This window comes from Ovis aries, chromosome 3 (genome assembly GCF_016772045.2).
Source record: "Ovis aries strain OAR_USU_Benz2616 breed Rambouillet chromosome 3, ARS-UI_Ramb_v3.0, whole genome shotgun sequence".
Classification (NCBI taxonomy): Eukaryota; Metazoa; Chordata; class Mammalia; order Artiodactyla; family Bovidae; genus Ovis; species Ovis aries.
In genome coordinates this window covers 16,124,706-16,268,884 of record NC_056056.1, presented here as the reverse complement: position 1 = coordinate 16,268,884, position 144,179 = coordinate 16,124,706, and the positions used below count along the sequence as shown (strand labels likewise).

Sequence of the window (144,179 nt, the reverse complement as noted above, 5' to 3'; positions counted from 1 at the left end):
TAGTTCATAAATTTTTCGATGATGGCCATTCTGATCAGTGTGAGGTGATATCTTATTGTAGTTTTAATTTGCATTTCTTTAATAATTAGTGATATTGAGCATCTTTTCATATGTTTTTTGGCCATCTATATGTCTTCTTTGGAGAAATATATATTTATGTCTTCTGATTGCTTTTTGATTGGGTTGTTTGTTATTTTTTTATATTGAGCTTCAGGAGCTCTTTGTATATTTTGGAGATTAATCCCTTGTCCATTGCTTCATTTGCAAATATTTTCTCCCATTCTGAGAGTTATCTTTTCATCTTGTTTATGGTTATCTTTGCTGTGCAAAAGTTTAATTAGGCCTCATTTGTTTATTTTTGTTTTTATTTTCATTTACTCTAGGAGATGGGTTGTACTTGGTATTTGAACAGAATGCATTTCTTATGAAACTATCCTACTGTAAATAATTTTGTGCCTCAGTTTAGTATTTCTGAAAACAGCATCCCAGTCTTTAAAAGGAAAACAAAAAGGGTCGAGGGAGATGTCCTATGCAAAACTAAAATTCCTTTGGAAATTGACTGAAGCCGATCTATGGGATAACTTGTGCGACTTGTGTTTATAAAATCTGAAGTAGGTAAACAAAAGATGCAAGCTAGGAAATATCAAAATACATCAAGTCAGATGGATCAAAGAAGAAAACAAATGAATCATTAAAGCAAAGGGGTTCCATTGTCATAAGGGAGTAAATTAGAGAGTGATTTAAATCAACACCTGAAGATAAAAGCTCAAAACACTTACATAACAATACTCATTCGTGTGATAAATAGACTCCAACTTGTGAGAGGCTCATATTTTAACTCTTGAAACAACCACCTCCTACTTGTAAATCACCTAAAAGCCTTCATACCTGATTGCTCAATAAACAGTCTGGGTCTGGAATAAAATTCTGATTAAGGAAAGAATTTCCTCTTGGAAGAGGGAGGTGAGCTTAATTGGCAAGCAGGTCCAACTTTGTGAGTCACAGATGGGAAGATAAAGGAGAACTACCTAATGTTGAAAAAATGTGCCCCATCAGTAATTATATTAGATCCTGTCTGATTCTCACAGCTTAGTGGGTAGGTAGCTACTACATACTTTATAAAAGGCGAAGTAGAGGTTCAGAGAAGTTCAACAAGGGAGGAAGGAAAACTCTCAGCGGGCGAGGGGGTTCGGGGTCTCTGCCCCCCCACTTGACAGGTTATAGCTGGTTTTCTGATGTCTAAGAAGGGCTGGTTCAGAATCCTGGTGACTCGTGGGATGGAGACTGTGGTGTGGTGATGGGGGGCAGTTGGTACTTAGAGGGAGCTGGTGAGGGGCATCTCTTTCCCCCTGTTAGAGAACCAGGCTCGGAGCTGTTCTTAGAAGAGGAATTCCATCTTCAGCTTCTTATTTGTAGCAGACTGAAGTGCTGCAGTCTTAGTATTTCCTGATCCTCTGCGCAGCAAGTCCATCCTGGCCTCTGGGACACAGCCCCAGCTGCACCCTCTTCTTCTCTGGGCCCTTCCCAGGCCAGGCGTGTCTGGGACTCCCTTCTTCACACCCCCAGCTCCAGACTGGGCTGCCTCTGAAAATTTCATGCCTCCAGGTGCTACATGGATTATTCATGAAGGCTGCGCACGGTCGCCATGGGAGCCGATTGGCTGCGGCATCTTTAGCATATTAATGACCCTCTCTGATTGAGAGCCTGCCCGGCAGAGACCCACCTGGCTCCTCAGTCGCTGGCAGGACCAGCTTTTCCATTTGCAGAACACGTTGTTTGTTATTTTCTTTCCAGATGACCCAGGAGTAATATTTACTTAATTGACTAATCCCAGAGAGCGTGGATCCCCCCTGGAGCCTCAAAGGATGGCAGCTCCCCTGCTGGCCTCTCTAGGGGGGTCGGCCTCAGGTCATGGCCTCCTCCTGGCTTCCTTTCTCCCTGGTGGGGCGGTCAGGCCAGCAGGCGCCCCCAGTGGGCAGACATGACATCAGAAAGGCTGAGTCACTGGGCCTAGATCGGGTGTCAGGCTGGGCTGTGAAGCTTGTGGGCTCCGGCTGGAGGGTACTGTGTTGATGCCAGGCTGGGGCTGCAAGGGGTCCCTTAGAAAGGTTCTAGCTACACTGTGCAGAGGCATCATGGGAAGCTAGTACTGATGCACACCTGTGATTTGGAAGAAGCACATGAAAATCACAAGGCTTCTCACAAGCCTGCCGCAGTCCAAGGGGGCTTCTGGTCAACCCTGGCCAATTCCCATCTGTAGGCTACTGCAGGGGCTGGGGTAGCTGGGTGCCAACTGAATACACATGAGAAGGGAAGGGACCTAGACAACTGCTTGGGAGAAAGGTAGGGTTTCAGTGCTTCCCTGTAAGAAGAAAATGTTAGCCAAAGGAAAGATGATGCAGAGCAGTGGAGACCCACAACCGCTGGCAGAAGGGCTGCTGGGCCATGGCCAGGCCTTGGGTGACTGTAGTGAGGGTTGGCACAGGCTGGTGGCACAGATCTGGATCTCTCCTGAATGTCTCTGTAACCCACTGCTGAGTCCAAGGGTCTTTCAGGGGGGTGTCAGGAGGCTCTTCCTGTCCCAGTAAGAAGGTGATGTGTTTAGATTTGCATTCCAGGAATAGAAGCAGCAGTGGGATTCGAATTACACAGCCTACTCCAAACAGTTGAGCAGCTGCTTGCTTTTCCACTACGGCTGAAGACCAGGGCCCTCTCTGAGCACCCCAGGAGAGCAGCAGGAGCAGGCAGCTGGTCCATTCTCAGCACAGAGATGCCCCGGCTATTCGAGTACAGATACAGCCGTGGTTGAGTCACTGGGTGCCTATGCCAGCAAACAGAGAGGAGAGAACAAAACCTGGATGATGTTAAAAAGGGAAGCCCCTCCACCTCCCTGGAAAGTGGAATCCACACTAGCAGTGCCCTGCGCTAAGGGCAGCAGGATTGCAGTGGAGCTTCTGTCAGGGAGAAAGGAGGAAGCCCCTTTCCTTCTTAACGGCCATGGGGATCTCTGTTAACTTTGCACATCCAAAGAAAGCCTTGAGTGGAGGGAGCACAGGGTGGATTGGCATAGGCACTCTTTAAACTAGCCTGTCATTTAGTATTAGTTTACAACAAATCTTGAGGGCAGGAGGGGAAGGGGGCGACAGAAGATGAGATGGTTGGATGGCATCATCGACTCAATGGACACGAGTTTGAGCAAACTCCAGGAGACAGTGAAGGACAGGGAGGCCTGGCGTGCTGCAGTCCATCGGCTCCCAAAGAGCCAGCCAAGACTGAGCAGCTGAACAACAACAACACATAGAGATTTACATAGAGAAACTAAAGTTGCTGCCATGCTGTCAATTCTGTTAAAAATAAACACTTTTTGCATGTTTTGCGTCAACCTAGAAACTCCATGATGAGGCCAGAGGGAGCAAAGTCAGTGACCTTCACCTTGGGAGAATGCTAGGACCACAGCTTCTGTATGAGAGTGTTCGTGCTGCACTTTCTGGTGGTTTGAGTGTCCTGGGGACAGCAGCTGGGGACCTTGCCGGAGGAGCCGCACTCAGCTGGGCTCTCATGGACTCTGTGCAATTTCACAGGTAAATATTCTGAGTCACAATTATGACACAAGATGAAAATTTCAACTTTGAGAATGATAACTGGTTTCCAAATCATATCTCTCCAACTGTACATAATATGTATCATTCTTCAGTTGCTCTTTGTGTCTGACTCTTTGCAGTCCCATGGACTGCAGCGCTCCAGGCTCCTCTGTTCTCTACTATCTCCTGGAGTTTGCTCAAATTCGTGTCTGTTGAGTTGGTGAGGCTATTTAACCATCTCATCCTTTGTAGCCTCCTTCTTCTCCTGCCCTCTGCTCTCAATCTTTCCCAGAATCAGGGCCTTTTCTAATCAGGGCCACCTTTTCACATCAGGTGGCCAAAGTATTGGAGCTTTAGCTTCAGCATCAGTTTTTCCAATGAATATTCAAGGTTGATTTCCTTTAGGATTGACTAGTTTGATATCTTTGCAGTCCATAGGACTTTCAAGAGTCTTCTCCAGCACCACAATTCAGACACATCAATTCTTAGGCACTCAAATTTTTTTATGGCCCAACATTCACATCTGTATATGACTACTGGAAAACCCATGTTGAAACGCATAAACAGGGTTGCTGCTAAGTCGCTTCAGTTGTGTCTGACTCTGTGTGACACCATAGATGGCAGTCTACCAGGCTCCCCCGTCCCTGGGATTCTCCAGACAAGAACACTGGAGTGGGTTGCCATTTCCTTCTCCAATGCATGAAAGTGAAAAGTGAAAGTGAAGTCGCTCAGTCGTGTCCGACTGTTCACGACTCTATGGACTGCAGCCTACCACGCTCCCCCATCCATGGGATTTTCCAGGCAAGAGTACTGGAGTGGGGTGCCATTGTCTTCTCCATAAACAGGGTTATTATGCTATAAATAGATTATTTAGGGTTAGACTGAGGAGAGATGGGATGGAAAGGAGAGGGGAAGAAGTGAGAAAATCATTCCATTTGTTCTTAATCCTGAATTATTCTAGGTATTCTATCTACCATGCAGACTCTGAAACCAAACTCAGGACAGTAGTCTTGGGTCTTGGTAACCTTCAGAATTTGATGGGTCTAAAACATACTAGAAAATGGAAAAGAAAACATCCAGAGATAGATCATCTTTCCCTCAGCTGAAGATTATTTTTGAAGTAAAACTTTCGGGAAAATACATTATAAAAAGTCTAAAATGGTTAAGTATCTGAGCTTCGCCATTTTTCACTGTAGCTATGGTACCAAGGATCCTAGGAAAACCATTCCAAATGTCTGCTCCCAACATCTCCACAATTTCATCAAAGCTTTGCACAACTAATGTTCATTGAATTCAGTATTGTACATCCACTTCAGGTGGAGTGAGATTTTGCCATTATTTTAATAAAGCAATTTGGAGCACATAGAGGCACAAAGGCAGTATCTATATAGTAAATATACACATACATAATTAGAAGGCTGCTAAATTATATAGGATGGTGTTTAAAGAAGCAAAGAGTTCAAAATTGAAATGGAAGCCTGGTAAATAACCCATTATACCCAAAGAAATCCTGATTGCCTATTCATAGTTGGAATTTACATGAACCCTTGTTCATTAAAGAATGAATAGCTGCTAATTTGCAGCATTACCAAAGCAAAGTTCATATGACAGAATAAGAAAAAAACTCTCAAATCAGAGATCTACCAGCTGTCCCACATAAACACCACTGAAAGTTTCTTAATATACGGGAGACCCTATTTTTAAATTCTACTATCTAATTAAAATACCCCAGAGAAAAAAGATGCAGATTGCAGAAATCAAAATTTAATAATAATAAAGAAGATGGGAGGGAGCAAATCAATCCATTTGTTAAAGCAGTTTGCTAAAGTGCTTGTTTTTGAGTGTTTATTTATTTAAGCAGCAGAACCTACCTGAGCATTCTTCACAGAAACAGGCTAAGACTCTTGTTCAGATTTACCTGTGAAGAGCTTATATCAGGGAATGGAAAAGTGATAGAGGTAACCCAGATATGATTTTTTTCCCTTAAGAAGCTAATAAGCCAGGGAAGGAATCAAACACAGTAGGGAGATGGGGCTTGGAAAGATTTAGTGAGAGTGAAATGCCCAATTCTGAAGAGCTGTCACTTCCTCAGAAAGCCTGGGATCTCTGCAACTTGGAATCAGAGCTGAGAGGTGCTGTCAGGATGGCTGACAGCCCAGGGCAGGCGCTGCCATGACTTGTCCAAAGTCACGCAGAAAGCATCAGAGCTAGAACCTGACCCACAGCTGATGACACTTAGATGTCTACATTTCTCTTATAGATTATCAGCTTCTCACACTGTATCATTCAAAGATTAGTTCAGTTCAGTGGCTAAGTCTGACTCTGCCACCCCATGTACTGCAGCAAACCAGGCCTCCTTGTCCATCATCAACTCTGGAGTTTACTCAAACTCATGTCCATTGAGTCAGGGATGTCATCCAACCATCTCATCCTCTGTCATCCCCTTCTCCTCCTGCCTTCAATCTTTCCCAGCATCAGGGTATTTTCAAATGAGTCAATTTTTTGTACCAGGTAGCCAAAATACTGCAGTTTCAGCTTCAACATCTGTCCTTCCAATGAATATTCAGGACTGATTTCCTTTAGGATGGACTGGTTGGGTCTCCTTGCAGTCCAAGGGACTCTCAAGAGTCTTCTCCAACTCCATAGTTCAAAAACATCAATTCTTCTGCACTCAACTTTCTTTATAGTCTAACTTTCACATCCATACATGACTACTGGAAAAACCTTGGCCTTGGCTAGATGGACCTTTGTTGGCAAAGTAATGTCTCTGCTTTTTAATATGCTCTCTAGGTTGGTCATGACTTTTCTTCCAAGGAGCAAGCATCTTTTAATTTCATGGCTGCAATCACCATCTGCAGTGATTTTAGAGCCCAGAAAAATAAAGTCTGACACTGTTTCCACAGTTTCCCCATCCCTTTGCCATGAAGTGATGGGACCAGATGCCATGAGCTTCGTTTTCTGAATGTTGAGCTTTAAGCCAACTTATTCACTCTCCTCTTTCATTTTCATCAAGAGGCTCTTTAGTTCTTCTTCACTTTCTGCCATAAGGATGGTGTCACTTGCATATTTGAGGTTATTGTTATTTCTCCTGGCAATCTTGATTCTGGCTTGTACTTCATCCAACCCAGCATTTCACATGATGTACTCTGCATATAAGATAAATAAGCAGGGTGACAATATACAGCCTTGACATACTCCTCTTCCTATTTGGAACCAGTCTGTTGTTCCATGTCCAGTTCTAACTGTTGCTTCTTGACCTGCATACAGATTTCTCAGGAGGCAGGTCAGGTGGTCTGATATTCCCATCTCTTTCAGAATTTTCCACAGTTTATGGTGATCCACACAGTCAAAGGCTTTGGCATAGTCAATAAAGCAGAAATATATATTTTTCTGGAACTCTCTTGCTTTTTTGATGATCCAGCGGAGGTTGGCAATTTGGTCTCTGGTTCCTCTGCCTTTTCTAAAACCAGCTTGAACATCTGGAAGTTCATGGTTCACAGACTGTTGAAGAAAAAAGATTAGAAGGCAAGGAATACACACCCTGCAGTGCCCCCACTACACCGTACACAACCATCAAAGGCTCAATCGCCTTGAAATAACGAGCTTCTACATTATTATATTTATATATATCAAGTTATATCCAATCAAAGATATAAAGTATAGATCAAATTCCACTGACTTATTATTATTCAGTCAGTAGCAAGTAATGTGAATACTAAGAAAAAGCACCAGCAATGTGATGGACCATAAATAACACAAGATCTAAAGTGACGAAACTTTGCTAGTACTCAAGAAAATGTAAATGACAGTACAAATTAAGGACCAAACTGGGTCATTTGTAGAGATGTAGATGGACCTAGAGTCTGTCATACAGAGTGAAATAAGTCAGAAAGAAAAACAAACATTGTATATTCCTGCATATTTCTGGAATCTAGAAAAATGGTATATGTGATCTATTGGCAGGGCAGGGATAGAGATGCAGACATAGAGAACAGATTTGTAGACATAGATGGGGAGGAGGGGTGGGACAAACTGAAAGGGTAGGCTTGACATATATACACACTATCAGGTATGAAATAGACAACTAGTGGGAAGCTGCTGTTTAGCCCAGGGAGCTCAACTTGGTGCTCTGTGATGACCTAAATGGATGGGATGGGGGCGGGATGAGAGAGAGGTCCAAGAGGGAGGGGGTATATGTATACATACGGCTGATTCTTCATTGTACAGCAGAAACCAACACAATATTGTAAAGCAATTACACCCCAACAGAAAAAAAAAAAAAGACTGTATGACTTGCTAAGTTGACAAAAGTAAATTATGATAAACAGTGTTAAAGAAGTTTAGCAGAAGACAGACACTCTTCAGCCTTGCTTGTGGGAAGGTCAGTCTCACTGTTTTCTCTGAAGTTTATGGGAGCAGATGTGGACAACCAAAAAGATACTCATTTTCTCAAGCAACTTGATTTCTTATAAATTTATTGAAGAAAATAGGCAAGAAAACAGAGACGTGTGCATACAAATGTTTGTGATACTGAAAACTGGAAATGAGCCGCTTATTCAAAGATAAAGATCAACTAAACTATAGAATCACAGCTTGTGTACCCCAGACGGTGGTATGAAAATCTTGCATCCCGTTGGGATTATTAGAATGAGCTCTGGAGTATGGGAAAATTCTGGTTTCACAAGTCACTCTTTGGGTGATCCTGGATAAGTTACCTAATGTTTCCCTGCCTTGGGGTCCTCATTTGTAAGATGTAGAATTACCAGTCTTAAAGGAAATCAACCTTGAATGTTTATTGGAAGGACTGATGCTGAAGCTGAAACTCCAATCCTTTGACCACCTGATGTGAAGAACTAACTCATTTGAAAAGATCCTGATGCTGGGAATGATTGAAGGTAGGAGGAGAAGGGGATGATAGAGGATGAGATGGTTGGATGGCATCACCGACTCAATGACACAAATTTGAGTAAACTCCAGGAGATGGTGAAGGATAGTGAAGCCTGGCATGCTGCAGTCCATGGGGTCACAAAGAGTTGGACACGACTGAGTGACTGAACAGGAACAAGAACAACTTCAGAGGATCCCCAGGAGGATTAAATGTATCAACACCCCTTTTATGCAAAACACTTAGATTAGACTCGGCTACATTGTGTGTATGTCAGTCAAGGTTCCCCAGAAAAACAGAACCAATAGATGAAAGAGAGAGACAAATTTAGCATAGAAACAGGCCAAGAAGTCACACCCTCTGCTGCCTGCAAGCTGGAGAAACAGAAGGCCAGTGTGCTTCCGAAGGCTCAGAAAGCCGGAGTGCTGATACCTTGGGGCAGGAGATGATGAATGTCTGGACTCGAGCGAAAAACAAATTTGCCCTCTCTGTGCCTTTTATTCCACTCAGGCCATTAAAGGCAAGCTTCTTTACGCAGCCCACAGATTCGAATTCTACTCTCTTTCTGAAACACCCTCCCAGACACACCAAGAAATGTTTTCTCAGCTCTCTGGCATCCCTTAGTGCAGTCAAGTAGACATATAAATTTTACCATCATGTGTTCAAAACTATTATTTAACTATTTCACTATTACCATGTGCGGCTTCCTAGGTGGCTCAGTGGTAAAGAATCTGCCTGCCGATGCAGAAGGCACAGGAGACACGGGTTTGATCCCTCAGTTGGGAAGAGCCCTTGCAGAAGGAGATTACAACCAACTCCAGGATTTTTGCCTGGGAAAATCCCATGGACAGAGGAGCCTGACAGACTACAATCCATGGGGCTGCAAAGAGTCAGATACAACTTAGCGACTAAGCACAGCACAGCACAGCTATTATCATGTCTCAGTAAATGATGTTATCAGAGTGTATTCAATTTTCAAAACACTTTAGAGTGAAATAAAACCCAAGGAAATAGAACAAGACATTAAAAAATATTTCTGTATCTTTATGCTTGTTTCTATTTTCTATTTGTATATAATTAGCGCAATGCCAAAGAATGTTCAAACTACTGTACAATAGCACTCATCTCACATGCTAGCAAAGTAATGATCAGAATTCTCCAAGCTAGGCTTCAACAGTATGTGAACTGAGAACTTCCAGAAGATCAAGCTGGATTTAGAAAAGGCAGAGGATCCAGAGATCAAATTGCCAATATCCATTGCATCCTAGAAAAAGAAAGAGGATTCCAGAAAAACATCTACTTCTGCTTCATTGACTACACTAAAGACTTTGACTGTGTGAATTACAACAAACTGTGGAAAAATCTTCAAGAGATGGGAATACCAGACCACCTGACCTGCCTCCTGAGAAATCTGTATGCAGGTCAAGAAGCAACAGTTAGAACTGGACACGGAACAATGGGCTGGTTCCAAATTGGGAAAGGAGTACTTCAAGGCTGTATATTGTCACCCTGCTTATTTAACTTCTATGCAGAGTACATCATGTGAATGCCAGGCTAGATGAAGCACAAGCTGGAATCAAAATTGCCAGGAGAAATATCAATAACTGCAGATGGTACCACCCTCATGGCAGGAAGCAAAGAGGAATTAAAGAGCCTCTTGATGAAAGTGAAAGAAGGGAGTGAAAAAGTTGGCTTAAAGCTCAACATTCAGAAAACTAAGATCGTGGCATCCGGTCCCATCACTTCATGGCAAATAGATGGGGAAACAATGGAAACAATGACAGACTTTATTTTCTTGGGCCCCCAAATCACTGCAAATAGTGACTGCAGCCATGAAATTAAAAAAACACTTGATCCTTGGAAAAAAAGTTATGACCAACCTAGATAGCATATTAAAAAAACAGAGACATTACTTTGCCAACAAAGGTCTGTCTGGTCAAGGCTATGGTTTTTCCAATAGTCATGTACAAATGCCAGAGTTGGACCATAAAGCTGAGTGCTGAAGAATTGATGCTTTTGAACTGTGGAGTTGGAGAAGACTCTTGAGAGTCCCTTGGACTACCAGGAGATCAAACAGGTCAATCCTAAAAGAAATCAGTCCTGAATATTCATTGGAAGGACTGATGCTGAAGCTGAAGCTCTAGTACTTTGGCCACTTGATGCAAATTGACTCATTAGAAAAGACTGAAGGCAGGAGGAGAAGGGGACCACAGAGGGTGAGATGGTTGGATGGCATCACTGACTCGATGGAGATGAGTTTGAATAAGTTCCGGGAGCTGGTGATGGACAGGGAAGCCTGGTGTGCTGCAGTCTATGGGGTCGCAAAGAGTCAGACACAGCTGAGCAATTGAACTGAACTGAATGCATTGTCTGTATAGTAACATCTTTTTAAGAACTCTACCTATATTTTCAAAAGTCTGCTATGCAAGTAAAGAGAAATAACATTCATGACACAGTAGTCACGTGCGGTGCAGTGAAGAGCTTGCACTGCAGTGATGAACGCAGTGTGATTCCCCGCTCTGCTGATCACATACTTACTGTAAAGCCTTGGGCTGGTTTATTTAACCTCTTTAAATCTCAGTGCTATAATGGCAATAGAGCTATGTGTGGATTAAATGAGATAATCTGCGAGGAACATTCCCTCTAACACCAAATGGGAAGACTATGCTCTGCAAAAATATTAACCAGGATTACTAGTCAGCACACGTCAGTTATAACCAAATCAAATTAAGAATTATATATTTCTGGACTGAGCTGTGAAGAATCTAGAACATGAAAATTATGTCAGAGGTGATAGTTCAAGGTACAAACATACAAGTCACATCTCACCCAATTGCTCATATGTCAGAGAAATGGTTGGATCTATGTCCTACGCTAAAATGTATAGTTTTAAGAATTAAAATGATACAGAAAAATGCCTTTATTATTCTTCATTTTCCCTAGGAAAGCAATCTTCATCAGAACAAGACAGAAAAATATGGAAACACACATGAATGCCTCTCATTACAGATGCCATAGCAATTTGTTCAGTTTGTTTTCATTGCATTAAGTACAAATAAAACCATTGGCCACCTGAACTAGCAAATGTTCTCATCCAAACTTACTTTAAAATGCAGCAAAATAAATGAATGAATGAATACATGCATATATAAAAACATGAAATGGGTCGTTAGAAGTTTAGGGAAGAAATAGCAGTTAGGCTTATGATAAAATAAATATAGTAAGTGATTGATTGCAAAATGGAGATGGTGAGTGTATGATTATTTATTCTACACTTCTTCATCATTCAATACTGGGGAAAAAAAGCAAAGAGAAAGTCCCATGAAATGCGTGCACTGGACTCCCTGTGGAATCTGGGTGTCCGAGGTGGTCTTGTAGGAGGAGAAGCGTGCCTGTGCGCTCCAAGCCTGTCTCCACACGCAGTGTGCCATGGGTGTGCTCTGTTCTCAGTAGTTGAGTGGTGGTGGGAAGCTTGGCCTTGTGAACTTGGTGCTGACTCTTTTCCCTAATCAACATGGAAGAAAAAATGGAACAGGCTTGGATTCTAAATTTTAAAAATGACACTATTGTTTTAGGGATTTTTCTCTGCCCTGCTACCACTAAATTTATACTTGTCTTTCAAATGAACTTTAAAGGGAACATTTTATTGTTCCTTCAAAGTTTTAGTATTTCAAAGTAACATCAACTCTGTTCCTCTCTGCCAAGGCCTGGTACCACCCACCTGGGAGAGATCACTTCTGAGCTGGCCATCTCCTTGGGAGGCATCTTTCTTGAGAGAGATGCTTGGGGAAGATCCATGAATAGGGTGGGATAATTCTCAGACAAAAGTTGGCCATTGGTCATTCAGAAAACTTTCCTGTCTGAACCTCCCCCCACAACCCGTGCCTGTGAAATATGTGTGCACGTGTGCGCACACACACACACACACACACACACACACACACAAACACATCTTCCATGGCTGCTTCAGTTATGTCAGCGCCCCCTTTGTCTGGCCACCATCGTGGACTTGTCCAGAAGCAGTGGCCAAACTCTTCCCTGTGTTACTCTACATTTTGATTGAGAGGCTGCATTAATGTCTAATGAAGTGTCCGCTGCACTGACATAGAAATTACCTGAATGTGATCTTTTAACAAATACACACTCATCTAGAAATGTGTGTAAAACTAGAGGTTGTATATTACTCATACTTTGCTACCGTCCTCTCATGTGGTGTTCAAGCCGACTTCAAAGAGATCCTATGTGGTTGTTCTGTGGGTTTCTAGGCTGGAGTATAGACTGTGGTGCTGAGTGGCTTGCTGCTTTGATGGTGACTGGTGCTGTGTATGCAAAGAAAAATCAAATGTTTGAATCAAAGGAAAACAGAAGAGTGTGGAATGAATGTACGATGTCTTCCTCTCCAACCCCCAAATGTTTGCTTTATCTTGGAATCATACCTATTTGACATAAGTAAGATTTTACCAAATGACTCAAAATATAGTTAAGATGCCAGCATCACTCAAAAATATGACTCGATTCTTTGTGCAGTATTTTAGGTATGCTTAGGAAAGATTATGACAAGGACTTATATTCCATGCTGGGAAGTGAGCTGCTGATTCTTATAAATAAGCACTTACTAGGAAAATTGACAAGTAGATCAATTGTACCTATGATACAAATTTGTAAGAAGACCAAAGGATGATTAGCTGCTGCTAAGACTTGAAACCAGTGACAATGAGCTACAACGGAATGGAGTTCCAGCTCTTGCATCACAATAGGATTCAGAAGGATAGTGTTAAAGCTGAGAAGTCCTAACTCTTAAAACTGCTGATGTGAGAAAAGCACTAATTCACAATTTGCAGGCACAAGTCACATGGCCATAGTTAGGTTCAAAAGCACAGAGAAACCAGAGAGTGATCAATCATCACAGCAACCATCTGCCTGTCGTACTAAGCCACTTTGAGTCAGTCATCCTGCATTTGTTTAAACCCTATGATGGCAGTTTATATGGGTCCTTTCCAGGCTATGTTTGTTGACAAAGAGGTCAATGGAGACAAGGAGTCCCTGCCTTCCAGGAGGTTATCCTATAAGACACATTGTTTTAAGTAAGAAGAAGACCATCATGACAAGTAGCACCATGTAGGTGGTGTGGATGAAAGGCTGGGGGAATGCAGGAAACAAGGGGTTTGTTCTAGGTGCGATAAGTCATGGGCAAGAAGGGTAAATGACAAACCTCTATGGAAGTGGTCAAACGACAGCAAGGCTGACTTTAGAAGACTGTGGAGGTTTGTGGGGATGGAGTTAAGAATCGAGGGCTTTCCTTCAGCTTATACAAATCAAAGAAATTTGGGAGGTCTATTTTGGGGTATTAATAAATAGGTCATGATTTGCTTCTACACAATTTCACAAGTTTTTATTTTGGAACTTTGATCCTAAACTTCCTGTCTTGTCCTCTGTGTTCGAGATTGAGGGCATCCCACACTAAAGCAGGAAGCTGATGGCCACCGTGAAGATGAAAACGTCACTGGAGCCAATCAACCTAGGCTCCAGCTTGTCACGGAAAGTGGAACGTATACACTGGGGTACAAGCAGACTCTGAAAATGATCAGACAAAGCACAGCGAAACTGGTCATCCTCATGGACTGCCCAACCTTGAGGAAGCTGAAATAGAGTATTATGCCGTGTTGGTCATCACTACAGTGATAACGGTGATATTGAACTGGGCACAGCATGTGCAGAATATTATAGAGTACGCACATTGCCTGTCACTGATCCAGGGCATTCTAATCTAATATCATCAGAAGCATATGAGGACACACAAGTGAATCATAAAGCATGCACAATTTTTCTTTAGTAAAACTGGCCAGAGCTTGTTTGCTTTTTTTTTTTTTTTAATATCACTTTGGTATTCACAGAGTTTCTCACTTCTCTTACTCTGCCCTCCCATGACCCCTTTCGACTTTTGAATGGTGTTTCTCATGCTCTGGCCTTTCCTTAATCCAGTTGGCCACTGTTGGAGTTGGCAAACTAGACCCAGATCAACGTGGTGCACACAAGGGGATGTTAGAACATTCTTTGTATTCCCCACACTCATCCATGTGGGTCTAGACTTTCGGAGACTAAGAACAGGGCTAACGTCATGCTTCTATATTAATGCTCAGTGCCATATTGGGAACCCACCATCTGTTCTATAACCTAAGATAGAAGAAAGTACAAATTATAAGAGAGTGAAAGTGAAAGTCACTCAGTCGTGTCTGACTCTTTGCGGCCCCATGGACTATACAGTCCATGGAATTCTCTAGGCCAGAATACTTTCCCTTCTCCAGGGGATCTTCCCAACCCAGGAATCAAACCCAGGTCTCCTGCATTGCAGGCAGATTCTCTACCAGCTGAGCCACAAGGGAAGCCCAAGAATAGTGGAGTGGGTAGCCTATCTCTTCTCCAGCAGATTTTCCCAACCTAGGAATTGAACACGGGGTCTTCTGCATTGCAGGTGGATTCTTTACTAACTGTGCTATCAGGAAAGCCCAAATTACAAAAAGCCAATTGATATTCAACCTTTCAGGAATATTTCTAATTTGTGGAATGAGAGGTGTCCATCAGCAAGATAATTTATCTGAGCTTCCTTATGAAAGTCATGCAACTCACTGGAGATTAGTTTTCTTTTCATTTAACATTTTGCATCATTTAACAGCTTACATCTCCAGCAAGTTTGTCCTAACATTATCAGTACATAGTTATTTTACCATGTTAAGAATATGAGCTTCATGTGTTTTCCTTGTGTAAAATTTCATTTGTTCCACAGTTAAACTTAAAGAAAAAGTTGATTTATGTTTTTATCCCTGGGTGAGGCCTTGAGAATTGATCCTATACAATTTTTAAATTGATTTGACTAGGATTATGCTAATGATAGAATTATTAATAGTTCTGTTCCTCTCTGTTTCTAATAACCATTTATTTCTTCCAATTATTTACCTGTACTTTTAATTATTTCTTTTCAGTAGCCAAAGAGTTATGGTTCAATTCATGTTATAAACTCTTTAAAGGCAGGAGAAAAATTATACACCGAGGTATAAAATATTTGAAATAGATGGGGAGACTGAAAAAAATAAAATTGAAATGCCTTAAGAGACCATGTAAATAATACAAATAAATAAAGTTTATCAGATGTAAATAATAGAGGATGATGGTATAAAGAAAGTTTATTTTTTCCCCTCATTTTATGTGTTTGTTGACCAAATAAAACACTTTCAGCTTAAAAAAAATTCAGCCTGACAGTTGGAAGTCACAGATTCTAACATGAATCCTCATTTTATAGGTGACAAAAATGGGGAAACTGGAGAGATCAAGTGATTTCCTTCTCAAAAAGCAAATTAATAACAGAGGTCAAAACAAAATGACCAGTTCCTAGTGTGGGGATAGGTGGACTATTTTTCAAATTTGTGCACCAAGTGTTTCAAATACACTGATTGGATAGGGCCCCTTCACTGTCAATCCTATTGCACCTCACATTGCTGCTCTGTGATTTCTGATGAACAAAAATGGCATCTTAATTATTGTATCTTACATCTTCAACCAAATAGGTACTATCAGTCAAAATACTAGGAAGAAGAATCCTCCGGTCCAATAAAGGGATAGTGAAAATTAACCTTATTAGAAACTTTAAGAAGTTGAGCATAGAAAACCCAAATTTTTATTTTACTTTTTTATAGTTTTGAATATATATATATGTATATATACATATATATATATATGTATGTATTTTATAGGAGTAATGGTCTTTGAATGAAATTGACCTCTTGTCAACAGGCACAAATAAATAACATATCTGTCTTGTAAATAAATAAACCAAGATTTCAATGCATTGTTAATGCTTCTTATTCTTGTACATACTTTGTTAAAATACAATATTAAATTTTTGACAGCTAATAGTTTAGATGAAGTGAGAAGATGAAGAGAAAACTGCACTCATTTCCTCCAAAACTGCAAAAAATATATTCAATTTTAGATTTGTAAATATCAATTTGAATGATTGATCCAATATTTTCCCATTATATTTCCTCTGATCATCTGGCTTCAGCTTTTGTCAACTCAGGGACCTAACATATCAAGTAAATTTTTGTGCCCAGACATCATAAAAGATGTGACAATTATACCACATATCCTTTTTGCAAAACGAGCTGTTCCAGGTGGCTGACACAATTATTTTGTGCTGAAATTCTTTGTATCGGATGATAAACTGGGTAGGAACACAATATTTCCCTTTGTTTTGAGATATGCGTTATTCACTTGTTGATTGCTGAGTTGAGCAAATGCATCTAATCTTTTTTTCTGAGCTTTTGAGTATGTGACCCACTTTATGGTTATCATTAATGTCGTAAGTGTCACTGATACTTTTTGGTATTCATCTTGAGTAGTGGTGACATGTCTTCTTTTTAAAATGTTCTTCTTTTTGCTTTTATGGACAGAGTGAAAAATTCTAAATGCACAACTACTTTCAGGGTTCACTACAAAAAAATTTTAATGATGGTGTCTCTAGACATCTTTTATACCTTCTTGAAAGATGATGCAATATCTTGGACAGCAAAACAAGAAAACAAAAAGACAACGCAAGAGTGGTGTTTCATTTCAGCTCTGCATCGTCCTTCTGGATGAGTTCATTATTCTTCCCTGACATAATTATTTTGTCTTTTCAGTGGTGTTGAGAATAATTATGAGTAATAATGACATAATTCCCAGGAAGGTAAAATAGAAAAATATCTAAGGTATTGGAAAAAATAAAAACACTAAAATTTCACAATTTATTCTACATTTATAAAGAAAACAAATGGACTCAGATAATAATTGCATTCATATTTTTGGAGATTTCTAAGGAAAGAAACTAAAAGTTATGACATATCTATCTTGGAAAAAAAGAAATATTAATAAAAGAATCTCAAGTCTAAAATTGGGTCTTGTGGGCTTAGATAGTACACCAAGGGTTAATAAAAACATTTTGTTCTTAAGATTAATGTATATGATCAGATAATGAACTTTGATTACAAGAATGAAAATAAACATCCTCAAGAAGCAAACTGACATTAAGAGACATATAAATGGAGTCTGGTGGGTTACAGTCTATAGGGTCACAACGAGTCGGACACGACTTAGTGACTGAGAAACAACAACAACATCACTATGTGTTTTCATCAATAACAAACTTCCAGATATGACATGAAACAATTTGCCTGTAATTTACTCTTACAGTTTTTCATTTTCTTCCTTAGGGTGGGACTGAGTAGAAGACAGATACACATGGCGTTTAGTGGGTGCTGAAGACAAAGTAGGAAAAAATAAGTCTGCAAATTGGTCTTATCCTGGAGAAAATCAACCTAAGATTCTGCAGAATTCTTCAGAGTAAAGATTTCACATAATTCATCACTAGGGTGAGTTTTAATTGGAATACAACCAAAACTTCCTAGTTCTTTAGAACATAATCATTTATGTTACATAGGACTCTACCATAATGAGGTTGCCATTCATATGAGTGGGTTATTTGGTGAAATATTATATGAAAAGCCAAGGAGTTTCTTTAAAAGGAAAACTTGAGTACTACTTTTCAGAAGTGTATTAAAATATCTGTGCCTGGTTATGGTTGGAAATTTCCTATTGAGGTAGATATTTGGCAGTCTCTTTCTCTAGTGATATATACAGAGATTTTACTCACAAGTTATTTTACTTATTTAAAGTTGTCTTGAAGCAAAACTGCTCAGCTTATAGCCCATTGAGATATTTTTCTATTGATATTGACACTATTTTTCTAAGCAAAGGCTTAAAGTATTTGTTTGTCAAATGTGCTATTTCTTGTTGTTAAATACGATACTAAGCATCATATATATGTATATATGTACATATATACGTTTGCCTAAATTCAAAAAATATTTGAGGTAATTTATGTTAAAAGACATGCGCTACAGTGTATTTTTAAAATAAATTTTACTTAAGAGAATCACAAGCAAAATATAATTAATAAGAAAACAATATGTCCTTAGTTGCTCCAGTTGTGTCCACCTCTTTGCCACCCCATGGACCATAGCCCTCCAGGCTCCTTGGTCCATGGAATTTTCCAGGCAAGAATACTGGAGTGAGTTGCCATGCCTTCCTCCAGGGGATCTTCCCAATTCAAGGATTGAACCAGCCTCTCCTGAGTCTCCTACATTGCAGGCAGATTCTTTATTACTAAGCCCCAGGGGCAGTCCCAAGAAAAAAATGTACAATTAGACCAATTACTTCTGAAATCCTATTAAAATGAAAATAAAGGTCCTATTTGAAAGGCATAAATTCTTAAAGGCAAAAAGCTTTAGAAAAGAGACAAGAACAGAATTTTGAAAGCTGAGGGGAGATGAGTTTGTGATGATTGATTTAACCCACTTGTGCAAAGTACAAAAAAGTGACCTAAGATATTAAAATCATAATAAAAGTAAAATCTGAGTAGAAAGGTTAAACTATAGAGTTAAAGAGCTATCTCAGATTGAGAAAGATAAAATGATGAAAAGCTGAAGAAAAGGATGCAAAACCAGGAAGTTTAACATTCAAATGACAGAGTTCTTGAAAGAGAGAAGGGAAATGTAAGAGAGAAAATAACTACTGAAATAATCAAGGAGATAATACAAGACAGTTTGCTAGAATTAAAGTGTTTCTGGACTGAAGGGTCTATCATATGCAGAATAAAATACATAAAAAGTGGCTTGTGTCCTTGAGACATCTGACGTCTCTGAACACAAAAAGAAAACTATACACATTGCTAAAGGGGAAAAAAAGTCACACTTACAGAACCAGACTCGTTTTAGTCATCTCACCAGGGAGTAGAAAGGGGAAAATGCTAGAAGGCGGTGGAGCAGGTTATAAAAACTCTGAATGAATTAATTTCTTTCAAAAGATAAGCTACAGGAGACTTGTCATGGCTTTGATCCAGAACACCTCCCTACCCCTCTTCCAAGTGGGTGAGAGGATTTGTCTTTTCCCATTGCACATGTCTCCACAGTCTCTTCAGATCTGATTTTGAACATGTTGTAAAGGCTTCAAAGGAGGCATGGAAGCAGAATAGGGAAAAGTTTATAAGCAAAATTGGCTCCAAATTGGCCTTTAAAAGCATTTTTCTGATTATTAATATTTAGGATTTGGAGACTGAAAAGTGAAGCAACATCCTCTGTAGTGTTTCCAGTTGGGATTCTATTCATAAATTTATTTAAAATTAATAACCTCATAAAACAGAATGTCGTAAAACATTAATGTGCTATCAACATGCATTACATATTTCTTCTAAGAGATGAACTTTTCAGCTAAGCACGAACCCAGATACAAATTCTTTTCAAGCCAAATGACCTTTATGAATTGTCTGAAAAATCCCCCAGAGTGTTTGCTACAATTGACTACTTCATGAAAAGGAGCTTCATTTCCAAATGTATGTAATGCCATTTTATACATTATTTGATTCTATGATTGAACACAAAACATTGACAAAACAATAACATCCCCCAGAAGTGAGCAGCTGTGAAATGACACCTTTCTGAGGATGGGCATTTGATTGTTTCTGTTATCAGCTTGTAGCAGCAATGCTATCTTGTGTTCTCTCATTCTGTGACTGTTGTGGAAATGATGTTGACAAAATGAGAATTTTTATGTAGACTCACCTATATTGAAATTTATAATACCCCAATAGCTCAATCTACCTAAAATGTTCAGTATTTAACTGTTGTATTTAATACAGCACATTACTCTCAAACCATTACATTCTTCTCAAAGACCCACAACCAAACAATTTTTCAATATACCTGGGCATGACCATCCATTGAGCCTGCCATGTTGCTAAATTTCACACTCTCTTCCCTTCCTCCAGCCTTCACTTGTTGGTTCCCAGCTTAGATTCCAGAGCCCACCGTTATAATCCCTTCTTGCAAGCCTCTTCTTTGGTTCTAATTTTTCCAGCAAAGCTCAAACCTTGGCTAAGCCCACGCTCCAAGTAGCCCCAGCTTGAGTGCAGCTGAGTGATGGCGAGGAAGACAAATGAGGAAACTAGTCTCACTTTAGGAAGTGTTAGTTGCTCAGCCGTGCCTGACTCTTTGCGACCCCATGGACTGCAGCCCACCAGGCTCCTCTGTCCATGGGATTTTCCAGGCAAGGATACGGGAGTGGGTTGCCATTTCCTTCTCCAGGGGATCTTCCCAACCCAGGGATCAAACCCTGGTTTCCTGCACTGCAGGCAGATTCTTTACCAACTGAGCTATAAGGGAAGCCTGCCTCACTTTAGCTTCTCCTAATTTACATGGACTCGTAGGGGCACCACTGATTGTTGCTGCATTTCCCCGACACACTCTCTTTTTCACTCTCCTAAATGTTTAGGTGAAGCCTTGACTTTCTCAAACCTTTAACACTTTGTCTAACTCATCATGCTCAGCTGATGACTTATTTTATCAGTTCAGTTCAGTTCAGTTGCTCAGTTGTGTCCGACTTTTTGCGACCCCATGGACTGCAGCACACCAGCCTTCCCTGTCTGTCACCAATTCCCAGAGTGTACTCAAACTCATGCCCACTGAGTCAGTGATGCCATCCAACCATCTCATCCTCTGTCATCCCCTTCTCCTCCTGCCTTCAATGTTTCCCAACATCAGTGTTTTATCAGTGAGAAGGCACAAATCAATAGGACTGAAACCCCTGCACGCTCCCTGACTCCAGCATACCTTGCCCCCTTCATCTGTGTTCTTACATTCTCCTTCTCATCTGGTGCTGTGAGCATCTGTGTTCCTAAGGCCAGCTCTTGCATCCATGTGCTCTCTCCTACTCAATGGGGTCATTTCAGCAACCTTCCCCTCGCCTTCCTGTATCATTAACTTCCCTTACTTCCCTGGTGGCTCAGACGGTAAAGCATCTGTCTACAATGCGGGAGACCTGGGTTTGAGCCCTGGGTCGGGAAGATCCCCTGGAGAAGGAAATGGCAATCCACTCCAGTACTGTTGCCTGGAAAATCCCATGGACAGAGGAGCCTGGTACGCTACAGTCTATGGGGTCACAAAGAGTTGGACACGACTGAGTGACTTTACTTCGCTTCACTTCTTCCAAAGCCTACAGACGTACACTTTTAGCTCACATCTAAACAAAACAGAACAACAAAAGCAGCCTCTTCTGCACTTGATGTCCCCTTTTCAGAAATGTTCCAAGATCAGGTTATCTCTTTTCAGTCTTTTGCGCTCTTCTCTCTTTTGCTTGGACCTATTCAAATTGAGGTTTCATCTCAACTCCTCCATCAAGATAGCGCTCTCTTCTTCAAGACTCCCAATGACATCAAGACTCTAAACTAAAGAATCAGTTCTCAGCCCTCATCTTGAATGTCTTTCACCCTGGTTGAGTACATATTTTTAAAATTAATTCTCCCTTTGCCTTTCAGGACTACCCTTTCTTTGTTTTTCTTTATTTAAATTTTTCCAATTTGTTTCAAATCTGGAAAATTCAAAAGAGTAATTGACACATAAAATCACATATCTTCATTTTTTCTGTTAATTTCATGATTGTTTTCATTTCTATAATAAAATTCAGCATCTTCGAAAAACCATTATAGTAATTTAGGTATGTATTTTGTGCATTAAAAACACATCCAGCAGTGTTTTGCTGGCCTTGAGAAGACTGTGTGTAAATAGAGCATGGTTCCTAGAGCAAATTGCTTGGCTTGAATGTTTTTTCTGCCGCTTACTGTATAATTAACCTGGAATTTATTACTCAGACTCTCTGTGTTTCATTTTTTCAATGTAAAACGGTGATGATAATAAGACTTATTTCCTAGGACTATTGTGTGGATTCAAAAAGTGAATACATATACATTCAGAACAGCTCCTGAAAGTCAGTTAGCACTCAATAAATAGAAGTTCAAGTTTCATGATGTGTAAGAAAGCAGTATTAGCCTTTCATTGGAATCACCTCAGGGTATCACTGTCAGGAGATTGGGGACAGAAAGTAGAAAGGAGATTCCACTATCAGTTCACTACATCACAATAGGATTTGTGATGAGACGTTATATGGGAGTAATACACTTTGTCTAGGTGTATGTATGGGCTTCCTGGTGGCTCAGAGGTAAAGAATCTGCCTGCAAAGCAGGAAACACAGATTCCATCCCTGGGTCGGGAAGATGTCCTGGAGGAGGGCTTGGCAACCCACTCCAGGATTCTCGCCTGGAGAATCTCATGGACAGAGGAGCCTGGCAGACTACAGTTCATGGGGTTGCAGTGAGTTGGACGTGACTGAACAAGAATGTGTATGTATATGATTACTCAGCATGTATCATTTGCATAAGATTCTAAGGAAGAGATACATCCTGCCCTGCAGAGGCGTATGGTCCAGCTGATGGAAGTGCAGCGTCTGCGCTGCAGGCAGCAGCCCTGTGTGCTAAGGCCAAGAGGACAACCACATCTGCAAGACTGGCTACACCTGCCTGTCCTGCAGGCTCATTACATGTCTGTTTCACATGCCCCCGATAGCTAAGACTTTCACACCCACCAAGAGTGAGGGAGGATTGTCCACACCTTTTAAACTCATGCGACCCTAGAAAATCTGATAAAAGTGTAAACTATATCCCCAAATTTTTGCTTCAACAAAAGGTTTAGAAATAAGACTGCACAGGTGGGGAGTTTGGGAGAAAATGTGTACAAGTATATGGATGGCTGAATCCCTTGGCTGTCCACATGAATCTATCATAATGGGCTATACCCTGAATACAAAATAAAAAGCAAAAGTAAATAAATAAATGCTGTGAAGAAAAACTGATCTTGCCGTAAAACAGAAATTAGAAGTTCAACCTAAGAAACCATTGTAAGAACTAAGAACCCTCTGGATAATGAGTTTATTTACTATTTTGACACGGAGTTAGCTTGTTCAGAAAAGATGTTTAGGACAGAGCAGAAAAACTGACAACATGGATAATTTTTTGAATAAGACCCAGGAGAGGCACCAGTGTATCATTTTCGGTGTCTTGGGAAAACAAAAGGGTGTCTTTCCCAGGTGTCAACTCAGTATCTATTTCAGATAGGACCTGGTAAATAATAATATCATTAATACAGTATGTTAAAATATATGTGTATGGAGGCCTGGCGTGCTGCGATTCATGGGGTCGCAAAGAGTCGGACACGACTGAGCTACTGAACTGAACTGAACTGAAGTTGCTTCAGTCATGTTCAACTCTGTGTGACCCCATGGACCATAGCCCAGCAGGCTCCTCTGTCCATGGGATTCTCCAGGCAAGGATACTGGAGTGAGTCGCCATTTCCTCCTCCAGGGGATATTCCCAACTCTACGTCTCTTATGTCTCCTGCATTGGCACGTGGGTTCTTTACCGCTAGTGCCACCTGGGAAGCCCATTACAATATATACCATATGCACTTAATATAATAAGTGATGTATAAGATAAGATTAGAACTATAATAAACAATCACTTAACGTATTTGAATTAATCATTTGAATGAGTACTTGTAATCCTAGTATTGTTGAGTTACTATATTTCTCATTTGAAGACTAAAAAAGTGATCTGATGGTATTTTTTTAAAAACTAGTCAGTAATGAAATTGGCTTTCAATCACTCAGACGATTCCCCAGCCTCTGCTCTGAGCAGATATTCTGACCTGTCTTGGATGGCAGTTTATTTACGCAGAGACCTCTCATCACCAAATGAGGGGGAGGCACCTGAGTTGGGGACATCTCCCTGCAGAGGTGACTGTAGATCTGAGCCCCAAGGACACAGGGGAGTGGCCTTGTGGAGCAGAGGACAGACACAGGCTGCATGGCCTGTTCCAGGAATGCGTCCGCAGCCAAGGGCTGCAGCCCACAGTTGTGTGCATGAGTGTGTGAGAGTGTGAGGGTATCCGTGTGTGCACTCACAAGTGAGCACCATGGTGACTAAGGAGGCTGGATGGACAAATCAGGCCACTGACTCAACTTAGTTTAATGCCAAAAATATTGATCTCATTGTGAGTCACTGCAAATGGCTATAACCTGAAAAGGGAAACAACTACGACTTATATTTAAGAAGATAAGCAGTGCTTTCCTTGTGAAGGAGAGTTTAAATGGACAAGCTGAGGCTTCTCCTGTGTTAAATGCAATCAGATCTCTGAACTGAGACATTTCCATGTGAAAATTTTGATGAAGCTTGGCTTCTTGGAGTCAAAAATAAGATGCATGAAAATCAATCATACTTACCCTGTGCTAGAGTTACATTTTTTGCAATGAATACTCATTCATTAAATTATGTATATTGTAGTTACTAAGGCCACCATAACACATCATCACAAACTAGGTGGCTTAGAACAGAAATGTATTCCCTCGTGGTTCTGGAAGCTGGCATTCTGAAGATCATGGTATCAGGAAGGCCTGAACTCACCAAAGACTCTAGGAAGAAATCCAACCTCGGGTCTTCCTAGCTTCCTGTGGTTGTGGGCAACCCTCGTGCTCTGCTTGTAGACACATCACTCCACTTTCTGACTATCATAATATGGCTCCTCCCCTCTGTAAGTCTGTGTCTCTTCTTGACCTTCTGAGCCACTGGACTTTAAGGTCCACCCTAACTAATCATATCCACAAGGACCCTATTTACAAATAACATTGCATTCTGAAGTCCTGAGTGGAGATGAATTTTGAGGTGGCCAAAAATTAAATCTCATTCTTAAAAACGAGATAGAAAAGATTACTGCAAACAAGCAAGTGATTCAATTGACAGTGAAAAGCAAATAGCATCCAATGAATAATGGTCTAAAGATTCTTCATTCTCTGGAATATTTCACATCAAGTGGTACATGTGTATGTTTGTGTGTTTGTGTGTGTGTGTGTGTGTGTGTATGTGTACTTCCTTTTTAATATCCAAGGATGTTTCCAATTCCCGTGATGTAGTTTATGTCATAATCTGTTGCTGTAATTCACAGAGTAGATATTCACAGCCAAATTTTCTCAGGTTTGTGAACACAATTTTTCACAGCTACATTTTATGTCTTTTTCATCATAGCCTCATAAAGTACAGCTGCAATTACCAAGTGTATTTTTATGGAAGCCACATTTGAGCATGCAATCTGCATACACTCTTATATCATCTTGTCTGGAAAAGTCAGAAGAAAGTGTTGTGCAGAAAAGATGGGATCAACCCATGAGTCGAAAGCTCTGGGGGAAAAAAAAAATTGTGCCTTCCAGGAAGGATGATGGATGTTTAGGAAGCCATAACTCTCAGACTGGGAGTTGTTTCACCTTTAAGAGGCAACAGTGAAAAATTAATGAACCAAGGGCTTTAATGAATGAGGCATGTTGACAAGAAGACGGATTCATGGAGTAAGTGCTGAGTAACGGCTGTGATAGGACTGGAGTCCACCCTGGGGGCCTATGAGAAAGAATTCATGCATTGGCTTCCTGGTATGCGTCCAGTCTTTTATGACTTTTTCTGCAGTTTTCTTTAAAGAGATTGATTTTTCTCTTGCATCCCATGTGCCTTAATGCCTATAAGAAACATAAAAATCCTGCTTGCTTCCATCACATCTTGCAATTACTTTTCCTTTCTGCTTCAAAACCCATAGCTTCTTAGAAGCCTGTGCTCCCTGTGTTTGTGGCTGGTCACAGATATCTCCATCTTTCCCTTTCTCACTGGAGACCACAGCACCTCCAATAGTATGCTTCTTCCCCCCTATTCCTGCCATATTTCTGGGTGCCTTCCTAAGTGAAGGGGACAGCTCAGGCAATAGTCCATTTCCTACAGGCTCCTTTTCTCCAGTGAGTCTACTTTATTGGTGCTTGGTCCTCATCCCACCATGAATCCCTCCACCCTCCAAAATAAACCATTTCAAATCTGATCTCCAGTGCTCATCCTTTCAGCCCATTTTCTTTAACACTGTTAATTAGACACCACAAATACAGCTCTATCCCTGTCTTATTTATCATGGTGAAATATTTGAAATGGTTCTGTAAATCATGATCTGTTCATTTGGAACATTAAAATCTATTATGTGAAATTTTCCTAATACAGAGGAGTAAATAAAAAGTGTTACATTGTAAGAAATTAGAAGTCAAAGTCATTTGCTGAAGCTGAGTAATGAGTTTGCAGAAGAAAATGATGGAAAGTCTAGCAAAATATTAGCAGGATTTATATATGGTTCTTGAAGTTAGTACTCTATTGTATCTGAATTTAAATAAGTGAAGGTAATGATTCAGTACATTGGAAGGACTCATGTTGAAGCCGAAACTCCAATACTTTGGCCACCTGATGCGAAGAGCTGACTCATTTGAAGAGACCCTGATGCTGGGAAAGATTGAGGGCAGGAGGAGAAGGGGATGACAGAGGATGAGATGGTTGGATGGCATCACCGACTCAATGGACATGGGTTTGGATGGACTGTGGGAGTTGGTGAGGGACAGGGAAGCCTGGCGTGCTGTGGTTCATGTAGTTGCAAAGAGTTGCTGAACTGAATGATGCAGTAAAATAAATCAAAATATTGTAATTCAAAAAGCATTTACTTCAGGACCATTATATCTAAGATTCCTGGGTTAGGAAGATCCCCTGGAGGAGGACATGGCAACCCACTCCAGCATTCTTACTTGGAGAATCCCATGGACAGAGGAGCCTGGCAGGCTGCAGTCCATGTGGCCACACAGATAAGACACAACTAAAGTGACTTAGCGTGCATGCATAGTAAAATAAACTAAAATACATACATGCATGCTTGGTCGTGTCTGACTCTGTGCAACCCCACGGACTGTAGCCTGCCAGGCTCCTCTGTCCATGGGATTCTACAGGCAGGAATATTGGAGTTGCTGTTTCAGAAAGAAATGGGTTGCCGTTTCTTTCTCCAGGGGATCTTCCTGACCTAGGGATCAAACTCATTTCTCTTTTGTCCCCTGTAGTGGCAGGTGCGGGTGGGTTCTTTACCACTAGTGCCACCTGGGAAGTCCAAATTAAAATATTTTAATTCAAAAAGTATTTACTTCAGGATCATTATTTCTAAGCTCTCTGCTACCACTGGGAACACAGAGATGGATGAGTCCATTTCCTATGAAGCTCTCAGAGAGATAAAGCTATCACATAAGTAAACATCATCCTATTCATGTATTGTAAGAGAAATCAAATTTCTCATTGCTTTAAAGCACTAGCTGTATTTAAGAAAGAGGGCCTGTTGGGAAGGTGAAGCACACTGCGCTTGTGTGTGCTTGTGTGTGCCTGTGTGTGTTATATCTTTGCCTGCCTGTTCTCCACAATCAAAATGTGATTATCCCATAAATAAAATGTAATGGTTTAAAATCTAACTTTTTCAGAAGGCATGGAAGAAATGTGGATTTTGGTTTTTGTGTTAAAGCTGACACTTGGTATCTGATCTGACCCCAATTTATTCCTGAAAAACATCCGTTGCAAATAGTGTCACTAAAAAAAAAAAAGAGGCTGGTCAATGCTTCTTGTTTGTGGGAAACATTTTGCAATTTTAATTTTACGTTCACATTGAAACTTGAGTAATAACCAAATTGTCACTTGGTTAATACACTTTAGGAGGTATACTATATTCATATCAATATTCAATATTCATATCAATAGATAGTGTATCTCCAATAAGGTAGTCATTTGGCTTGTGATGAGTAAAGTGGTAACCATTAGGAAAGAAAAGCTATGGTGAAAAGAGAAATGAGAATCTATGAGAAAAAAGTGAAACCAAGAGAAGCATGAAATTTCCCATTTTAGCCAGAAATTTCAGTGGCCCAGTTCTGATTATTTAAGTATTCACTGCAAATCCTTAAATATATCTTGTTTTATATCTTGTGTGTACAATATTCATTTATCCATTCTTTCCACAGGCATTCACTGAACACCTTCTAGAAGTTTATGTTTTAGCTGCTGGAGAATAACAGGTTAAGACAAGGCCCTGCTTATCTGGGAGGTTAGAGTTTAGTAGGAGGTGGAGGAATTTAAATATATATGTCTCATATCCTGTGGGCACAGTGAAGGAGAGCTACACACAAATAACATAAAATAATAAAGCAAAACTAAACAAAATAAAATAAAAAGGGAGGGGAGAAAAGGTGACTACTAAGTGAATTAGTTAAGAATGTAACCCCCAAAGGAAATAGAATAAATTCAATATCAAGCTAAGTAAGATGCTTTTCCAAGGTGGAAAGGCATTTCTGGAGGAGGGGTAGCAGTGCACAAAGAAAGAGTCTTAACAGCCTGGTCTCCTCCAGGAAGTACGCACAGTCACAGGGAGCTGAGGGTGAAGGGGCTGGGGACCCGGCCCAGCATTGAGACTCTGGGAACATGCTGCCTGGGATGGCATCTTGGTTCCTCCACTGGGCTCTGCTTTTACTTAACTGTCTGCAGAAAGTCTTCCGTCTAAGAAGAATGAGAACAGTAAAAATCATCTCCTCTGCAAAGGGTCCTTGCAGACGTCAGCTGAGTGAGGCATCTGAAACACTGAGCCACACTCACTGCATTTCACTACCCTTCTTGGCATCAGAAACTTGAGAGGGCAGCTTCCGGGGATGGAGATGAGAACAAATTCCTGCAGGACCTGGAATAGCATCCTAACAGCTTTGAACATTTTCCTTTGAGGGATGACAACTGTAGACGTATACTAAGAAGGAAAATATGCACAGTTTAGTGTTTTCAAAAGATTAGTCATACTGTATCATGTTACCTGAATGGATATAACTTTGATCAGGTTTCTTTCTTTCGATTTCTCAGCTGATGGTATATGATGATGGGGAAACACAGATGATGTTTGATGGCTGCCAGTTTGTTTGTGATCACGGATGAGTCAGTTCTCTTGGCATCTTGTTAGGTGATTCCCGAGTTCTCAAAATTAGAAATACTGTCTGAAACGACTGTTTGGAGAACAGGATGGCAAAGGGAATTTTGCAGGTTGAGACTTTTCTCTGCTGTAAGTGTTCTCAGGGCTTTGTGTCTGATTTTATTTATTCTGCTATGTGGTAGCATAGCCTTTTATAGTCATGGTCTCGGAGCAAGTGTAATATTTAAACACTGGAGTTCACCACTTGGCAGCCCTGAGACTGTGAACAAGTTCCCAGTGTCTCTATCTGTGACATTAGAAAGAGTCAGAATCATGCCTGCCCCGCGAGAGACTGTGAGGATCACTGGGATGATACCCAGTTAGCATGGTTGCTGAGCATATGGCTCTGTACAAACGTCAGCCTTGATGACCATTACTGTGTAGTAACTGAGACAGGAGGCCATGCTGAACTTGACTTGGCTTGTATGGACTGTGCCAGGATGTGAATTCTGACTTCACAGAGCCCACACTCCCTTCATCGCTCTGGGCCCAGTGTGGGAGGATGTGAAGGAGATGCAAGTTTCCTGTTCTTCTGCTCCCTGAGGACTTGCTAAAAGGAGAGAGTGACAATATTCTGGGGCAGCCTGGATGGGAGAGGAGTTTGGGGGAGAATGGATGCATGTATATGTATCACTGAGTCCCTCCACTGTCCACCTGAAACCATCACAACATTGTATCCAACTCTCTGTGACCCCGTGGGTTGTAGCTTGCCAGGTTCCTCTGTCCATGGGATTCTCCAGGAAAGAATACTGGAGTGGTTGCCATTTCCTCCTCCGGGGCTCTTCCTGACCTGGGGATCGAACTTGTTTCTCTTTCATCTCCTTCATTGGCAGGCAGGTTCTTTACCACTAGCACCACCTGGGAAGTCCTAATCAGCCATACTCTAATACAAATAAAAAGTTTAAAAATAATAAAAATAATACAGAAATTTAAAAAAGAGGTAAACTGAGTCATGAGGGAGGAGTAAAATGTGGAGATGAACTGTCTAGGAGAAGAGAAGGCTATTTTACTGTAACAGGATGCTATAAATTACTGTTTGCTCTGATTTTTTTTTCATATTTATAATCTATTTTTATTTTTTTTATTTTTTTTTTAAATTTTAGTTTTTTATTTTTTAAATTTTAAAATCTTTAAAAGTAGGAGGTGAATGCCAGCCGGTGACTGTCTTAAGATAAGAGAGTCAATAAAACCTGATATCCCGCATTAGGGGAGAGGCTGTAGGACAGAAGGCATCACTCTGACACCCTATGTTTTACAGCCGAGGGGCAACAGCACAGTACAATGAAATCTGCTAGGTAGAAAAACTTGGAAAGATTTTTGAATAAAGGCAGGAGATGAGTAATATTTTCTGCTAATGTGAAAAAGAAAACATTTGAATAGTTTTCCCCAGGTACAAAAATCAATGATTGTCCGGAGACTAAAGACCAAAAGAAAATCTTGAAATCAAAGGAGAAAACAAGCAACCTGTACTCACTTTTGTTTTTCTGTGCCCAGCTCCCTCACCTTCACCCCAGCACACACACACACACGCGCACACACACACACACACACACACACACACACACACACACCCCGGAGTGCATGTGAGCCTCAAGCATACGCAATGATGAAGAACTCTTAGACTCAAGCAAGTCATTATCACCAGCAATTTTTTTTTCTCTTAATTAAAGGCTTGAAGGTCAGGAGAACCAAAAACAAATGCTACAAATGTGCTGGGAAGACTAAATGCTTGACAGTGCTTTTCATGTCAAAGGCCCAGAATCTGGCTAAATGAACTTGGAGCCTTTATGAGGCAGAAGCAAAGAAAGCCTCGCATTTGCCACAAAGTGAGCGTCTTCATCCTGAAAGCTTCAAAGGGGAGTATTAGGTGTTTAAAAACTTCTTTGTTCTCTTCTAAGAAAAAAATTATGGCACAATTTATCCTAATTCAGATTTTAAGCCTTGATTAGAGATGTGCAATCTTACCTTCAAATAAAATATATAATTTTCCACAGAGCATGCATTCATTCACTCATTCTTCTTTCTAAATTACAGCAAATTGCTCCAATTTTAGTTTCCTTGTAGTATGCATTTAGGCCACTTAGAAGCTCGCCTGGCCCTCCACCTATGTACACTGTGCAGTCACTAATAGAGAATGTCATTTTCGTCAAGAGGAGTGAATTCTGCCATGTGGCAGGACGATCTAACACAAGCACGCGCCTCCATCGAAGGAGGTGGGAAGGCAGGTGTCTCGCGAAGGCCTCCCGGTTGGCAGATGGAGATCGTTAGAATTTGCCTGTAGCTTTCAAGAGATTGTCCCTGTTTTACTCTGCTTTGTAACAGCTTTTGATCCAATCATGTTTATTTAATTTGAGTACAAGTCCACAAGTGTTTGAGTGCCTCTGAAGAACCGGGCTCTGTGTTTCGTGCCTGCAAAGGAGTCAGGGTGGAGGAAAGCTGATGCTGCCTCTGTTCCTCGTGTGATGGTGAGGAGAGAGATGGAGAGTTCCGATGGGCGCAGGAGGGCATGCAGCCGCTCACCTATTCATCACAAAATAGCATGCAAAGTGCCTCTCTTTCTGTGTCCATCTTCCTGATAAGGAAATACTTGGTAAACAGGCATGTGGCAGCCTTGAGTTTGAACTCTAAACTCAGAACCCTTGGATACAACCCCCAGACTGTCCTGAAGACAAGATCAATCATTTGTGAAAGATCAGATAGTAATTAGTAGTGGGGCTGAAATGAAGCTCAGGCTTTTCTGATTTAAAACTGGACACTTTTTCTGTTGTGCTGATTTTCTGCAACAGATTCAGATTTCTACTTGAAAATCGTTATTTTTTTTAATGTGGACAGTTTTATGAAGTCTTTATTGAATTTTTCATAATATTGCATCTGTTTTATGTCTTGAGTTTTTGGCTTCAAGGCACGTAAGATCTTAGTTCCAAGGCCAGGGATTGAACCTGGACCCCCTGCACTGGAAGGCAGAGGCCCCACCACTGGTCTACCAGGGAAGTCCCGTGATGGTAATGTTTGTGTGTCGTTTTTGCAGTATTGGGAAGGAAAGTAGTTGAGCACTTTACTAATATTTGTGAGAAAGAGACTGTTTTCCAGGCTATGTATTATGGATGTAGAGGTCAGGGGAGACTAGGTGTCCCTGACCTCCAGGAGGCTAATTTATATGACATAGAATTTTAAGAAGATGAGCCTCTTGACAAGCAGCACCGTGTAGGCGGTATGGATGAAGGGCTGGAGAAATGCAGGAAACAAAGGGTTTGTTCTAAGTGCAGTAAGTCATAGACAAGAACGGAGCTGTCAGAGGGGTCAGGACAGCAAGGCTGACTTTGGAAGACTGCAGATTTGTTGGGGGGGGTAGTTAAGAAACAGAAGCTTTCCTTCAGCTTTTACAAATCAAAGAAATTTGAGGGGAGTCTATTTTGGGGTTATTAATAAGTAAGTCCTACTTTCTTTCTGCATAACTTTCACAATTTGCCTTGAGACTACATATTTTCTACTGTTATTGTTCAGTTGCTAAGTCATTTCCAAGTCTTAGTGTCCCCATGGACTGCAGCACAGCAGGCCTCCCTGTCCTTCAGGGAGGACTTTGGTCAAACATATCCATTGAGTCCATGATGCCATCCAACCATCTCATCCTGTTTTCTAGTGGACACTGCTTTATCTGTAGCCCAGAGATATTGAAATACATGGTGTTTCATATTATATTCCAGATGGTTTACAAATTCAATTGGATTTTCTTTCTGACATAGCAGTATTTTCTCACATGAGGAGTTAAGCACAATGTTGGGTTTGGGCTCTGTAATCAATTGCTGGTTTTATCACATTGTAATTAGAGTATTTGAATCTAAAGTATTTTTCAGCTCTTTGAAAAGTATGCGTGAATGTGTGTGTGTGTGAATGTGTATATAGAGTATTAGTGTCAATTTTTGTGAATGATCTATGTTACTTGATGTATTTTCTCTTTTATATTACAGGTTTTGCTATCTCTGTTAGCTTTTTCTTTTATTTAGATCTTCCATATTTTTTATCTTTTTAATTTGACAAAAAGATATGAAAAAGTCTCCATTTTCTAGCGTAATTCTATTTCCCCTTTTAATCACCTGTGCTTTTATGGGACAAATATTAATGCTAAAATTGTTGGTGCACATATACTCATAGCACAATAACTTTATCTGCAACTATATAATCTTCTCTTAATAAAGAAAGCATTTAATCATATTATATGATTTTTATATTATATGAATTGGTTTGTACTCAAAACTGTCTGATATTAACATAGTAATCTTTTTATTTGTATCTTCCTTATTTAGCTTCTCTATTTTTCATCCTTCCAAATAAGCATAATTAATTGCTTTAGTTGTGTTTACAAATACAGACTAAACTTGAGTTCTGCTTAGTGGTCCAATTTGAAGTTTTTTGTTTGTTTGTTTGTTTTTAATATCTTAGCTTCCTAATGCCTGTATACTTATTGTTATGGTTGAAATGAATGGTTTTAATTCTGTCATAATATTATTTCATAGTATTTCTAAAGATTCCATGAATATTTTTCTGATCTTGCACATTGTCGAGGAATATAAAATGTTTTCTGTTATATAGCCACAATTTATACAATTGCTTTATTCTTATTCCTATAGTTACCTATGAAATATTCAGAGCCAATTTTTTCCCTCTTTGACTATTAACTGAAGATTTTTCTCTCGTGGTGGGAACAGTATCTCTGAGCTCTTATGTTTCAGGTAGTCTGTCATGTTTTAATTGAATGAGGATATACCTGAGAAAGTTTCTTAGACCACATGTTATTTTCCTAAGCAATTTTTTCTGGTTTCTGCACAGTCTTTTAACATTTAGAGTTGCAGCAGAGAAAGAGTTTGATATCAGTTTTCTTTTATAAATGATTTTCTATTTTTCCTGAATACTTAAAAGGAATCTTAATTTTGGTTTCTAGCAATTTTATCACCTCAAAACTCAGCTCAGACTCTTCTGTTCAATGCTCTTGAAGATACCACGTAAACATGTATGTCCAGTCACTCAGTCACATCCGACTCTGCAACCCCATGGACTGTAGCCCACCAGGCTCCTCTGTCCATGAAATTTTCCAGGCAAGAATACGGTAGTGGGTTGCCACTTTCTACTCCCAGGGATCGAACCAGCATCTCTTGAGTCTGTTGCATTGACAGGTGGGTTCTTTACCACTAGTGCCACCTGGGAAGCTCCTTGAAGATACGATGTGTCTTCTCCATAAAAAGCATTGAGTCTTTTTTCTTTTTTAATTTTAGAAAAGTTGTTTCATTAACACCTTCCTACTTCAGAGGTTTTGACTGTGTATACCTTGTCTTCTAAAACTTCTATTTTCTCTCAAACCTTGTAACAACTAGATACGGTAGAAACTAGCCACATATGGCTCTTCAAGTTTCATTTTAAATGAACTAAAATTTAACTCTTCTATATAACTGTCCATTTTCAAGTGAGCAATACAACTCCATGTTGTATCAGACAATGCATCTAAAGACATTCCCATCATAGCAGAATGTTCTATCAGATAGTACTGATATTCCTTTAAAAGGTTTTCTATGTTTACATTTTATTTGTTTTACTTCATCATGTCTATGTTCCATGCCTATTATCATATTTCACAGAGTGAGTTACATATTTGAAGAGTTGAAATGTAAACAAGTAATTTTTTGTTTTTGTTTTTGAGAGTGAGAGTGAAAAGTTCAAAGGAGCTGTAGAAAAAAAAATAACTGTTCAGGGTGTGTTGGAGGAAAAATACATCAGCTATCTTGCTTTGCTTTTTACCCTTGGGATTTTTGTCTTTCCTGAAACAACATGTCCAAGATTGTCTCAAAAAAAATTATTCAGAGATTTATGCTTGTCTCTGCAGCCCTCGGCTCTTCTTGTGTGTGTTTTTCTTTATAATACACACAGTGACTTCGCTTCCCTTATTTCTCTCATTTCTCTTATTTCCTCTTCCTATCAAGTTAAAATCTTACATCAATCATCTACATTTTAGTGCGAGTTGAGCCTGAAACATTTTTATTCTAAATCTCGTTTATGCCTCGTGTGACAATTCATTTTATGTGTCAACTTGAGTGGATCACAGATGACCAGATACTTGATTTAAACAATATTTTGGGGTGTGTCTACAAAGATGTTTTGAGAAGAGATGAGCATCTGAATTGATGAGCTGGGTAAAGTGGGCTGCCCTCCCCAATGTGAGTGGACAGTCATCCAGTGCCTTGAGGGTCTAAACAGAATCAAAAGGGCTGGGGATGCTTGAGTTCTTGCTCTTCCTGACTGTTCAGCTGAAAGACACATTATCCTGCCTGGTACTCCTGTGTCTCAGGCCTTCAGATGTGAACTTAAATCTGTGTCATCAGCCCTCTCAACTCCCTGAACTACATCAGCAGCTTCCCTGGGTCTCCAGTTGCAAGGGGACAGCTCATGGGCCTTCATAGCCTCCATAACTGCAAGAGTCAACACCTTATTTTATCGGCATCATCTAACCGATATCCATATCCATATCTATGTCCATATCTATATGCTAATGGTTCTGTTTCTCCAGATAACCCTGACTAATACATGGAAAAATGAAATGATTTTAATCATTAAGTGAACGAGGAAGTGGAAAATAGGGTGACTATTACAAGGCCGAAACACTTGTTCAGTGTTTATGCTAACTCAGACATGTTAAAACCTCAAAAATAGAGCACTTAGGGGCGATTTGTAGTAATACCACATAATTTGGGTTTCTACACAACTGAGGAAAAAAAAAAAAAAAAGACTCCATCAAAGTAAGCTGTATTTGGCCTGAACTTATTACCTCTCCATGTGGGCCAAGCCCTCTGCAGAGGTGAAAGGATGGATGAAGTTGTCTCTGTGCTTAGAGAACTCACAGTCCTTCAGAGGAAGCTAACAACTAGCCTGAGAATGTATTCCTTGTGGTTCTTCTTGCAGCTTTTGATCAGCTTGCAGATAAGGTGTATGGAACCAGCCATTTGTGGCCATGATGCTTGATTTTGGGGAGTTTAGGAAGTATGTGCACCCTTCTTTTCATTTGCCTTTCACTTTTGGCACAAATGTTTTGAAATCCCTCCTAACTGGTTGTAACTCATCTAAAATAGTCACAAAATTGTGGCAGGTTTTCCCTATTATATGATATAATTTATCTAGCAAAACAGATTTATTCAAATAAACCTCTCATTTCTTGGAAACTTTGGGGCTGAATTTCGAGGAGTTACCAAGATTTCCTGGAGAGAGCATGCTGACTTGTGTTTCTGGGAAATAATGAGAGAGTTTAAGTCAACCTCGAGCAGAAATAATAATCTCAGTGCAGATTTTTATAACCCACACTCTTCTCCAGAGTAGCAAGGAAATGAATAAGACCCAGAATATGGAGTTGAATTAGGTGCTTCTTCTTGAGTCACTAAATGCCATATTCATTGAGTAATGACAATGCCTTCCATTTATAGGATACCAAATACAAATGGTTATAACTCATTATATACACACACACACACACACACACACATATATGTATATTTCTAACTTTCCTGAATAAGATTTCCTACCTTTATTTATTGATGAAGAAATTAAGGCTCAGGGAAGTTAAATGACTTACTTGCTGCTGCTGCTGCTAAGTCGCTTCAGTCGTGTCCGACTCTGTGTGACCCCATAGACGGCAGCCCACCAGGCTCCCCCATCCCTGGGATTCTCCAGGCAAGAACACTGGAGTGGGTTGCCATTTCCTTCTCCAATGCATGAAAGTAAAAAGTGAAAGTGAAGCCGCTCAGTCATGCCTGACTCCCAGCGACCCCCTGGACTGCAGCCTACCAGGCTCCTTTGTCCATGGGATTTTTTAGCCAAGAGTACTGGAGTGGGTTGCCATTGCCTTTTAAGTTCACACAATTTGTAATTTAACAATCTTTCTCTGTTTTTTGTTTGTTTGTTTGATTTTAAAGATTTTTTGACGTGAACCATTTTTTTTTAACTTTTTATTTTGTTTTGGACTATAGCAGATTAACAATATTGTGATAGTTTCAGGTAAACAGCCAAGGGACTCAGCCATATAGATACATGTATCTGTTTTCCCCCTAAACTCTCCCCACCATCTCTAGGCTGCCACATAACATTGAGCAGAGTTTCCTGTGCTGCACAGTAGGTCCTTTTTGGTTACCCATTTTAAATATAGCAGTGTACCTGTCCATCCCAAACTCCTTGACTCTCCTTTCCCCCAGCAAGCTTGAGTTCCCTCTCTAAGTCTGTGAGTCTCTTTCTGCTTCGTAAGTAAGTTCATTTGTAATAATTCTATTTAGATTCCACATAGCAGGAATGTCATATGAAATTTCTCTTTCTCTGTCTGTCTTACTTCACTCAGTATGACAATCTCTACACCCATCCATGTTGCTGCAGATGGCATTATTTCGGTCTTTTTAATGGCTAATATTCCATTGCATATATGTACCATGATGTGAACCATTTTTAAAGCCATTATTGAATTTTTGTTTACAATACTGCTTCCGTTTTATGTTTTGGTTTTTAGGCCACAAGGCATATGGAATCTTAGTTCCCTGACCAGATACAGTACTTTCACTGCTTGCAATGAAAAGTGAAGTCTTGGTCACGGACCACTAGAGAAGTCTACCTCTCTCTGTTTCCAACCCATATCCTTGTATTGATACTCTGGAGCCCTCTGATGTTACAACCAATGTTCAGTTCAGTTCAGTTCAGTTCAGTTCAGCCGCTCAGTCATGTCCAACTCTTTGCGACCCCATGAACCGCAGCACGCCAGGCCTCCCTGTCCATCACCATCTCCCGGAGTTCACTCAGACTCACGTCCATTGAGTCAGTGTTACCATCCAGCCATCTCATCCTCGGTCATCCCCTTCTCCTCCTGCCCCCAATGCCTCCCAGCATCAGAGTCCTTTCCGATGAGTCAACTCTTCACATGAGGTGGCCAAAGTACTGAGTTTCAGCTTTAGCATCATTCCTTCCAAAAGAAATCCCAGGGCTGATCTCCTTCAGAATGGACTGGTTGGATCTCCTTGCAGTCCAAGGGACTCTCAAGAGTCTTCTCCAATACCACAGTTCAAAAGCATCAATTCTTCCACGCTCAGCCTTCTTCACAGTCCAACTCTCACATCCATACATGACCACAATGTTGTCAGGCCCTCAGCTATTCTTGTCCATATTGTCTCTTCAAAAGCAGTGGACATTAGGATAGCAAAGATGTCTCCTATTGCCTCTCGGCCACCTACTGTATGGTCAGACAGTTCGTGGAAGGGGAACTGACACTGTCAGAAGGCCTAGTCTCCAGAGCCATGCACCCATGACCTAACTTTACGAGAATTGGTCCCCATGTCTGTGAGGTGAGGGCATGGTGCCTCTCAAGTTCACACACCCTTCAGTTCCTCACATATTTCACAATGTCAACTTGACTGGACAATGAGATACCTCAATGTTCAGCTAAATATGATTTAGGGTGTGTCTGTGAAATTGTTTCTCAATGAGACCAATTTGTAGACTAGGTTAGACACTCTCCTGTCCACTGTGAGTAGACCTCTTCCATTGGTGGCTCCTGAACAGAACTCAAGGTGAGGTCAGCAAGAATTCCCTTCCTCTGCCTGTTTTCCAGCTTAGACATAGGTTCTCCTGCACTTGGACTGGAATTTTCACCATGGTCTGTCTTGGATCCTCAGTTTGCAGATAACTTATTGGAACTTCTCATGTACGCTCATGGTAAAGAAACCGCCTGCCAATGCAGGAGATGTAAGAGATATGGGTTTGATCTTTGGGTCACGTAGATCCCCTGAAGGAAGGAAGGGTAACCCACTCTAGTATTCTTGCCTGGAGAATCCCATGGATAGAGGATCCTGGCAGACTATAGTCCATGAGGTCACACAGAAATGGATGCGACTGAAGTGATTTAGCATATCATCTACAGCCACGTGAGCCGATTATACATTATGAATGGATATCTCCTACTGGTCCTTTTCTATGGAGAACCCAGGGTGATACAATGATATTCAGATCTGGCTCCATGGCCTTCCCCACTCACAAGTTTAAAGCAGTTCTTGGGAGCTCTCCACTCACTTGAGAAAGAAGGGAAAGCTGAAAATAGGGCTTCAAAGCACTGATTGAGACCTGTCTCCTGGCACTTCCAGTTACTAGCTCTGAGCTTCAGTTTCTTCCCTTGAAAAACAGAGACACTGATAAAGCTTCCCTCTTAGGATGAATATAAAGATTGAATGTATTATATGTGTAATGTGCTCAGAATGATGTCTGGCATATGCTGACCACTAAGCTACTATCAGATACTATCAGAAAAAGAAGTCCAGACAGAAAGGCTTTAGTTTGAGGAAAGTTAAGTTTGAACAGTGTTCAAACTGTTTGAACAGTGGTGTTGGAGAAGACTCTTGAGAGTCCTTTGGATTGCAAGGAGATCCAACCAGTCAATCCTAAAGGAAATCAATCCTGAATATTCGTTGGAAGGACTGAGGCTGAAGCTGAAACTCCAATAGTTTGGCCACCTGATGCGAATAACTGACTCAATGGAAAATACCCTGATGCTGGGAAAGATTGAAGGCAGGAGGAGAAGGGGATGACAAAGGATGAGATGGTTTGATGGCCTCACCAACTTGATGGACATGAGTTTGAGCAAGCTCCAGGAGTTGGTGATGGACAGGGAGGCCCCATGTTGCAATCCATGGGGTGGCAAAGAGTCGGACATGACTGAGCAACTGAACTGAACTGAAGAGTCAAAGGAGGGATTTGACAGAGGACTCAAAAAGAGAAGCCCCCAAAGAGAAGAAACAGTTAAAACTAGAGAGAAAATGAAGAGTAAAGAACAGAGTCATAGTTCTGTTGGGAATGAAGGGAATGAAGAAACTCAAGAAAGAATGTTGCTATGGCAACATGCTGCAAAGGGATGGGTAAGGTGAAGACAGGAGATAGCCCAGTGGATGCAGGAACAGAGGACTTTGATGCCGTGGGAAGATTCCAGGGGTGTGCTGGGGCATTCATTCGTGGAGGAACTGGGAGAGGGAGATTGGCTGGCAGTTAAAGGAGACTTGAGTCAAGATAGGGCTTTTAATGATTATAGGGCTGCAGAGATGTGGCAGGTTCTATATAACTGAATATGAAGAGAGGGCGGTTGTTTGTTCTCTGCCTGCTCATGAATAGCAATTATAATGAACAATATCACACATGACTGTAGGTCAACTGTACTCTAATAAAATATATATATTGAGAGAAGCAATATCACACATGAACATATATTTGGACTGAAAATATGCAGGTATGAGTTCTGAAGAATAAGAACCACTGCCTGTCCATTAATTTATCCATATTATTATTTTAAAAATATTTTTGAGTGCCCACTCAGTGTCTTGCACTCTTCTTGGCACTAGAGATATATTAGTAAGTAAAAAGCAAAGTGAAACCAGACCAGCCAAATATCTCTGGTAGTTTGAGGGAGTGGCTATACCAAAATGAACAAAGTCCTCAAACAAATACAGTGATCAGATACAAGTGAAAGTGTTAGCTGCTCAGTCATGTCCACCTCATTGAAACCCCACGGTCTGTAACCCACCACATTCCTCTGACCATGGGGTTTTCCAGGAAAGAACATGGGAGTAAGTTGCCATTTCCTTCTCCAATAAGGGAAACAGTTTTAGACATTCAACTACATTCACAGTCCATGCTCTGCCCATTTCTGTGTGAACTTGCTTTGATGGATATTTGCTATGCTTTGGTGTCCAGCATGGGGACCTCTGCCTTATGTTTGAGGGATTCCCTTTGGTATGGGTGTTGAGATTCAGAATCACTTCTTACTAAGATAAAACTTCACAGGTTCCTCCTGTCTAGCCTCCTGTCCTGAGCCCTTGACACTAGGTGTCCCTGGGCTCCACTGGTCGTAAGTGTCAATCAGCCATGACTGCAGGTGACTTCCAAGCCAGATGAGCAGCAGTGATATACAGGTAGTGACTGCCTTGGGGACCCGCCCTGACACATGTGCCCACAGGTGCCAACCGTGAGGCAGCACGGTGCACACCTCTCTCTGCACAGCTGTCTAGGTTGTGATGTCAGGTATGATTCTTACCCACACAGCTGTCAGACTGCTGCTTCTGACCACCTGGAAACCCTGTGATCTACTGATTCTCTTTAATAAGCTTGTTTCCTGCTTCAATAAGCCACGGTCATCTTCTGTTGATGGGAAATTGAAAACCCTCCTGAATGATACCCTTGGATTTATCTTCATGCTCTCTGAGCCACATCTTTTAAGTGGGCACCGTACTAATGCATCTTTGCTGTGGGAATCAGAAGACATTCCATGGAAGGGCCTCAGTATCCCTAAGGTGCTTTGTTAATGGAAGAGAGGGTTTGGGGTTTAATCTACTTTGTTGGAATTTGTTCATTTTTTGCTTTGTTTTGAGAATTCTTGCTTTTCCTTAGTTCTATCGCAATGTGCAGTCAGGCTATGAATCACAGTTAATAGAGTGCCTTTGACTTAAGCAGGATCCTGTAAAAGAGGCCTTTTCTCAGCAGCTGCAGAGAGTCAGTGAAGTTTCCCAAGAGAAATTCTCCATTTGGCTGCTCATGCAAACCTTGTCTCTACTCTCTAAGCTGGGAAAGAAATTAGAAACCTTTGTTGTGAGATTCCTTGGGGCACATAGAAGACAGAGGCACTACGGGGTGTGCAGAAAAGACAGGACAGGAGAGGAGCCCAGGCACCATTTCCTGACTACTTAGTATACTCCCGGCACCGTGGAGCGGCTTCCTGTGCGTGACTGTATGTAGTGCTCCCTTAGAAGACAAGACCCATCTGAGAAAGGGCCTTGACTATCTTGTCCACTGCCTCAATCCTTTCCAGGCCCAGTGCTTATCAGAAAATCAGCACATGAGTATTCGAATGAATGGATGATTTAATAAATAAATAAACGATCCCAAACCCCAAGCTTCAGAGAATTGAGTGACAGAATAATTCTCTGAGGGGCACAAGCTAGAAAATGTAGAGTAAGATGAGGAAGGAGGTGTGCCTGGCTGGAAGATTGTGCACCCCACAATATCCATGCAGATGGAATAGCTCAGTGTGAAAGGCAAGGAAGTAATGAAGAAGTATCACTATCTTTATGCTCCAAAGAAATGTACAGCTTGAAGGACATAGCTCCCTCCAGCCCTGATGTGTTAAGTGGAGGCTGGGACAGGAAAAGAGCACCAGGGCTCTGTTCCCCCAGCCCTGACACATTTCTCTCTGTCCTGGCCCAGTATCAACACATGTGACTTTTATTGGGCATGAAGGCTGAGAGCCAAACAATTTATGCTCTCAAATTGCAGTGTGGGAGAAGACTCTTTTAATAGTCCTTTGAATTGCAAGGAGACCAAGCCAGTCAATCCTAAATGAAATCAACCTTGAAAGGACTGATGTTGGAAGGACTGATGTTGATACTGAAACTCCAATACTTTGGCTACTTGATGTGAAGAGCCCACTCGCTGGAAAAGACCCTGAGGCTAGGAAAGACTGAGGGCAAAAGGAGAAGGGGGCGACAGAGGATGCGATGGTTGGATGGCATCTTTGATTCAGTGGGCATGAGTTTGAGCAAATTCTGAGAGGTACTGAAGGACAGAGGAGCTGGGCCTGCTGCAGTCCATGGGGTCACAGAGAGTTGGACATGGCTTAGTGACTGAACAACAATGCTTTGTTGGTAGTTTATCTCATGTGTTTATGCATCTCTGCCTGAAAAACTTCTCCAGGGCTTGTGGTGAAACCTTAATTTCCTTGCTTCCCAACAATCTCTGCTTTATTCTTTTATCTCATCTGGATAGAAGCAAGAGTACTGAATAGGTATTTGTAGCACTTAATAAGTTGTATAATTCAATCAGACCCCATCTTGAACTGCTTTAACAGTATGTATCTTTACAGCAATTATTGTACATATTCTGGGAGGATGTGCTTCTGGCCTTGGCCTCTGATGGAGCCATGCAAGTTACCATCATCTAGCAGGACTAGCCCCAAAACCTCAAAGCCTTCAGCGCTGGTGTCTCTCAGGTCTCGTGACTGTGAGAACTACTTCAAGAACATTTCAGGGAAGGGAGCAGAATCTTCAAAGCTACAGCAGTGTGAAAAATGCACCATCCTTCAAAAAAGATGAGGAATCCAATATGGCTGATGAATGGAACCGGTAAAAGAGGAGATAGAACATGTTAGTTAGTGGGGCTGAGAATTAAGGAAATCCATGGTTCTGGGAAGGCAGCAGGACGTCACATTGTGCCTTATCTTCAATACAAAATTAAAGATGATTTAAGGCTTCTCTTCTCCCCCTTGAAGCATTAAGGAAGGGTGGAAAGAAACACCACAAGGTGAGAGACTTAAATAGAATTCAGGGGCAAAATATCTTCAAACCAATCAAAAGCGATGAAAATCATGGCCTAGTTAACAATTAGTGTATGCCATTTTGTTATTGTTACATTCAGTAATTCCTACCACACTTTATTTCCAGTCACAGATAATTAACTAGATCTAAACTCATGGACAAACTACCTCATGGGTGTGGGGATGGAGGGCACCCAGGTACGTGATCAATGGTAAAGACCCCACCACCACCACCAACAGGCAACTTTACCTGTATTATATCAGAGAGAAAACAGATTCAGAAAGGTGGAAGATGCATTTTTATCATGAAAGATATTTAGATAATTTTGAAAGGTGGTAATTATATGGTTCTATATGAGATTGTCTCACAAAATGCTTTAATGGCCAAGTGTGTATCTATTGAAAGATATTTTTTATGAATAGAAAGATCAGTATGCTAGTATATGATCTGCTTCTGCTAAAAAAAAATAATAAAGGAGTCGGTCCAAATCAACACTAATATTTTATCCATCCATTTCTTTGAACTTCAGTTCATCCTTCATTTACAAACTGAAGTAGTAACATCTGCCTTATTCTTTAGAAAGCGGAGTCCATATTATGACCTCATAAAGAGCTGATTGAGACACAACTGACCCATCATGGTAGCCACTTCCCATACGTTCCCATGGGTCATACTCACAGCCCTGTGTGATGTGTATGCCATTTCCACTTGAAGAAGTGGAAACTCCAGGAGTCTGAGGCATTGTTGAAAGCCACATCACTTGCATCTGGAGGGTTGAGACCAACCCACTCCAATATTCTTGCTGGGAGAATCCCATGCACAGAGGAGCCTGGCAGGCTACAGTCCATAGCGTGACAAGGAGTCGGACTCGACCGAAGTGACTGAGCTCACATGTACACATGGCTCAATTGCAGGGGGATTTGGTCTCTTCCTTCATAATATGGGGCTCAAATTTGGGAAGTTGATCAGGTTCATACGAATAAATCATTTTAATATATTTTTAGAAATTGATAACACTTTAAGAGTAATATAAAGATCCATTGTTTTCTCCTTTTTGAAATACTATTAATATTCAACACTTTAAGCAAATATTAGCTGTCTATAGAGTTTGACTTTCCGAATCTTAAGATCATGTGTTTCGCTTTATGAAAGCTTTTACATCTTTACCATAATTAATCCATGAGGAGAGACCTCCTTCCAAATTTCTACCAGAGTTGCAAAAGCTCCATGAGGCAAGCTGGAAAATAAAATGAGGTGTGCCCTTCCTAACCTGTTTCACACCACTGCTCTGAGCCCTTCGGGGAAATGTTCTCAGTCTGCTGAAGGGAGCCATGCCCCCTTTGCTGAGAACCCATGGACATATGGCACAACGTGGCCACACGGGGAGACAGAGCAGTGAGCAGTTGCTGCGGTAGCGCTGGCTTATTTCCACTTTACGGCTTCGCGTGAAGCTAAAATATCATGCTGGGGACATATGCTTGCCGGCTCTGTACTTGCTGCCTGCAGTCCCACACTCCTGTATTCTGATGGTAATTCCGCAATCTGTTCTCTGACAGCTCAGGGCCAGATGACATGCACGCTCCTGACAGGGGCTTCCTTTCATGAACACTGACTTCTCTGGGCACCTGAGTATTGGAGTGATCTGAGTCGGTGCTCCACGAAATTCAGTTAGACGGAGGCTTCGGTGAGTAAAACAGCAGACTGCCACTCAAAACAAAGTTCATTGCATGCTCAGCAGGGCTGTGTTGAAACCCCTGTCCAGGAGGGAGTGAAGCTTTCTAAATCCAACGAGGCTTTCAGAACGGTTTTTCTCTTTCCTGTTGACGGACCTGGAGGGAGTCACTCTTGGAAGGCTGTGTCTCTGGAAGCTTCATGGTGTCCTTGCTGTGCTTTTAGAGTGGCTCTCAGCCCAACATGGAATGATGGGGCAGGCCTGCAGTGAGAAACTTTAATGCCTCCCTCCCTGTGAGCATGCTCTTTCTTTCCAGTTCCTGGATATTCTGTTTCCTGTTCAGTTCAGTCCAGTTCAGTGGCTCAGTCGTGTCGACTCTGTGACCCCATGAATCACAGCATGCCAGGCCTCCCTGTCCATCACCAACTCCCGGAGTTTACCCAAACTCATGTCCATCGAGTCCGTCATTGCCATCCAGCCATCTCATCCTCTGTCGTCCCCTTCTCCTTCTGCCTCTAATTCCTCCCAGCATCAGGGTCTTTTCCAATGAGTCAAATCTTCACATCAGGTGGCCAAAGTACTAGAGTTTCAGCTTCAGCATCATTCCTTCCGATGAACACCCAGGAGCGGTCTCATTTAGGATGGAATGGTTGGATCTCCTTGCAATCCAAGGGACTCTCAAGAGTCTTCTCCAACATCACAGTTCAAAAGCATCAGTTCTTCGATGCTCAGCTTTCTTCGCAGTCCAACTCTCACATCCACACATGACCACTGGAAAAACCAGAGCCTTGACTAGATGGACATTTGTTGGCAAAGTAATGTCTCTGCTTTTGAATATGCTGTCTAGGTTGATCATAACTTTCCTTCCAAGGAGTAAGCGTCTTTTAATTTCATGGCTGCAATCACCATTTGCAGTGATTTTGGAGCCTAAAAAATTAAAGTCTGACACTGTTTCCACTATTTCCCCGTCTATTTGCCATGAAGTGATGGGACCTGATGCCATGATCTTCGTTTTCTGAATGTTGAGCTTTAAGCCAATTTTTTCACTCTCCTCTTTCACTTTCATCAAGAGGCTTTTTAGTTCCTCTTCACTTTCTGCCATAAGGGTGGTGTCATCTGCATATCTGAGGTTATTGATATTTCTCCCGGCAATCTTGATTCCAGCTTGTGTTTCTTCCAGTCCAGCATTTCTTATGATGTACTCTGCATATAAGTTAAATAAGCAGGGTGACAATATACAGCCTTGATGTAATCCTTTTGCTATTTGAAACCAGTCTGCTGTTCCATGTCCAGTTCTAACTGTTGCTTCCTGACCTGCATACAGGTTTCTCAAGAGACAGGTCAGGTGGTCTGGTATTCCCATCTCTTTCAGAATTTTCCACAGTTTCTTGTGATCCACACAGTCAAAGGCTTTGGCATAGTCAATAAAGCAGAAATAGATGTTTTCTGGAACTCTCTTGCTTTTCCATGATCCAGCGGATGTTGGCAATTTGATCTCTGTTTCCTCTGACTTTTCTAAAACCAGCTGTTACTAGCTACTAAACAGACTGAATATTCTGTTTCATGTATTGTTGAAAAAAATAAGATCTCTCTCTGTCTCTCTCTGTCTCTGTCTCTGTCTCTCTCTCTCTCTCTCTCTCTCTCTCTCTATATATATATATATATATATATATATATATAGTTCAGTTCAGTTCAGGCGCTCAGTCGTATCCGACTCTTTGTAACCCCATGCACTGCAGTACGCCAGGCCTCCCTGTCCATTGCTAACTCCCAGTGTTTACTCAAACTCATGTCCATTGAGTCGATTATGCCATCAAACCATCTCATCCTCTGTCATCCCCTATATATTTGAATATAAGTAGACATTAAATATGCACACCTATACACACATATTGGACAAGGAAATGGCAAACCCACTCCAGTATTCTCACCTGGAAAATCTCACACTCAGAGGAGCCTAGTGGGCTATAGTCTATGGGGTCACAAGAATCAGACACGACTTAGCGACTAAAACAAAACAAACAAAAATACACATGTATACATTTTCTCCAATAATATTTAGCATCAGACTATACACATATACTTTAATTTTTATTTTTACACATCCGCAAAGTAGGTATGACCATCACCATTTCACAAAGAAAGAAATTGAGCTCAGAGAAAACAATATGGCCAATAAATCAAGTCAGTAGAATCTGAACAGCCTCCTATTATAAATTCCTTGAAATCTCAGATGGAATGAACATTTTTAAAAAATGCACCCTTAGCTTATAAAAAAGATACATTTCCAAGTTTTTGTGTCAGACATGAATGGGGTGCAGAAAACCAAAGTTCTAAGGGAATGAAATGACTGGCAGGCAAGGAAGGGCTACAGAGTGACCTTAGAGTGTGGCCATATGTCAGCTGGTCTGAAGCCCGTGGCCTCCATGATGTAGACATGTGCAAGACTCCAGAACTTCTGAAGGACTTTACTCCCAAGGAAAAGAGGAGCTAGAAAAAAAAATCCGCTTCTGAGTACAGTGGGATGACAAGAAGGTTTAATTGCCCTATCCCGGGCAATGAAAAGTGAAAGTGAGAGTGTTAGTGACTGAGCTGTGTCCATCTCTTTGTGACCCCATGGACTGCAGCCCGCCAGGCTCCTTTGTCCATGGAGTTCTACAGGCAAGAATACTGGAGTTTGTAGCCATTTCCTTCTCTAGCAGAAGCTTCCTGACCCAAGGATCAAACCTGGGTCTCCTTTATTGCAGAAAGATTCTTTACATTCTGAGTCACAAAGGAAGCCCAGGCAATGGTGGGGGGTGGGGGGTGGGGGGGGGGGGTGTGGGGGCGAAGCAGAAGAAAGGAAAAGCAAAACCAATTTATTGAGAAATCCAAACTCCAGTTTCCAACGCAGTGAGCTTTGGGTTAGCGTTCATAATATGCATATAGTCAGGGAACCGTGGAGTTGATAAATTAACTTCAAAGTTGGTCCCCAGCTGCTCTTGCCCTGGAGTGAGTGGCGGAAGCAAGTGTAAATGCTTCTGAACAGACCCTCCAGTCTACCACCCAGGCTGAAAAAGACTTTGCAGGGAAGAAGCACACTTGAATGGGGTGGGTGCATGCTCTGTGCCTGAGTATTATACCAGCAGCCTCCACAGGTTTGTCCCAATCAGTCCTGACTCAGGGTTCAGGGCATACAACGGTAGCACCATCTATTTTCTCCCTAGCCTTCTTTGCTTCTTCAAGCATCTCTAGCTTAAATACTATTGGGAAAAGGTGGCAGTTTTTCCATTCGCTCCAAAATAGCTCAGTGAGCTGTCCTTGCATGGGGAGTTAGGTCACTCTCAGACCAGGTTTGCTCATCTGTTCCATTTAGGACCAAAGATAAGCCCCTAGAGGGTGCATATATAAGCACAGAGGAAAGGGAACTAGGGCCTCACTACAGCAAAGGAGACCGAAGACCTACTGAGAAAGTTCTCCTACTGCGAGAATGATGGCTGCTTCATATTGGACTGTAAAGATATCAAAACACTCACTCCTAAAGGAAATCAATCCTGAATATACACTGGAAGGACTTGTGCTGAAGCTAAAGCTCCAGGAGTTTGACCACCTGGTGCCAACATTGGAAAAGACACTGATGCTGGGAAAGATTGAAGGCAGGAGGAGAAAGGGGCAACAGAGGATGAGATGCTTGGATGGCATCACAGACTCAATGGACATGAGTTTGAGCAAGCTCTGGGCGACAGTGGAGAAGGGGGAAGTCTGGCATGCTGCAGTCCATGGGGTTGCAAAGAGCTGGACACAGCTGAGAGACTGAAAAACAATGTGTGTATATGTATATGTATATGTATATATGTGTGTGTGTGTGTGTGTGTGTGCGTGTGTGTATGCATGTGTGTGTGTGTGTGTGTATGCCAAACAGTGATGAAGGCTATGACGACCAACCATGTAGAACAAGGGAGCAGTGAACAACCCCAGGCAGTGGGTGAAGGACAGAAATGCTGGTTAGACCAGCTGGTAAGGGAAGGCCTCCAGGTGTGAATCCTGGGATGACCTTGGAACAGAGACCTGAACAGCCAGAGTGTATGAGCCTAAAGGATCCAGTGTGTAACAGCATGTCAAGTAGAAGCCAGAACAAGTGAAAAGATGAGAGAATGCGTGTAAACTCATATAGTGCCTTGAAAATAAGCAATGTAAACAGTTAATGATTGACTTTTTTTCCTTTTTATCCTTGTTCCTTCTTTCATTTTTATGAAAAATGTTGTTTTAATAGAAAACAATTAATAGCATGTCTAGAACTCACGTGTGCTGTGCTAAGTTGCTTCAGTCATGTCCGACACTTTGTGACCCCATGGACTGTAGCCTGCTAGGCTTCTCGGTCCATGGAATTTCCCAGGCAAGAATACTGGAATCGGTAGCCTCTTCCGTCTTCAGGGGATCTTCCCGACCCAGGGATCGAACCTGTATCACTGCATCTTCTGCACTGGCAGGCAGATTCTTTACTACTGTGCCACCTGGAAAGCCCCAAATATCACTGCCCTCCAAGAGTGTTTGTGGGGAACCTACCATTATACAGTTATTTCTTCCACTGTGTACTCTGGTCATAGAGGGTCACTGGGAGTGGACTGGGGGAAGTGTGCTGATGATGGTGCAGTTAAGATTCTGGATTCATTATGCATTTCTTACCTCTTTAGCTTTGCATCCATGATACACTTCTAGGGGCTATCTTTGAAATAGCTAACACAACATTTTAAAGAATTGCAGTAATTCAGTTCCATAACTATTGGAAACAAAGACACTTTCAATGTGCAGATAATTTGTGTGGCTAAAGCCCATTGCTTAAGTATTTCAGTGTGTCCGGGAGATATAAATGTCACTAGGCAGCACTCAGTGAGTTCTGGGAACTAAGGGCCTGATATACGGGGCAGCTGCTACTAATAAGCCGTGTCCCCGCCTCCCCTTCTGCCTGTGGCCTCAGGAGAAAGGGGGGATGAGATTGAGGGCTGCCTTCCCTCGGGGAGCTGGCCCCTCAGCTGTTGGCTTGCTAAACAACAGCAGAGGGAGGGTCGACCAGCTGGCCTGGGACAGACCTTCTTTCATTGCGACCCCCTCTAGGGAGATGGGCTCAAACAGAAATGCAAAGGAGAGAGCAGGTGACCCCAGAAGCAGTGAACTGTGCTCAGGGCTGAGAAAGGAAGGCCAGAGCCCAGCCACTTGAACTCTGGCATGGGTTACCGAACTTGAGCTGGTCACTTCCTGATCTTTCTCTGTTTTTCCTATCGATAAACTAGAAATCACTGGCCAATCTCTTGATAATCTCCTCTGGCTTTGACAAAAGTGACTCTTGTTTTAAAAATAAACTGAGGCCACGGTCATGATAGTGTCAGAAAAGAGAGGTTTTATTCTGCTCTCTCTGCTCCCACGTTCACGAGTGCTTTCCCTATGGACAAGCTGTCCTTCCCTGGTATATCACTGAAGGTCCTAATGAAGTTATTAGCATGCCAGGGGACAAGACATTTTCCATCTGTCACTCACTCACTCAGGCTTTCTCTTTTGCTTTCTTGCTTTTCCTGTAACAGAAAAATAATATATGAGCAATTTTTAAAAAGGAAAATATCAACCACATATGTACCATCATAATGGAATACCTATTGAGAAAGTGAAAAAGAGTTCTGAAAAACAGCAGAAAACAAGCCTCTAGAGACAATCTAACCTGGCATAAAATGTCCACTCAGCTTCTAATAATGCAATTAGTTTCTTAATCTTATTTTTTATCTCTTAATATAAAATTATAGTAAATACCAATGGAGGTAATTTATCAGTAATAAGTGTTTTTTGGTGATGATCTTCCCTTTTTTCTCATTCATTCTTACTTGTAATGAATATGTGTATAATTTATAAAGATGTACTCCTTTTCCAAAATGGTATTGGATGGTATATATTTAATTTAATTACTCTCTTGTGTTTGCACCTCAAAGCCATTTCCACTAGAAAATAGTGTTGAAAGCTACCTGTCTACTGACAGATGACTGGATAAAGAAGATGGGTTATATATATATATATTATATATATATATATACAATGGAATATCATTCAGCCATATGAAAGAATGAAATAACGCTACTATGCTGCAGCATGAATGAATTTATAGATGATCATACTAAGTGAAGTCGGTTAGTAGTGTCCGACTCTTTGCGACCCCATGGACTGTATCCTACCAGGCTCTTCCATCCATGGAATTTTCCAGGCAACAATACTAGAGTGGGTTACCATTTCCTTCTCCAGAGTATCTTCCTGACCCAGGGATCGAACCCTGGTCTCCCACATTGCAGGCAGATGCTTTACCATCTGAGCCACCAGGGAAGCCCTATCATACTAAGTGAAGTAAACCAGAAATACAAAGAAAAACATCATATGTTATCACTTACATGTAGCTACTTTCATATATCAACACCAGGGCTTCCCAGGTGGTGAAGTTGTGAAGAATGCAAGAGATGAAAAAGATGTGGGTTTGATCCCTGGGTTGGGAAGATCCCCTGGAGGAGGAAATGGCAACCCACTCCAGTATTCTTGCATGGGAAATCTGATGGACAGAGAAGTCTGATGGGCTACATTCCAATGGGTCACAAAGAGACAAGACTGAGCACTCACTCAGATGCAGACGCTAAAGAAATGATACAAATGAACTTAATTACAAAGCAGAAACAGGTTCACAGACATATAAAATAAACTTATGGTTACCAAAGGGGAAAGAATCAGGAGTTCGGTTTAACACATACACATTACAACATATGAAGTTGACAACCAACAAGGACCTACTGTACAGCACATGAAATTATATTCGTTATCTTATAATAACTTACAATGAAAGAGAACATAAAAAGAAGGCTTCCCTCGTGGCTCTGCTGGTAAAGAGTCTGCCTGCAAATGTGGGAGACCTGGGTTCGATCCCTGGGTTGGGAAGATCCCCTGGAGAAGGGAAAGGCTACCCACTCCAGTAGAGAATTCCATGGACTGTACAATGTATATGGAAGATCCCTGGAGGAGAGCATGGCAACCCCCTCCAGTATTCTTGCCTGGAGAATTCCAAGGACATATGTGCCTGGCAGGCTACAGGCCATGGAGCTGTAAAGAGTCGGACGCAACTGCAACAACTTAGCAGGCAGGCATAAACGTGTATAACTGTCACTTTTCTGTATAACTGTCACTTTGCTGTATACCTGAAACTAACACAACATTGTAAATCAACTGTATTTCAATAAAAATTATTTTTTAAAAATTATTGTTGATAATCCCTCCACAAGCATCTTCCTGTGCATGTGTTTAATTCCTGTTGCCTTCCTCCTTCCCAAATTGGGCCCAATATCAAGGCCATGCATGGCCAGGTGTGTCCATTCCAGCACAACTCAGCACAGGACACATTATTCTAAAATGATACAACAGGCATTAAAATATGACATGCCTCTCTTATGCTTCTAATTTGTACTTTACTCTATCACTCTTTAGGCTAAACTAAATTTTTGAAATGGGCTTACCATTCGTATGAAAGCAAAATTGGAGACTTGTGAGGCATCTGCGGGAGAAAATGATAGGGTGTGAGGGGCACCTCCTATTTTCTTGGCCATCAGATAAACCCCCACAAAATGTACAAGTTCATGCTCGCCCCTACTCAGAAAGAACACACTTAGATAGGGGATTTCTCTACCACTGTGGGGACAGGCAAAGATGGGACTCTGGATGGCAGGCAACAGAGGGAAAAATTTCAAAGAACTGAAAATCAATATTATGCTTCCTGGGGATTAACGACAGAGATAAGGTATTTAAGCTGCTTTTTAGAAAGCTCCTTTTGTGCTGAATTTTTTTTTTTTTCTGGGTAACAATATTGCACTACTTTAAATAATCAATAGTTCTTTTGACAAAATAATAATATGTAGAGAGATTTGAAATGAAAGTTATCATAATAAATGTATGACAACTCTAAGCACGGGGACACCCATTAACATGGCTGTCTAATTCTAAGGTAGCAAAGCATCTGTTAAAAAACCTTATTTTCCTCCCTGAGGAGATTCAGCACTTGTAAGTATATCATATTCTCCCCACAGATCTCAAGAATGCCCTGCTATTTTCTTCAAAGAATCTGACAATAACTTTGGCATCTAATTGTGGGTATGCCAGCTTCACTATGTTCATGCTTCAAAGGAGATGGAGACCATTTTCTAAAGTCTGGGAATTTATATTTATTAATTATCATCTTTCTTTTTTTTAAGCTTATTTTTTTAACCATTTGTGCCTGGGACTCTGAGCTAGAGTGAAGTCTTGCATCCAGGCCTGGTCAACTTCAATTGCTCCCCAAAAGAGAGGGGGTAGTCAAGGGGCTCTGCTAGGTCCAAAGGATCCAAAACTTAAGGAAAATGGGTGAGTGGCTCAATGAGGTGAAGACCAGGGCCCTCAGACTGAGCGAAGGAACCAGCAGACACGGTGTCAGGACCTGAGAAATGACTAGACTTGTATGCTCTCTAAAACAACCCAACTTCTTTCTTTCCACCATGTCTGCATTGCACCAGCCTGGCTATAACCCTAGCTTTGGAGAACCCAATATCCTTGTTTGCTCTGAACACAAACCATCAACACTCAATGGCTTACTTTACCTGATTACTACTCTCCCTAATGGGCTTCCTTGTTGGCTCAGATGGTAAAGAATCTGCCTGCAGTGTGGGAGACCCAGGTTTGATCCCTGAGTTGCCAAGATCCCCTGGAGAGGGGAATGGCAACCCACTCCAATATTCTTGCCTGGAGAATCCCCATGGACAGAGGAGACTGGAGGGCTACAGTCCATGGGGTCACAAAGAGTCAGACATGACCAAACGATGAACACACACACACGGTCACTAAAATATAATTATGCTAAAAATCAGAACATTTGTACCAGCTGTCTCAGCTAGTACTCTTTAGGTACATCTATAGACAAGGGAAGCCAGATAATAATTAAGATCAAGAGGGTTAGATGAAAGGTCCAAATGTTTTGCAGCTTAATCCCTAAGAACCTGACATCATGTTATCACATCTCTCTTCAGGGCAGAGTCATTTTGTCTCAGACACTAGAGCACTAAGGTTCATGAATCAAGTATAAGAAACCAGCTGATACTTGACCTTATTTTCTAAACTTCTCATTAGACCCAACTCCTTTCATAGTATCATAGAGCTCCTTTAGATATGCAAATACTTTAGTCTGGTTGCAAACCAGCTTTGATCTTTGTCTCTAGGTGACTTGTCAGGACCTGCTCAGTCCATTGTGTATTGACTGACAGTTTATCTCCCAGGGGACCACCTTGTAGGTCTGAATTATTTGCTACATCTTACTGTCGCCCGCTTGTACTAACTGAAGGATCTTCAGAACATCCACCAATGGACCAGGATCTGCATGAGGGAGCTTGAGTACTGTCCTCAAGCCAGCCCCTGGGAGCGGGATGGGGGCACCCAGGCCTGTGCCCCTTTCCATCTCTCAGCTGCTCCTCCAGGTGATGCTTGGGTCAAGTTGACAGATTTTCTAGAAAGTTCTGTTCAGTGAACCTTCTGTGACCTGCCTTCTGTCACCGTAAATGCTCTGAAAGGTCTTCACTCGGACCAAAATTTATACTTGACATCAATCCTGCTGCCACACACTATCTTGGGAGAAGGAGAAGAAATTGGGAAAGGTGAATAAAAGGTCACAAGCTCTTCCCACAGCTCAGCCACCCTGTCTAAACACAACTGAGACATGTGTACCCAGGAGGTTGTGGTCACTCCCAAGGTCACAGAAGTTTATAGACACACCTCTTCAAAGGCTGTGCAAAAAGGAATTAACCTCATAGTCAACAGTCCCTGAAATAAGGTTTTGCTTAGAGACTTTCCAGAGTTCTTCCAGCATCCAGTTAATGGGTAAAATTGTGACCAAATAGTACTGTTATATGAGGGGACTTTGTCCCTCAGAAATACTAGGAGAATGAGCCAGTCTCTGACCGTGACATTTTATGGTGCAAAACTTGTCATTCCAAGATTAAAAAGTGCTGGAAAGCTGTGTTTTCAGATCACCTCCTTTGTGTCAGGAACTGTATGGAGAAGTTTACAGACATTCTTTAAACGAATGCTTACAACTTCCCAGGTTAAGAGTTGTACGACTGTTCTTCCCCTGATGAAAAAAAAAAAAAAAAGGAGGTGCAGGAGTGAATCACTTGTCCAAATTCATGAAGCTGTTTAGGAGTGAGTCTGGGATTTGGCCTGGTTCTGATAATCAGAAACAATTTTTTATCCTCTTTATGCTATTTGCTTGGTAAAAATTTGCTATTTCAGGGGGGAAAGAAATGGAAAAAAAAAAAAAAAAGAGGAAAAAAGGAAGAAAGTAATGGAGGAAGGGAGGAAGGAGGGAGGCAAAACCCTCATTGCAGACCTCAGAGGCAGACCAGGGAGTAGAACCTGGGAGCACTCTCCCTTGGGATCCCCCATAATGAGCCTCAGGAGTTCTCCCCAGGCTCTCGCTCTCCCAAGTATCAAGTCCACCCCTCTGGAGTGTAGCAGATGACCTGGATTTCAGCCCATGTTCTCCACATGCCCCGCCCACACTCTCATAAACACAGTTCCCATCCCTCTTATTTGAGAAGAACCTTCTCTTTCCTCCCCTCCCTCCTGCCATGTTGAACCACGGTCCTGAGAAAAACTGTTATCACTATACGATATCACTAAGGGCTATCCTTGACGTGAATCTTCTGGGGATCGTGGCAAGATGTTCAAGACGCGAGGCTTTGGCTGTTTGATGAGCCCCACATTGCAGAGATGGATCTAGTCCTTGCTGGACTTCGAGAAGGTCTCTTTTTCTCTTTGAATTTCATGTATGGAGCAGGAGGCTGGGGTGAAGAAATTTGTCTTGAAGTCTTATTCGACTGCTTTAGACTAATGTGTTTTAAAACTGTTCCAGATACGTTTTCTTCTGCAAAGGTTTTATCTAAAACCCACTGCATCCACAGGTTTCAGTTTCAAGGAAAGGCAGCCACCAGCTAGGATGAGATGTTTCTCAGCATTGACTGGCAAAAAGAGTGTTTTTAGAGCTTGAAGCAAGATCTAAAAAGAAGAGAAAGAGATCTTTAAAAAATTGTTCCTTTACTAAGTTTAGAATCAAGTGCTTAAAGGCCAGATAATAGAGTTTTACGCATAGTGTAGCTCATCCCCTTACTTCTGACTCCTATATTTCTATCTCTTGGCTATGAGTTATTTTGTTTTGGGTTTTTTTTTTTTTAATCCGAGTATAGTTGATTTACAACTTATAGTTGATTTGTGTTAGTTTCAAGTGTGCAGCATGGTGATTCAGTTATGCATATACCTATATTCATTCTTTTTCAGATTCTTTTCCCATACAGATTATTATTAGTATGATTTGTGCTCAGTTGCTCATTCATGTCCAACTCTTTGTGACTCCATGGACTGTAGCCCGCCAGGTTCCTCTGCCCATGAAATTTTCCAAGCAAGAATACTGGAGTAGGGTGCCATTTCCTACTCCAAGTTAACTACTACAATATTATAGAATACTGAGTAGAGTTCCCTGTGCTATACAGTAGGGCTTTGTAAGTTAGACTGGTTAGATCTCCTTGCAGTCCAAGGGACTCTCAAGAGTCTTCTCCAACACCACAGTTCAAAAGCATCAATCCTTTGGCACTCAGCTTTGTTTATAGTCCAACTCTCACATCCATACATGACCACTGGAAAAGCCATAGCCTTGACTAGATGGACCTTTGTTGGCAAAGTAATGTCTCATAACTCTCCTTCCCAGGAGTAAGTGTCTTTTAATTTCATAGCTTCAGTCACCAACTGCAGTGATTTTGGAGCCCAGAAAAATAGTCAGCCACAGTTTCCACTGTTTCCCCATCTATTTTCCATGAAGTGATGGGACCTGATGCCATGATCTTAGTTTTCTGAACTTTGAGCTTTAAGCCAACTTTTTCACTCTCCTCTTCCACTTTCATCAAGAGGCTCTTTAGTTCTTCTTCATTTTCTGCCATAAGGGTGGTGTCATCTGCATAACTAAGGTTATTGATATTTCTCTGGGCAATCTTGATTCCAGTTTGTGCTTCCTCCAGCCCAGCATTTTTCATGATGTACTGTGCATATAAGCTAAGTAAGCAGGGTGACAACTTACAGCCTTGACTTACTCCTTTTCCTTTTTGGAACCAGTCTGTTGCTCCATGTCCAGTTCTAACTGTTGCTTCTTACCAATTGCCTAACCTGACTCAATGGACATGTGCTTGACCAAACTCCGGGAGATGGTGAAGGACAGGAAAGCATGGTGTACTGCATCCATGAGGTTGCAAAGAGTTGGACACAACTTAGCACCTGAACAACAACAAACCTCTCTGAATTTCATTTTTTTTTTTTAAGCATGAAATGGGGTTTTAATAATCACAACTTATCCTACCAGGCTGTTGAAAAATGAATGAGATTGTGCAGATTAACTTGGTTTTGTTATTATATGCATGTGTGTATGGCAGTGTTTATCACCAGCCAAGAGTTCCTCCAGTTTGAGGATATTCTCTTACAAAGTTGGTATTGAATTGATATTGGTCTTAGCAGTGGATGAATGCATGGAACTTACTCATTAAGTCGTCTTTCAGAATGTGTGATTCAGCTACAGAGAGCATGTTTATACTCTACAGATATTCCAACAAATTGCAAAGGAAGGAACCATGAGCTTTAGACATAGATGGCGTGCCTATAAAGTCCTCTATAATTATTTCCCTTTTTCCCATGTTTCAGTGGAAAAGGAAACCCTTCAGTCCTGCTGTATAACTGAACTAAGAGAATAATTATGAATATATTTTTACTTGGTCAAGAAGTTAACTTGTCTAAAAAGAAATTGTACCATTTGAGACACTAGGCCCCCATCAACCAAACCTCCAAACTCTGTGCTTTATATTTTGCTTTGTATTTTTTTTTCTGTTTTACTTTCACATCCTGCTAGCAATTTAAGATTTGTATTTTTATCAATCAATCATCAACCATTAAAAAAAAAATCTATCTTTACCTTACTGGACTCTAAAGTCTGTAAGAGAGATATCATGAATTCTTTCTTTGTAATCTACCCTAGTTTTAGAATGCTCCTACTACTTGACACAACATGCTTGTTAAAGAGATGCTTGTCCAAAGAGTTAAAAGATGAATGAATGAGAAGATGAATGCCAAAATAAGACAGAACTTTCATCAATGTATACTTCTCCTGTTTTTTAGAATCTTTGCAGGCAGCAAAACCAGTATGATGTACAGCAGTGTTTACATATACTTAAAAAACTCCAATTAAAATAAATTTATATTAAATAAATTTATATTAAAATATAAATACTAGAAATAAATTTCTATTTTAAAAATTCCAGCTAGAAGAGGTATTGAAAGAAACTATCCATAAAGTAAAAACTATTACTCTCTGCTTTTTCATTTGCTAGGTATGAAACTCAAAATATTCAAGAATTCATGTTCATACATGGCCCCCAGGCTGTATCTAAAGCATGCTGTTTTTCCTCCAAAATAGTTTAACCTCCTTTTGACACATGAGGATCAAAATTTGAGGCCTTTTAATTTCTAAGGTTTAGAATCATCTCCAGTAAACATAACACCATCTGACAACATAAATTATTTCAAAGCTTCTCTGTTTCTGTCAGAGAGAGAGGCATACCATAGGTGAGCAATTTGCCTGTCAGGAATCCCTCAGCCTGCTCTTGCTTATTTAAACTGCCTCCAAGTAATTTAGTAAAGGTATTGAATGTCTTTTCACTTTTTCTGATTTGAAAGAACACAAATCCTTATATGGTCTTTATTTTGAAGACACTGCTTTTTGTTTTTATTTAATTTATCCTATTCTATTCTATACATTTTATGTTTTCTTGAAATTTTATATCCTTAAATAGTTTGATTTCACTTCAAATCATCTTGATGCACTTCTTGATGTGAAAATATAAAGAAATTGTTTAGATGGGTGGTAATTACTTATCTGGTTTGCATTTCCCAGCCTGAAAAGAGGGACGGTTCTTGATTATAATTAATTACTCTTGTGCTGTGCATTGTTTTAAAAGCGTTAGAAGAACATTTCATGGCATTAGCGTATTCGGCTGTGGTAGGAAGAACAGAGATTAACTGTCTCACAATATAAACAGAGAAATAAAGATCAGAGAGGTTAGGTGACTTTCCTGAGATCACATAGCTCTTGGCAGACATATGACTGAACCACGGCACTCCGCTCTCTATTCTCACGCCTGCTGCACTGAAGGGCGTGACAACCTTCACCTCGCTGAGGTCCTGGAGAGAAACAGCAGAGGTGCTTCTGCCCCAAGTCTCATCCTGCGTGAGGCTGAGCTACACGAACACCTTGAAGGTTCAGATACTGTGCACTCTGCTTACACATTTTCTACAATTAAAGTAATTCCAGAACATTTCCGCCACTTGCAAGTTCACGGTTTTTATTATAAACACTATATGAAAAAGGGTTAAGATGCAAAGGGCCCCTTATTTTCTCATCAGTGATATCAAACTTCATGAAGCAGTGTGGTGGGCAGGGGGTGGGGTGGGGGGAGATTAAGTGATGGATATTCCTCCAACCAAGACAAACACATGTACCAGGAAAACCACAACCTGGTCTCTGTTCTAGGAGATGTGACTAGCAGGGAGCAAGACTGAAAGGGTCCCCCAGCAAGCTCCAGTGCAAAGACACTAAATGAAGAAAATGACACGAAGAGTATTTGTTCTTATCGTCTCAGATCAGGGAGACCTGTGGCTCACTGTTCTGCAGAATCCACTTTGGGCTGGACTATAAATGTGTTAGGACATCATGCTTCTGAATCTTCTCTTCAACTGAATCTCTGTTTGAGATTAAGAAATGGAAACCCACTGGCTCCCAGTCTTATGTCTGGAATGATGTGTCTGTGAACATTTCTAGATCTTCAGTTCTGGCAACCGGGGCTCCCCCAGTGCAGAGAAGCACAGTCTATGAGAGCAGAGAAGCCTTGATGTGCTGAGGCTTCAGTGTTGCCAAGGAATCCAGAGAGAGGCCCGAAGGGAGATTTCCCTGCATGGCATGGCCCCTTGACCACCTTTGTCTCTGGACTCGTGGTTTCCTTTGCCTGTCAGCACGGGGTCAGGGGTGAGACTGCCCCTCAGAAATCATTCTCTTGTCTCTCCAACAGAACTCAAATAGGACTCATGAAAATGGCAAAGAAGTAGAGAACTAGGACCCGAGGGGGACTTTCATGCAAAGGGATATTTTAACCTGGAGAAAAAAGCTGAGAGTGACTTCACGAAAGTCTAGCTTTACAGCAGGTTAAAGATAAAGTTCTTGAAAATGATGGGCTGTGACAAGGAAGGACCACCAGGAAGGCTCTCTTGGAGGTTGATTATGAGTATCCTGAAGGGTAGGCAGACCTGGCTGGCACTCAGCACCCTATGCTTGAACTTGAACTTAAACTTGAAGCCTCCAGCTGATTGAAGCCCCACAGATTCCCAGTACAGTGGGGGTTTGTCTCCTGCTCCACTTTCCACCAGGAAGGCCAATCCAGGTTTCTGGAAGACCCAAACAGGTACTGCCTCTCTCTAAAGAGCATCTGTAGATATCAGACACATAAGGCCTCTATGTATGTGTTTTCTCCATTCCCACCGTCAGCAATTCAAATCATCAGATGTCTGCTGAATTCTCTTTATGTTTAATGTTATCTTTTTTGGCAGTCTTCTTCAGATTTTCTGAAAATGTTTTTTCCTCATCTGTAAAATAAAAAGGAAAACATCCTGAATCAATGCCTTGCAGAGTTATTGTGAATATAAAACCATTGGTCATGTATGGATGTGAGAGTTGGACTATAAAGAAAGCTGAGCACCAAAGAATTGATGCTTTTGAACTGCGGTGTTGGAGAAGACTCTTGAGAGTCCCTTGGACTGCAAGGAGATCCAACCAGTCCATCCTAAAGGAAATCAGTCCTGGGTGTTCACTGGAAGGACTGATGTTGAAGCTGAAAGTTCAATACTTTGGCCACCTGATGCAAAGAGCTGACTCACTTGAAAAGACCCTGATGCTGGGAAAGATTGAGGGCAAGAGGAGAAGGGGACGACAGAGGCTAAGATGGTTGGATGGCATCACTAACTCGATGGACATGGGTTTGGGTGGACCCTGGGAGTTGGTGATGGACAGGGAGGCCTGGCGTGCTGCGGCTCATGGGGTTGCAAAGAGTCGGACACGACTGAACTGAACTGAACTGAACTGAACTGCAAAAAAGAAATAATCTGTGTGATTTCAGGACACCTGACAAAAGATAGTTATTGTGTCAATAAAGGGATACAATGGACTGCAGTGACTGACTCCCACTGGCTCATGAGAACTAAAGTCAAACACAGGTAAACATTTAGGAATTCTATGAGCCAGGTATTCAGACATCAGTAGCTTGAAACTGACCATGGTGGGAGTGTTTACATGCAGAAACTGGAAAAGAGATATAAACCGGAGTCTCCTCTATTCTGGAGAGCCAGTTAACTTAAGCTTCCCTGGCTCCCAGTGCATTGAGTGAGACATATTTATTTATATTTGTTTATGAAAAGAATAATTCCAAAGACAATAGTAAAAAGTCATATATATGTAAACTTGAAATAAAAGGATGTGCATTTCTTAAACAAAATCTAACATGTGGCTAAAGTCTTTCTACCAGGAGGAATCTGGTATGTGTGTTCACCTATGACACAGACTTGACTGTATAATAGGAGAGAGTTCACTGGCTTTTGTGTTTTCACATCAGGCAGCAGTTGGAGGTCATGGGGTTCTTGACCTCCCCGTCTCTGACTCATGGTGCTGCCCTGCATCATGGCATCTACGTTGTCCTTGCTTGAGTTCCTCTTTCCCTGACTCTCTTTGATGCCAACCTAGGTCCCAGGAGAGCACTAGCCTCCAGCCTGGGTACCACAGGCCTTTTTGTGGCCTTCTTAGCCTGAAATCAGGAGCCACTGGAATCCGCAATAAGAGTGTCCATGTGGGTTTACAGCTCTTTTAATTTCACTGGATGGAGTCTGTATCTCTGTCTTGTCTTTGTTTTGTTTTTCTTACCATTTTTGCAGAGTGCCATGTTTACCAATTTGAAAAGTAAATGTAGAAAACCATTTTATTGAAAAAAATTGAATTGGATTTATGTTATCTATTTCTATATGATAATGATAGTTCCAAATGCTTGATGAATCAAACTGTTTTCATCAGGGAGGAAACACGATGGACAAATTAGTCCAAAATTGACTGAATGGGATGTGACATATTTGTAGGGGGCAGGACTGGATTTTTTAAATTGAATAATCCCAAAGCATCTGGGGACACAGTGATGCCTATACCTGTGTAATTATTATATGCAGTGGGTGGAAAACAGCTCATCCTGCTACTCAGCTGTTTGCTCTCTGGGTGCAAGAATGTTATCTGTTATTTTTACTGTGTGAGTTCTCTGGACCTAGAGGAACGGCTGGCACACAGTAGATGTCTGACCCATACTCACCAATGGGTAAAAATAAACTTTCCGCTGGAACAAGATCCTCCTCAGTGGAGAGTCTGGAAGGCAGTTGCTATGGTTCTTTCTACCACATGGATTTTGAAGTCGGTCAGACTTTTGCTAAAATCCTTGAAAAAGTATTAACATGGAGGAGCTGTTTATTGCTTTTGACATTTGTTTTCATATGAAATGGAGATCATAATTATATTACAAAATTCCTGTGAATGTGAATCAGAATCTATATTTGAAGCACTAAAATTGTTTTCAGTATAAACTATATTTAAAGTATTAGTCCATTACCTATCACATGGGATGCTTAAATGTGAATTTCTCTGTCTCTCCCTGGGGACCTAGGACCCCCCTCTCAGAGGGACTTGATGTCCTAACCGGTGATGGATACCACCTGATTCAGGACCCAGGAAGGTGGAGACACAGGTGCCATAATGTGACAAACATCTGGGAGCAAGTAGAAACACGTTCACTAAAAAGTTGCTCATATGTTTCATTTTAATGGTGCATTTGCACTCTGCAGAGAAGATGTGCTGAACACAGTCCACTTTTCATCATTGTAGGTTCGCTTTCAGTTCTTATTAATAATAGTTTACTCAGTATGTGGAATTAGGGGTACATGTGAGTCAGGAATGTGAAGCTTTGCCACAAGCGGAGAGAGGGACCCCCGTGAGCACCCTGGTCTGTCTTGACGGACTTAATCAAGGATTTCACACATTAGATTATTAGGCCATTAGCAGTAGCCCTAATTTTTTTCATCCTCTTAGAGAACTGTACCAATCAGCATTTCTGTTTCACACTTTAATGGTTGGTGGGCCTGGCTGTAGTTACTGAATACCATTCCTATTGATTTATTTCTCAATGGAGAGGGATAATTTACTCAACACCCTGTACTGATCTTGTATGTTGTGTCAGGCACTATGCTGAGCTCCAGGAATGCAAAAAGTATAACATGACGGACTCAATGGACATGAACTTGAACTGGAGCAAACTCCAGGAGATAGATGAGTACAGAGGAGCCTGGTGTGCTGCAGTCCATGGGGTCACAGAGAGTCGGACGCGACTGAGCAACTGAACAACAAGACAACGCATCCCTGCCCTTCTTTCTGGTGAGGGCTGGAGACGTGCAATCGCTCATCTCTCTGAAATGCGCTGAGTGATCCGCGGCCATGCTAACAGGAGGCTCTTGGAGAATCAAAGGGGTAGCAAAAAAAAAAAAAAAAAAAGTCTTTTAGGGAATTGGGAATGGAAATGGCATTGGCCTGAGACTTGAAGCACTTCAGGCTGAGAAAGGATTGAGTTCCTCATGGGACCCTGGCTTCAGGAGTCCTGAGGCTACAGGTTCCCTGTGAGTGCTCTGAGAGGCTGGGACCGGAACACGCTCACGGCTTCACCTCGGCCGCCCCTCGGGCTTGACGACCTTTGCGTCCCTCCTCAAAAGCTTCTCTGGTCATCCCTACTTTGAATCTGAACATCCCAGTCATTCACACCTTCACATTCTGAATTATATTTCAGAGAATGTGTGCCTTAACGGTCTGCCTCCCTCACAGGAGAGGGAGCGTGGTTTTAGAAGTCGATTAGAAACGGTGCCTTCAGCACTGGAACTCTCTCTCGTAAGTAGGCGCACCTCCATCTGAACTTCCGACAGGAGGAAAATCACAGCTTCATTTACGGCAGCAGCCGCACTGAGCTGTCGCCCCGCTGATGACGTACGAGTGCTATACTTTACGGGAGCGAGGGCTTTTGTGATGTGTGTCTCAGAAGACAGAAGAAATGCTTCAGTAACATGTTAAATTAATTAAGGACAAGTCAAAGAGGAATGAGAAAGACTTCACGATGAATATACAGATGGAAGAGGACTCTTGTTTTTTATTTTATTTCACATATGGGCTGTTCCACAAACAACTAAATTTAATGCCTCTGACTTAGAGAATCAACTTACCTGTCATTTTCAGTAACCGGTTAAGATGATTACTGCTGAATATTTTCTGCTACAAAGCCTATGGGAGATGCCATTAAATTATTAAAATTATATCATTCATGCTAAGAGGACTAATAAGGCTGAATGGTATGTTAGGAATATGAATTTGGGAGAGAGACAGATGTCAGTTTAATTTTTGGCTCTGCCTCTGTGTGAGTTTGAAAATAATCTTTACCATCTCTGACCTTCACTTTCTTCTCCAGAAGTGTCCCTACTCAAGTTGTTTTAAAATTCACGTGAGATGAATTATGTAAAATGCCAGTATAACGCATGCATATAGCATATGGCATGCAAACTCACTAAATTAACGCTCTTATTTACACTATATTAAATGAAGAATTATTATTCCCAACAGAAACTGAGATAACTTGTATAGACACTCCTTACACGGACTTTATATATGTATTGTCACCAATTGATTCTCTCCATTTTTAAAAAATAGAATAAAAAATAATTATCTGTAACCAGGGGATTAGAGGTTCATCTTCAGGTATTGACCATCTGATGCCAAGAGCCCACTCACTGGAAAAGACTCTAATGCTGGGAAAGATCAAGAGGAGAAGGGGATGACAGAGGATGAGATGGTTGGATGGCATCACTGACTCAATGGACATGAGTCTAAGCAAGCTCTGGGAGATACTGGAGGACAAGGAAGCTTGGTGTGCTGCAGTCCATGGCATCACAGTGAGTCAGACATGATTTAGCAACTGCACAACATCACCACCAAGATAAAATATATCAGTAAAGGATTCATAGCATCTTAGAGAATCGCTCCATTTTTTGTAAGTGGTTTTTGGTGGAAGTGAAGGGTTTTGTTGAAATGGGGAGGAGCTTTTGCGTGAGAGATCTGATGAGAACCACTGATCTGTTGCTTAATTCTGTGACCTGGGGCAAGTCATTTAACTGCCTGATGACCTCAAACCTTTTTTACAGCCACAAACATTTAACTCTTCTCAGTGTTTTAGTTGGGTACTCAACACCTCCGGTCTGTGAAGTTACAGAATTGACACTTGTCAGGTTTAAGTCCCGTGATGTTAGCGTTCCCAGGTGAGAGAAGCCTGTAAATCAGACCAGAAAAAGGGCTGTGAGTCTAGGGAAGGACATATGACTTCAAAAGAAAGATAAAACCCAAACAACTTTGTGAACCCCACAAAGAGAAGGAATTTGAGGGCCCATAGCAAGTGGCTAGAACCGTGTCAGAGGGAGGGAAACCAGGATCAGAGCAGTAAGATAAATGCCAAGTAGATGAGCGCAACCTGAGAACTGTCCAGAATTCAGAGTTTGAGACCCAGCTGTGAGCAGACACAACCAACCATGAGACAGCACCAGTGAGGGAGACTGCATGTTCGAGAACTTGATACACGTCCATGCTGTCTTCCCCCCAAATGGCCTGAGCACTGACTGGACTCCCTTCCTAACACATTTACCTTTTATAAAATCGCATCCCGTGGTCTGGGTAGTGTCATCAGCACCCCAGCCTCATTCAACACACAACATGTATCACACTCGGCCTGTTCATACCAAAAAGAGTGATTTCATATCATAAAAAGACAATGCCAGGCATTGTTGGAAGCGTGGCTTCCACATATCAAGAAAATCAGGGCTGGGTCTCCTGTTGGGGTGCTCAGACAAGAGCTGAGTCCTTGCACCAAAGTGTCTGTTGAGTGAAAGATTCCCTAACATTGTCAGGAATCCTAACACAGTAATGACTGAAATATCTTCTTTTTTTTTTTTTTGCCCCCCATGCTATTCCCTCCATGCCAGGGGTTAGAATTACTAAACTCTATTCCAGGTGCAGTACTGACATTCATCTGTCTATCCACTGCCCCATGATACCATGAAAGAGATCATTTCTACTCAAACACTTAAGGCCCGTGTTCTCTGTCACATTGGATGATAGGATTTCCCTTGCCTTTATTAGGTTTACATTATTCAGATGCTGTATAAAAGGGCCATTGTTATACTAAGTTAGAGAAATAAATTAAGTCTTTGAGTGGTGGATGACTTTGATAAGAAACTCTATTTGCGGAAACACGGGGAGTCGCTATTTCTGATGTCTGCTTGACTTGAGTTATTCATCTGGGACTGCTCCAGTTTGCCTGGAAGTCAGGTGACAATGCAGCAACCACTGGCCCTGCAGTTCTTATGGCTTTTCTGCTCTGTTTGTCAAATGGGGTGTTATTTTGCAGCACACTGATGTAAAGCCTGAGCTCTCTATAGGCAATGTCCCTCGTGTGGGCCATGAGGATTTCAGCCTGGATTCCTATGCCAGCTGAAAATCAGATCTTTCTTTTGTGGGAAATAAACAGTTGTCACTTTGGGAGAATTCTAATGAAAGAACCCAAGCCAAGGTTGTTCAAGAGAGGGATGTCATTACAGCCGGAAAATCAGAGTTAGCTGTTTGTCGTGGCATCGAGTTCACCTCAATAAAGAATCTGCCTGCAATGCAGGAGACTCAGGTTCAATCCCTGGATTGGGAAGATTCCTCTGGAGGAGGGCATGGCAACCCACTCCAGTATTCTTGCCTGGATAATCCCTTGGACAGAAACAATAAAAGAAATAATTAAAAATAATTTTAAAATAGCATTTATTGAATGTCTACTTCAAATTAGTTTTGATGCTAAGGAACTGACATGGATATTTATTTAATTTTCTCAATAAGCCCTTTTTTAGAGATGTAAACCGCATGTGAAATTTTCTCCGTGCATACTCTATTTCAATATGTTTTAAGTAGATAAAAAAATTCAAGTTTAATAGACATCAAAAAAAAAGCAAAAGGAATATTCGATAAAGTGTATTTCTCCAGAAATTAGGAGACAAAATATGTTGTTTCAGCTGCTTTCTTCCAAAGAATTCTTTTGAAAAGAGAACCATACAGTATGTGAGCTAATGCACATCGCGTGAAACTCTCATCTTTGTCTGTTTGTAAAAACGTCAGTGATATTCATAAGCGTGTTTCTTTCTTTTTTAAACTGGAGTATAATTGCATTTAAATGTGTTACTTTCTGCTGTAAATCGATATGTATACATGTATCCTGTTTAAGTATCTCAGTGAAAACCAGTGGCTTCACTATAAAATCTGTCTTGTTACAGTTCTAAGAAAGTGGCTCCAGAATGTTACTTCTTGGTCCTCTGAAGCCCAGGGTGTCTCATTCCTGGTCTCCAGCAGTCGCCACTTACCTGTCCCACTGCTAACCTCTTGCCCCAGCGCAGCCTCATAGCAGAGAGACTGTGGCTCTCAACTCTCACTCCGGAGCCTGCCAGGCCCTTGTCTGGGCCCTCCCTGCCCACTTTACCAATGTCTTTTCCTGGTACGGTCACCTCTGTCACCAGCTTTGGTCACACTGAGAAAACACTTGGCTCAAAGCCATTTCCTCTTTGCAGCCTCTGCACTTGCTGTGCCTCTGTGTGCAATACAGTCGCTCCTTAGTATCCATGAGGGAATGGTTTCAGGACACCTAGGATACCAAGATTCACTAATGGCAAGTCCCCTACACGAAAAGGTCCAGTACAGTGAGGCTTCCCCACCCACTGGTTCAGCATCTACTGCTGGCTGAACCTGCGAGAGGCAGAGCCCACAGCATGTGGAACCCAAACTTAGGTTGCTCCTTTTTTTTTTTTTTCCCCATATTTTCACTTGCAGGCTTCCTTTTAAAGAGTAGCATCTCAACATAAAGACCATCCTTCCAAAACCCCTCCCAGATATTACTTCTTTCCTCATTTTCCCACTCTATCTCCATTACTTTTAATTTTTTCATTGGATTGATTAATATTTGAGATCATTATATTCTTTTACCTATTTAATGTTTCTTTACCAATGAGAATATGTATTTCTTAAATAAAGAAGTGTAACCTACCTTTTTACTGCTGGGTCCCAAAATTCTAGAACAGTGACCAGCAGAGAGCATGCACAAAATAAATGCTTGCTGCAAAACCAGTGAGTTAATGAAGAGACTGTATAAATTACGTGTTGCAATACATAACTTTCCTGTTTGGGTTTGTTTTTCCAAGGAGCATCTTTTAGTTTCATGGCTGCAGTCACCATCCACAGTGATGTTGGAGCCCATGAAAATAAAATCTGCTCCATTGTTTCCCTATCTATTTGTCATGACATAGTGGGACTGGATGCCATGATCTTTTGAATATTGAGTTTTAAGCCAGTTTTTTTTTCACTCTCTTCTTTCACCTTCGTCAAGAGGCTCTTTTGTTCCTCTTCACTTTCTGCCATTAGGGTTGTGGCATCTGCATATCTGAGGTTGTTGATATTTCTCCCAGCAATCTTAATTTCAGCTGGTGATTCATCCAGCCTGGCATTTCACATGATGTACTCTGCATATAAGTTAGTGTTACTCTTTAAAAAACTTTTGGCAAATATGAAATAGAACATTGATGTCAAAGTGATACTGGGCAATTGCCTAGGAATAGCTAGTTTTAGTTGCTGGATAAAGATAGTTCTTAAGTGCACTGGCTACTGATTCCTTGGTATCATCTTTAAAACACTCATAAATTAACAAAATCTTGCTACACATAGCCCTGGGGTATTTCTAAAGTTTCCTACAAAAATCTGTTTGACTGAAAACCCTCTATACTTGTGCATTAGCCCTCTTGATTTTTGTTTTAGACTTTATGCCTGAACCTGTGCTTGTTTTTCTGCTCTATCATCTCAGCCATCCCAAAGACATCTCAAGGTGTTACACTTTTAGCCACTCTGAAGAAAGACTGCTTATCTGTTCCGTGTCTTTCCACCTCCATCCTAGAGATTGCCCCATATAAATTTAGCAAATGTCCTGTGTTCACATTTTATTTAAGATCACTCCAGATATATCCTGCAAACCTGGGGATGACCTCTCCAGTTGTTCTTCTAAGATGTGGTAACAAAGTGAAAGCCACTCAGCCATGTCCAACTCTTTGTAACTCCATGGACTGTAGACTCTTCTGTCCATGGAATTCTCCAGGCAAGAATACTGGAGTGGGTAGCCATTCCCTTCTCCAGGGGATCTTCCCAACCCAGGGATTGAACCTGTGTCTTCTGCATTGCAGGTGGATTTTTTACTTGTGAGCCACTGGGGAAGACCCTATATGACAACATGTGTCTCTTATGCTGGAGCCTTGGGTGACTTCAGTGCCCTCACTAGCCCCGGGCCCTTGCAAATATGACACATGTTATTTTAGCTCTCGAAAGCTTTCTCCTGGCTGGAATTATAGCAGACACTCTTTGAATTCTTGTTGGATGAAGACTCAGTTTATCTCCTAAAAGCCTTTAACCCAAGGGCACAATTAGTCCAGGAGCTGGAATGCTGCCACAATAGTATTCTAGGGATGAAATGATTCTGCATGATGAGGAAATTCCATTATAACAAGCCTGAAAGGTAAGCGCAGCCAGGTTCTTACAGGTAGATGAGATCCTATATTTTTACTTATTTTAATTTTTCAAGGCACAAGAAAGCACTTACAGTACAGCTTTGCAAACCCAATTTAGTTGAGACTCTGCACTTGATGAAGATAAGTCACTGTATCTTATATGATTACATAAAAGACTTTGCTTTTAACATTCAACTTTGCTTTGTAAGTCCATGGAATTGCCTTTCTGTTACTTTATTGCTTGAATGCAATTGAAAATAATACAATATCCATTTAAGCAAGATTGAGCAGAGGGATTATTTCAGTCTGAATACATAAGTGACTAGCTATTTAAAATAAACATCCATTAAATAATAGTAATCTGTAGATGAATCTTATCAAAATGCTTTAAGGCAATCACAGTTAATGAGTTGATCATTATTACCTTTGAAATAAAAATGCATAACTATCTGGAGAAAGGAATCTTTTCCTGCATGGAGCTCTTACAGTCTGACTGTACTCAAAGGGCAGTGGTAACTGTTTTATGAGGTTTTAAGTCTTGATTTAAACAAGAATCAGAGCTCACGATCACTAAGATAAAAATCAGGAGCCATATTTTTGGAAATTTTGTAGCTGTGTGACCTCTCTGAGCTTCTGAGTCCATTTCTAAATTGAAGTTAGTAACATTTATACATCCTCTCTCAAGTGCAATATAGCAATGTGTGTGAAGTGCTTCATAAGAACTAAAATGCTGTTGGTGTCCTTGTCGTTTGCAACATTACCATAATAGAGAACTTAGAACAAACCAGATAATGCCCTCAGCAAAGAGATCAATTGAGGACATAATAGCAACTTCCAAAATAACTGGATCCAGGAGCCTGGGGAGAAGCAAAGGACTTTATTACTATTCCTGTTGGTGCATTTTTTATCTGATTTTACCTGTAGAAGAAATACACATGCCTCCGATATTTGTGAGACCAAGATACTTAAGTATTTACCTCACTTTCCACATCTGGCACCTGAGAGCACAGGGTGTCATGTTACCGCTGAAGTTTCAGTTCATCACCACTGCTCACACACAGACAGCTAAGTATCAAGGAACTGGAGAGCGGGAGAAGACGTGATTTGATTAGACACAGAATTCTGCCAGGCTGAGAGTTCAGTCAGTAATTGCTATGTTAATAAACATCTCCTCTGCCCCTATCTTAACCCCACCCACACCCCCAACACGGGCAAACGGGGCCCATCACACAGACTGGATGCCATCTACCCTCAAAATATTCTTACTCACATCTTCATATATTTGCATACATTGCTCTCTCTGCCTTGAATGTCCTTCCTTCCTCTGCTTTGAAAATGTGCATTTTTTTTCCTCAAGATAAGCACAAATGATATTTGAGTCCTTTTAAAGAATTCCAGGGACTTCCCTGGTGGCTCAAATGGTAAAGAAGCTGCCTGCAATGCAGGAAACCTGAGTTCAATCCCTGGATCAGGAAGCTCGCCTGGAAAAGGAAGTAGCTACCCACTCCAATAACCTTGATTGGAAAATCCCACGGACAGAGGAGCCTGGTGGGATATAGTCCATGGGGTTGCAAAGAGTCATGACTGAATGACTAATACTTTTAAAGAGTTCCAAGCACAGCTAGTGACTTGCTCTTTTTATATTCTTAGAGTACTGTTAAATGACCTCATCTATGGCATTTTCCACACCTATACATTCTTCTTGAATGTGAGATGGACTGGAGCTTTATTTATTTATTTTTTTCTTCCACTTCAAGAGACACAGTACTCAATAGCTGTAGAAGACACAAATGCATGACTGAAAACAGTGGCTTATGGTCTTACAAGAAGAGGCAGTGAGGGAAGGTGTGAGAGGCTTTGGTGATTGGAGAGGGTCTTAACACTGGCGCCCACCTGGAAGATGTTCAGGGTTGAGTAAAACCTCAGCATTCCCTGTCAACCTCTTTTCAAGACACAGAAGCAAATAAGATGGGACAACTATAGTTTTTCCACACTAGTAAATATTGGTGGAGCCCGCACTTAAAAATCTAATATTTTAAAATCTTTCTTTTAGTTCCCCTTTAAAAGTAAATCACATCTCCTTTGAACACAAATCATCAACTTTCATGCCATCTTGTTGCTGTCATTGACCAAATGCCCATTTATTCCTACTAAGTCGCTTCAGTTGTGTCTGACTCTCTGACCCATGGACTCTAGCCCGCCAGGCTCCTCCATCCATGGGATTCACCAGGCGAGAATACTGGAGTGGGTTGCCATTTCCTCCTCCAGGGGATCTTCCCAACCCAGAGATTGAACCTGGGTCTCTTGTGTCTCCTGAATTGGCATGCAGGCTCTTTACTACTAGCACCACCTGGGAAGCCCCTTAAATACATATTCATTATATAGTTTATATATATTATATTCATTTTATAAATAAAATTGTATTAAATGTAATATATTTATAATGCATATGTATATTTTTATATGTAAAGTTTTAAGATAGAGTATTTCTCCTAGCCATCATACCTTTAGCTTTTGAAATCTTCCTAATTCAGGAGTCAAACCCAGGTCTCCTGCACTGCAGGCAGATTCTTTACTGTCTGAGCCACCAAGGAAACACCCAATAAAAATTGCATTCACAATTATTTGTGAGGCCTTTTCAGCTACATCGAAGTGTTGGAAGTATCTGAGGGATGGATAACAGACAGCTTCATCCCCCCTTCATCCTGAAAGCTTATTGCCTTGCTCAACACCACAGGTTGCCGAGGACCCAGAAGTAAGCTCACTTGAGTTCATTAGAGCTTTTCTCTAGAGAAAGTTTTAAAATTTCAGGGAGAAGGAGAAGGTGAATGGTAAGGCACTCACCTTTTTCCAGAAAAGCCATCTGGAGAAAACTTCTGTCCTTGCTAAGCACTGAAGCTGAAAACAATCCACAGTTCTAAACCTGGGTGCTGACCCTGGGCCCCCACCCCACACCGAGCACAAAGAAACCCTCTTCTGTGATTGGTGCCGGGGCGGGGGCGCTGCATTCTGACCGCCTGGCTCTCCCAGCCTCCATCCCTGTAACCAGAGCCGCCTCCATTATGCCCCATCACAAAGAAGGGACAGCCGGAAGGTCAGGTTCACGGAGGGGGCTATAATTTTAGAAGCACTTCCTGTTATGAGTCTGACTTTTGATCTGTGATCACTCAGACCAGGGAATTGAAGCGAATGGTATGCATGAGTCACTTTCTGGTGGGATCACTCCTGGAGTGTGGTCAGACGTCTGGAGGGCTGTTTTCCCCTGCTGGCTCTAGGAATTACTTAGCCAGCCTATTTGGCCCTCAAACTTGTAGCCTGAGCAGACTTTGTCAGGAACACATGCTGTGGAGCTGAAATGTATGACATAACCACACTGTCCTGTAGCATCTTTCTACTTAACCAGAACAGAACTGCTCTTAGGAGCTACCTTCAAACTTTTCCTTTGGAACATGAAAGAGAATGTCTTCTGGATCTCATTACTAATTAAAGACAAGATTGAGAATAGAATCCAGTCTGTATGGCTTTCAAAGTAAGCACTCTGAGTCTGTGTTTGGTAGCTCAGACTTCCCCACAGCAATTAGGCATTGCTTGTTCTGATGAGATGTGAATCGCAAGAAAGCAGAAGCCGGGGGTGGACTTTGTGAGGTCATCTGTAAGTTGAAAGTTCCTTAGATGAGAGGAGCCAGTGAGTCAGTTTCACAGCTAGAATTCATTTTCTTTTTATGTAAAATAAAAGCTAATAATTTAAATAGTGGCTTCCAGGCAATGTTATCTTGTTCTGAATTGCCAGAGAATGTTTTCAAACTTCAGATTTCTGCATGCTGTCCTCAATCTTCCAAATAACAGTTTCTGGAAAGATACTAGGAATTTCTGTTTTTCAGATCTCACATTACTCATATAAGCCCTGAGACTGCCCCCCACCTCCCCCAGAAGTCTGATTCAACTTTCATATTCCATGATTTCTGAATCAGCATTTCTCAAAGTCTGCTCCTACTAGGAATGCTTTTATAATCAAGGTTGAGAAGCAGAATGAAAGATGGAGAACAGCCCTTCTCTTTGGAAAACTGACCTTTCATTCTGAGATGTAAGGATTTAAGAAGTCTTTGGTTCACTGAAACTTGTTTAGTTCAAATATCCCAAATATACACAACAGCTACTAACATCTCAGGGAGCAGTCATCTTCAGAACACTCTCTTAAGAAAATCTAAATTGTTAGGACATTTATATTGATACAAATAAGCAGCCTTGTAGTTTTTGAAAAAAGTCTATTCTCACATGCTGAAAACCAGTTGAGAGAAATGAGCTTATAGACCAATTTGTTTAATCATCTAAAGACAGACTTTCTCATTAGACGACGTTACTATTGGGTATGGTGCTAAGAATTGAGTGCTCACAATTAAGAATGGATATCCGAGGCATTAGACTCTTTCTTCTAAGTTTGCACACCTCCTCTTTGCACTGTGAGAGTGTTTGTCTAGCCATTTCTTCTGAAGAATTCTTTATTTTCTCCAACAGTCAGAGTTTTACAAATGAGCTGTCTCTCCAGGCACACCTTCCTATTGGAGCTGTGCTTCCTTTCTGCAGTTTATCTCATTGGGTTTTACAAGTTTCCTCTACCTTAGATGAAAAATTAACTTGAAATAAACACCCCCAGATGGCCACAAAGCCCTTCTGTGCAGAGCTCTGGCACTGCTGACCGAGTCTGAATTGGAGTCAGACCCGAGAGCAAGGCATCTGGGGTCAGCACGGAGTGACCCGCCTCCTCTGGTTTCACTTAAGCTCAAATTTTCTCCGTGGAGATAACACATACTTCTCAGATTTGGTTACTTACTCCATGAAGGGGTCTCGTCTGTTCTAATGTAATTTTTAACCTTTGAAAATGTTTGAAACTTAACTTTACCCCCTTTATTTTTTAACCCCCTTTTACCCTCTTTATGTATTTTTTAAAGAGGCCTCTTACAAGGAAAGTTAGCATACTAAAAATCTGGTAAAATGTAGAAGTGCTAAGTAATCAGATTCCTAAAGATCTGATCAAAAGACCTGGATTTTAAAGGAAAAAGAAGCAGAGGACTAGCACTCTGCTTTTAGCATCACATCTGCGTTTGTTCGTGCGGTCTGCAGATGTCTTTCGGCTTCTCCTTTGGTGCCCTCCACCCATTTCTCTCTGAAATCAACCTCCTGGTTTGCTCCCCAAGTCTTTTCATGTATTGCTGCTAAAAGCTGTGATGGCAAAATCTCCAAAACAATTGGGCCTCTTTTTTTCTTCCTTTCTCATGTCTTTTTTATTTTTCTTCCTTCCCGCCTTCCTTATATTTCTCTTCCTTCCTTCCTATTTTTTTTTTTTCTCTTTTTAATGATCCATCAATGAATCCTTCCTGCACACTGAGTACATGAATGGTGCGATCTTGTGGTTAGGTATACAGAAGGAAAGAGCACCACTGTCGGCCAGTCGGTGTTAAGGAGTCAGAAAGAAGCATCATCGGACACACAGTTCTAAATGGTGACAGGCCTGTGGGTGGACCTGCAGCAATGAGACCAGGAGAGACTTCCTCTTCAGGGAAGATAAAGGGGACCCAGGGGAGGGTAAAACTGGGAAAACCATTCCAGGCAGAGGAACTCACATGTGGAGCTAAAAACAAGTTTGTGTGTGTGTGTTAATCAGTCATGTCTGCCTCTGTGATCCCGTGGACTGTAGCCTGTCAGTTTCCTCTGTCCATGGAATTCTCCAGGCCAGAATACTGGAGTGGGCTGCCATTTCCTCCTCCAGGGGATCTTCCCCACCCAGGGATCGAACCTGGATCTCCTACATTGCAGGCAGATTCTTTATCACTGAGCTACAAGGCATTGAAATCAGTGTTGCCTGAGCATAGAGAGTTTTTTAGGTCCAGGGTAGACGGGGCGCTGGAAATGCACTTCCTTCAGGGGCCTGGGTGCCTGTTTAAGAGACTCGGTGTCACCTGATAGGTGCTAAGGAGTGATGCATTTTATGTAGGCCTGTGTGCATTTAATTGAAGTATAGTTGATTTAATGTTGTGCTACTTTTTGGTGTATAGCAAAGTGACTCCGTTTTATATATATTTGTATTCTCTTTTATATTCTTTTCCATTGTGGTTTATCACAGAGAACTGAACGTAGCTCCCTGTGCAACGCAGCAGGAAGGACCTCCCTGTTTACCCTTCTTACATGCATCAGTTTGTATCTGCTAATCCCAAACTCCTACTGCCCCCCACTCCTGTCCCCAGCGGCAACCGCAAGTCTGCTCTCTGTGTCTGTGAGTCGCTTCTGTTTTGTGGATAAGTTCATCTGTGTCATATTTTAGATTCCTCATATAAGCACAGGAGTGATGCATTTGTAACATTGGAACACAGTATGGACAGCCCTCATACCTTAGAAAGTGATGTGTGTGCTGTATACCATGATTAAACGGCTATAAACGGTCTACACTGTGCATTATAGTGACCTTAGAAAAATGCACAGTTACGTGTCCCACATGTGACCATACAGGAACACAGTTGCCTGTGCCACGTGTGACTATACAGGCATACAGTTGTGTGTGCCACGTGTGACGATACAGGCACATGGTTACATGCTGATGTGTTCCCACATATTCAAAATTTAGCCACACTTTATAAGCACTGGTTACAATAGGAAATAATAAGAAAAATAAGAGCAGAGTCAATCCAAACAATATTTATTTTAACTTTGCCTTGCTTTTCCCTTTTTACATTTTTGTTGTTCATGCAGCCTAACAAAGTCTCTTTTAATGCTTAATGAATTCTTCACCACCCTTTTTTTTTCTACAAGAAAGAAAATATTTTCCTTGAAATAATTTCTTTAGAAACTTTTGTGTCTCGTGCTCTTAACTTTCTCCAGAGCATTTAAACTCTTTTTTTTTTTTTTAAGGAATTGTTTGTTTGTTTTTGTTTCTAATTAAGCGCATTTTCTGGTTCAGGGCTTTTGACAATGCCAAAAAAAATGTAATTAAAATCGCACTGGTCACAAGAGGAGACTTTTGGCAGAAGCATATTTTTATTCCCTTCCTTATAAAAACACATTCAGGACCTTGGCCAATCTGATTTTTATCTAACTGGCTGAAGGGCCCAGGAGCCATTCACGTCCGCCCTGCTTGTCTGCATCCACCCTGCTTGTCTGCCTGCCAACCGTCTGGAATTCAGAGGCCTCTTCTCAAAAGTTCAAAGATGGACTTCACATCGTCTAAAGCTTATTTTGAATCTGCCTGGGGGAAGCATTTTGAGGTTAATCCCATGGCCTAAGCCCAAATGAGAGGCAAATGGAAAGCCTTTCTAAAAGTTTCACCTCAAATCAGCATCTTGAGGAGCTTGCCCCCTGCCCCTGGTGTGGGGGTGACCGCTGCAGGAGGTTCAGAGTTGGGGGTGATGGGCACTTACAGCAGAAGGGCTGAGATGGACCTTCTAGAGGAGGAAACAGAAGAAGGGGGAGAAGGGGATGCTGGGCCTGCTCTCCTTTCAAAGAACCCATGGTAGGGGGTGTTGTAAAGTCATATTATGCTTATTTTGCTTAATGATATGATGATTAAGTATTACCCTTGGCAAATTTCCATTTTAATGCCTCACAAAACAGCTGGAAACTCTGCTAAAATAGCCAGACAAGGCTGATAAGGGAATGTTAGTTTTCCCTTTCAGAGAATTTCTAAGAATGGAAATAAAGGTAGATTGAGCCTCATAAAAACATATATATGAGGATGTGAGAAGAGCTTCTCATGTAGTAAAGTATATCCAGAGAAAAGCTCATGATAGACAGTTAGCTCTAGAAAAGAAAGAAGGGAAGGAAGACAGGAAATAATCTATTTCTAATTTGTAAAATAAGTTTACTTGTATCATTTTTTTAGATTCTACATATAGCTGATATCATTTGATATTTGTCTTTGTCTCACCTTAACATGTTGGAGAAGGAAATGGCAACCCACTCTAGTGTTCTTGCCTGGAAAATCCCAGGGATGGGGGAGCCTGGTGGGCTGACATCTATGGGGTCGCACAGAGTCGGACACGACTGAAGTGATTTAGCAGCAGCAGCAGCTTAACATGATAATCTCAAGGTCTATCCATGTTTCTATGAATGGGATTACTTTATTCTTTTTATGGCTGAGTAGTATTCTATTGTATACGTGCACCACATCCTTATGCATTCCTCAATTGATGGGCATTTAGTTTGTTTCCACATGTTGGCTGTTGTAAATACTGCTGGTATGAACATTGGGGTGCATGTATCTTTTTGAATTAGAGTTTTCTCCAGGTATATGGAAAAGAGTGGGATTGAAGGATCACATGGTAATTTCATTTTAAGTATTTTAAGGAACCTCTATACTGTTCTCCATAAGTGGCTGCAAAACTTTTTCATTCCCACTAACAGTATAGAAGGGTTCCATTTTCTCTATATCCTCTTTAAGGTTTATTATTCATAAATATTTTAATGAAAAAAGTACACCATAAATATTTGTAATGTGGATGTCTATTTAGTCCTTTTAGACTGCAAAGCAAAAAGCACACAGAATTTAAGTTGATAAGGAAACAATTAACTGCACAGTATCTAAAAATCTGGTGTTCACTCAGTTCGGTTCAGTTCAGTTGCTCAGGTATGTCCGACTCTTTGCAACCCCATGGACTGCAACATGCCAGTCCTCCCTGTCCATCACCAACTCCCAGAGCTTACTCAAACGCATGTCCATGGAGTTGCTGATGTCATCCAACCATTTCATCCTCTATCGTCCCCTTCTCCCATCTTCAATCTTTCCCAGCATCAAGATCTTTTCCAATAAGTCAGTTCTTTGCATCAGGTGGCCAGAGTATTGGAGTTAGTGGTCCATTGGCTAAATGGAGGTTTAGTGATTTTCTTCTGAAAATTGACATTCATGTAGACAGCCTTGGTACGCTGGCCTTGGAATCCAAGGGAACGGAGACTTGCTTGCATTCACACCCTTCATCTTGAAAGGTCTTGTCTGAGAAAATAGCTTACATCCTCAGTAGCCTAAAGGGTTAACCAGCACCTTCCTTCCTGGTGTATCAGCTTACTCCTGGGGAGTAACTCACAGCAGACTATAAAGACAGGCTAAAATCTTGGGTCACCAGTGAAAGACTGTGTTAAGTAAGGAAGAATTAGAACGGAACATAAATTAACAAGGTTATGACCTAGTAAAAGCTTTCTCACAGTTAAAGCTCTCTGAAATAGCTTTTTGTCTTACTATGTATTTTTGAAAATCAATAAAAATTAATACTAATGCTTGTGGAACGAGTAAGGGGGGAGAAGGCTACACTGTGATTTCTAGATATCCTGCTGAGTAGGCAGCTCCAACAGCGAGCGGAATAAGCACGGCCCTCGGAAAGGCTGGGGAGACTGCTTGGGACTCTAGGCACAGCCAAGAAACATGGCTGTTTGAGAACTTCCAACAATCTCATGAACAACAACAAGCGCTCTTAAATTCATTCTCAGTTTGGACCAGGTTGGTGTTAAAAGAAAAAGAAACCTCTTTTCAGCAGAGATTTAGTTGTGATTGCTTTTGTTAGCAAAAGCTTGGCCTTGCTGTGCACCCATGCTGAATAGGAGTTTCGGGTGAAGCAGAAAAGGAGAGCTTTACTGCTTTGTCAGGCAAAGGGGGAGCCATAGCAGGCTCCTGCTGGGAAAAACCATGTCTCCCCTGGAGAACTTCATGAAGGAGTTTTATTGCAATGGGTCACAATTCGGGTCCCTGACAAGATTAGGGTGTGAGCAGGGCTTGTTCCCTCTTAATCTTGTCTCAGGTGGTGGTCTCCTAATCTCGATGAGCTTCTCTGGTTCCTTTAATCCTGCCTCAAGTGATTTCTTGGCTGCTCCTCCCTTGATTAGCAACAGTTTCACTCTGAAAGATGTTGTATAAAGGTGATGTTAAAAGAAGGCAGTCAGATGACAGTCTAGAGCTCTGTTTATTGAAGAATGAGAGAAGAGACTCAGCCCTCCATGTTGGACCTGGCCACCACATTCTCTTCCTCTCTACTCTGCAGAGCGTCAGAAACCCAGATAGTCCTGAGGGTCAGGAGGAAACTAGAGTGGGACAGGCATCTCTCTTTACACTCTTGAAGAAATACTGAGAAAAGGGAAACGTGCTACCACTCTTGCTGAAGCTTCAGTATTTTGGCCACCTGATGCAAAGAGCCAGCTCAATGGAAAAGACCCTGATCCTGGGAAAGACTGAGGGCAGGAGGAGAAGGGGATGGCAGAGAATGAGATGGTTGGATGACATCATCACCGACTCAATGTACAGGAGTTTGAGCAAACTGCAGGAGATGGTGAAGGACAGGGAAGCCTGGTGTGCCTCAGTCCACGGGGTTGCAAAGAGTCAGACACAACAGCAACTGAATGAGGACTGCTATTATTCAGCCAAACCAGGTGGCGCTTCAGACTTTGCACTGAGGTGCTTTTCTCTGTCTCACATCTTTTCGCCTTTCCTGCCAGACCGTCAGGGTTCAAGGCTGGTTCTCCTGCCCCAGGCCTCCATGTGGATTCAAGAGTGTGCTCACAGATCCCCACAGGACTTCGTTCACACCTGTTTGTTAAGACTCTTCACAGTCCTGCCACGGCCTCTATCAAACCACCACGTCCCCTCATCCATGGTCAGCCTCTCTCCCATGTCTGGAATGACAGCCTAGCTAGGATCCAGGCTCTGAGGACATCATGTATGTATGTTGTGATGTGTTTTTCATTTGTTTGTTTAGAATTTTTAATATGTGTGGAAAATTGCATCCATACAAGCCGAGTGTTAGCTTGGGATTCAGCTGAGTCTGACTGAATATGCAGATGCCTATAAGAAAAGTCACAAAAACTTAGGGGGGACTGGTGGAAAACAAGTTTCAGCTGATGTGTGGTTTCTGTACAAGACCCAGCTCTTCAGCTCCTGGCTAAGTTCTGGCCTCCTGGGGACACTGCCAAGACATACTTGTACTTTCCTCCCAAACACAAAACTGAAGATACAAAGGGTGTCCAGTGCTCACTATGCTTTATCTCTGCTGAGAATAAATCTTGACTTTGTGGGAGGAGTCAACACTGACCTCTGAATGGAATCCATTAGCATCTTCATTAGTAATTTTAATTTCACCATCATACATAAAAGAGTAATTGTATATAAACACATACACACATACATGCTATTTGCTTTTATATGTGCATGTTTATAAATGTCTTTCAAATAATAATAAAGCCAGCAGTCTGCATCCAAATGTTAAATTTATTGTACTTAAAATATTGCATTTACCTCTGAAGCCCCCACTCAGTACACTCCTTCTCAGTTGAACCCTACTTCCTTCCCATCAGAAGTAACCAATAATTTCTATTTTATTATTTCTTTAGTGTTTCCATGTTGCATGTGTATGTATGGATCCCTTTTGTAAGTGCATATAGATTAATCAACCTCTGATCAAATTTTTAGAAATAAAATCAGACAATATGTGATCTTTATAAACATTTTTCTCTCAATGTAAAAATTTTGAGAGTCATCCATGTTTGTATGTATAGCTGTAATAGATTCATTTAAAACTATTTTATAGTGAAATTATAATAATATTTGATGATCTTGGGTAATCCCTCATTCTCTGACAACAGTATCTTTTTTATAAGGTACATGTTTAATTCTTTGTTGATAAGAATGAAATAGGTTTTTCTGTAGTAAGTACACCATGCTTATATTGAGTCAAAGTAGGAATCAAAAAATCCAGGTGACATTTTTTCTGAACAGTGTGTCAATTAAAACTCAGATCTCTGTAGAACAAAACCTCATCTGTAAGAAGATTCAGCAACACTGGCAAAGATCTGATTCCTAGTGGTGGATGGTCTCTCTGCAGTTTTGCTGAGAATCACCAAATGGGACATAATTACACACACAAATATGTGTAGATATGCCACTATGAACATAGTGTCATAAAATGCTAGATGTTCAAACATATATATTTATGTATTAAGAATATGTTGGTCATCTACAATCTGCTGGAACACAACCAACTTTAGATAGGATATGGACAAAAGAAGTAAGGCCCATGATGTTATAAAGCTTAAATTTAGGTGCCAAAGATAAACAAACAGGAGACAAAAAAGTAAACATAGCTATTTCGGAGAGTGATGATGAAGAGAGTAACTGAGGGTGATGCAAGAGGGGGACCAAAAGACCAACGTGAAGCCTGTCTAATTCTAGAGCAGGCGGGGAATGCCAGTGATATTTAGCCTGAGACCTGGATATAAGAACCAGTCAGCTAGGAGACAGTCCAGGGAAGAGCTGTCTAGATAGTGGGCTGTATTATACTGTACTCATGACTTCGTGCTAACTTGACCATAGCTATTCTACACGAGATGCATATTATTGGATCTGCAAGGCAGGCAGAATGTTAAGTCATCATGTGAGGGAAGTGGAACATGGGGGACTGGGTCTGAGCAAATCATTACACACGTGGGATGCCTAACTACATCGATTCCACCTCTTGCGTCACCTTTCTGAACAGATGCCTCTTCCTCAACCTACCTGCAGACAAAGAAAGAACTGGGTCCAGTTTATAAATGAATCAATTGAAAACGGACTACTGCCACAAAATAACCCCATTCATATTGGACTTGAAATTGGTAGTAAAAAGAAACTGCTATAGGAAAAACTCTTTAATCATGTAGAAGAGAAGCATGAAGTCCAAATGGACCGCTGATCAAGGAAGGATGGTTTGAACAGTTGAGCAAAGAAAGACAAGGAAATGGAAGGAGATGGGTGGATCTATGGGAATGAGTATAAAGCATGCAAAATATTTGTGCTTTACATTATGATATTAATAGTGAAACAGTTTTTACATTAATAGTTCTACAGAGTGTCTATAGAGAAGCCACTTAACAAGCAGCATTTACAACCCAACTCATCTTATCTTGGCCCACCCAGAGCTTCTCCAAAAGATCTGTAAATGGAGTGCTCGTGATGGGAAAGATGGAAGCTTTGTGAGGACCCCATAGCATAAGCTCCTCCTCACCAAAGCTAGTTAATCTACTATTGTCAGTGCTGAAAGCCCAAACAGCCCACTGCAAAGGCCAGTTCTGAAGCCTCAGCACCACACTTCATGAAGACCAAACTTCATTCATCCTGCAGAGGAAGTGACTCATCCTTGTCAGAGACGACATGTCAGCTTCACAAGAACGCAGACTGTGTCTTGCTATATTAATCCTCCCATGCTGTCCCTTGTGAAGCAACCTGGCACCACTTTGAAGGCTCTCTGGACTTAATGCAAGGCAGGAGTAAAGGAGGAGAAGAAAGAGTATATGTCTGGGGACCCACGCAGTCTCTTGACTGCTATCCCTCAGCGGATGCTGCAGAAACCACCTTCGCACAGGTGTGACAGGGCACCCCTTCATCTCCTGCTGCAAGGCCTTCTGCTTTCTCAGCTCCCTGGGCTCCTGAGAGGCCGGTGCGCATGTGCCCTCAGCCCCAGTGTGAGGGAGTCAGCCGTACACATAGAGTTGAGCAGTGGAGGCGGAAACCATCACAAAATGCCTTCACCCTTCCCACTGCTTCATTCTTTTTCCCTGAAATCCCTCCTCAGGATGAGCCATCTGGATCAGCCTTGTCTCAGTTCTGCTTTCTAGGAAAGCCCAGACTACAGAGTATCTACTATTACCCCCCAGATGAGGAATTTGAGGCTTAAAAATTAAATAACTTGCCCAAGGCCTCAAGGATAGCATAATACAGCCAGAAATTAAATTTATCTATTTGACACAAAAATGTAATTTAGCGACCCCTTTAGAATAGCATGATTCTTATAAATAATTTGCCTCAGAAAAAAAAATTGTGCATTATTTTTATGAATATTTTAATTTTTAAAGGTGTATCTAATTTCCACTACTCTTTCCATAAAAAACAAATATGTTGAAGAAATTAAATCTTGAAATTAAAATCTTATTACACTCTCATAGAAAGTTCCAAATATAATAATGACCTGCTAAAAATACAAGACGTGATGATTCAAGAGCAAGTATGTTAATCAAGAAAATTGAGTTTTATATATGTAAACTGAAGCACTTTGCTGTACATCTGAAACTAACACAGCATTGAAAATCAACTATATTCAATCAAAAAATTTTTTAAGAAAAGAAACAAAAATTGAGTTTAAATCTCAGTGTTTCTACTAAATTCTAGAGAAATTATTTAGCTTTTCTGAAATTTGATTTCTTAAGTAGAAACATGAGCGTAATAGTATAACTAGAAAACTTTATAGAGATAAAACATAGCATTAATCTCATTGCCTAAAATGCACTAAGTAGCCCACTGATATTTATTTTCTTTCTCCTTTGACTGAATCTTGAAAAGTTTATGGTCTTCCCTGGTGGTTTGGTGGTAAAGAATACTGCAACAATGTAGGAGATGTGGGTTCAATCCCTGGGTTGGGAAGATCACTCAGAGAAGGAAATGGCAACCCACCCCAGTATTCTTAGCTGGGAAATCCCATGGACAGAGGAGCCCAGTGGGCTACCATCCATGGGGTTGCAAAGAGTTGTGTCCAACAGAGTGACTAAACTACAACAGCAGTGTGGAGGCCTGGCCTTGAAATCTGAGATTGTGTCTAACTGTGAACATTTCATTGGCCTGAAGAGTTAAATGAAGATACTATTTCCTGTGTTCCTCACTCCAGTGTTTATTCAACTTCCTAGAGAAGAGGATCCTCCAAACACAATGACACATCAACTCTTAGATAGAAATCATCAGGAAAAAGAGCCAAAGAAAATGCTTCAGAAGATTTAAAACAAAAGATGACACTCAAAGAGAAAAGAACACCTAAAATGTGGAAACTCACAAAAGACCATCTCATGCAGACTGTAAACAACATGTGGGCCCCTCACAGCGGGTCTGAGGTTCAGCTTTGCCTGCAGCTCCAGTTATGAACCATGATGGACATCCCATGCTAGTGTCAGCCAAGATGGGGACACCTGAGTCAGTCTGCAGGTTGGGTTTCATGACCATCCAGGCAGCCTTGGCCAGGAACCTGTCTCGTAGATGACCATTCATCACTAAACCACAGGGCTTTAAACCTGGTGAAAGAGGTGGGCACACAGCGTTTATGGAAAGAAGATTAATCCAGGAAATAAATTTCTTTAAATAAATTAAATGATAACATAAATAGATCAAGTATAGACAAATAGATTATAGCATACCCAAACTTGTATATATGTCTTAAGGTCTCAACAGCAGACAGAAGGCTACTGAGGGCAATGGAACAGACCTTAGATTCCTAGTAGTTTCAGGCTGAGACTGGAATACTGGCAATTTTCTGCAGACAGTGGATTGCTAGCAGTCTTGGGCAGACACTCAACTACTAGCTGTTTCAGGCAGATACTAGATTACTAGTAGTTTCCACCTGGAGTTGTGTTAACTGGGATGGTCATGGCTGAGAGCCAGGATTCATACACATCGATCATTTACTTTGTGCTGGAAATTTTATGTACATTACTTCATTCAATATGCACAAACCCTATAATAAGATCATCTCTTCTCATTGTATGGGCTTTCCGGGTGGCTCAGTGGTGAAGATTCTGCCTGCCAATGAAGGAGACAGGGTTCAATCCCTGAGTCAGGAATATCCCTTGGAGGAGGAAATGGAAACCCATTACAATATTCTTGTCTGAAAAATCCCATGGATAGAGGAGCCTCATGGGTTACAGTCCATGGGGTCATGAAGAGTTAAACATGACTGAGCATTCTCATTGTACAGAGGAATAAACTGAGGTTTCAGTTCAGTTCAGTCGCTCAGTTGTGTCTGACTCTATGCAACCCCATGGACTGGAGCACACCAGGCTTCCCTGTCCATGACCAACTCCCAGAGCTTACTCAAACTCATGTCCATCAAGTCGGTGATGCCATCCAACCATCTCATCCTCTGTCATCCCCTTCTCCTCCTGCCTTCAATCTTTCCCAGCATCAGGGTCTTTTCTAATGGGTCAGTTCTTCTTATCAGGTGGCCAAAGTATTGGAGTTTCAGCTTCAGCATCAGTCCTTCCAATGAATATTCAGGACTGATTTCCAGCCTTGCAGTCCAAGGGGCTCGTAAGAGTCTTTTCTAACATCACAGTTCAAAAGCATCAGTTCTTCAACACTCAGCTTTCTTTATAATCTAATTCTCACATCCATACATGACTACTGGAAAAACTATAGCCTTGATTAGATGGACCTTGGTTGACAAAGTAATGTCTCTGCTTGTTAATATGCTATCATAACATAGATTGGTCATAACTTTTCTTCCAAGGAGCAAACATCTTTCAGTTTCATGGCTGTAAGCACCATCTGCAGAGTCCAAAAAGATAAAGTCTCTCACTTTTTCCATTGTTTCCCTATCTATTTGCTGTGAAGTGACAGGACTGGTTGCCATGCTCTTAGTTTTCTGAATGTTGAGCCTTAAGCCAACTTTTTCACTCTCCTCTTTCACTTTCATCAAGAGGCTGTCTAATTCACTTTCTGCCATAAGGGTGGTGTCATCTGCATATCTGAGGTTATTGGTATTTCTCCTGACAATCCTGATTCCAGCTTGTGCTTCATCCAGCCCAGAGTTTCTCATGATGTACTCTGCATTTAAGTTAAATAAGCAGGGTGACAATATACAGCCTTGACGTACTCCTTTCCCTATTTGGAACCAGTTGTTCCCTGTCCAGTTCTAACTGTTGCTTCTTGACCTGCATACAGATTTCTTAGGAGGCAGGTCAGATGGTCTGCTATTCCCGTCTCTTTCAGAATTTTCCAGTTTATTGTCATCCACACAGTCAAAGGTTTTGGCATAGTCAATAAAGCAGAAGTAGATATTTTTCTGGAACACTCTTGTGTTTTCAATGATCCAACAGATGTCGGCAATTTGATCTCTGGATACTCTACCTTCCCTAAATCCAGCTTGAATATCTGGAAGTTCATGGTTCATGTACTCTTGAAGTTTGGCTTGGAGAATTTGGAGCATTACTTTGCTAGCGTGTAAGATGAGTGCAATTGTGCGGTAGTCTAAACATTCTTTGGCATTGCCTTTCTTTGGGATTGGAATGAAAACTGACCTTTTCCAGTCCTGTGGCCACTTTGCATTACAATAAACTTGTATAGAAAAACATAGCACTCTTGGGGTTAACTCTGGGACCCGAGTTGTTGTAGGGGAGAGCTCAGATCATTTCTGCATTATTTTACACACTCTCTAGTATTTGATAAAGAATATGTATAAGTTTGTAATGAAATAATATATTCAAATCTTCTTTTCCTTTTTAACCAGAAAAGATGCATTTTGACTTGAAAGAAATAAAGAAAGTAAAATATATGGGATGTCATATCTGATTGGATATAGCAGGGAGAGACAGGGCAGGAACATGTGGTGATTCTTTGGTTTCTTTTCCCATGGTGGCACCATTCATGGTAGGGAATATGGACACAGGACACTTAAAATGTCTTAAGACACTTGAGTTCAAGACACTAAGACATTGTAGAGTCTCTTCATTTAGATTCCAGAGGAAAAACTATGCTGAGAATTTTAAGTTAAAAATAATCTGACCATATATGCTCATTGACATCCTGGGGAGGATGTTATTACTAACGTGTGAGATGAGTGCAATTGTGCGGTAGTTGAGCATTCTTTGGCGTTGCCTTTCTTTGGGATTGGAATGAAAACTGACTTTTTCCAATCTTGTGGCCACTGCTGAGTTTTCCAAATTTGCTGCATATTGAGTGCAACACTTTCACAGCATCATCTTTTAGGATTTGGAATAGCTCAACTGGAATTCCATCACCTCCACTAGCTTTGTTGTAGTGATGCTTCCTAAGGCCCAGCTGACTTCACATTCCAGGATGTCTGGCTTTAGGTGAGTGATCACACCATTGTGATTATCTGAGTCATGAAGATCTTTTTAATATAGTTATTCTGTGTATTGTTGCTACCTCTTCTTATTATCTTCTGCTTCTGTTAGGTCCATACCATTTCTGTCCTTTATTGTGCTCAATGAAACCATGAGCCATGCCATGTAGGGCCACCCAAGATGAATGGATCATGGTGGAGAGTTCTGACAAAACATGGTCCACTGGACAAGGGAATGACAAACCACTTCAGTATTCTTGCTTTGAGAACCCCATGAACTGTATGAAAACTGAGGTTAGGAAAATTATAAAAGAACTCCACCAGGCTCACAGCTTAGAAGGTAAGAGTCGCAATTTCAACAAACTGGACTGCGTAACACTTTGACCTTGTTCCATGAGGAGAGAGCATCCACTGGGTCACCGGAGAAGAGAATCTGGGTCTGAGCAGTGATACAGAGTGGGCTCAGGGAACAGACAGGGAGCAGGGCAAACTTTGGAATAAGACTGAACAAAATGAAAACACCAGTGAGAAATCTAGACTCTAAGGCGTGCTAGGAGCAGCAGCTCAAATTCCATCCTGAAATTCAATGGCCAAAGCGGCCTCCATACCTCACATAAAATCTGCCTGTGTCGAAGACTCTGCCAGTCCAGCCAAAACCACAGGGAGCTCCAGGAACCTTATGTTTGCCTCCTGTGTTCCCAGCTGATTTGAACATCTGCCTGCAAGGCACAGCTCTAATTAGTATAAATATGCTGGGCTGAAATTAAATAAATATCAAAACACATTTTTGCTCCTGCTACAGCCTTCTGCCTTACCTTAGCTGGAATCAAAATGGTTCGTGTGGGGCAAATCCCAGTAGTTCTCTTCATTATTTTATACATATATATATATTTCTGTTAGAGAAGCCACCAATATCCAGGCAACATAATTCAGCTTCTCTGCATGCCATCAGTTCCAAAGGTTGGAGGAGCAATTGCTAAAGTTGAAAATGTTAAAAAGAAAAAAAAAAAAAAAAAACAACCTCCTGTGATGCAAGAATTCCAGGTAACAACAAACACATCTTTGAAACGTATTTATATCTTGCTTTTGCTAATTTATCATTTATGTTAAACAAGTTTAATTGAGCACATGCTATTTAAAAAATATCATGTGTCAATGTAGTTTCTAGGATAGCAAAAGAAATAGAACAAAATTATGGCAAAAATGTAATACTCTCTCATGAATCAGAGAGAGAAACCTCAAAGATACCTGGTTTTATAGAAGAGGAGAAAATCCAGGAGTCTATTTGATACTATTAATACCACAAAGGCACACAAGAATGGTGACACAGGTGAGGTGTGGTTAAACTGCTGCATGGGCTGAGGGACAGATTATCTCCCCTTGGAGAATGACAGAAGGAGCCTCTGGTGAGTTGAGAAGAGCATTTTGTTGTCAGTAAGGACTTTAGATTAAATTCTGAGGTAAAAATTAGTTAAGAGGATTTTGATCAGAAGAGTGCTCACAAGTTCTTACTCAGGTTCCTGGTATCCAAATAAGGCCAAGTGAATTGCTCACTTGCCCCTAGGAGACATGGACACCATGACTAGCTTCTAAGCACACAGAGTATTATCTCCTATTATCTAAATATTTTACATTTTATTCAGTTTTCTACTTTCTGTGATTACAAGGTAAGCTTTATAAGAACAAAGATTTTGCTTCTCTTTATTCCAGTGCCTAGACCATTGCTTGGCACATGGGAGGTGCTTGATAAATATTTATCATTTGAAAGTGAAAGTGAAGTCACTCAGTTATGTCCGACTCTTTGCTACTGCATGAACTGTAGGCTACCAGGCTCCTCCATCCATGGAACTTTCCTGGCACAAGTACTGGAGTGAGTGGCCATTTCCTTCTCCAGGGGATCTTCCCCATCCAGGGATCAAACCCAGGTCTCCCGCATTGGCAGGCAGACGCTTTCCCATCTGAGCCACCAGGGAAGCCATTTATAATTTATCAGTAGTCAATTATGAGACAGAAGCTGTCTTCCTATTATTTAACACTTATATAAACATTCTGGCTTCTGATTCTTGTCCCCATTTCATAGATGAAGAAACTGAGGCAGTGAGGTTCTATAAATGGACCAGAGAACTTGGCCTCACCTAGGTGTGTGAATATGTGCATTTGGAGAGGGAGTTTGATGGAAAGTAAGTAGCTTGGCTCTTAGGCAATGAGAAGGAGAATGGAATGGGTACCAACCCAAACTCAGAGGTTTTGTAGATGAGAAGGGATTTGTGTCCTTGGAATGTCAGCACCCAGAGAGGCAATGGATACACTCAGATCCAAGGCTGTCACTCTTAAAACAGCTTGCATTAGGTTCAGCAGGACACTCATGGTGGAGAAGGGCTTGTATAAAATACTCAGGTCAGGCACCCAACTCCAGTCGTGTGAGGAAGGCAGAGGCATTAGAAGATCCTTGCAAAGACCTGCGCATCCTAGAGTGGCTTGAAAGCAGCAGAGTGGATTCTGAGCCTCCAGCCTGCCACAAAGTAAAGAGAGTCTGGACTTGACATGGCGAACAGACTGGAGTCTGGGGCTTCAGAGTGTAGCTTCCAGTAGGATGAGAGGAACGAGGGAATCTGGGCATCTCAGCAGATGCCTGCAAAGAGGGAAGGCAGGAGGCTTGGAGGTCTCCTTCAGGGACCCCACAGTGTCTGCACACTGGATGTGAGCTCCAGGCATGGCTGCATTCTGTGTCTGCCTCCACCTCGAAGGAGGGACTCAGAATAGAACCAACCTTGAGTTAAAGAATAACAAGCAAACTACATTTGTATACACCTGCAAGTGGGGGCTGAAGTCCTGCCCGCTGTGTGTTAGCATTCATCCTGGGCTCTGAGACGTCGTGAGCCTCGTGTGTCCACTCTGTATCCTCAGTGCAAACCTAGCACCGTTTGAGGAGGTCATTTGAAGGAATCTGGGGGCCTGCAGGAGAAGGTGCAGACATGGGAAACTTCCAGAAGTCACAGGATTCTGGAAGCAAGTTTAATACAATGCAATGGAGTTGGCAAAAGTGTTTTATGGTATTTTTAATTGTCTGCTTAAGTAAGTCTTGATAGCAGAAGAAAGGAAATGAGATAAAGTCAGCCTCCTTCAAATTTGCTAAGTGCTTTCAGGCTAAAGATGGAGACAGCACCGGCTTTTAAGTTCAACCCAGCCATTCTCCCACCTCTTTCCTCAAGTGTGGTATACCAGGCGCTGTGCTTTTACTGTGAGGGATAACCATTTTTAAAACCAGATATTCATACCAACCCTCACTAAATGGATCTAAAAAAAATTCAACACACTTTCGTACCTAAATATGTTAAAGACAACCCTAATTGCATCTTCCTTTGCCATAACAGACTAGAAATTGAATTTTACGATGAGAAATGACTCAGGCTACAGTGAAATATTGACTGTGTAGAGACTAGAATTTAGGTGGGCCCATCTCTCAACTCAACGCTTATATTTTTATTTTTTAACCTCATCATTTCCTGCCTTGGTTTCTTGGCTTGTATCTCATTTTTTAAAGTAATTTTTAAGATTGGAAGTGTTTGCAAGAAATTTTAGAGGAAAGTCAGTTTTCAAGCCCACTCCAATAGTTTGGCCACCCTCACTGGAAAAGACCCTGATGCTGGGTAAGATAGAAGGCAAAGGAGAAGAAGGCAAGGCAGAGGATGAGATGTTTGGATAGCATCACCGATTCAATGGACATGAACTTGGGTGAACTCCAGGAGATGAAAAGACAGGGAGGCCTGGTATGCTGCAGTCCATGGGGTCACAAGGAGTCGGACAAGACTGCGCAACTGAATAACAACACGAACATATTCCTAATGTAGATCCTGCTTTCAAACAAAAGCAATTGGTGCACTTGCCTTTCTGGCTGTGGGATTCCAGGTCTGCCTCTGAAGCCCCCTGCTGCTCCTCTGAGCTTGCTAGGACTCCCTGAGAGGGTGTGTCCCACGGTGGGCTGGTCTGTAGTGGAACCACCCCTCTGCAACCTGAGGGTTGTATCTGCAGAGCCTGGAAGAACAGCTTCTGCTCTCAGAGCCCACTCAAAGCAGGAGAACCATGGCGAGGCGGAGATGGGAAGGGGAGGTCTCCTAGAAACCCATCTGTGCAGAACCGACAGAAGCCTGACCCACAACTCAGGCACCCACTGGGACCCAGGCTGCACTTGACATCCGTCAGACCTGACCTAGGTCTGTGTGCTGTCACTTCAGTCCTGTCTGACTCTTGGCGACCCACAGGCCGGAAGCCCGCCAGTCTCCTCTGTTGAATTACTGGAGAAGGGTGCCAAGCCCTCCTCCAAACTTTCCAGACCCATCGACTGAATCCACGTCTCTTATATCTCCTGCATTGGCAGGCGGGTTCTTTGCCACTAGTGCCACCTGGTAAGACCTGACCTTGGCAGGGTCCCTTAAAGGAGCAAACTCCTTCCCTCCTGCTGAGTGAGTCCCATGACTTTCCGCAGATGCAGCCTCAGCAAAGGTGCCATTGGATATTCACCAGTGTAATACGTGCAAGCACACACACACAGTGTAGGAGAGACGTGTGAAAACACTGCCTAGGGGAGCAAGGAGGGCTCTACTTTAAGAACTTGGTAAGGTGAAGTTTGAAGTTTGCAGGGATCCTTGCCCATAAAGGCTGTCAGAAAGCTCACACTGATGAAAACATCAGGTCATGGCTTAAGCACCCCAGTTTTCTGGCTAATGTAATGGGGGCCACTCTGTAAAGGATGAATGCTGGGGGAGAATTTTGGGGTTTTGATGGTGAATGAAACAAGAACACTTCCATGGATAAAATATGATTATAACTGCACTGCAAAATGGTGGAAGGAAAATTACAAAGTCATATCTGAAGTCATTTCTGGGTATTGGTAAAAGGCTCATTTCCTTCTATTTCACTATTTCAGGGGGATTTCTAAATTTTATATATTAAATATGGAGTCCTTAAGAAATATATAATGCTTTGCTGTTCTTTTTCTATTTCTAAACCCAGAATGAGTTTAATGTTGAAAACGTCCTAAATAACAGCTTGAATCAAAAACTTAGAAGTCCGATATTTTAATCACTCAGAAATTGCTATTACTAGCGATTACTTATTCCTTTCCACCCCTTAAACTTATGCAAATATGCACATTTACACATGTATGGACAGATGTGTACATATTTTACATCACAAAGAATTGTCCTGTGTGTATCTTGCTAAATATGTTTCTTACATGGTTAATGCATTATCACTGAATAAGCCAAAGGCATACTTATAAAATTTATTCAGGACATTGTTCTATTTTTAGTTATTGCCTGATACAGCATCATGTGCACATGATAATAAGTGATTTTAGCCAATTATTTCTATCAGTTAATTCATTTCTATGTTGCCCTTTCAAATACAATGCTATGATGCATTGCCATTTACAGATATTGCTTTCTATTCATCAGATTAATTTTTTTCAGATTAATTTTTAAGATACATTCTCAGAAGGAAAACTGATAAATGAGGAAAAATATAAAATTTTAAGATTCTTATTGTATTGCCAATTTGTCCTAGAGGATACTTAATGACATTTTTAGTTTTAGAATATCTGTTACCTTACTCATGTGGACCTTAAGTATTGTTATAGTCTTTAATTTTTGACAGATGACAGTTAGTGAGGTTGAAGAGTTTATAGGTATATGTGTATATATCTACATTATTATTTTATATTGTGTCACTTCTATTTCAAGAATTCTGTTCCCGCTTATCTTTTAATCATAAGAGTAATAACCAAGTGAGAGTCCCATGTTTACTTTTGTGTTAGTTCCACAATGTTGTGTGTGGGTTTAGTTTTTTTTCCTTTCTTAAATGCTCACATATCTTTAAGAGTAGATATAAGTTTGATTTTCACTCTCTTTGATGGGACAGTGGAGAATCTCTCATTCTACCGTGAGAAACGGATGCTCCAAGAGAAAGAATGGCAATCAGCACAATGCTGCCAGGAGAAGAACCTCCTCTGCCTCTCCTGTCTGGAATTCTTCAGTGAATCTGCCCAGCATGGTGTGGAAGTAACAAGTGAGCCTTCTATCAGCGTCAGCTTCCTTTTCTTTCTCTTGTCCAAGAATCTTGTTACGCAGCCAAGCAGGCTCTCTGTATTTTATGGAGAAGTAAAGACCAGCCCCGACCTCTGAGATGCTAGTGTATATTATGACCACTTGCAAAGCAAAGACTTCTGATTAACATAAAAAGTAAAACATATTTACATAATAATGTCAGGATTTTTCTCTTAAGGTGACCTATGAGGTTAAAAGCTGTTCTATTCAAGATTAGATCAACATTATTTGAAATGGAAATCTCTAGCCCAGAGGGAGATAGAAAGGGAAGAAAGACACTAGGCAGGGGATGAGAAAGGAAAACAGAGAGGGAAAGAGAAGTAAAAAAAAAAAAAAAACAAGAGGAAGGGAGAAAAACAAAGCCCTGAGATGCTTAATCTGTTTTTCCTACTGGTATAGATTATACAGGCAGGGTAGGCAGTGTAATGAGTCAGTTCTTCACATCAGGTGGCCAAAGTATTGGAGCTTCAGCCTCAGCATTAGTCCTTCCAATGAATATTCAGGACTGATTTCCTGTAGGATTGACTGGTTTGATCTCCTTGCAGTCTCAGGGACTCTCAAGAGTCTCCTTCAACACCACAGTTAATAAGCATTGGAAAAGACCCTAATGCTGGGAAAGATTGAAGGCAGGAGGAGAAGGGGATGAGATGGTTGGATGGCATTACCAACTCGATGGACATGAGTTTGAGTAAGCTTCGGGAGTTGGTGATGCACAGGGAAGCCTGGCGTGCTGCAGTTCATGGGGTCTCAAAGAGTTGGACACAACTGAGGGACTAAACTGAACTGAGTCAGTGTAATGGTATTTATGGGGCCTGTCCTTGTGGTGGTGACTTTAAGATGTGAAATTGAATCATTGCCTTTGAGACTATCTGCTGCAGACCCTGTTCTTTGCCGGACATGGTGCGGGAAATTCTGTAGGAATATGTGGACACAAAGGCAGCCTTATTCCAGAAAGTCCTTGGAGGGCAATCTGAAAACACTCTCATCATGGAGATACGTATCATGGAAGTTAGGACTCTGGGCCAAGTTTAACATCCACATGCACTTTTTCAGGAAATAACAACAAATATTTGATGAACTACTAAGATATTGTCTATGCCTATTACATACAAAGTCCCATTTGCTAATAAAAAAAGATACGAAAACTGTACTTCTGTTATTGAATGAACAAATGAATGAATTGACATTCCATATTTTTTTATCCCATAAGTGGATATTAGACCTTGAGTTCCATGAGGCGGAATCCTTTCTCTCTCGGTGTATTTCCAGGGTCCCTCACTACTCAGAGACTGGTTTTCCAGTTCCAAAGCTGGGAATAATTGTTTATTCCCATTTCTCTAAATATATGGATCTTTAACTCAGAATTATAATTATACTCCGAAGATAGGAATAAATCAAAAGCTCCATTTTTAATGCATCTTTTTGGTCCTCAGCAGACTTAATGTGAGAAGAAAATATCTCTAGCACAAAGAGAGAAGCAGGTATAAATCCTTCACCTTTCTGACAAGATTTAGTGCAGATTTGAGCAGACAGAGAGGAGGGAAGCACTATTTCTGAGGATCACCAATCCTGTTGCCGGATCTTAACAGACCGACAGGAATATGTGGAGCAGAGAGTATCCGATAACTTGGAGCCATCCTGGAGAGGGGTTGACAGGGTTCTTTCTGTGGGTCTAACCAGCTACGATCATGCCTATTAGCTAGAGCAGCTGAGCATGCATAGACTGGCATCCTGCATGCAGGGGCAACCTGGAGTTCTATCAAGTTCGGCTGCTAAGAGTCTCTACTCTCACACTGTAACTGCTTCTTCTGTCTGGGGCCCAGTGGCTGCATAGGACCCCAGGAGCAAGCAGGTACATCTACCCGCTTTTAATTTGAAGTCGAGCGGCTTCAACATATTTAGGGAGACAGTCCTGTGTAAGGCTTTTTAAACTTAGGTCCCATGTGAGTCACCTGAGAGCCTTTTTGAAAATACAGGTACCTAGTTTCCTCTCCAGCCAACTGAATCCTTAGAATGAGTAGAAATTAGCATTTTTTAAAAAGTTCTCTAAGTTGTTACTTGCCCCTATTATGGGAAGTACTATCGGTCAGCTTTGCAACTTTGCTATTTAAGTGAGGTCCAGAGGTGAATGATGTTGGCGTCTCCTAGAAGCATGTTAGAAATGCATAGTTTTGGGAGTCATGCTGAACCTATGGACCCAGAACCTACATTTTTACTTATTTCTCAGGTGTTGAAAATGTATGCTGACACCCGAGGCTAAGGAGGGCTTATATTCTTACAAAATGGCATAGGCCAAAGAGTTTAGTGGCCTTCCCTGGTGGCTCAGATGGTAAAGTGTCTGTCTACAATGCGAGAGACCCGGGTTCAATCCCTGGGTTGGGAAGATCCCCTGGAGAAGGAAATGGCAATCCACTCCAGTATATTGCCTGGAAAATCCCATGGACAGAGAAGCCTGGAAGGCTACAGTTCATGGGGTCACAAAGAGTCGGACACGACTGAGTGACTTCAAAGAGTTTAGTACCCAAAGAGAAATTTCTGAGGCCCCTTACCAATACATTAGTTCAGTTCAGTTCAGTTCAGTTCAGTTGCTCAGTCATGTCCGCCTCTTTGCGACCCCGTGAACCGCAACACGCCAGGACTCCCTGTCCATCACCAACTCCCAGAGTTTACCCAAACTCATGGCCATTGAGTCGGTGATGCCATCCAGCAATCTCATCCTCTGTTGTCCCCTTCTCCTCCCGCCCTCAATCTTTCCCAGCATCAGGATCTTTTCAAGTGAGTCAGCTCTTCGAATCAGTTGGCCAAAGTATTGGACTTTCAGCTTCAGCATCAGTCCTTCCAATGACCACCCAGGACTGATTTCTTTTAGGATGGACTGGTTGGATCTCCCTGCAGTCCAAGGGACTCTCAAGAGTCTTCTCCAACACCACATTTCAAAAGCATCAATTCTTCGGCACTCAGCTTTCTTTATAGTCCAACTCTCATGACTACTGGAAAAATGATAGCCTTGACTAGACAGACCTCTGTTGACAAAGTAATGTCTCGGCTTTTTAATATGCTGTCTAGGTTGGTCATAATTTTTCTTCCAATGAGTAAGTGTCTTTTAATTTCATGGCTGCAATCATCATCTGCAGTGATTTTGGAGCCCCCCTGAAAAATAAAGTTAGCTACTTTTTCCCAATCTATTTGCCATGTAGTGATGGGACCAGATTTTAGTTTTCTGAATGTTGAGGCTTAAGCCAACTTTTTCACTCTCCTCTTCCACTTTCATCAAGAGGCTCTTTAGTCCTTCTTCACTTTTTGCCATAAGGGTGGTGGCATCTGCATTTCTGAGGTTATTGATATTTCTCCCGGCAATCTTGATTCCAGCTTGTGCTTCATCCAGCCCAGCATTTCTCATGATGTACTCTGCATACAAGTTACATAAGCAGGGTGACAATATATAGCCTTGACATACTCCTTTTCCTATTTGGAACCAGTTTGTTGTTCCGTGTCCAGTTCTAACTGTTACTTCCTGACCCGCATACAGATTTCTCAAGAGGCAGGTCAGGTGGTCTGGTATTCCCATCTCTTTCAGAATTTTCCACAGCTTATTGTGATCCACACAGTCAAAGGCTTTGGCATAGTAATAGGTATCAATTAGGTATTTGCTGAATGAGTAGATTAATTCAAAATATTTTAAAAATGTGAAAGAATGTCAGGGAAAAAATGAGATGCTAAGTTTCACCCCACATATGTATGTGCAGATAGCAGAGCCTCCAGAATGAAGAGATGGATGGTTTTCTTGTTCAAAGGGCGTGTGTCAATTCATTTAGCATCAATTCAGTTATGGACATCCAGTTCCCAATGAGATAGATGGCTTGGAATAAAGGACACTATGTCTGAAGTCCTCATCAGGAGAAAAGTAAACCCTCTTACTCTGGCTCAAAGTTGACTTAGTTTGGGGGCTTTGCTTTCAGATTCCTGACTGGAGTCTTGGGTTTCTCTACTTATGTGCCATCGCTGAACTCAACAGGCTGTATGGTTCCCTTCTGAGTTCTTCTTCTGAGCTCAGGCACCTCTCTGTCCTCTCCCTGTCCCACCTTATGTGCAGTTGAGGTTCCACAGTGGTCTGGCCCCTCAGCACCTCGAGCTCCAGGCTTCCCCACTGGGTCCTGTCCTGGTGCAGAACCTCTGGTGACTTCACAAGAGATGGGGGCTGACATAGGACCATCTTCCCAAAGTTGACTCCCCCAGCCAATAAAATGAGTCAATAGCTGACTATTCTGAGTGTTAGTTGCTCATTTGTGCCTGACTCTTTGCAACCCCATGAACTGTAGCTTCTCTCCATGGTGTTCTCCAGGCAAGAATACTGGAGTGTGTTGCCATTCCCTTCTCCAGAGGGTCTTCCCAATCCAGGGATTGAACCCGGGTCTCCTGCACTACAAGCAGAGGCTTCCCTGGTGGCTCAGATATAAAGAATCCTCCTGCAATGCAGGAGACCTGGGTTTGATCCCTGGGTTGGAAATATCTCCTGGAGAAGGAAATGGCAATCCACTCTGGTATTCCTGCCTGGAGAATCGTGTGGATGGAGGATCCTGGCAGACTGCAGTCCTTGGGGTTGCAAAGAGTTGGACACGACTGAGCGACTTTCACACACACACATATTCTGGCGGTGGATCTTCTGCATCTCTCCTAGCAGACACTCGGCCTGTTCATAACAGCTTCTCTCCTTTAGTCTGTGGTCTCTTCTCGAGGCCTGATGTGTCTCCAATAAGGAAAAATGTAAATACCTAGAATAACACTTTCATGAGACAAACGCCAACATGACTTATTTTCACACCTCGGGATCAATAGCTGATGAAAAACAGTGCCGATTGGACTTCCACAGACAGGAAACAAGGGTGTGTTGAGAAAGGAGCAGGGTATCCTATAGAAGACAGGGCTCCGGGGGCCCCAACGGAGGAGACATTCAGCATGATGCCTGCACAGAGACGCCCCCGGGCTGTGAACGGCACCCATCTGAGGCTTCGTCTGCAAACATGAAATTATGGTATCTGCCTTAAGTGGAGGGTGAGCGCAGCAGCCAATTAAAGATTTTGTTTTTAATTGGAGGATAATTGCTTTGCAGTGTTGGTTAGTTTCAGCCGTACAACAGCATGAATCAGCTGTAACTATATACATATCCCCTCCCTCTTGAATAAATATCCTTTCAAACATTTCATTTGGGGCTTATACTTCTTATTTTTAATTCTAACCATGCTTTCCAAATGTCAGGTAAATAACACAGCTTTAACCTCTCCAGCCCATTTTTCAGGGTTTACCATATGTTTCTTTATTGGTGAAATAGCCAGAGCCTGAGTTCTTGCCCTGGGGGACTTAGTCATTGTTAACTTTTACCAGGTTGCCATTTTTTCCTCCTTTAAAAAAAAAAAATTATTGAAGTGTAGATTTTCAATGTTCTGTTAATTTATTCTGTACAACAAAGTGACTCAGTTATATATATATACATATATATGTGTGTGTTCTTTTTCATATTCTTTTCCATTATGATTTTCACAAGATATTGAATATGGTTCTCTATGTTAAACAATACGACACGAATTGAGATATCTGGGTTGTCATGTTTCTTTGTCATGTTGGTATAAAAGAAAGTTTCCAAATTTCAGAGTACAGATATTCTCTGACTGAAGTCTAAAAATGAGTTTTCCGCCTGCATTTAGACTTGCTTGAAAAACTTTTAAAAATCTTTAGTCTTTTAAAAACTGTAGTCCGCTGGCAGATCACCTCAGAGCAGGTGATGATTGTATTTAAAAGGAGGCCCCCATACTAACCAGGGGGAACACTGGAATTGCATTTAAAAAAGGAGGCTCAGTGTATCTCCCAGATCACCGCACTTCCTTTTACGGTGTGGGACACACCATTGGGTATGTATGATGCTACATGAGAAAAACAAGTGATGAACAGAAACAGACATAGTCTTTATTTTCTTGCATTCTCTGCAAAAGGAAAGATGCTAAAGATGGACCAGTTTATGTAGCATCCCTGCTCTGAGCATCTGTAGATACAAATGGCTCATCTGACTCAGCAAGCACAGGGGAACGTCAAGGTCCCACAGCATCCTTCTTGGAAAGACAAATGGAAAGACAGGCTTGGATATTTGTAATTTTAGAGTTACATCATCACCCTGGCACTCTCATTTAAATCCTCTTTAATAGAACATACATAATTCATACATACATATAGTATGTGGACACATACATATAGTTTCCTCATTTTAAAAAACTTACATACACGTAAGTAAATCACATATCCCAACAATAAGGCTAGAGTTATATGCTTTATTTATGGGTGAAGATTTCAAAGTGAAAGGCAAATTTTTTTGCCTTACAGCCTGTTTGACAGTATAACTGATTGAATTCATTGCAAGTGTGCAGCCTGACCTTTCTGATTCTGGTATTTGGAAGCGGTATTAGACTTACTCCATTGCCTTGTGGATTTGTTCTGTGTGGTTACCTTTGGTGGAACATAATTTGCCCTTTAGTTCATAAGCTAGCCTGTGTTTTATTATTCTGTGTTTATTTGTTTAACACGCTGAATCACTGCAATTGTTTTTACCCTAAAGTATTTTAAATACTTTCTTGTTACAGAGGTATCATTCACCCATCCTTTCAACAAATATTTGTCAAACACGCACCAGGGGTGAGGCAGACCACTAACTGCAGTTTATACTAGTCAAACATACAGCAGGTAAGTTCTGTCCTCAGGAAACAGCAGTGTCGGGGAGTAATCATTCATATAAACAAAGCACTATGATAGCAGGTAAAAGGTGCAGTAGGCAAGGTATAATAAGGTCCTGTGCACCTGGAGAGACGAAACTTATGCTAACAGATGAAACCACAGCAGGCTTCCAAGAGAAGGGTGTTGGGGCCGCTACTGGCAGGGCTGGGGATAGCAGAGAGGAAAGAAGACTTAGGTGAACCTCGTTGACGCTGCTTGTCATTAGGGCATGCCCTGTTTCTCGAACCAGACCCCTCACCTTTGAGAGGCTCCATGGCTTAATGGTTAAGCTCACCAAGGCTAGATACACAGCCTTGGTTTGAATCCTGCCCCTCCCACTTCTAGGATGGGTGATCTTGAGTGAAGTCTTTGACCTCTCTGTATCTCGGCTTCCCTGTCTGCAGGTTGTGGATACTAGAAATACCACCTACCGCATCTGATGACAGTGAGTTCAAGGTGTTCAGCCTCATAAAGCAGTTGGAGCACTGTCTGGTCCACAGTATGTTGTTGAAATGGTCAAATCTTTTTGCAAGATATTAGCAGATTTTCGAACATCCAGTTAATAAGCTTTCTGCCTTTCTTTCCTTCATCCTGAAGATAATCTCTAGCAACTGCCCAAGTACCAAATATTGCTCTAGAACCTGGAGATGCATGGATGACCTCGGAACCTGAACCTCCAGTTCCTGGCAGTCTCACAAGACATAGTGCTTCCTGGTCAGTCCATATTCAGGATAGAAAATGAATACATCATGAGAATAGAACTCTGAGAAAGAACAACTAGGGGAGAAGATTCGTAGTTCAGTTCAGTTCAGTCTCTTAGTCGTGTCCAACTCTTTGCGACCACTGTAATACGCCAGGCCTCTCTGTCCATCACCAACTCCTGGAGCCTACTCAACTCACGTCCATCGAGTCAGTGATGCCATCCAATTATCTCATCCTTTGTTGTCTCCTTTTCCTCCCGCCTTCAATCTTTCCCTGCATCAGGATCTTTTCCAATGAGTCATGTCTTCGCATCAGGTGGCTAAATTTTTGGAGTTTCAGCTTCAGCATCAATCCTTCCAATGAATATTCAGGACTGATTTCCTTTAGGATTGACTGGTTGGATCTCTTTGCAGTCCAAGGAACTTTGAAGAATCTCCTCCACATCACAATTCAAAAGCATCAATTCTTCAGTGCTCAGATTTCTTTGTAGTCCAAGATGGAGGGATAGGGCCACCCACCACAGACAGGTCTTGGTGGAGAGTTCTGGCAAAACGTGGTCCACTGGAGAAGGAAATGGCAAACCACTTCAGTATTCTTGCCTTGAGAACCCCATGAGCAGTACGAAAAGGCAGAAAGATAGGGCACTGAAAGATGAACTCTCCAGGTCGGTAGGTGCCCAATACTAGAGAACAATGGAGAAATAATACCAGAAAGAATGAAGAGATGGAGCCAAAGCAAAAATAACACCCAGTTATGGATGTGACTGGTGATGGAAGTGAAGTCTGATGCTGTGAAGTACAGTATTGCATAGGAACCTGGAATGTTAGGTCCATGAATCAAGGCAAACTGGAAGTGGTCAAACAGGAGATGGCAAGACTGAATGTCGACATTTTAGGAATCAGTGAACTAAAATGGACTGGAATAAGTGAATTTAACTCTGATCATTGTATCTACTATTGTGGGCAAGAATCCCTTAGAAGAAATGGAGTAGCTCTCATGGTCAACAAAAGAGTTCGAAATGCAATTCAGTTCAGTTCAGTTCAGTCGCTCAGTCGTGTCCGACTCTTTGCGACCCCATGAATCACAGCACGCCAGGCCTCCCTGTCCATCACCAACTCCTGGAATTCACTCAGACTCACGTCCATCAAGTTGGTGATGCTACCCAGCCATCTCATCTTCTTGGGGGCAATCTCAAAACAACAGAATTGTCTCTTTTCATTTCCAAGGCAAGCCATTCAATATCACAGTAATCCAAGTCTATGCCCCGACCAGTAATGCTGAAGAAGCTGAAATTGAACGGTTCTATGAAGACCTACAAGACCTTCTAGAACTAACACCCAAAAAAGATGTCCTTCTCATAATGGGGACTGGAATACAAACTTAGGAAGTCAAGAGATATCTGGAGTAACGGACAAATTTGGCCTTGGAGTACAAAGCACTGCAAAGGCTAATAGAATTCTGCCAAGAAAACGCACTGATCATAGCAAACACCCTCTTCCAACAATACAAGAGAAGATTCTACACGTGGACATCACCAGATGGTCAATATCAAAATCACATTGATTATATTCTTTTAGCCAAAGATGGAGAAAATGTATACAATCAGCAAAGCTTCTCAGGGGATGTGGCAATAAACGTCGGCTTTGAAATGTAAGTAGGAATCTACTAGACAGATAAGACACAAAGGAACAGATTTCAGAGCTAGGGGAAAATACAGCAAAAGACAAAGCCATGTGCTAGCTTGTCTGTGTTTCTAGTCAACTCATATTGATTAGAAGACAGTGGAGAACACATGTGGCCTTGAGGATGGAGAGAAAGGCCAGGACAGTGTTCAGAGGAGCTGGCTTCCAATGGAGTGTGAATGAGACAGAGGCAGAATAAAGGAAAGATTTGCCAATAATTCATAACACTTTGGTGAATGTAAACCCAGGGAATAAAGCTCAGCTTAAAATATTAAATGATAGATCTGGGCTACAAATTCAGGTAATTGATGTGAAACTCATTTTTCACAAATGCACAGCTCAGATATTGCTTCTTACTTGTTTCCTCTAATAACAGAGAACTCAAGAGAAAGATGCTTGGGATTAATGTGGTTGAAGAGCAGGTAGTTGAAATGAAACAATTATGACATATAAAGAAAATAAGCGATAATTGAGAAAAACAGAAGAGCTACACAAGTATGTGTTACTTTATTAATATTTTCCCTTTAAAAAAAAACCCTATACAGTATTAGAAATTTCTTTTCAAATACAAGTCATAATCATGGAAAAATTTCAGAAGTGCACTTTGTATCATTCAGAATATCCTCCTCTCTCTGACCTCATTTATAATTTTGTCATTGCTTTGGTTGATATTTAAAAACTTTAGCAAGTAATGAAAACTTACCTGCAGGTCATGTACACTCCTTTCAAAACACTTGAGATGTGTAAATGTCAGCCCCACGGATGTAGGGATGGATGGACTGGTCTAGATGGCTGGGTTTCAGCCCTGGTAGGTAGGAGGCCCTTGATTGTGGTCTGTCACCCAAGTCAAATGTAGAGAAACAAGGACCTCACTGACTCAAGGAGGACATAACTTATGTGATGGTTAAAGGGTGGACACAAAGCACACAGGAGTTAGAAATCTACCCACACGATTTGAACTTGAGCTCTATGCAGGTTCCACCAGGAAATCAGCATCCATCCACCTAAAAATCCTCAAATAAATATAATCCCTCAGTAATGTGATGTCTTCAAATGTCTGTGAACTTTCTTGTTGTTTTTCATTCTGTCAGATAGTCCGTTTAGATTCTCATTTCTCAAGGACCTTCTTCACTTCTGGGCAGCGCTGTTGCTATTTAAATACTGGATCAGATCATCTCAATACCAGAGGGCAGCGCCACCCCCCCTCCTCCTCACCCCCCCCATCCCCCTGCCCTGGAGATGCTTGAGGTCTGTAGTATTTGAAGGAGATTTTCATACTGAGTGAAAATTAATCTTTTTGAAAAATAGTTCAGTGCACAAGCTCAAGTAAACATGGGATATGCTAACCTTGTGTAACAAAGGCAACCATGCGCAGTTAGAGGGATGTTTCATTGGGTTGAAAATTATGTAGGGAAAGGAAATTGTAGGAGAGAAAACACAGAATTGCCTTTTGTTTCTTAGAAGTACGTTTCTGCCCCTTGAAAATGTGGGGGCATACTCCTCAACAGTTCTTCCAGAAACAAAATTATTTATTCCCCACCCCCACACAAGATCCTTATATGGTTGCATCAGGAAAACAATACATTGACTATGTTTACTATCAACTCTTTAAATCTATGGGCAGAAAACTTTACATAAAGGTCCAGATAGTACATACTTTCAACGTCTCAAGACAGAAGACCTCTGTCCCCACTACACAATTATGCCTTGGGAAGAAGCTACAGGCGATACTTAGATGGTTGTACACGACTGGAGCTTAGCTGTTAGTTGTGACATTTGGTAAAGCATTTTCTAGATAAGGTCTTCAGGAATTGTTTTCCACACATCCCTTCCTATGAAGTAGATTTGAGCATTGATAAATAATATGGGTGGCACTTCTCTGGTGGTAAAGAATCTGCCTGCAAAGCTGGAGACCCTCTTTGATCCCTGGGTCAGGAAGATCCCCTGGAGAAGGTAATGGCTACAAACTCCATTATTCTTGCCTGGAGAATTCCATGGACAGAGGAGCCTGGCAGGCTACAGTCCACAGAGTGACAAAGAGTTGAACATGACTGAGCAACTAACACACACACACACACACACACACACACACACACAATATGGGTACTTCTATTTTCAGTAATAATTGACTGATGTGCTGTGCTTAGTTGCTCGGTCATGTCCAACTCTTTGTGATCCCATGGACTGTAGCCCACCAGGCACCTCTGTCCATGGAGGTTTTCCAGGCAAGAATACTGGAGTGGGTTGTCATGCCTTTCTCTTGGGAATCTTCCCAACCCAGGGATCGAACCCTGGTCTCCCACATTGTAGGAGAATTCTTTACCGCTAGTGCCACCTGGAAAGCTCCAAATGCGGTCTATTAAATTTAAAAACTTGGTGCAGCACGTAGTGAGTCAACACTTTCAGTGTATGGACCTAAGATCGGCCTATCCCACTGTTTTTAATGACAATCATGGCTGAAAAAGACACTTCACAGCAACGTGCAGGAAAGCTCCTTTTTTGTCCTTATTAAATTATGATCCTTAGTGTTAAAGCCCATATGCCAATTAAGTAAAAACTTGTGTTATAATCTGTCCTGCAATTTCCCATCCTTTATAATGTCAGTCAGTTGCTCCCCTTACTAATTGGAAGGTATTGCATTTTTAAAAAATACTATTAACAGATGGGTTAAAATCCCACTGAAACTCTTCATTTTAATTTTATAAAAAGTAAAAATTATATTCCCAAGTTTCTTAAAAACGCATGAATGAGGGTTTTTTTTCTTGTTTAAACAGGTGAATTACTTATATTATTTTTGGCAATGGAATCATATAATGATGGAAATATTTCTGAACACCTGTTTCTATAATGTTCTTACCAAATAGCATGGGATTCTTTAAAAGAAAACCCAGTTACTTCCGCATTCATCATAAAATGTCATCTTAATTGGAAGGAAGAAAGTCCATTTGCTTTTATGAGGGTGTCTGCTGGCAGCATGGAGCTGGCAGTCATTGGTATCCTCTGTAACCGGGTTCCATGAAGAGGTCCCAATAGAAGCAAAGGTCACAGCTCTGCCATTTTCTTGCGGTTCACATGTGCTTGCGGCAGTAGCATAATCCTAAATCTACTATTTCTCTGCAGAAATTTTCTATAATAATTGTCCTTTTGTAAGAATGTTCAGATGAGATTGGACAATGCCATCTGTGAATCCATAAACAAATAAGTTAAAGTCAATGACTCTGAATTTGCTGATGTTGGACAGCTGAGTGCAAGTGCTGCTGTAATGCCCAGCACACAACAGGGGTCCCCATACCTCCCTCAGGTACCTTCCCTGGAGTGCATGGTGCATGGCCTTCTGATGCGCGATCAAGTGAGGATGCCAGATCAATTCACCCAGTCATTATCCATAGGGCATACTGTCTTCCTTATTTGAAGATGGAGAAATGTAAAATAGCCATTTCAAAGTCTTCCCCTGGAGCCCCAGTGTACTAACCTGTGGGTCTTCTGAGGGCAGCACCCCACATTGGACATTAATGATCTTTTCCTCAGTGAGGATTAAGCTTTCCCCAATAGGCACTGTAACTGGTCCAAGCTGGGCATGAGCTAGCTTTACACTAGCCAATCAGAGCTTCTCAGCCAGACCCTTGAATAGAAAATGGCCATATTTTATAGATTCCTTCCATCTGGATTCCTGGAATCACAAACTTCTTGGCTGCCCACTGTTTCATTCAGTTCTTAGTTGACCCCACATATATCCTTCCAGATAATTTGATTTTCCCATGAATTGCCAAGACTTGGTTCTTCCTGCAGACAAATGCAGGACCTTAAACAACATACATGCAAAATAGAATCAAGTGATTGACCAAGAGTCCATAAATTATGTCCAGGATGTTAGAAAAAAATGTGACAGTATCATGATGGAAGTTAAGGAAGGAAAAAGCTAGTAAGTCGCTTCTCCAGTGGAGCAGGAATAGAATGGATTTTATTTCTTCATTGATTGAAGATTCACTGTGACCTACTATCTAAGAATAAATAAAAGTTTCCAAGAACACAAAGACTACAACTCCATCATCTGCCATTCAAGGCCACCCAACACTCCTTCCCTACATTGTCTATTGTTTCCCAAGGCGAACGTCCTAGAGATGAAGTAAGAATATGGCAAATAGTAAAAAGAGAAAAAGTTTGAGTACAGAAGAGAATATTCTTTTTCCACTGAGTTAGTTTTACAACTTTGTCAAAAATAATTTCTACGTGTTTCAGTTGATCTCTGGACTCTGTTCTTCTTCAAGTGTCATCCTTTGTTCAATACTACACGGCCTTAATTACTCTAGATTTATAATAAATTTTTAATCTGGGCATGTGAGGCTGCCAACTTAGTTCATTTCTTCCAAAATTTTGATTTCTCTTCTTTTTAATACAAACTTGATGATGGATTGCCTTTATGATTTGTTATGTGAAAGCAGAGCTGTGTCCTCACTAGAGAAAGTATTTCCTACTCTTAAAGCTAGACACTGTGTACATTACCCAGTGCAGGCAAATCTGGAGGGCTTCCTGTCTGGCTTGGAGAACAGGACTGTGCTGGGTCCTCTGTGAGCCCTGGAAGTTGTTTACCATTTCCAGGACCTCCATCCTTGGCTCTTTGTTCCTTTGTCCCAGGTCATGTGCTGACCTGGGCTCCTCAGAAATAAGAGGGCTTTCTACGGATATCCAGAGATATTCGTCTGTGTAGCTCTCCCTCAATCAACACTCTTGTTGAGAATACAGGCCACCCAGGGTCCCAGACTCTCAGCTCTGTCTTCTCATCTGGGGAGTCTGTGTGCCCTTCCCAGCTTCCCCTCCCTGCCCCTGGCCCTGGAACTGTCTCAAGGCTGCAAGCTGGTAAACCTAGGGTTCATAATTTTTGTTTCACATCTCTTCAGTTCAGTTCAGTTCATTTCAGTTGCTCAGTCATGTCCGATTCTTTGCAACCCCATGAATCGCAGCATGCTAGGCCTCCCTGTCCATCACCAACTCCCAGAGTTCACTCAGACTCCCATCCATCGAGTCAGTGATGCCATCCAGCCATCTCATCCTCGGTCGTCCTCTTCTTCTCCTGCTCCCAATCCCTCCCAGCATCAGAGTCTTTTCCAATGAGTCAACTCTTCGCATGAGGTGGCCAAAGTACTGGAGTTTCAGCTTTAGCATCATTCCTTCTAAAGAAATCGCAGGGCTGATCTCTTTCAGAATGGACTGGTTGGATCTCCTTGCAGGCCAAGGGACTCTCAAGAGTCTTCTCCAACACCACAGTTCAAAAGCATCAATTCTTCGGCGCTCAGCTTTCTTCACAGTCCAACTCTCACATCCATACATGACTACCGGAAAAACCATAGCCTTGACTAGGAGTCACCAGTTTTTTTCTTTTTTTTTTTTGCTATCTGATGGACAGGGTCCTCAAAACATTGTTTCATAAATACTGTCCATCTTTCTTTTGTTCAGTTCAGTTCAGTCACTCAGTCATGTCCGACTCTTTGCGACCCCATGAATCACAGCATGCCAGGCCTCCCTGTCTATCACCAACTCCCAGGTTCACTCAGACTTACGCCCATTGAGTCAGTGATGCCATCCAGCCATCTCATCCTCTGTCGTCCCCTTCTCCTCCTGCCCACAATCCCTCCCAGCATCAGAGTCTTTTCCAATGAGTCAACTCTTCACATGAGGTGGCCAGAGTACTAGAGTTTCAGCTTCAGCATCATTCCCTGCAAAGAAATCCCAGGGCTGATCTCCTTCAGAATGGACTGGTTGGATCTCCTTGCAGTCCAAGGGACTCTCAAGAGTCTTCTCCAACACCACAGTTCAAAAGCATCAATTCTTTAGCGCTCAGCTTTCTTCACAGTCCAACTCTCACATCCATACATGACCACTGGAAAAAACATAGCCTTGAGTAGATGGACCTTTGTTGGCAAAGTAATGTCTCTGCTTTCGTCTTTTATTTATTTTGTATGACAGAGTAAATCTGATCCCTGGGGTTCCATCTTGGCTGAAAGGACAACTCTGCAGATTTTTCCCTTTTGTTTCAGCTTTCGATTTTCATGTGCACAGTTGCTTCAGTTGTGTCCTACTCTGTGCAAGACCATGGACTGTAGCCCAGCAGGCTCCTCTGTTCACGCGATTCTCCAAGTAAAACTACTGGAACAGGTTGCCACTACCTTCTCCAAGGGATCTTCCCCACCCCAGGGACTGGACCCTCTTGCATAGTCTGCATTTCAGGTGAATTCTTTACCCTTGAGCCACTAGGGAAGCCCTTCAATAGTCATGTTTATATTCGATAAGTTCCAAATGTGTAATGTTATAAAGTAGACAATAAGTAAAAATTTAACTGAAGTGGTTTTTTTTTTTTTTCCTTAGTGGTGCTCCAAAGCAGTGCTCCTTATAATAGGATTTCTCTTAAATTAGAGAAAAGAAAATAGTGCCATATCATAAGCCCAGGTTAAATGTCACCTCCTCTGCCAAGAAGCCTTTTCTCCTTTCCTAGTTACACCTAAGACCAGAACAAGTAGATGATATTTCAGAGGGATTGGAGAGAGTGAAGGAAAGAAGGAGAGAGGGCAGAAAACGAGGCAAAGGAAAAAAATCTGCTCTGGAAATCAAATATCTAAACTCCAGATTCTCGTTTTAAGTGATTGGTATGGTGCCCAAGCACAGGTCCCCAACTCCCAGGGCTCCTCTCTGTTCCTGTATCCACTCTGACCTACAGCACTCAGCTAGAGTTTCACATCCAGCGGCTAATTCGGGAAAAAAGAAATGCGAACTTATAAAGTATCCAGTCATTTGGAACTTGAGACCATGTTTACACTAGCTGTTTCAACTATTCTCCACCCATCTCAAGCAAACTTAACACAAGCATGAAAGCTAAGAAATAATTACTTGGAAAATCATTTTGAAGAATTTTTAGAACATTCAATGCAGGTCAATCCATTGTTTTTCAATGGCCCTTCAGTTAGCTTCATTTGGTAATACACTATTTGTCAATTCAAATAATAAAGTCTCCATGAGCACTTAAAATACATGTATATTTCATATACATGCATAAATAATATACACTCACAGTCCTCTATAAATTAGAATTCCCACTTATCCATAACACCCTCCATATTTGAGTGATCCAGGGAGCTTTCACTGAACTTTTTGATTTTTCTTGATAATTAAGCAGCAATAACAGCTAACGTTTACTGCGTATCGACTTTGACGCTGTATTGACTCAGACGCTGTACTGAATCATTTAATCAGAACTATCAGTCCATTTTCTGATGAGAAACCTGAGGCACTGTTAAGACTCCTACAAATATTTGCGCAGCTAAAAGTACAAAACCAGGATTTAGCAGAGCCCTCTGACTTTAGATACCATTTTCATCACCCCTAGATGATGGGACCTCTCGGGCTTTGTTTTTAATTTTAAATGTAATACAGATTATCCTGGAAACAAAAACTGAAAGTTTTTTTTTTTTTTTTCTTCTGAAACAATGAAGACATCTTTAACACCCAGCTCTAAGTCTCTTTAGGCTTCCCTGGTGGCTCAGCAGAAAAGAAAATGCCTCCCAATGCAGGAGACTCAGGTCTAATCCCTGATCCGGGAAGATCCCCTAAAGGAAGAAATGCCAACCCACTCCAATATTCTGGCCTGGGAAATCCCATGTTCAGAGAAGCCTGGCTGGCTACAGTCCATGGGGTCACAAAGAGTCAGACACAACTTAGCAGCTAAACAACAACAACAAATTCTCTTCAAGCCTGGTCGGAGGGGTGTACAGTTTGTGTGTTTGTATTTGAATATAAGTGAGCATACAGAAAACACTAGCTTGACCATTTTCACTGTTCTCTGCTTTTATAACCTGACTTTTCAGTCTTGTCTTCCCCTGTCTCTTTTTTTTTCCTTCTGAGTCTTTCTTTCCCTTGTTTTCAACCTGTCATGCTCATTCCCTAGTTGTGTCCAATTTGAAGCTCTTATGCAAAAATTAAAAACAAAACAAAACAATAGTAACGATAGTGAAAATCAGTTTCAGGATTCTGGCCTTGCTATTGATGTGATCAGAATGAGGCTCTGATTTTTTTCATCCAGACCCTTCCCCTCCCCCGCCTGTCACCAGGCATAATGCTTAAGAACGCACATTCATTTCTCAGCTGGGGAAATATTGCCGCAGCTCAGGTACCCACTGGGCTTTTCTTTGCTCTTGACAGAAGTTATATACAGTTTATATTTAAAGAAAGAAAAATGAAAGGGTTTTCTGAATTTCTAACAGAAAATGGTGGGCCGTTTTCATGTCCTACTCACACCAGAGCTTCGTATAAGGCAACCTAGTGATATCCTTTGCAAACAAAGGGAGCTATCGGGAGAGCTCTTAATATGAAGGTCAAGGTTTTGTTTATATTCACGTTCAATTCAGAAAGAATAAAAAATCAATACAGATACGAAGCTGACATATATTGTCCGTAGGCCTTGGGATTTTCAAATGTAACACAGGAGCACACACAAAAGCGACGTTCTGCAGAATGTGGCCACTGTTCATACGTAACTGGGTAATCTGTTAGAAGGTCCTGAATGCAGAATTTGTTCTACTTATGCTTGGCTATTTTTGATACGCTTAAATGTAATGTTCATTCTCCCTGCTGAGTACGTTATATTAATATTCCTTACAAGTTAGAAGGGCTCCTAATACTGCTGCTTCTTTCTCAGGAGTTTCCTTGTTACAGAGGGCAGAAGGTTTGTGCTGTGTGTATTTAATGGGACTGGCGAGATCCTCCCTGGATCAGGAGGCTCCATGGCTGCGCAGGCCAGTAACTGTGCCCGACAGAGGTAGATTTTGGCTCTAATCACGGTGGCAGAGAGGCCGAGGTCCCATCTCTGGTCACATGTTCTGTTGCAGAGACATCTTTCAGGCTATTACCTGAATGGTCCATTAAGCATATTGAAAATGAGATGGAATCCTTCAGCCAGACAGAATGCTTCATCCTCCTTTTATCCTTGGGGTTTTGCTACTACAAAGAACCTGTAAGGCTATGTAAGAGTCCCCTGTATGTCTACGGGTTTGTATTTTTCCTCTCTCTGCCACTAGCCTCAGAGAAATGTTATTTATTTAAACTGGCCGCGTTCCAGGCACAGAGCACTGTATACACAGGGGCAACGTGTCTACATCCTAAGATACCACGGCTGATTTTCCTGAAGCAGTATTTAAGCTGTTGAGATGGATATATGTGTGGCTATATAAAAGTAACAAATGGTGGGAAATGAAGCTGTTTGCCATTTCTATGGCCATTCAAAACAAGAAGGACGGGATTTGTGACATGCAGGGTCAAAAATACAAAGATGTTGAAAGAGATGCTTTGGAGGAGCAGCCCATCAACTGCTGCCTTTCCCCAGGGAATGGGTCAGCAGACCAGGGGTGACTCTCCTTCCCTCGACTCTCCTCCCTGGGCTTCTGCCTTTCCTTCTGCCCCATCTTCTCCAAGCCCAGCCCCGAACCAAGCAGAGCCTCAAGGAGCCTCACTGCCTGGGTTCCCACGGCAAGCTCAGGGTAGCCAGACAGGTCAAGGTCACAGAATGTTCACACAAATACTTGGAAAAAAGGAATCAAGGTCTTTTTATCCAGGGTAATCCCCAGTGGGAAGAAAGCCAGAATTGGAGCAGAAAGTAAAATAAAGGAAGCCACCTAATCGTCCACATTCTTTGACACACATATGAATCATGGTCCTGAACTTTGGATGCTACTGGTAACCTCCCTGCAGGGAGTGTTATCAGGGTTGGGGCTTCAGCCTATTAAAAGCACAAATATAAAACACTGTTAAAATACTTCAAATGTGGTAAGATTTCTGAGCTCTTTTGAGTCTAATAAATATTAAAATAATTCTTTGGCTAGCGCATGCATACATGCTAAGTCGCTTCAGTTCTGTCCAACTCTTTGTGACCTTATAGACGGTAGCCTGCCAGGCTCCTCTGTCCATGGGAATTTCCCAGGCAAGAATACTGGAGGGGATTGCCATTTCCTCCTCCAGGGGATCTTCCTGGCTCAGGGATTGAACTCACATCTCTTAAATCTCCTGCATTGGAGGACAGATTCTTTACCACTAGCGCCACTTGGGAAGACCATAAACATATTTATTCTTATTTTAAAATCAGCTTTTTTATTATAAAAATATGTAACAGAAAGTTTGGAGGCTACAAAATACACAGAGAAATGAAAGAATTTAATTCCATCATCTCAGTTTTCAAGAGAAAAATTACTGTAAACACATTGGTATAACTATATCTAGTTTCTTGTTTTTCACTCATCTGCTCATAGGTAGGTCAATTTTGCTATAATTTAGGTCATACAGTTGTGCTATGCTTTTTGCACATAACATATTGTGAACAATTCCTCATACACTTTTTTCAACTTATCCTTCTCCTAACAGCCTGCCATTTTCACTGTACACACACATTTGCTCAACTGTGAATTGCTTTTTAATATTTATTTATTTGGCTGCACCAGGTCTTAGTTGCAGCATGCTGGATCACTGACCAGCTATCCAACCACGCTCTCTGCATTAGGAGCGTAGAGAGTCTTAGCCATTGGGCCACTGGGGAAGTCCCTTAAATGTGAGTTCTTGAAAAAAGTCATTTGAAATTATGTATATATGCTTCCACCAATTTTCTAGAAATCCCTGGAAGAAAAGAAATGTTATTCTGTAGATGTGAATCATAAACAATAATTTTTTAACTTATAATTCTCTTCTGGGGAAAAATTAGAAATGTATAATTTTAGGGTTATAGGGATCTTGTATATCATTTGATTTGAAAGCTACCATCACCACCATACAATAAAATGTGACCGGGGGAAGATTATTGCACCTTCCTGCACTTCATTTGTCTTGCATATAAAAATGGCTACATATGGCATCCTTCGGAGGATCCTCCAGGGAATCTTCCCAACCCAGGGATCAGACTCATGCCTCTTACATCTCCTGCACTGGCAGGTGGGTTCCTTACAACTACCAGAAATCAACCCTGAATATTCATTGGAAGGACTGATGCTGAAGTTCCAATAATTTGCCCCCCCTAATGTGAAGAGCTAACACTTTGGAAAAGACTCTGATGCTGGGAAAGATTGAAGGCAGGAGAAAGGGACGGCAGAGGATGAGACGATTGGATGGCATCATTGACTTCAGTGGACATGAGCATGAGCAAAGTCCGGAAATAGTGAAGGACAGGGAAGCCCGGTGTGCTGCAGTCCATGAGGTTGCAAAGAGTCAGATATGACTTAGTGACTGAACAACAACCACCTGGGAAGCCTCAGTCCCCTGTAAACCCTCCTGCTGCCTTTTACTGTACAACACTTTATGGTTTGAAAAACATTTGTTTGTTTCCTGTTTATTTATCTTCTCAACAATTCTGTAGGATGAGTAGGAGAAGCGTTGTGATGCACTGACTGTGGTACGATTGTGACAGTGGGGACATCTCCTTATGTTTGGGTGGGATATGGAAGCCCAGTTCTCTTTGCTGGTTCCCAGCTGCCCTGCCCCATGCTGCTTCCCTGCCCTAAATGCAGCCTAGGTGCCTAGCAGCCCTAAGGTAACCTACTGATTCTAAAGCCATAAGCTAGACCGCAGCCATGGAGGATGGTCATCTTCAGGGCAAAGCTCTTAAGGGAGAGGGGGGCTTCCAAGGTCAGCTGTTGCTAATTGCACTTCTCAGTGTCCCTAATCCAAGGAGCTAAAATATTGCTAAAATCCACTCCACTGCACAGCCCTGGCTGATTTGTTATGCAAACTGGAAACAGAGAGACTTTTCTCTGAATCAATTAATGGCAATGAGGGGTCTTCTGATATTGATGGAACTTCTGGTATGGATCAGGGGTGTGAGTAAAAATCCCCTGCCTTCCTTCATGGTGGGAATTCTGGAAACATTCTCCTTACTCCCTGCCGTTTGCTCTCCGACCTCATTAAAATTAATGACTATTCAAGTCAGATGGCAGGTGGACCCATGTCTTTGTAAGGTTTATGGACAATTTTCCTACTGTGCCTCTGATGGTAATTCTTTGGTTAAATAATTCATAGTGATATTAAGAAGATTTTTTCAACTATTATGAAAAAGGAAGAACATGTTTTAAAGTTCAAGAGAGAGGCCATCAATTCTTTCTTTTTTTTTCTAAATAAAAAGTGATATGATTCACAGAAAATACTGAAATAATAAAAAAATACAGTTTAAAAATTGGCTGCTAGATTAATATACTTCTTTATGTCAAACTAAGTAAGCTTATTATAATCATGTCGAGAATTTAGTTCCCAAAAGGAAAGATGCAAAACAGCACAAGTGAAATTTGGAGAAGAGGAAAGATATAACCATCTGAATGCAGAATTCCAAAGAATAGCAAGAAGAGATAAGAAAGCCTTCTTCAGCGATCAATGCAAAGAAATAGAGGAAAACAACAGAATGGGAAAGACTAGAGATCTCTTCAAGAAAATTAGAGGTATCAAGGGAACATTTCATGCAAAGATGGGCTCGATAAAGGAAAGAAATGGTATGGACCTAACAGAAGCAGAAGATGTTAAGAAGAGGTGGCAAGAATACACAGAAGAACTGTACAAAAAGATCTTCACAACCCGGATAATCACGATGGTGTGATCATTCATCTAGAGCCAGACATCCTGGAATGTGAAGTCAAGTGGGCCTTAGGAAGCATCACTATGAACAAAGCTAGTGGAGGTGATGGCTTTCCAGTTGAGCTGTTTCAAATCCTGAAAGATGATTCTATGAAAGTACTGCACTCAATAGGCTAGCAAATTTGGAAAACTCAGCAGTGGCCACAGGACTGGAAAAGGTCAGTTTTCATTCCAATCCCAAAGAAAGGAAATGCCAAAGAATGCTCAAACTACTGCACAGTTGCACTCATCTCACATGCTAGTAAAGTAATTCTCAAAATTCTCCAAGCCAGGCTTCAGCAATACGTGAACTGTGAAATTCCTGATGTTCAAGCTGATTTTAGAAAAGGCAGAGGAACCAGAGATCAAATTGCCAACATCCGCTGGATCATGGAAAAAGCAAGAGAGTTCCAGAAAAACATCTATTCTGCTTTATTGACTATGCCAAAGCCTTTGACTGTGTGGATCACAATAAACTGTGGAAAATTCTGAAAGAGATGGGAATACCAGACCACCTGACCTCCCTCTTGAGAAATCTGTATGCAGGTCAGGAAGCAACAGTTAGAACTGGTCATGGACCGACAGACTGGTTCCAAATAGGAAAAGGAGTACATCAAGGCTGTATACTGTCACCCTGCTTATTTAACTTATATGCAGAGTACATCATGAAAACGCTGGACTGGAAGAAACACAAGCTGGAATCAAGATTGCCAGGAGAAATATCAATAACCTCAGATATGCAGATGACACCACCCTTATGGCAGAGAGTGAAGAGGAACTAAAAAGCCTCTTGATGAAAGTGAGAGGAGAGTGAAAAAGTTGGCTTAAAGCTCAACATTCAGAAAATGAAGATCATGGCATCCAGTCCCATCACTTCATGGGAAATAGATGGGGAAACAGTGTAAACAGTGTCAGACTTTATTTTGGGGGGCTCCAAAATCACTGCAGATGGTGATTGCAGCCATGAAATTAAAAGATGCTTACTCCTTGGAAGAAAAGTTATGACCAACCTGGATAGCACATTCAAAAGCAGAGACATTACTTTGCCGACTAAGGTCCGTCTAGTCAAGGCTATGGTTTTTCCAGTAGTCATGTACAGATGTGAGAGTTGGACTGTGAAGAAGGCTGAGCGCTGAAGAATTGATGCTTTTGAACTGTGGTGCTGGAGAAGACTCTTGAGGGTCCCTTGGACTGCAAGGAGATCCAACCAGTCCATTCTGAGGGAGATCAGCCCTAGGATTTCTTTGGAAGGACTGATGCTGAAGCTGAAACTCCAGTACTTTGGCCACCTCATGTGAAGAGTTGACTCATTGGAAAAGACTCTGATGCTGGGAGGGATTGGGGGCAGGAGAAGAAGGGGATGACAGAGGATGAGATGGCTGGATGGCATCACTGACTCGATGGACGTGAATCTGAGTGAACTCCGGGAGTTGGTGATGGACAGGGAGGCCTGGCGTGCCGCGATTCATGGAGTCGCAAAGAGTCGGAGATGACTGAGCGACTGAACTTAACTGATATGGAAAGGGAATATTTCACTTAGGGGATGACACAAATTGGGGAAAACCAGGAAGAAAGGGCAGATTAGATCTGTGTTAAGTGTATCTAAAAAGGACTGACGTAGTCTAAGATCCATGATGTAGAATCAGGATTGGGTCAATAAAATTTGCCAATAATACTGCCTGACATGGGCTAATCATTTTGAAAGGCCTTTGCTACACACACTTCTATTTAACTCTTACAGTGATGCTATCCGGTGAGCTATTTTACTATTAGTATTCTGTCTTATGGAGCTTCCCAGGTGGTGCAATGGTAAAGAATCCACCAACCAATGCAGGAGATGCAAAAAAATGTAGTTTTGTTCCTGGATCTCAAAGACCCCATGGAGTAGGAAAAGGCAACCTGCCCCAGTATTCTTGCCTGAAAAATCTCATGGACAGAGGAGCCTGGGGGGCTACAGTGCATGGGGTCACAAAGAGTCAGACACGACTGAGCACCCATAGATACACACACACATTCTGTTTTATAACCATGGAAACTGAGGCTCAGAGAAGATAAGTAACTTTCCCAAATTCCAGAGCTTTTGGAAGAACCCAGACTAGATTACTGGTATTTCTTCTTCTTTTTTTTTTTTTTTCTCATAGAAGATTTTTTAAATTGAAGTATAGTTGATTTACAATGTTGTGATAGTTTCAGGAGTGCTATAAAGTGACTCACTTACACATACCTACCTATTTTTTTTCATATTCTTTTCCATTATAGCTTATTTCAAGGTACTCAATATGGTCTTCTGTGCTAAATTGTAGGTCCTTGTTGATCATCTATTTTATGTATAGCAGTGTGTATCTGTTAATCCTAATCTCTGATTTGTACCATCCCCACCTTTTTCCTTTGGCAACCATAAGCTTATTTTCTGTGCCTGCGAGTTGTTTCTGATGGTAGTAAATAAATTCGTTTGTATCATTCTTTTAGAGAAGGAAATGGCAACCCACTCTAAAATTCTTGCCTGGAGAATCCCAGGGACAGAGGAGCCTGGTGGGCTGCCATCTATGGGGTCACACAGAGTTGGGCACGACTGAAGTGACTTAGCAGCAGCAGTTGGAGAAGGCAATGGCACCCCACTCCAATACTCTTGCCTGGAAAATCCCATGGACGGAGGAGCCTGGTAGGCTTTAGTCCATGGGGTCGTGAAGAGTTGGACACGACCGAGCGACTTCACTTTCACTTTTCACTTTCATGCATTGGAGAAGGAAATGGCAACCCACTCCAGTGTTCTTGCCTGGAGAATCCCAGGGACGGGGGAGCCTGGCGGGCTGCTGTCTATGGGGCCACACAGAGTCGGACACGACTGAAGCGACCTAGCAGCAGTAGCAGCAGCAGTATCATTCTTTTAGATTCCACATATAAGTGATATCATATATTTGTCTTTGTTTGACTTACTTTGCTTAGTATGATAATTTCCAAGTCTGTCCATATAACTACAAATGGCATTATTTCATTTTTTATGGCTGAGTAATAATCCACTGTATATATCAACACTCATCCCCTGCTACTCCATTCTTCCCCTGTCTTCAATCTTTCCCAGCATCTAGGTCTTTTGCAGTGAGTCAGCTCTTCACATCAGGTGACCAAAGTACTGGAGCTTCAGCTTCAGCATCAGTCCTTCCAGTGAATGTTCAGGGTCGAGGGCTGGCTGGTTTGATCTCCTTGCAGTCCAGGGTCTCTCAAGAGTCTTCTCCAGCACAGTCTGAAAGCATCAGTTCTTTGGTGCTCAGCCTTCTTTCAGGTCCAACTCTCACATCTATAAATGACTACTGGAATTGACTAGACGGACCTTTGTCAGGGAAATGATGTCTCTGCTTTCTAATATGCTTTCTAGGTTTGTCATAGCTTTTCTTCCAAGAAGCGTGCATCTTAATTTCATGGGTGCAGTCACTGTCTGCAGTGATTTTGGAGTCCAAAAAATATAGTATGTCACTGTTTCCATTTTCCCCTATCTATTTGCCATCTATTTTATATTTTACTCTAACTGAAAGTGGATTTTCCCTGAGAGTGTAAATAGAGGCTGCAGGTCCTCTTTCTTCCCAGCCCTGGGTCCCTCCCTTCTGCTTCACCCTCCAGTACCTCGGTGGGGATGCACCAGCCCTCAGCTCAGTCATTAGGGATCCCTGACTCTAGATGTTGCTGAATTCTGTAGTTCAGTTGTGTGCTGTCTTGGCATTCTTAATCTCAGCAGATCTCAACTGACCCATACTGTCTGCTTCTGTGTGGTGCAGAACTCAGTGACTTTAAGGAGACAGACAGAGGAAGAAAGGGCAGGTGGGCTCAACGAGATAAGACTCAAGCATGGTAAAGAGATGAAGACTCCTGTGCTGTAGCAGGTCAGAGCACTGTTGCTAATGCCTGCCGCTGTCCTCTAACTTTTCAGAAGGAGGCATTGTGAGCAAACCTTGTACAGCACAGCAGGCTGTCAGCTGGAATATCTTCCAGAAGTTGGAGTCTGGTCAAATCCACCCTGATATGTCTGTTACTATATACTCTATTCACTGTAATTCCATTTGCCATCAGTACATACGAGGATTTCTGCAGGCTCCAGAAGGACTCAGATGCTTCCAGTAAGACACATCTGTTGACGTTCTCAAGAAAGATGCTGACTGTTGTTAGGAATATTCCATGGGAAAATGGGTTTTCATTAAAATGATTTCTTTTTAGGTGAGGAAGGCACTTTAATCAGTGACCAGGGTAACATTTGTATAAATTTCCCAATTAATTACACTCAGCAGTTTTTTTTTTCTTGTTAAAACAATTTAAAAATAAAACATATTTTTAAATAATTAAAAAAGTTTTATAGTTATAAAAATGGCAAACATAATACAGAGGCTTCCTATATATTAAAAATAGGACTTTCAAAAGATCCCTCAATCCCACTTCTGGATATACAGCCACAGTAAAGAAAGTCACTATATTGATGACAGAGCTGCCTCTCCACATTCACTGCAGCCTGCAGCTGAGACATGGAAACAACTTATGTGTCCACCAAAGATAAATCAATAAAGAAAATGTATATACACACAGGAATATCATTCACCAGTAAAAAAGAAGTTCTTTCTGTTTTGATAACATGGATAAACTTTTGGACATTATGATAAATAACCTTCCCAACCCAGGGATCGAACCCAGGTCTCCCACATTGCAAGCAGATTCTTTATTGTCTGAGCCACCCTGGAAGCCAGGAACTAAGTCAGACATAGAGAGATAAATGCTGTATGCTTTCACATACAGCCAAGAGGAGCCTAAGAAGACATGATGATTAAGTATAGGATCCTACTTAGGAATCTGGATCAGAAAAGAAAAATTGTAGGTGAAAGCTATGGAAATATGAGTAAGTATGGACTTCAGTTAATAATATTGGTTCAATATTGGTTCATTAGTTGTAACAAGAGTACCACACTAATATAGGATGTTGCTGACAGGGGAAACTGAGTATGGGATATATGGGACATTCGAGTTGTTCTGTTTGTCAAATGTTGCTTTGCAGAGAGAGCACTAGGAACATATTTCAGTCTCCTTCCCCATCCTCTCAATTTTAGCCCTGCTATCTCCTCTTTCAATACAGCTAAGGCTTGTGAAATGACCAGGCAGGTCACAAGTGGATGACAACCACCAACATATACTCTTGTCATTAGACTGTATGGCACCCCACTCCAGTACTCTTGCTTGGAAAATCCTGTGGATGGAGGAGCCTGGTGGGCTGCAGTCCATGGGATTGCTAAGAGTTGGACACAACTGAGCAACTTCACTTTCACTTTTCACTTTCATGCATTGGAGAAGGAAATGGCAACCCACTCCAGTGTTCTTGCCTGGAGAATCCCAGGGGCAGGGGAACCTGGTGGGCTGATGTCTATAGGGTCGCACAGAGTCAGACAGGACTGAAGCGACTTAGCAGCAGCAGCAGAAATGAAGACCAGACCTTAGTCACACAAAACCACTGAGATTTGGGGATGAAATTCAATGCCGTAGTTAAGCAACCTTGATTATATAAAAATACTTAAAAATGACTTGAGGTCCAGTCACTTGGGGTTAAATGACAGCCACCTCTGATCCATTCCCCATCACACCATCCTTCAGTCCCTTCATGATTGCCTCATTTTTCCCTGCCTTGGGTCAAGTCACGCTGCCTATGCTGGTCTCGAGGTCCTCAGAAGCTACAGCTTCTAACTGATAACCAGAAAATTCCCTGGACCATGATGCTCTTTCTGGAAATCTTTCTCTAATTCTTTATCCTGAATGATCCCTGTGTGTCCTTCAAGAAGCCCACTTTCCACAAAGTCCTGTGCTGATGATAGCTGGTCTTCTAATATCAAGCTTGATCAGAAGAAGCAAGTCTCCTTTGCTCACATTGCATTCCTTTGTTTTTGAAAAGAAATATTCAGTATTCTCTGATAAACCATAGTAGAAAAGAACATTTGTTTAAAAAAGAATGCATATATGTGTATAACTGACTCACTTTGCCGTACAACAGTTTGGCACAACATTGTACATCAAGCATGGAAAGTGAAACTGAAAGTCGCTCAATCATGTCCGACTCTTTGCCACCACAGTCCATGGAATTCTCCAGGCCAGAATACTGGAGTGGGTAGCCTATCCCTTCTCCATGGGATCTTCCCAACCCAGAGATCGAACCCAGGTCTCCTGCATTGCAGGTGGATTCTTTACCAACTGAGCCACAAGGGAAGCCCAAGAATACTGGAGTGGGTAGCCTATCCCTTCTCCAGGGCATCTTCCCAACTCAGGAATCATACCAGGGTTTCCTATATTGCAGGCAGATTCTTTACTAACTGAGCTATCACGGAAGACTACATTAACTATAATTTAACTTAAAAAAAAGAACTAGGCATTCAGGTATACCACCCTTGACTTTTCCTCATCATTATTGCCTTACCTCCAGGTCACTTTTCATACACAGAAGGTGGAAAACAACTGCTAAGGACACCATTGCCCACACAATCCTGGCATAATCTGAGTCACTTCATTATCCACACAAGTGAAATCTCCATGTTTTGGTCTCCTACATTCTTTAGTTTGTCACTATGATAGGCATTTTCCTCCTGCCCCAACTGACCCGCAACGCCACCTACAAACTGTCGGTGTCAAGCATCCTGCCTCTTGATCCCTACTCCCGGCCTTGACCATCCACACGCCACAGAACCTCCATGTGGACGATGACTCCCATTGTATTAGTCTGCTCAGGCCACCATGACTAAGTACCACAGACTGAGTGACTCACGCAACAGAAAGTTTTTTCGCACAGTTGTTCAGGCCAGAAGTCCAAGATCAAGGCTTCTGCTGACTCAGGTCCTGGTGAGGGCTCTCTCCATGTCTTGCAGGTAGCTGCCTTCCCGTTAGGGCATCACATGGCCTTTTCCTGGTGCATGGCCTCACTTCAATGGGAAAAGAAATGTTGGAACAGAAATTACCTGGGCTGGAAGCAAAGCACATTCTCTGCACTTAAAACTACTTTCTGTATTTTTACCGTTCACCCTTTGCTGGAAGGTAGCAGTGTTTGTTTGTTTGTTTGTTTGTTTGCTGCTTTTGTGGCTTGGTCCTAACCTGGGAGTATGCCTCTCTGATGGATAAGCATGGTTTCTTGTCAGTTAAACTTAAGACAAGCCTATCTGCAGGGACAAGACACTATCAGATCAGCAACCCTGCTCACATATGTGAGTTCCCAAGCCTGAGCAAGGTTACCAGGAGAAAGAATTCAACAAAATATAAAACTAGCCCTGTGTTCCTTAATCTACTTAGTGACGATACTGGGATATGCAATAATGTGAGAAAAAAGAAAGTAAATGGAAAACTTTCAGGATAGTCAAATAGTAGTAGTAAACAGTGGGGGTAAATCACATATACTAGAAACATTTGCACTTACTAGTAAAAAGGGGGGAAAATGCTAATATTCATTCATAGAGTGTGATAAACAAGTAGAAATTTATAACTACTGAGGTGGTACCTGGAATTGTATTTTGAGTACATGGACATAGCAAATATTTATACCTATACAGATTCCAGCAAGAAGCAGACATGAGACTCAAGAATGTACATAATAGCAGACTAGAGAATCTGTTATAAAGCTTAGCATAAACATTAAGTGTATAGCTGGGTTAATGTGTTTTATCTAGGAAACACACAGAAAAACAATCTGCAAACCTTGGGCAGATGATCTCAAGGAGGAAGAGAAGTGCTTGACTTAATATATAATTAGTCAGTAAACCTCATCCATCCATCATAGTGATTAATATAGGCACCAATGATTCATACTTATTATACTTGTCTCCAATGTAGATTTGGAGATGAACTGAAGAGAGAAAAATTCTAACTTGCTATAAAAGGAATTTTCAAAATAGGGTAGACTCCTAAGGAATTAGCATTGTTATTAAGCATTAATGCTGGTTCTTCTCTCTCAACACTTACTGTATCTGACAGAATTTTGATCTTCTAGACATCTTTCTGTAATGGGTAGTTTTAGGAAGTTGAGGTTACAAAAAAGCTGAGTGATCTAAGACCCTTCATGTTCCTGGCACAAATTCAATTCTGGAATATCTAGTCTGGCCTTCACTTTCATTTCTGACACTTACTAATGCTAGGGCCTTTGAAGCATGATTTCATAAAATCCCTAAACTATATGTAATCATTTATAATCTATAAATCTAATCCAGAAAGAGTATTTGCAAAGGTTCAACAATATGAACAACTCTATGCTTTGCAGGGAAATAAGTAGGTATTATTGTTCTTTTTGTCATGTTGAATAGCTCTAAATCCAGCCAGGACTGTGAGATGCACACACACACACACAAATTAAGAAAAACTAAAGAAACATGAAATTTAACATTTAATTGAAAATCAGCAATGAGATATAGCAGAAAAGAACACACTTTATTTAACTCAGAAATCTCTAGATTCTAATTTTGCATTACTGCCTACAAAGTTTGTAACTGACTTCGGCTCAGAGTCTCAGGTTCTTCCACAGACAATAGGCCTATTTGACAGTAAAACGAGATGAACCATGTGAAATCTACTGGGTAGATCAGGATACACCTTGACACTACTGCACTGTCTTAATCTTCCCCAAATTCTATATGGCATCTTCAGGCTTTAATGTCAGGATTTAATTCACAGCCCAGTTTGGAACCAAGTGAGAGATAGACACAGGAATCAGACAGTTGGGGTATTTATCACAGATAAAATCTAGGTGGAAAGATTTGGTTAACATATGACCAAATGGACTTGCCAGCATTCCCTGCCTGACACCCTTCCACAGAGTCAAATCCAGATCTTGAAATTGCCAGCTGAACAAACTCAGTGGGAAGATTTGGGTCTGAACAGACACACATATGGAGGAAGACTGTTTCCTAGGATCTCAGAGGGAAATGAAAGAGTCCAAACTCCACAGTGATAAATCTTTTAACAGAGTGACTTTATCCAATTCAGAAAAGTGGATCCAAACCTGTCACAACCAACCCGTTCTCTACGGGGAGGAATGAGTAAGATGCGGCGCAGAGGATGGGATGTTCACGCTTCTGGGCCTCCCTCTTCCTGGCAATGTGTAGAGCAAGAAATTAAGACTTTCACGCAGTAAGCTTCATCATTCTTCCTGTCACTTAAGCCAGAATTACTAGAACAGTAGTGATCATGGCCTGTCTTTACATCACATCTAGACCCAACTCTACCCTATAGTCATCTGTCCTGCCACCCCCATACTCTTCCTGTTCAGTTGCTAACTCATGTCTGACTATTTGTGACCCCATGGACTGCAGACTACCAGGCTTTCCTGTCCTTCACTGTTTCCCAGAGTTTGCTCAAATTCATATCCATTGAGTCGGTGATGCCATCCAGCCATCTCATCCTCTGTCACCTCCTTCTCCTCCCGCCTTCAATCTTTCCCACCATCAGGGTCTTGTTCAATGAGTCAGCTTCTCGCAGCACGTTGCCAAGCTATTGGAGATTCAGCTTCAGCATCAGTCCTTCCAAGGAATATTCAGGGTTGATTTCCTTTAGGATTGACTGGTTTGATCTCCTTGTAGTCCAAGGGATTCTCAAGAGTCTTCTCTAGCACCACATTTCAAAAGCATCAATTCTTTGATGCTTAGCCATCTTTATGGTCTAACTCTCACACGCCCTACAGGACAACTAAACAGATTCGGATTTCTGTACATGGCACTTGCTCTCTTCCTTCCACTTTCTACTCATTTTTTGACCCACATAAATGCCATCCCACTTCCTCTTTTCTTCAGTTCAGTTCAGTTCAGTCACTCAGTCGTGTCCGACTCTTTGCGACCCCATGAACTGTAGCACACCAGGCCTCCCTGTCCATCACCAACTCCCAGAGTTCACTCAAACTCACATCCATCGTGTCCGTGATGCCATCCAGACATCTCATCCTCTGTCGTCCCCTTCTCCTCCTGCCCCCAGTCCCTCCCAGCATCAGAGTCTTTTCCAATGAGTCAACACTTCGCATGAGGTGGCCAAAGTACTGAAGTTTCAGCTTTAGCATCATTCCTTCCAAAGAACACCCAGGACTGATCTCCTTCAGAATGGACTAGTTGGATCTCCTTGCAGTCCAAGGCACTCTCAAGAGTCTTCCCCAACACCACAGTTCAAAAGCATCAATTCTTTTGTGCTCAGCTTTCTTCACAGTCCAACTCTCACATCCATACATGACTCCTGGAAAAACCATAGCCTTGACTCTTTTTTCTTAGTCTTTCTTCATTTCTGTGTCTCATCACAGTTCCTCCCTAGTTCCATCCCATAGCTCAGATTCAAAATATCTTTGCCTCTTGTAATTCTTTTGCTTCTCAGTAGAAATTGCTTACAATCCATGTCATGTCACAATTGCTCATGAATAACAAGGACAGTAATAAGAGCTCAGGTTGTGAACAGTCATAATGTACCAAGCACTGCACTACAAATGTTATCATTGTTATAATCTCTTCTACTCTCCACAACCCCTGATGATTTCAGGGTGTGCTTTTAGGTCCATGTTGAGTTAGGTGAAGATTAGCAGTGTTGACTAGCCCAAGTCATAGAGGTGTGAGCCTAATAAGGCAGTCACAGTATTGGAGGACTTCTGGTCCATTTCCTCTTGATACTGATGAGGGACATTGTTTGGATGAACTTTGGCAGTGTTACCTGTCAGAACTGTGGCGAAATAAGCTTTGCTAATTTTGGGGTTAGAACCCAAACTTTCTGACTCTTGGGTCCCTGGGATATGCTTTGACATCAAAGAGACAGACAACATCTACGGTAAATAGCAAGCAGGAGGGTCTATGAACATGTAAGTGTGTTTCTCGGAGAAGTCTCAGCACCTGGATAATTTTCCATCTGCCACTAACACCTGTAAGAATTACCTTTAGTAACCTCTTACTCTCTTACAGATACATTATGAATTCTGTTCATTTTGAAAAACCAAATGTCTATGGTTTGTATTGTTTTGTTTTAAAGAATCAGTCTTAATTTCAGCTTCAGAATTTGTAGCTTCTGTATTTATCAAAAGATTGATTTTTGTTACTTAGGGTTTTTTGAATTATTTTGTTCCTCCCAAGAGTATTGGGCTTCCCTGGTGGCTAAGCTGGTAAAGAATCTGCCTGCAATGTGGGAGACCTTGGTTTGATCCCTGGGTTGGGAAGATCTCCTGGAGAAGGGAAAGGTTACCCACACCAGTGTTCTGGCCTGGAGAATTCCATGAACTCTGTAATCCATGGGGTTACAAAGAGTCGGACATGACTAAGCGACTTTCACTTTCCCGAGAATATTAAACAGATCAGATCTAGCCAGAACCAAAACAAGAAAGAAATAACAAAAATATACAAATGACTGTTAAAAACTAACACGTGTTTACTGAATGTCTGCTGCTGCTGCTAAGTCGCTTCAGTCGTGTCCGACTCTGTGAGACCCCGTAGACGGCAGCCCACCAGGCTCCCCCATCCCTGGGATTCTCCAGGCAAGAACACTGGAGTGGGTTGTCATTTCCTTCTCCAATGCATGAAAGTGAAAAGTGAGAGTGAAGTCGCTCAGTTGTGTCCAACTCTTAGCGACCCCATGGACTGCAGCCCATCAGGCTCCCCCGTCCATGGGATTCTCCAGGCAAGAGTACTGGAGTGGGGTGCCATCGCCTTCTCCGACTGAACGTCTAGTGCACTAGAATTCTTTGAGAGTCAGGATGAGAGAGCGCAGCAGGCATGCAGCAATCTTGCTTCTGTGCATTTCCACACACTTCATTACATATAAGAGGAGACTAAATAAGGCATCATTAAAGACAGATTCTGGGCAGCTGCAAGATTTTGTTTTTTTTTTTCTGTACACTAATTTATGTAGCAAAGAGATAAGCGAATTAATCTTCATTATCAATCTACCAGATAGTAAGCATCAGACTGAAATGCCACTCTCTTAGTGCAGACAGGAGATGATCCACATGGCAGACTGCATTCTTTCTTTCGGGTCCAGGTGCAACCATGACAGATCCTGGCAAACAGAATGCTTTTCATCCCTAGACAGGCCTGCCTGCTCCTTCTGCTTACTTTTGCTCCCGCCTCTTGATGAGGGGCGATCGCAATTAGACGAATCACGTTGTCTATAATCTTGTCCTCTTCCCCTTAGCAGCCATGATTCATTCTGACAAGGAAAGTTTAAAAGCAACAAGTGAAATATGATAAAAAAATATCCATCATTGTATAAGGGAGTCAGGCTAAAAGCTTTCCGTCACTATTAATAATACTGTTTAGTTTTCGGCTTCCCCTTTGTGTTGCATTAGTGGCAAATGTGAGATTCTGTGAGCCACGCAGGTTCGGTATGGACTACCTGTGAGATCCATGGCTTGGGAGGAAACTGTCCTCAGCAGTGGCTACCCTTCTTCCCCACCTCAGAGCTGCCCCTGAGATGGAGCTGAAGCCAGCACGGGGCAAGAGACGAAGGAGGCAGTCAAGACTCTGCACCTCAGTGCTCACTTATTTCTGACTCATGCTATGCAAAGCCTGTGTTCTAGAAGCTTTGAAGCTATTACAATGCAGTTGAAACATAAAGCAAACATGGAGTAAAATATAGTCCTAGGTGACCTTTTAAAACATATTATTCTAATGAAATCACTCCTTTTTACACGAGAATGACCTAGTAAAGCAATAGTTAGTTGTTCTTTAGTCACTCGGTCGCATCTGACTGTTTTGCAACCCCATGGACTGTGGCCCACCAGCCTCCTCTGTCTAAGAATACTAGAGTGGGTTGTCATTTCCTTCCCCAGGGAATCTTCCCAACCCAGGGGTCAAACCTGCATCTCCTGCTTTGGCAGGCGAATTCATTACCACAGAGCCACCAGGGAAGCTGATAAAGTAATATCCCATCTGAAAAACAGAATCACAGATGCAACCATCTCTCAGCCAGCTCTCCAGTAGATGTGCTTGTCTGGGTACCCAGATCTCACTACTAAGATAATTGAGGCTGTAATTCTGAGACCACCTACTTGAAGTTTATTAAATGAAATTCTAAACTTGGTTTTTATTTCACGGTAACTCAATTCCTCTCAATCCACCATGTGCACAAGACCCATGCTTACTGTCAGTGGTATCAAGGTTTAACATATTTGACAGGAAGCAGCGAGAATACCTAAGCCCAGCCCACAGTTTCACAGTGATGTGGACACCATCTGTGCAACAGTCTGAGCACCCACTATTGAAACCCAGAGTGTTTAGTCATCTGAGTGCATCAGGAAGGGTTCTTGGGGAAGATGGCACAGATCAGGCTTTGAAGGATGAGCACAAAACTGCGGGTGTAGTAAAAAGAGGGAAGAGGCTAGTTAATTTCAGCACAATGCATGGAATCAGGATGTGGACATTCATGATTTCCTCAGGAGAGAGTAGTTTTCTGAGCTTACAACAAAGATTTTTAGAGACTGGGCAGGAGCTTGAGGATGTAGAAAAGGAAGATAAAATCTAAGCTGCAGATCACCTGTGAAAGACAGAAAGTGTGGATGCTAGAAGGCAGGTGATGAATAAAGGAAGCTTAGAGAATTCTCAACAGTATTCATTTAATTTTGAGATCAAGTCTCATGAGAAAGGTTTGCTTTGATTTGTAGAATCTGCTCACGTAAGCTGATCTAGATTGATCCACACATTTCTGGGAATTTATTGAACGATTTCCAGACAGAGGATTTAAGTGGGGCTGAGATCCATTGGTAAAAAAAAAATCCCACAGTAAATTATCATTCTTTCTAATACCATCTTGAGTTTGTATATCATTTTTTTCTTACAAATTATTCAAAGCACTTCATATGTATCAATGCCTTTCTCCTAATGTTTTTGAGACATAATTAGGTACACATTACCACTGTGCCTGTTTTATAAATACTGACATCTGACATGTTGGTTGCAGAATCTGCTTCGGATAAAACGGTATCAAAATTGTCATCAATCTACATGTTATTATCAGTTATTTTTCATGGAAGTCACCATATAAATAAAAATGTTATAAGCATCTTTTTCTAACTGATTGCATACATTGAATATATTTACATTGATTTTACAATTTTAAGATAAATTGTACCAACACATTATACACATTTCCAGCACTACAGACATTAAAAGTTTAAAAAAAGACCATAGGAATGTAACAAATCTCATTATTCAGATTGTAAGAACATTCTTTGTACACTGTTCATGCAATTGTTATGGAATCATATTACTTCAGGGGCCAATAAGGTGAAATAAATACTGAATTAACTAGGTAAAAGACAAATGGGATGAGGTGGCTGAAAAGAAACAGAAATGGCAGACCCTCGATAAATGCGCTGAGATGTGAGTTAAAACAACAGAGCGTTGTGTGAACCAAACAATTTACATCTGTAGTTAAATTTGGACAGTGCGTTTACAACTGCTGCTCATTTATGTCCATTTATATAGAAACAAGGTTAGATCAACAGAGAGATACAGAGATGGATAAACAAAAATACAGGGACAAACCATTTCATAAAAGTGAGATCATGCTGTGTTATTTCATGAAATTTTTGAAAATTAGTTTTACTTTAACAGAACAAAAAACTTAATTTCATTTAAAAAAACACAAGATGGATCATAGACATAAAAGTAAAATTTTCAAAACTGTGAAACCAAAAGATAATATAAGAGAAAACCTAGGTGGACCTTGGATATAGCAATGATTATTTAGATATAACATCAAAGATAATTCATAAAAGAAATAACTGATAAGCTGGACTTCATTGAAATTAGAAGCTCTGCTCTGTGAAAAACAGTATCAAGAGAATTAGAAGACAAGACACAGACTAGGAGAAAATATTTGCAAAAACACATCGCATAAAGGACTGTTATCCAAAATATATGAAGAACTCTAAACTTCCAACAGTAAGGAAACAAACCATTCCATTACAAAACTGGAAAAAGACCTTAACGATCACCTCACCAAAAAAGACACACAGCGGGGAAATATGCTTATGAAAAGGTGTTCCACACAATGTGTCATTAGGGAATTGCAAATTAGAACAGACATTTGATACCATCACATATTTATTATAATGGCCAAAATCCAGACACTGACAACACAAAATACCAGTGAGGACGTGAAGCAACAGGAACTCTCTTATTCATTGCTGGTAGTAGTGCAAAATGGTATAGACCCTTTGGAAGACAGTTTGGCTTTTTTTTTTTTTTTTTAAATTATTTTAACAAGACTAAGTATGCTCTTACCATACAAGGTAGCAACTAAACTTCTTGGCATTTATCAAAAGCAGCTGAAAATTTATGTCCGCACAAAGCCTAGGCAAGGATGTTTATAGTCGCTTTATTCATAATTGCCAAAACTTGAAAGCGATCAAGATTTCCTCATTAGGTGACCAAGTAGACTGTGGTACATCCAGACAAAGGAGTATTATCCATCACTAAGAGGAACTGAGCTAGCAAGCCAAGACATGGAGGAAAACAATGTATACTACTAATTGAAAGAAGCTAACCTGAAAAGACTACAAATTATAAGATTCCAACCATAGGACATCCTGGAAAAGGCAAAAGTGTAAAGACGATAAAAAGGTGAGCAGTTGCCAGAAGTGAGGGTGGGAAAGTTGAATGGGCAGAGCACAGAGTATTTTTAGAACAAAAAATACTCTGTAAGTATAATGATGGATTAGATGGATACTGGCTTCTTCACATACAGTATGAAGAGTGAAGATTAATGTAAACTATGGTCTTTGGGTGATTATGGTGTCATAATGAGGCTCATCCTTGGTAAAATATGTACCATTCTAATAAGTGTCTTTGCAGGGACCATGCAGGTGTGGGGCCAGGGGGTGTATGGGAAATATCTATACCTCCCTCTCAGTTTTGTTGTAAACCTGAAACCTCTGTAAACACTAAAACCTTAAAAAATGTAACTGAAAGAACTATAGACTTCCACCCTTTCTACATATTTGATTCCAAGAAAGATTCTAAAGGCAATAAGGTGATTCTGTAAAAAAACCAGTCGTTGCCAATTTCACTTCAATTTAAATATTTATTTTTACACAAGGTTGGTTTATTGTAAGCTATATTAAATGAAGAAAATAGTGCTCTTACATTTCTCTTTCCTCATCTCTTGGCTTTGGAAATTATATTTTGTTTTCATTTTATTAAAATTATATTCAGTTATGTATCTATAATTGTTGTGTAGCACAACTTCTGTATCTAAGTTGATTCATAGCTGCTATGACCCGTTTTTTCCCCCAACATCTTCATTCCCACAATTTCTTTGTTGATTTCTTGTTTGATGGGGTTTCATCGTCATTAAGAGCAAACGATTCTCTAACCTACCTGCTGACTTTGTATCTGGATGACATCTTAGGCAAGAATAGAAGCGCTGGGTCACAGATTCTTTTGTGCTGTTTTGCTTTCTCACCCTGAGGACAGCATGCATTCTTTGTATCATTGCTTCTCTGTACAACAATTGAAGAATTAGTTATTTCATTAAGTAAACTTTTTTTTTTTAAGAACATATGGGGGTTATATTTCTTTTTTTCTTTCTTTCTTTTTAGTGTTTGAGGATGTCTTTCTGTTTCCTTTTTTACACTTAAAAAAAATAACTGGGCATGTAATATTCTTGGCTCACATTTTCTTTCCCTAAGAAATTAGTAGATATTCCTCCACTGCCAGATTTCTGGCATTGACTACTGGTACTGAAACAAGGCTAATTTCATCACTTTTAGGAAGTGTAATTTTTCTGCTTGATTTTAAAAAAACATTTTTTTTTCCTTCTCTTTTTTCCTACCTTTCTTTCTTTTTTCCCTTCCCTCCCTTCTGCCCCCCCCTTCCCTCTCTCCTTTTTCCTCCCTCTATCCTTCCTTTCCTCCTTCCTTCTTGGTTTCTGGATGTCAAGTGCCTATAATTGGATTATGGATTAATCATTTAGGTTCATGAAATACACATCAGTCCACATAGAGTTCACAATCATTGATTCAGCACATTACCTATTGAGAATCTTCTGATAAGTACTCGTGAACCTCCCATGAAAGAAAAGCAGGGACTTGCGTTCAACCATCACCTTGGGCACCCACGGGCAGCGATCTCGAGAGCATCTATATCCTTATCGTGGTGTTTGCCATCACACAGAGTTTGTATGACACGTGTTTCCATCTTAGTTGTTTTAATTTCTCAAAATATATTTTATGCTGCTTATAATCTTTTATAATCCTTTGCTCACTTAAAATTGTTGCCAAGATTTATCATATCTTGTATATCATTGTTATTAGTTTATTTTGAGTCCAATGATATATATTATCAGACTCAAAATAAATTAATAACAATGGCATATAGTTTATTCACTATTTTCTTTTGAGTACTTTTAGATTGCTTCCAGATTTTTGTAGTCCTGAACTCTTGATATGAACACTCTTAATCATATATTTTTTAATATTCTTTTCAGGAGAATAGGGATATAACTGTAATTCATGGAGGTGTTAAATTATATGCACTTGGCCTATAAGGGTTCTGATTATCTGTGTCTATTTGCTATTTGTGTTTCCTCTTCTATAGAACACCTGTTCATATATTCCCATTGTTCTGTTGAGCTTTATGTTTTTCTTAATGGTTTGTAAGAATATGTCTATGACTTTTGTGTTAATTTTAGTATATATTTAGAATATCTACATTTTGTAGCTTTACTTTTTAGACCTCTAGAAAAAAAAATTGAAAGGAATCAGTATGTTGATTTCATTCTTGGTGACTGAATTTAGCAAAGAAACAGATAAGCTCAAGAAAGAAATAGCCAGTTCATTAGCAAGAAAGAAAGGGGATAAAGAAACTATAGAAAGAAAAGCCTTATAGGTTGAAAAATCCGATGATTTATAACACTCCAAAATATTAAATGATATTTAAAATTACTTTGACACATAAATACTCAGTCTTAGAAACTGCTGTCTGAGTTATAGTAACTCATCCCTTTGTTAAAGATTTGAGTATCAGTATAGTTCAGTTCAATCGCTCAGTCATGTCTGACTCTTTGCGACCCCATGGACCACAGCACGCCACGCCTCCCTGTCCATCACCAACTCCTGGAGTTTGTCCAAACTCACATCCATCAAGTCGGTGATGCCATCCAACTATCTCATCCTCTGTCGTCCCTTTCTCCTCCTGCCTTTAATCTTGCCCAGCATCAGGGTCTTTTCAAATGAGTCAGCTCTTCGCATCAGGTGGCCAAAGCATTGGAATTTCAGCTTCAACATCAGTCCTTCCAATGAACACTCAGGACTGATCTCCTTTAGGATGGACCGGTTGGATCTCCTTGCAGTCCAAGGGACTCTCAAGAGTCTTCTCCAATACCGCAGTTAAAAAGTATCAATTCTTTGGTGCTCAACTTTCTTTATAGTCCAACTCTCATATCCATACATGACTACTGGAAAAACCATAGCCTTGACTAGATGGACCTTTGTTGGCAAAGTAATGTTTCTGCTTTTTTAATATGCTGCCTAGGTTGGTCATAACTTTCCTTCCAAGGAGTAAGTGTCTTTTAATTTTGTGGCTGCAATCACCATCTGCAGTGATTTGGGACATAGATGAACCTGAGATCACAAGGGGTGAAGCCTGATGTTGGACAGCAGGGTGGTGAGCATTGTGGAGATTTCTGAGTCTCACATTGATCTCCAGCAGGAAAGTCCTTGAACAGCCAGACCAACAAAGTGCCTTCACTAGAGGACATCAGCCAGCCTTCCTCATCTTCTACCCCGGAATGGGTAATGGGCACATAACAGAGTGACTGCGGTGGCAGTTGGAACCATGCAATGGCTTTGTCCACAGCATGGAACAGGGTGGGAGCAGCAGGGCCCCTGGGCCCCTGGACCTCTGCCATGACTCCACTGGACTCTGATGCTGTCTGGTGAGCTGGATGGCTATTTTGTTGAGTTGCTGGGATTTGAAGGTCAGTTGTCATAGTAGCTAGCATTACTTACTCTGACTAATAGGACTTATTTCTAAACTCTCTGGCATATTCCTTTATAGAGCACAAATATCTATAATTTCTAGTCAGCAAAAGATAACAAAACTTTGGAGCTTTGCTCTAAACGGGGAACTCCATCTATTCCAAAGAGACATATGATCACTTCTCCATTCCTTTTTTCACAGGATATTAATTAGCCCCCAAGGAATAAAACCATAAAGTGGCTTATAGCTGAGCTTAGCAGTACTTTTAATTTTTCTGTTGGCCAGAGAGCTGATTAATTTTTTAATTAGTTTTATGACTTCCTTCTTGAAACACATGTTACCAAACAGTAGTAACTACTAAGCATCAGCAAGGTGATGGAAAGTTTCGAAGGCTTCTGCTTTGAGACATGCAGCTCAGTGCCATGCAAAACTGTCACCATCAGCTCCAGGCTGGTCACCTGGGCTCATCTCTGGGTGCTTTACTCTCAAATTACATTTCAGAAGATGGTTAGCTAACGTTACTGGCTCAATGAACATGAATTGGAGCAAACTCACAGAGATGGTGCAGAGAAGGCAGTGGCACCCCGCTCCAGCACTCTTGCCTAGAAAATCCCATGGACGGAGGAGCCTGGTAGGCTGCAGTCCATGGGGTCGCTAAGAGTCGGGCATGTCTGAGCGACTTCACTTTCACTTTTCACTTTCATGCATTGGAGATGGAAATGGCAATCCACTCCAGTATTCTTGCCTGGAGAATCCCAGGGGCGGGGGAACCTGGTGGGCTGACATCTATGGGGTCGCACAGAGTCAGACACGGCTGAAGCGACTTAGCAGCAGCAGCAACAGAGATGGTGTAGGACAGGGAAGTCTGGTGTGTTGCAGTCCATGGGTTCACAAAGAGTTGGACATGACTGAGCGACTGCGCAATAGTATCAGTGCGGTGATAGTTCCTGAACGGCAGTTGATCTGCCTGGTGTTCAGTCTCCAAGTTATGTCCAATTCTTTGCAACCCCATGGACTGCGACACACCAGGCTTCCCCATCCTTCATCATCTCCTGAAGTTTGTCCACACTCATGTCCATTGACTCAGTGATGCCATCCAGCCATCTCACCCTCTGTCGTCCCCTTCTCTTCCTGCCCTCAATCTTTCCCAGCATCAGGGTCTTTTCCAATGAGTTGGCTTTTCACATCATGTGGCCAAAGTATTGGAGCTTCAGCTTCAGCCTGCCTAGACTGTGTCTGCTCCTGGAATGAACTTTTCTCCTACTGGTAGCTGTTGCTGATGCTAAGTCACTTCAGCCATGTCCGACTCTGTGCTACCCCATAGACGGCAGCCCACCAGGCTCACCGTCCCTAGGATTCTCCAGGCAAGAACACTGGAGTGGGTTGCCATTGCTTTCTCCAGACCTTTACATAACTCTTAAAGAATGGATTCTTGCAAGCCACTGGCTTGTCTTCAGTATGCAATAGATATCGGTTACTATTTTGTCATCATTTTATATGCAGGAGACCCAGTTTGATTCCTGGCTCAGGAAGATCTGCTAGAGAAGGGATAGGCTACCCACTCCAAAATTATTGGGCTTCCTTGCAATGAGGGGGACCTGAGTTCTATCCTGAGTTGGGAAGATCCCCTGGAGAAGGGAAAGGCTACCCACTGCAGTATTCTGGCCTAAAGAATTCCATAGACTGGGCAGTCCATGGGGTCGCAAACAGTTGGACACGACCAAGAAACTTTCACTTTCACTATATGAATAAGATTTATTACATGTCTTGCAGCCAGACCTCCTTGTACCTTTATGTATGCTTCTCTTGCAAAGCATATTAAGGATTATATTTTCCGTTCCTATTTAAAACTATTATCAGATTATTCTATACAATTCAAGACATGGTATTGAGAGAGAGAGAGAAAGCATTTCTCCCAAGAAGAAATCAGTTCCAATTCCATCTCTGTCAATTACCAGAGTCAACCAAATGACTTTGAAAATGTAACTCACTATCTCTCAGGTGGGTTATTAGTTCCTGGTCATCTTCAGTGAGTAAGTGCCTATAAGGGTGGCTGAAACTGCAGGTGCCCGATCAGTATGCATGTCCAGTCCTTCTCTTTTCCTTTTTATGAAAACCCCCCTATTAATGTTGCTCCTCTATTTAAAATATATTTTTATTTTATGTCACAGAATATGCATAAAATCATCAGTCCAGTTGTTCTCAGCTGTTTCTATGTCACTTTATATATGCTCCAAACACTCCTCATGTATCCCCACTTTACTGATATCCTAACATACATGTGGGTGTGCGCTTAGTTGCTCAGTCATGCCTGACTCTTTGTGACCTGCCAGGCTCATCTGTCCATGGGATTTTCCAGGCAAGAGTACTAGAGTGGGTTGCCATTTCCTTTCCCATCCCAAGGGACCTTTCTGACCCAGGGATTGAACCTGCATCTCCTATGTCTCCTGCTTTGGCAGGTGGGTTCTTTACTGGCTGAGCCATCGGGGAAGCTCCTTAACATACAAGCGCTCCCTCTTTGCTGCCTTGACTGAAGCCTTTTGCCTTGTGCTCTGCTTAGTCTCTCAGTCATGTATGAATCTTTGCGACCCCATGGATGCAGGCTCCTCTGTCCACGGGAATTCTCCAGGCAAGAATACTGGAATGGGTTGCCATTTCCTCCTTCAGGGGATCTTTCCAATCCAGGGATCAAACTGGGGTTTCCTACATTATGTGCAGATTCCTTACCATCTGAACCACTAGGGAAGCCATTTGCCTTATCAATTTCCAAACCTCCAAAGTTCAAATCTTACCTTTTCTTCCTGCTACAACTTAACAGTTCCCTTTCTCCTTGCCTTAGCAAATCTCTGTCATTCACCCGTGAAATATTTATCTGAGCATAATCTCTCTCCTGAAAGGGGCAATGCATTTATGGAGCCTCATTGTTCACGTCTTATATTAATTGCAATATACATCTTGACTTGCAGGTACAAAGAGAGAGGAAGCAAAAATCTCCATCCCGTTCATTTCCCAATCAGACCTTGTACATGGCAGGTGCTCAATGGATGATATCACTGAGTGAGAAACGTTGAAAGAGAGAGAGAGGTCAAGAATGTGGTTGATTTTAGCTCTTATTTGACTTGCCCAGCTTATAAGAACACATTTTAAATGTGAGCTTCACCTGGGAGGAAATCTAGTTCAGCAGGGAGCAATTCTTATCCACCTTACTGCTTTGCAAGTTTTCACCCCTCCCCCACATCCCTCCCCATCGCCCCCGCCGACACACGCACTACCCCGCCTGCCCCTACCCAGGCTGAGATCTCTCTGTAGGCAATTTCATGTCAATACATATGCAGACGTCTAAGGACAACTCAGAGGAGAGGGGGGTTCATCCCCCTGGGAAAGCAGAGTGGGATGCCGAAATGTGTAAACATCTAAACCCTCTTTTATTATTATCCGAGAAAAATTTGCTGAGATATTTCAGATCATTTGAAATATTTCTTTGAGAAATTTTCTTTTAGCCTTGTGGTTTTCTGCTCTATGTCTTTTACTTTTATTATTTTATCCACATTTCATACATTGGTGATCATATTGTAGCCATAATAAGGAAACCTATTTATTTGGACCTGGAGGCAATATTCTGAGTATATATTCATCTCTGGTAGACTCTAACCATATCGGCTTTTCCTAGAACTGGTTTTATTAGATTTCTTGGAAGAAAGCAGAAAAGATTTGCTGAATTACATCTCTCACTTGTGATCAGAGAGAGAGCAGTCACGGGTGCTTTCAGACCACGCATGCAGGGAGCTCTCTCAACATATTTCCAGGGACTCATATGTACATTCTGCACGATTTTTAACTGATATCTGAAATGACATTTGTTTTCCTTATTCAAATAGAAAAACCTATGAATATCTTAGGCATTTATTTTTAATCTCTAAAATATTAAAAACATTACAGTATATGAGTATAGTCAGGTTTCACTCGTGCATGAAACTTTCAGTTTCCTCTGACAACCTGAAGAAGAAGTCTCCCAACATGTCACTTTCCCAGACTAACAGAGGTTCGCAGTGTCCAGTGACTCCTCCCATATTACAGCTAATTGGGGATGTACTACAAGTAGATCCTGATTCTGTGACTTTTAACCCACGGTCCTTCATGACACAGTCCAGAAAACCGTGTTAGGAACCAGGAAAAATCCGCTCTCCGCACCGTTTTGTCCCAAGTACCCTCTCAAATAACTTGATCTAATAATAAAAGAGACATTAGTTTATGAGTTGTTAATCATGTAGATGTGACCTGGGTCTTTTTGAACACTGTTCATAGTGTGTTATTATATGATTATTGGTGTTATGTAGATTTTTAGATGTTTTGATTATTCTGAGACCAATGTATTAAAAATCCAAACTTCTCGTTGTCTCTTCAGTATTATTTTGCTTGGATTGGCTGCATCCTCTCCAGTCCCCCAACCCCACCCCAACTCATCTCTATGAAACATACACAAGACAGCTTGCCCTGCAGCCGCATCAGCCTGGCCCGCCTGGGCTCTTTATGTCTTTGTGTCTCATCAAGAAAACCTGAAATAGGAGAACCATAGCAATGCTTCTATTTCTGGTTGCCAATCCTGGGATCCCTCCACCAGCCACAAGGAAAGAGGAAAAGAAGCAAAGGGCCAGGGGTCCACAGCAGTTTTCTCACTAAGGCTGCTTTAGAAGCTGCTTTCATGTCCTTTGTTTAAATCTCAGTTGCCTTTCTTTTATGCTCAGTTGCCCCTGATGTTGCTGTTGTTTATTCCCTCAGTTGTGTCTGACTTTTTGCTACTCCATGGACTGTAGCCCACCAGGCTCCGCTGTCCATAGGACTGCTCAGACAAGAGTCCTGGCGTGGGTTGCCTTTTCTTTCTCTAGGGGATCTTCAGGACCCAGGGATAGAATCCATGTCTCTTGCAGGTGGATTCTTTACTGCTGAGCCACCAAGGAAGCCACATGAGCTTCAGGTAGTATGAATTAATTTTTGAGACTTTGGCTTCCATATTTTCAGGACCGCAAATGTGTGCTCAGTGACACAGGACTTAGAGTATTGCATTTTATAAACTGTTTCAGTATATCACTGAAACTCTATGCATTGCTGGTTGAATATAATAGAAAAAAATAGGAGACTAATAGAACACAAGAATTATGTTTATTTGTCACTTGGGTTGAAATGGAAGAATTTCGTGATATCTCGCTGTCAATAATTCAGGAACATGTATTGAAGACCTGCTGTGTAGGGAACACTCTATTAGCTACTGCAAATTGGCTCATTTACATATTTGTCAGAATTGAGAGTATTGTGCCCTTTTCTATTAGTAAGATAAATTATTTAATTCACGGCCTCACAGAGTCATCACTTCAAACCCTGACTATAGGAAGTCGGTTTGTATTTGTTAAATAAATAAGCTATGTTGCAACAGAATATGAAAGAACAAGAAAATGTTTCCCCTAAATGGCCTACAGCTTGAATTTCTGTGGAACAACTGGAGAGAATGTTAAAAAAAAAAAAAAAAAGATATGCAGTTGAGTTTGTGAATTGCTTGGCACAGAAAAATGCTTTTGATATTTAGAAAATGAAAAATGCTTCTGTAGACAGGGGTCATCAAAAAGATTCATGGAAGAGGGGAGAAATCGAACCATCTTTTATTATGTTCCTACTGTGTGCCAGCTATTATGCTAGACAATTTTTGTACATTAGTGAGTTGCACATTTAATCGAATTATAATTATCTTATAAAATGAATATCCCATTTTTACAGGAAGTAAAACTAAGAGTCAGGAGATGTTTAAATAAATTTTCTGTTATTATTTAACTAGTAAGAAACTGTATCAGATTTGTCTATTTTTTTAATTTGATGACTATTTTCAATGCGCTTACTAAAGAGCCATTAGATTGAAAGCTAGAACCTCATGTTTGATGAACATGGAGAAGGTTGATGAACAATTTTTGTTTTTTAGTTAGCAAGGAGAGAAAATGCAATGATGGCTGAGTTTGAGCAATTTTGAAAATAAGATTCCATAGAAAGAATGAGGTCCATCGAGAGGAGGTTTCGGGCTCCAGACTAAGAAAAAAATTGGATTGGATGTCAGAAGCATTAGGAAATTGGAAGTTCTTAATCCAGAGAAATGATAAACTGACCTGGCCAAAGCAGTCAGACTTGTTGAGTCAGCACCCGTGGCTTGCTTCTCTATATAATAGAGGAGAAAAAAAAAAAAAAAAAAAAACTACTGAAGCCATCAGCTAAGTGTTTCCCGCTGGAAGTTACATAAGCCTAATTGGAAAAGATCACCAGGGTCATTAGTTTATGGTTCCTCCTACAGTTTCTTGATACTAGGAGTTTTACTTTCTTTTTTTACCCCTGGAATGAAAGATTTAATCTTTGATAGAAAAAAAATCAAGAGGAACTTCGCCTTCCAGTTTTAACAGCCCTGAGTTGGTGAACATTTACTGTTGGTAGGAGGGAGGCCGCTTTCACCAAGGGGCACTTCACAGGGACCCTCACGGGGGCTCAGCTTTCTCGGGTCGGGGAGAGCGCAGATCAGACTGCAGGGGGTTCAGCAGGCTGAGCACAGCATTCCGGCCCAGCTGTCATCCTTGAGAAGGGCTGGGGTGAGGCACCAATATGTACCCAGAGAGTGAGCCTCCATCAGCCAGATGGAGCTCCAGGCTGTTGCCAGAACTTGCTGTCTGCAACCTACACTGTGAAATGACGCAATGCTAGACACAGAAATATGGATTGTCAGCAAACCCTTGAGAGCCGGACAGCCTGAGCTGACACCGTGCGACTCCATCCTCCAGAGGACCGTCGCCTTCCACAGGACAATTCGGGGTGTACTTCAGACCAAACACACACAAAACGTGGCAAGAATAGAACAAAAAATTCCTGGATACTGTTTGTATAGATTACTCAAATGTTAACACATTTGCGTTTTGCTTTAGCCTTCTCTCTCTCTCTCTCTCTCACACACACACACTCACTCACTCAGTTATGTAGTTTTCTTTCAGAATGATTTCAAGATAAGTTGCAGACAAGATGTTTCTTTACCACTGACACGACAGTGTGAGTTTTCAAAAATAAAGAATTATTTCTCATAAACACATTCCAGCGATCAATATCATGCAATTAATGCTATAAACTATGATGCAATCAACAGAACTTACTCAGATTTCCCCAGTTGGAGAGCATAGGCCAGCGTTTTGTAAGATGTCTCCCAATTTGGCTTTGTCTAATGTTTCCTTATGATGACTCAGAATATTCCATTTTTGGCAGGAGTACAACAGAGGTGACGTCAGGTTTCTTCCCATGTGGACTCTGGGAGGTTCATGCTGGCAGTCAGTCTCGTTACTGGCAGCACTAACTTTGAGGTTAGCACCAGACCCCTAGCCAGAAGGAGAGCTGAATAGCTATAGCTCAGACCTCAGGCTCCCAGAGCAAAACTCCTGGAAAATCCAGTCAAAGGCAGACACCTTCATTCTCAGTGTACAGATATTATCTCTGAAGGTAGCATGATCTGTCTTTTTTGTAGCTCTCCTCATTATCCAAAATTCTCTCTTTATATTGGAAACATCTCGTGTAGCTGACCACTGTGTCTGGAGTACCAGGAACCAGGCGCCCTTCAGGGCAGACGCTTGATCCATCATCTGGAACGAATGCCCTGGGCCACCCCACCCAGAGCATCCCTACCCAGGTTGATTTTTGCTCCTTCATCTCTGCACCTTGAGCCCTATTGATGCAGGTTTACCATCATCCTGGGAACATGGCGTGAAATTCATACCACCCCCTAGTTTAAAGTTACTGTGCTACCTGGAATGATATTCCTCATTTGGCTACTTGGCAAAGCCGCACTCACTTTTCAAGTTACAGTACAAATGTCAGTTCCTCTGTGAAGTCACCCCTGACTCCACAAGGGAGAATTAATTTCCCACATCTGTAACCCCATAACAGTTCATATATAATTACAGCATAGCGCGCTGCACACAACTCAGCATATAATAGCTGTGTCTTCTGTGTCCTTAAGGCTGGGGTTTTTGTATGCCTCCAACTCCACACAAAATACAGCACATGGTTGCTGGTTTTTTCTTCTCTATTTTGTTGTTGTTGTTTGTTTGTTTGTTTCTAATGAAAGTTTTCACCCAGAAATTCAGCAAGAGGCTCGTCCGGCTTCTTGTCTGTGAATTCTTCATAGCAGCCAGGCTGACTCTCCACTTGGAATATCCGATGGAATGAGAGGAGCATCTCTGCTCTCCACCCCAGCTCCACCCTCACCATACCTGCTCTTCTATTTGAGGACTAAACAGGAAATTCCAGATCAGTCATTTTGGGGCTTAAGATTTCAAAATGACTCTTGAGCCACACTTGTTTCTGAGTGCTGTTTATTTTGGGCTAAAGTGCTAATGGATTAAATAACACATTTGGCTTTGGGTGGGGGCCTAAATGCCTCAACCTCAAAGCAAAATGTAAAGGGGATGTTGTAGATGAGGGATGAGCTGCCTTAAAAAAAATAATAATACAGGAAAGTTAACCTCAAGGCATGCCACGAAGTCAGCCCTGGTTAGACTCAGGGATGCACAGATACTCATGTTAGGTCAGGCTCAGGTGGTAAAATATCTGCCTGCAGAGCAGGAGACCTGGGTTTGATCTTTGGGTCAAGAAGATCCCCTGGAGAAGGGAATGGCAACCCAGTCCAGTATTCTTGCCTGGAGAATTCCATGGACAGGGAAGCCTGGTGGGGTTGCAAAGAGTCACACACAACTGAGCAACTAACACTTTCACACTCACATGTTAGTTCACCCCACTCACTCTAATCACATGAAACACAGTAAAAAAAAAAAAAAAAAATTCATGGAGGACACCAGTGTGGACTAGAAATAGTAAGTATTTATAGAGCACTTTGCACCTTGAACTATCCTGAGATCCTCTTTGACAGGGGTCAGGGGTGGTTCTAGATGAAGCCCATTTTTCTCCAGCAAGGACAAGGCAGGGCATGTATACATGTAGTCACAAGAACCACGGGAGAGTCATAAGCAGGATTGAGAAGACGGTATACCTGAGGAATGACCGTGTTTAGAGACAAGATATAGTTGACCCCAGAGTGTGCCAAAAACCTCCCAGTCTGTCTGCAACCATCCTGTAGCCGTTCACCTACCGGACTGCAGGAGTCTGCTCTATGGGCCTTTGCATGTTGTGGTTCCTTACTTTGGAGCTCCTGGCATTTAGTTGCGTATTTGAAATGTATTTCCTTTCCGCGCTTTCATCGTCAGCGTCTACTTGCCTTGCAAGCTAATGATGCGCTCCCTTCTCATAAGAGAGGAGAAAAAGTCATGGGTCTGCTGTCACGATGAACTCTGTCGACGGG

At 41.5% G+C, this 144,179-nt stretch overlaps 1 long non-coding RNA gene across 1 annotated transcript; it reads right to left on the bottom strand.

Moving 5' to 3' along the window:
• Positions 1-59,741: 59,741 nt before the first annotated feature.
• On the bottom strand, positions 59,742-142,036 carry LOC132659558 (uncharacterized). The gene is made up of 5 exons (XR_009600109.1): positions 141,985-142,036; positions 122,659-122,812; positions 71,135-71,237; positions 62,813-65,854; positions 59,742-61,052 (listed from the first exon to the last, which is right to left on the bottom strand). It is a non-coding gene; the product is annotated as an uncharacterized LOC132659558 (long non-coding RNA).
• Between the last annotated feature and the right edge of the window lie 2,143 nt (positions 142,037-144,179).